This window comes from Aethalodelphis obliquidens, unplaced genomic scaffold, assembly GCF_003676395.1.
Source record: "Aethalodelphis obliquidens isolate GAN/ISIS:26980383/991018 unplaced genomic scaffold, ASM367639v1 scaffold31, whole genome shotgun sequence".
NCBI classification, from domain to species: Eukaryota; Metazoa; Chordata; class Mammalia; order Artiodactyla; family Delphinidae; genus Aethalodelphis; species Aethalodelphis obliquidens.
The window spans coordinates 21,106,863-21,251,041 of record NW_020837975.1 but is presented as its reverse complement, the minus strand read 5'-3'; the positions used below and the strand labels follow the sequence as shown (position 1 = coordinate 21,251,041).

The window sequence follows — 144,179 nt, the reverse complement described above, 5'->3', positions numbered from 1 at the left end:
ATTTCCAAATTCTCCTTAGTGCATCTCTCATTTTTGCTGCATCTCATTTTTTGCTACATTTTTACATCATAAAAATATCCCTGTCTTCCTACCTTCTATAAAACTGGAGAAAATAGATTACAAATCATGCAGTCTGGGGTTAAAATGGTAGCTCTGCAGATTCTTTAATTTCCGGGCAGCCTGGGAGAGGGAGGGAGGGAGGGAGTGTGTGTGTGTGTGTGTGTGTGTGTGTCTGTTTGTCTGTTTGTCTGTCTGTCTCTCTGTGTGTGTGTGTCTGTGTGTATTAGTTTGCTAGGACTGCCATGATAAAGTACCACAGACTAGGCGGTTTATACAATAGTAAAGCACACACATTCTTAAGGGCACAGTGTGATGAATTTTTACGTCTGTGCGCACCAGGTGGGGAGACAGCGCTCCTGACCTTCTCAGGCCCCTCCAGTCAACACCCCCTCCCAAAGCAACCGCTCTTCTGTTTTCACGTTTCCTGCTTAGTTTTACCTGTTCTTGCCCTTCATTTCTCCCTGATTTTTAAAAATGGCTCCACTGTTTATATCAGTACGTGTGTCAGAATCCCCTGGGGAATTTAAGCACAGATCCCTGGGTCATGCCCAAGTTTCTGATTCACTGGTCCTGGGGTGGACATACATGCAGCAGTGTGCACCCCTGGGATCCACGGAGAGGCTGGCACTGTGGTCCACAGCCACAGCTTGTTACAACTGCGTGTTATAAGCCCCCGTGTTTATAACTCTGGTCTGTTTACCCGGTCCTCCCTAGATGAAAACTTCTTGGGTTGTTTCCATCAGTTTATTGTCAAAAACCATGCTGCTGTGTGCAACCTTGTGCCTGTGTCATTTTGAACGTGGCAGGTACGGCTGTGTGATAAATTCCCAGAAGTGGAATTGCCACATCCAAGGGCTGATGTGTTTGTAATCACAATGGAAATTACCAAATTGCCCTTCCGAAGAGGTGGTCCATTTTGCATCCCACCAGCAGTGTGAGAGCCTCTTTCCCCACAGCCTCAGCAAGAGTGTGTGTCAAGCTTTGGATTGCTGCCAATCTGATAGGGATGACGTGGTATCTCATTGTAGTTGTAGCTCATTTCTCTTCTTTTTCTTCTTTTTAAACAGCATGTTACAGAGAAGAGTGGCATTTTTTTTTTTATAATTTTATTTATTTATGGCTGCGTTGGGTCTTCGTTGCTGCGCGCGGGCTTTCTTTAGTTGCGGAGAGCAGGGGCTACTCTTCGTCACGGTTCGCGGGCTTCTCACTGCGGTGGCTTCTCTTGTTGTGGAGCATGGGCTCTAGGCACACGTGCTTCTGTAGTTGTGGCACGTGGGCTCAGTAGTTGTGGTGCACGGCCTTAGTTGCTCCACAGCATGTGGGATCTTCCCCGACCAGGGCTCGAACCCACGCCCCCTGCATTGGCAGGAGGATTCTTAACCACTCTGCCACCGGGGAAGTCCGGCATATTTTTTTTAAATATATATTTTATTTATTATTTATTATTTTTGGCTGCCTCGGGTCTTAGTTGCGGCACACGGGTTTCTCTCTAGTTGTGGTGTGTGGGTTTTCTCTCTCTAGTTGTGGTGCGCAGGCTCCATAGCGCATGGGCTCTGTAGTTTGAGGTACGCAGCCTCTCTAGTTGAGGCGTGTGGGCTCTAGAGCACAGGCTCAGTAGTTGTGGTGCACGGGCTTAGTTGCTCCGCAGCATGTGGGATCTTCCTGGACCAGGGCTGGAATCTGTGTCCCCTGCACTGGCAGGTGGATTCTTTTTTTTTTTTAAAACATCTTTATTGGAGTATAATTGCTGTACACTGGTGTGGTAGTTTCTGCTTTATAACAGTGAATCAGCCATACATATACATATAGCCCCATATCTCTTCCCTCTTGCGTCTCCCTCCCACCCTCCCTATCCCACCCCTCTAGGTGGTCACAAAGCACCGAGCTGATCTCCCTGTGCTATGTGGCTGCTTCCCACTAGCTATTGATTTTACATTTGGTAGTGTATATATGTCCATGCCACTCTCTCACTTCATCCCAGCTTACCCCCACTGTGCCACTGGGGAAGTCTGGCATATTTTTAAAAAATATTTATTTATTTATTTGTTTATTATTTTTGGCTGCATTGGGTCTTAGTTGTGGCACGTGGGATCTTCATTGCGGCATGTGGTGTCTTTCATTGTGGCATGTGGAATCTTTCGTTGCAGCACGTGGGCTCTTCGTTGCGGCATGTAGGCTTCTCTCTAGTTGTGTTGTGTGGGTTTTCTCTCTCTAGTTGCAGCGCAAGGGCTCCAGAGCTCATGGGTTCTGTAGTTGTGGCACGTGGGCTCCAGAGCATGTGGGCTCTGTAGGTTGAGGTATGCAGGCTCTCTAGTTGAGGCGTGCGGGCTCAGTAGTTGTGGCGTGTGACCTTAGTTGCTCCACTGCATGTGGGATCTTAGTTCCCGGACCAGATCTCCAACCCCCGTCCCCTGCATTGGAAGGTGGATTCTTTACCACTGGACCACCAGGGAAGTCCCTTCATTTCTCTTCTGTGTGAGGTTGAGCATCCTTTTAAATGTATAAGGGCCATCTGTGTTTCTTTTCTCTGTGAACTGTCCGTTCATACCCTTTGCCCATTCTTCTGTTGCGTTTGTTACCTTTTCATGCTTAGGTTCTAGGTGCTCTTCATACTTTAGCGAGATTAGCCTTTGTTTATGATCCGAATTGTAAACATTTTCCCCTTGGTCATCACTTGCCTTTTGATGTTGCTTATGGTATTTTTTCATACCTAAGTTCTGGATTTATATATATTGTAAAAGATTCAAAATAATGGGAAAACAGAGTTGGCCAAAAGCACAAAAAGCAATAGAAAGTAACTTTTACAAATCCAGGTTTGCAGGGCTTAGGAAGAAAGCCGGGAGAGAAAGGAGGCATCCACATTGTGCAGTGATGCTCTTTAAGCCACCAGGTTTTCGGACAAAGGCAGAAGCCTCGTTGGCAGGTGACCAGACTTTAAGGGGATGTAAAGAGCAGATGGAGCGTCAGCCACAGGTGGCCACGGGCCAGCTGAGGTCCCGGGGAGGAGGTCAGAGATTGCACAGCTGTATCCGGACAAGATGGGACCTGTGAAGGCATGCGGGAGAAGCTGCTTACAGGTGAATGTCTATTAGTCATAGGAAACAAAACAGGAGGCCAGTAAGAGCGCTGCTCCTAAAGGGCCAGCTCCACCTGAGGTTGTCAGGACAGCCAGGCCCTTATTGATCACGTTGACTCTCTTTTTAAACTTTGATCAGAGATAAACAAAGCAAGTGTCACTTTTGAATGAAGACAGGATAACATCCACAGGTCGTTATTGAAGGTGTTCCTTCCAGGGTGAGGTTAACCCTTCAGGGGAATATACTGACCTACTCCATGGTGTTGCATAGGAAAGAGGGCTCACAGAATATGGGTGTTGGGAGGTGTCAGGGGTCGTCTGGGCTAGGGATTGCAAATTGGTGGCCTGTGGTCAGAGTTGGCTTGTGTACTTTCCTTAGCCAGTTTGGTGTTGGCCCATAAAGTGTTTTTACAGTTTTGGAATTAGTCACCGGCATTTTAAAATCAGATGATTCACGTAGGGATTTCTCTCTTTGCTTTTGAAATATGGGGCCACGCCCCTCCCGGCGCCTTCCCCACTCCTTCCTTCACCCCTTGGGACATGCACTCTGCACTTTGCCACAGTCTCCACTCCTCTCTAATGTCTTCCTGACATTAAGACTGCCTGGCAGCCACCATGTATCCCAGTTTGAATTGTTTTTCTTTAAGTAAGGTTGAAATGGAAGTGGATCTTAAACTTGTTTCTCTCTCAAAGTGGAAATGTGGAAGACAGACCAAGAGGGCCCTAGAGCTGAGGAAGAACAGTGGGGAGCATATTGTGGCACTGAAGACCATTCCCTGTTTAGTGCAGCGGCCTCTGTGCTGAAAGGATTTATCTTAAGACGCACGGACCACTTTGCTCATTGCATTCCCCACCTGGTCTCTGCGGGCGTTTTGCCGTGACTCAGGGCCAGAATCGCTTCTCTGGTCTAAGAGCTCAGAGATGTGCTGAAACATACTCTTCTGAAAAATCAGTCACTCACTGCCAGGCCATCGCCGTTCTTTCTGAGAGCTCATGCAGGATAGGGGCACTGCTTAGAGGGTCAGAGCTCTAACTTGGGGAGTGAGAGGATTTTTATAAGAATTAGTGAGCAGCCAAAAATTTAAAAAGAAAAAAACCCCAGAATATCCATTTGTTTATAGCCTCTTGGAAAAACACAAAGTTCCAACCTCCACAGCTCTGTGGCAAGCAGAAGGGGCCAAACCAATCTACTTTCCTGCCCTGTTGAAAAGCAGGCAGGCAGCAGACAAGGGGCAAGCAGCAGAGGTAATCTGCATGCATCAGAGCACAGCTCGTGAGTATCTGGATACCATGCTGCTTGTTCTGTTGTAGGGAGAGAGAGATCAAAGCAGCAGCTTCTTACCAGCAGGGGGGCGGGGGATGTGAGGTGGCTTTGGGGGTGGGGCGGGGCAGCCGGACACTGGGAGATCTGAGAAATGGCCCCTGTCCCTTTACCCCGTGAACCCTGTTTCTTCATCCCCTCTGCCCACGCTGTGGGTGGTTACAGGGATCAAACGAGAGCACGCTGAAGCATTCTGAAAGCACGGGGGCTACAGAGGGAACTTCAGGATCTTTCTCCACGGCCAGTCTGCCAGCTGGTCCTTTTGGTTCCATCACCCACACCTCTCCCAACTTGTCTTCTCCACCACACTGCCGCCATCTGAGTGCAGGGCGCTCCCACCCCCCAGCCTGGGCTCCTGTGAGTGCCTCCTGACTGCCCTCCTGGCCCCATTCCGGCCCCCCAGCCCATCCACCTGGCAGGAAGAGCGCGTCTGTGACTCAGTCCTCCAGAACCTTCCCTTGCCTTTGGAAGCGTGACTTACCACGACCTGTCGGGGGAGCCCCCCGTGGCATGGCTTGCCCACCCCTGCTCTGCAGGTCACGCCAATCCTCTGTCCAGCTGGACCTTCCCCGGATGCCTCCGCTCGGACCACTCCACCCTCACCAGCTCTCTGGCCTGCATTCAGTGACCCTTCCTCCCCAGGGCCCTGCCCCTCCTCATTTCCTGCCACATCACAGCACTGATCACACCTGGCCTGGTGTTTTTTTTAAATTATAGCGAAATACACATACCGTGAAATGGACCATCTTAATCATCTCTGAGTGTACGGTTCAGTAGTGTTAAGTACATTCACACTGTTGTGCAACCTCCAGAACTCTTCATTGCAAAACCGAGACTTTGTATCCGTTAAACAGCAACTCCCCATCCTCCCTGCCCCCAGCCCCTGCCAACCGCGTTCTTTCTGTCTCTGTGAATTTTCCTCCTCTGGGAAGCTCCTGTGATGGAATCATACAGTATTCGTCTTTTAGTGACGGCTTATTTCCCTTAGCGTTATGTCCTTCAGGTTCATCTCTGTGTAGCATGTGACAGGATTTCCTTCCTTTTTAAGGCTGAATAATGTTCTGTTGTACGTATAGACCACATTTCGTCTTTCCATTCATCTGTTGATAGACACTTGGGTAGTTTCTACCTTTGGCTGTTGTGAATAGTGCTATGAACATGGGTGTACAGATATTTCATCAAGATCCTGCTTCTAGTTCTTTTGAGTCTGTATCCAGAAGTAGGATTGCTGGACCATCTGGTAGTTCTATTGTTAGTTTTCTAAGGAATCATCTTGCTGTTTCTGATAGTGACTGTACCATTTTACATTTTCACAAACAATGCACAAAGGTTCCAATTTGTCCACACCCTCGTCAACACTTGTTATTTTCTGTTTTTTGTTTGTTTGGTTTTTTTTGTTTTAAATTGTGGCTATTCTCATGGGTTTGAGATGGTATCTCATTGCGGTTTTGATCTACATTTCCCTAATGATAGTACCCCGGCGCAATACAGTAGGACCTTGTTGTTTATTTTATCTATAGTAGGTTGTATTTGCTAATCCCAAACTCCTAATTTATCCCTCCTCTCCCTCTCCACTTTGGTAACCATAAGTTTGTTCTCTGTGTCTGTGAGTCTGTTTTTGTTTTGTACATAAGTTCATTTGTATCATATTTTATTTTATTATTATTTTTTTTTTTTGCGGTACGCGGGCCTCTCAATGTTGTGGCCTCTCTCATTGCGGAGCACAGGCTCCGGACGCTCAGGCTCAGAGGCCATGGCTCACGGGCCCAGCCGCTCCGCGGCATGTGGGATCTTCCCGGACCGGGGCACAAACCCGTGTCCCCTGCATCGGCAGGCGGACTCTCAACCACTGCGCCACCAGGGAAGCCCCTGTATCATATTTTAGATTCCACATATAAGTGATATCACATGATATTTGTCTTTCTTTGTCTGTCTGACTCACTTCACTTAGTATGATAATCTCTAGGTCCATCCATATTGTGGCAAATCTTTGCCCATTTTTCAATCTGGTTGTTTTTGTTTTTGCTGTTGCTGTTGTTATTGGCCTCTGGTTTTTAGGTGTAGAGAATTTGGTGTGCACTGGCTAAGCTCTGAGAGGGCAGGGCCATGCCCTCGTACCCTGCTGTCCCCAGCACGGGGCCCTGCACGTGGTTTATTAGTGGATGAATAAACATGCAAGGAGCTCTCATCAGCAAAGGAAAAAAGAATGTATTAGTCTATCCATCCATTCTTGTTTCAAGAAGGTTTTAAGGCTCTGGTCACATCTCTTTGGAACCATAGTATACGGGGTGACGAATGGAGGTGACCTGAAGAGGCTTTAAGATGGATAATCCAAAGTCTTGACACACGTCATTTAACTGCTATGGGACCATGCTCATTTGATTGAGGATAAATCCTATTTTGCCTCATAAGGCTGGTCTCGATGGTGAAATTTGCATGTGTTTAGTTATTTTATAGTTTCAAAATATGCTGCCATCTAATTAGTCTCCTTTGATCCTCCCTTATGAAGAAGGCAGGGCAAGGGTAATGCCAGCCCTATGATGGAGGCAGGAAGGAGAGGCTGACCCATACGCCCATCTCTTCCCTTCCTCGCATGTTTCCTCCTCAGTGCTGATTCCCCTCCCTGATCTCAGTCCCTTCCCGGGTCAGTCACCTAGTCTTACCAGGTCTCTGCCGCTGATGGCCCTCCTCCCTCCCTGTTCCGTTTTCCCCTTTAATTCAGGTCCCTGTGGTTCCTTACCTGCATCACTGGTGTCTACCTCCAGGCACGATGCTGTTTACTGCTGCCAGAGTAAACTTTCTGAAGCCCAGATTTGTTCATTTTCCTATTGAGTTTGAATTCTTTGATGTTTCCACCTTGCCTTCAGGATAAAGTCCACACCCCTTGACGTGGTACCCTGGCTGCCTGCAGCACTGCATCCTCCTTGCCTGCATCCTTAGCAGATGCTGCGTCCTCTGCCCAGGATGCCCTCCTCCCCACACCTGACTGCCCCAGCTTGTTCTCAAGTTTCTATATCTTCCTGTTTACCCTGAGGGGCTGCCCCAGCTGGAGTCGGCCCTCCATTGCCTTGGCTCCCTGTGTGGCTGTCTGCCTGTCTGTAGGTCATTGTACATTTATTTGTCAGTCTCCCCACTGGTCTGTGCTCTCTGAAGCCAGGGCAGCGTCTTTTATCTCCGTGTTTCAATAATTAGCCCAGTGGCTCTCACAGAGTAGGGTCTTTGTGGAAGGTAGGAGGGAGAGGAAAAGGGAAAGCTTGTCTGATCTCAAAGTTCATGCACTCCATGTCTTTACTGCCCCCTCCCACCCCACCCCCACCCCCCGACCACCAGTGCATTCTCCCAGTCCAGGGTGGCGGGGTCATGGGTTGACTCCCAGAGTGACCCAATCAGCTCTGCTTCGCTCTGCAGCCACCCTGAAACTCACCCACCCTGGCCTGCCTTCTGGTAAACGCATCCCAGCAAAGAGAGATGACTCGTGTGTGACTCAGCACGAAAGCAGCACAGCTGGAAAGGGGGCCAATGTGTCTGCTTGGGGGAGGGCGGGCCACAGAGCACCAGGGATCCAGGCCTGCCAACTGGAACAAAGGCACGAATCCTCCTCTGTCCGCGGAGAGAGAGGCTGTAGTAGCAGAGCTTTACAAAACTTAGATACCTGGGATTCCATCTAATTTATTACTACTAAATAATATTTTATTAAACTACTATTTAGTGCATGCCTACCATGGTTATAGGCACTGATAAGTATCTTGCATACAGATTATCTCGTTTAATCCTCACAATAGCCCAACAACAACAAAAATAATAGCAAATACATGTATAGCGCTTACTGTGCACCAGATACTATTCTAAGTAAGCGCTTTGCACTTTTGAAGTCACCTCATTCTCACAGTAACTCTGCAGTACAGGAACTGCTGTTATCCTCATTTTACAGATGAGGAATCTGAGGCACAGAAAGGTCAGAGGTGCTCCAGAGTCACACAGGAAATAAATGACATTTTCTTTATCCATTTGTCTGTTGATGGACACTTAGGTTGCTTCCATGTCTTGGCTCTTGTAAATAGTGCTGCTGTGAACATTGGGATGCATGTATCTTTTTGAATTAAAGTTTTCATCTTTTTTTTTTCTGGATAAAGAAGGAGTTTTATACACGCACATGCACACACAATGGAGTATCACTCAGCCATAAAAAAGAATGAAATAATGCCATTTGCAGCAGCATGGATGGACCTAGAGATTATCATACTAAGTGAAGTAAGTCAGAGACAAATATGGTATCACTCATATGTGGAATCTAAAAAATAATACAATAAATCTGTTTACAAAACAGAAACAGATAGACATAGAAAACAAGCTTATAGTTAGTTACCAGAGGGGAAGGTGGTGGGAGGGATAAATTAGGAGTATGGGATTAATAGATGCACACAACTATATATAAAATAGACAAGCAACAAGCATTTAATGGATAGCACAAGGGACTATATTCAATATCTTGTAATAACCTATACTGGAACATAATCTAAAAAATATATATAGCTGAACCATTTTGCTGTACACCTGTAACTGACACAATATTATAAATCAACTATACTTCAATTTTTTTGAAAAAGAGGGAGGTGTGGGTTCCCTGGTGGCCTAGTGGTTACAATTCTGGGCTTCCACTGCCGTGGCCTGGGTTCAATCTCTGGTTCAGGAACTGAGATCCCACAAGCTGCGTGGTTTGGCAAAAAAAAAAAAAAAAAATCAATATCAAAAAAATAAAAACAAAGAGGGAGGAAATAAATGGCAGAGCTTTGATACAAGCTCAGGTTTCTGAGTCCACACTCTTTTTTTTTTTTTTTTTAATTATTTTTGTTTTTGGCTGCGTTGGGTCTTCATTGCTGCGCGCTTTCTCTAGTTGTGGAGAGCAGGGGCTACTCTTTGTTGTGGTGCGTGGGCTTCTCATTGCGATGGCTTCTCTTTGCTGCAGGGCACGGGCTCTAGGTGTGCAGGCTTCGATAGTTGTGGCTCGTGGGCTCTAGAGCACAGGCTCTGTAGCTGTGGCACACGGGCTTAGTTAGTCCGTGGCATGTGGGATCTTCCTGGACCAGGGATCAAACCCATGTCCCCTGCATTGGCAGGCGGATTCTTAACCACTGTGCCACCAGGGAAGTCCTGAGTCCACACTCTTAACCCTGCATCATGCGTCCTCGATGAAGTATAACTGCAATCCCATTTTTACAGGGAAGGCGATTACGGCTCAGAGAGGTTGGTCACTCTTCTATAGTCACACAGCCAGGGAATGATGGAGGTTGGTGGTCTCCAGTTGCTGGCTGCAGCCACTGTGCCTTCCTGCCCCGATCAGGAGACATCGTCATGATACGCCGTGTGCTGGCTTCTCCTTTCCCCTCTGCACTGGTGCTCCCAAGGGCCAAGTCCAGAGGGTGGGTGGGGTTCTCGGGAAGAACATCCTCTAAGTCTGGGGTTACAGCCAAAGGGAAGCGTTTGATAGCACATTCTGCTCCAGATCTCCTTTCAGTTTTGGGTCCCAGAGCACTTCCTCACCCAGGGATGCTGACGTGGCTCTCGTTGCCTCCACAGATGGCGAGACGGTGCACTACCACTACGGGCCGAAGGACCTGGTCACAGTCTTGTTCTACATCTTCATCACCATCATCCTGCACGCTGTGGTGCAGGAGTACATTTTAGACGTGAGTGACGTGTCTGGATTCCGAGATGGGAAGCTGGGGGGGTTCGGCGGGTGGAGCGGCTGCAGCTGTGAGGCTTCCGCTTTGTTTGGAGGCCCTGGTTGGTCCTACAGCAACCGGATCTCCTGCACCACAGTTTGGTCTCCGTCCCCCTCAAAGCCTTCGTAGCACGTGGGACCACAGTGTTTATTAACGGGAGGGAGCTGCCTGACGTATGACGACACGATGTCCTCAGGGGTCGAACACAGCAACCCTTGGGGGATGTTTTCTTTACATCTCAGCTAAAGACATTCATCTCGCCGCTTTCTCAAAATGCTTGCCTTAAACTAAACACTATACGCACACACGAGGCTTCCATGAAATAACTTGGATGAGGCTGGCTTCAAACTTCAGCCCTTTTGTGGGGAGAAAACAGGAGTTTGAAACCTTGCCGTTACCTGTACACTCATGTTAATATGCAGGATTCTCTTCTTTAGAAAATCAGCAAACGGCTTCATCTCTCCAAGGTCAAGCACAGCAAGTTCAACGAATCTGGACAGCTGGTCGTCTTTCACCTCAGCTCGGTGATCTGGTGCTTCTACGTGGTGGTGACGGTGAGTGGTCCTAGGGGCTGCTGATGGCTGGGGCCCGGGCTGCCGTGTTATCGCTGTGAGAGAGGAGTCAGTGGTTTAGATGCTGTTTAATAGCTGGGGAGCGTCCTCTGGTCCAAAAGTAAACACTTGTCGTTATGATGTGATGTCACGGTGATGACAGCGTATAGCTCCACAGCTCTGTGTTCCGTCCTGGGGCCCTCGCACGGTGCTGTCCCCTGAGCTGAGTTTTATGTTCATTCCGGTACCTGTGTTATGGATTGAAGAAATCCAAGCTCAGATTTCACAGTGGCCCCATGGTCAGTGGCTCTGAAGTGGCCAGGCCTTGGACTTGAGGGTCTGGTTCTGTTGCACCACACTGGCCTGCTGAGGCTCAGCCAGCCTCCCCCTGCATGCACGTCAGGTCCCATCAGAGTCAGTGCTGTTTCTACGAATGCCTGGAGGACCAGACAGTTGACTCACCTCCCCTTTTGCACAAGAATACTCTTATTTCAAGCAACCTTTGATACAGCAAAATTCCTTCGTACAAAGGAATGTGGACAGCCCTTCGGGGTCCTTTGTAACAAGCCTGTCGTCCTAGGAAGTGTTTAATCCCCTCCATTCCCCCCCAACCTGGAGCACCTCCTGTCTGTAACCGGGTCTCTTCCTCAGGAGCTAGAATTGTCCTGTGAGAAATCCAGGGCCGGGGCTTGGAAAATTCAGCAACCCTGTGACCTCCTAGAAGCTTCCTTCCCTGCCTCCCCTGACCTCTCACCCCCTTCCCCTTCCTTAGCAACAGTGATGAGCTTTCCCGTCTTCAAGACCAACCTATCTGTCTGCGAGCTGAACGCTGAATCCATATTCTCAAAGCGGGACTCAGCATGCCCTTTTGTATATTACCTTTATTTCTATTATCATTTAATCACAGAACAATAGGAATTTTCAATGCAGGGCCCAAGGCCTCTGTGCTCTGGAGCAGGCCTGCCACATTGTACTCCCCCTGGGGCAGACTTCGTGTGTGGTCTGTGTGAGTAGCGCCCCCTACCTTTGTGCAGCCCACGTGCGGCCCCGGGAAGTCTAGGTACGGCTGGGCTCAGGCCTCTCCCAGCCACTGGGTGTTTGGTTTACGCGGCCTCTGGAGACCCCGAGCTGCTTTGAAGCAGAACAGCCCTCGGGTCCCACGGACATTTAACTGCTCTTGCAGGAGAAGCGTTGCCTCATCTCTGAATCACTTTTGCCCTTTCTGCCTCAACCCACCGTCCACCCCAGCTGTGACCCAGTTTCACCAGATTCGCAGGCCAACAGCCAAGGGACTTCCCCCCAGTTCCAGAGTGTGCAAGGCTCCTGGGCCGTCCAGGGCTTAGAAATGATGCTCGTTAGTCTGGAGCTGCTACGCTTTTCTGGGGACGTTTATAACAGGCTTTTACCATGGTGATAGCCAGGTCTCCACTCAGCATCTCCAGAAGGAGAATAGAGACCAAGGGAGCCTGGAAAGTTCCAGTGACCCCAGGTCCTGATACATCGTGTGGCTCTCAGACCTCACCTGCTCCCTCCAGGCCATTCTGCACGGAGTGAAGGTGACTGAAGAAGAGAGGGTCGTTTTGTAAAAGGAGTGAAAACAGCTAGTTTTTTAAATCCTATGTTTCTGTTATGATGGACTTGTTCTCGATTCTTCTCTTTCGCTCTCCGGTCAGTCCGTCGGCAGGTTCCCCCACCCACTGCCACCAGCACGTGGAGCGTCTGTCGCTGCTCTCTGCCTGCACCTCTGCCCCCGGGCCCATGGGTCTCTCCAGGGGATGCTTGACAGTATGCTACCAGCATCTCGTGGGTCGAGGCCAGCGATGCAGCAGAATGTCCTGTCGTGCCCAGGACAGTCCCACAGCAAAGACAGTCTGGCCCCAGGTGTCACTAGTGCCATGGTCAGGAGGCCCTGAGCTGCATCTCTTGCTGGACCACTTCTGGAAGGAGGCCGTTTCCACTCCTGTGTCCGCTCACCCCAATCCATCGTCTGCCCAGCCAGACAGATCTTTTTAGAACATAAACCAGGTCTCGCATCCCCTGCCTCAAATCCCCTGTCGCGCTCGTGCTGAAGTGGGTCTCCCTCCTCGCTCCCTCCTCACTCCTGTGTTCCGGGTGCTGCTGGCCTTATCCGTCTGGCTCGCTGGCCCCAGCCCCCCTGTTCCTCTGACTCTCCTGGCTCTCCTGCCTCCTGCGCTTTGCAGGGGTGCTTCCTCTGCTGCAGTGCTCTGTCCCCTGACACCCCATGCCATCCAGGTCTCCACCTACACGTAACCTCTGCAGAGAACTCCCCGCACACTTGTGTCTGCTGCACCACGCCTGTTGCTGTGGCATTTTCTTGAGCTGTGTGTTCTCTGCTGCCTGCCTCTCCCTCATACTAGCCCCCGAGCTGCTGGGAGCAGGCACCGTGCGCACTGCTATCCCCCAAGCGCAGTTCCTGGTGCACGCTAGGTGCTCACTCAATATTGTCCTGAGAGGGAATAAGTCGACTGCGAATGCCTCTTCTTGTTCCAACCTTCAACAGTTTTTAAAGTAATGAATTGCTTGTTTTTATGAACATCATAGATGATCATTTAAAAAAAAATAAGCCATACATAAAAGTTTGAAAAAGAAAGTAAAAATTGACCCTAAACCCCTCCCCCCACGAAATAACCAGCTTGATCTTGGTGTTGAATTCAGACATTTCTCTCTGCATTGATCCAGGCAGGGTGATGGGGTCGTAGATGGGCCAACTGATAATTTAATAAGAATGTCGACCTCCTACCTTTAGTCTAGCTCTCAGCTACTGTTCATCGTTCAGGGGAAGCAAAACGCTGTACTGGGAAAGCAGGGTGGGAGGGTGCCTGGCTTCCCAGGGTGCCTCCCTTCACAGTTTAAACCTGCAGCCCAGCGCTCAGCGGGAGCGCCTCTGAGGCAGGGGCTCAGGTAAGGGCTGCCTTCTGACACACAGACTGCCTGCAGCAGAACCTCAGCAGTGGGTGTTCCTGAAGGACCACTGGGTCCAGGCAGCAGCTGGCTGTGTCAGGACTAGATGCTGTTCTCTCTTCCTGTGGTGCTTTTTGTTCATCCACTGGAAAGGAAGACTGCAGGGGAGGGGAGGGGGTGTGCCAGCCCGCTGAGGCCTCCCTTGCTCCTGGTTGATTTGTAGAATCAGGAGAGAACAGAGGATCTTAAAGGCCGCCCCCCCAGACGGCAGGCCCACCGGCGGGTGGGATCCGGGGGTGAGCCCACACTCGGTGTGCTGTGCTGAGCTCCGAGGGGCCCCGGCCCAGCCTCCCTGGGCGGTTGCCTGGCCCGAGGTCTGGAAAAGACTGTTCTCAGTGAGTCATTCTTCCTCTGGCCGCCTTGCTTGCCTCCCTCCGCCCGGGACTGCCCCTCACAGGCCGGCAGCATTGTTCTGGGGCGTTTTCTCTGCTGGTTGGCTTCACAGTTCTGATTTCTTTGTCTCCTAAGTAAAGCGCCAAGCTGGGGAGGGTCCCTGTTTAAAATCACAGGATCGTCTGGGCTTTTTGAGCTCTTAGATTTCTGTCAGGGCTGCTTTTCTTGGCCAGTCTTTTTGGCAGAAATTCTTCTCCCACTTCGATCCCAGAAGTACCATTTTCATCCTTAAATACATTGGTGTTTCCTCTAGGAAGGAATGGCCTCCCCACTTCGGTTTCCCTGGAAAAGGGGGTAGGGAGGGCGAAGGCCGTGAACCTGTGTGCCCGGGGCCGGCATCTGATGCAGGCGGCGTGTGGGGGGCAAAGAGGGGTGGCCCCAGTGTGGGTGCGGAAAAGCCCTCTCCTCCCACCCCCGCGCGCCCCAGAGCCTCCCACCTCTGCCGGACTCTGAGGGGGAGATGGAATGTGGCCGGGAGGGTCTGGTGGGGAGACCCTTTCCTTCAAACCTATGTTACTGTGACTGCCCTGGGGCCTGCGCCTGATGGGACCCGTCTGTTGAGTCATTGTGCTAATGAGGCCCTGGTCGTATCTGAAATGTCCAGGGGCACTTAGGGACTCAGGGTCTGGGTGGGAGTATGACTGAGGCTCCAGTAGTCACCTGGAGGCTCCTCTGGGAACTGCTGGGCCTCCTCCTCGCCCAGGGCAGCCCCGTCCTCAGTCCCGGTGGGAACATCTGAGGCTTTGGGCCTCCTCATCAAAGCCACCAGTCGGTTGGTTTATTTCTGACTCACCAGGACAGCCAGGCCTGGGGCGCTTGGACCAGGAGGCTTGAGGCGCAGCTCAGAATTCAGTCGTGCTGCCAAGAAGCCCCCTTGTTTTGGGAACTCCCTCCTTTCCCTGTCTCTAAAAGGAGGTCAGGCTGGCGTCACCTCCTCCGCCCTCTCTGAGCGTCGCGTGGCGTCAGCCTCCTTTTGCTCGTGGTGGGCCGTTCCGCGTATGTTCTGTAATCTTGGATTATCAACTCATCTTTAGCAAGGTTGTGTGTGTGAGAACCCTGTACGTTCTCGGATGAAAGTACGTCCCGATGGCCTCACCGGCCCACAGATACTGTTAATACCAAGTTCTTAGTGTGAGGGCGCCTAGACACACAGGTGATGTCCATTTGAGCTCCAAACCCACGTGAAAGCGAATCTGAAGTTACAGATTTTCAGGGGGTCATATTTTTGTTTCCATCCTGAGCCCCGGGTGAGCAGACATGGTCCTCTTCTCCCTGCCTTGCTCGTCGGACCCTTCCTAGTCTCCCTTTTCTCTGGGGTGCTGGCCCTTTAAGGATCTTCTGTTCCCACGCAGGCGCGAAAGCTCTGGCCCTACAGCCTCACCCGCTCAGGCTTTTAGCTCCCTACCCTCTTGGGCCCTCGGGTTTTCCCTTTCTTATTGTGAGCTCAGCTTTGCATTGAAAAGAACATTTGTTAGACTGCATCCAGCATGTCCAGATGTTTTGTAACAGGAGGGTTTTCAGGTCACCTCCCCTACTCTGTAAGAGGACCTGGGCTAGATACTGGAGATGCAAGGAGGCGCCAGAAAAAGAAGGCACGAGCAGAGCCCTGGCGGCCAGCAGTGATGGTGCTATGTGATAAGTGTCACACGTGAGGCCCGTCGGGGAGGCCTGTGGGGTCCTGCCATACTTTTTATTTGTGGTGGTGTGAAGAGCCAAAGTAGGCTTTTCGTTTTTCCAGGGGACGGTGGCTCCGGAGTCCATTTGCTCATTCACTCTACAAGCATTTCCTGAGTGCCTGCACGCCAGGCGTAACACTCGACGCTGTCACGTAAACATAAACTGTCACATTTATTTCTAACAATAACTCTGGGAGGGTATTTTGATCCTCGTTTTCCAGAGGAGCCAGCTGGAGCTCAGGGAGACTGACTCGCTCAGAGGACGCAGCTGATCAGTGTCAGACCCACAGTCAGACTCGGGTCCTCTGACCCCAGAGCAGGGCTCTTCCTCCTACATCACGGCTCTTTTCCATAGTAAAGAGACGGGCCAAGTGCCAGAGGGGTTCCATGTTCACGTTTCCTGTTCCTTCCTCATTCTGGCAGCTGGGGACTAGGTGCGACCCTGACCCCTGACCCCCAGGCCCGCCCAGCAGGCCTCACGTTCACATTTCTAAACGCTGTCTCTCCCCGTCCACTACAGGAAGGATATTTAACAAACCCAAGGAGCCTCTGGGAAGACTATCCGCATGTGTACCTCCCGTGAGTATTGTCACCCTCGGTCCCCAGGGAGGAGCGGGCTGGTGCACTGGCTTCTCACCCCACAATGTGGGCAGAACACAGGCCGGCGAGCCCGAGGACCAGAGCGCCCCCGAGCCTGGCAGGGCCCAGTGTCGTGGAGGCAGACGTCTGGGAGCTGCTTCCTCCCCGTGTTCTTACGGGCAGTTCCTGAAATGACACGTCAACTGCAGGAGCCCGGGCACAGGGCCCTGTCTCTGCCCAGGCTGCCATCACAGAGCACCACAGGTGGCAGGGTTCCCAGGGGCTTATAAACAGCAGACATCCCTTCCTCACAGTTCTGGAGGCTGGCAGACCCAGTGTCTGGTGAGGCCGCTTCCTGCTTCATGGATGACATCTTCTGTGTCCTCACGTGCGGAAGCAGAGAGGGGCCTCTTTCACAAGGGCACTAATCCCACTCTGGGGGGCTCCAGCCCCGTGACCTAATCACCTCCCAGAGGCCCCACGTCCCGGTACCATCACCGTAGGGGTTAGGATTTCAACGTGTGAATTTCGAGGGGGTGCAAACATTGGGTCTGTAGCAGGTTCCTACAGCGCCTGGGAGGGGCGGGGAAGCAGAGCCTCTGCACGGAGCTTTCTGGGCTGCGCCCTCCTGGCACCTGCACACGTCTGCACACATCTCCCCTCAGGCCTCCACGGGAGGCAGTGCCCCTCCTCTCCTGCGCCGACAGGACACCGGGAGGGCAGAGCTGGGCCCACATCGCCCAGAGACCACGGCCCTTAGAACAGCAGCACTGGGGACTGAGCAGAGTTAGGTCCTCCCTCTGGTGCTGAGACCCCTTTATTCCTCAGCTCATTCCTGCCACCTGGCATCTCCTGCCCCGACAGCGCTCTGGATTCGGCTCCCTCCTCAGCCTTCCCTCCTCTGCTCTCTCTTCATCCTTCTTGTGTCTTTTCATGGACTTCCCATGTCCCTCCACGTGCATGGTCTTGTGTGTGGAGCAGTGTCCTGGGCTCAGGGGCGTGGAGCTCACCATCCCCCCACCCCTCCATTCCTCCCTCTCGGCCCAGCTCCTCACACCGCCTGGCCCTTGCCCCCACCCCACCCTGTGCTTGGCGAGCACCTGTAGGGGCTTCTCTCTATCCCTCTGGGTGACTGGCCCCCTTGTCTCCAGCTTCCAGGTGAAGTTCTTCTACCTGTGCCAGCTGGCCTACTGGCTGCATGCACTTCCTGAGCTCTACTTCCAGAAGGTACGGAAGGTGAGTACTGGTGGCCCCTCTGATGCTGCTGGCCCTCCCTCTGGCCGCCCACGTGTGGGGGTGGACACGGGGGTGTGTTGGCGGGTTGAGTGAGATGCTGAGCCAGTGCCTGTTGGAATCTCCCTGATGACCTCCAGGAGGGGGGCTGCCTTGTCAGACTCCCACACGAGACATGTGGCTTTGGGGGGCCTGACTCATCTTCGGGGGAGCGGATGGAGAGTTCTTTGCCTTTCCTTCAGTTGTTTTTTTTTTTTTTAAAGCTTCTCTCTGGCTGATTTCCTAAAGCCCTGTTCCCCAGTCCCTGTCTCTTCTTTCTCAACCTAGTCCCGCCCCCTGACCACTGAGTCGCCTTCAGACTTTGTGCAGCCAGGTGCGCGTGTCCCCGGTGGGACCTGGGGCTGTCTGGCAGCCCCGCTCCGCAGGCCTGCCATGTCCTTCTGCACTCCCTGTTCCTCTACCTCCCCCTGCATCTCCAGGTAGGGAATGAGCACATGTCCTGTTTGCCTCTCTTGTCTGCAGGAGGAGATTCCCCGGCAGCTCCAGTACATCTGCCTGTACCTGGTCCATATTGCGGGCGCGTACCTCTTCAAGTGAGTGACACCCGGAGCGGGCCAGATCTCCCTGCCTTTTATGTCTGTGCCTCTCTCCACACAGTCATTTAATCAGGAGGCATTTCTTAGTCACTTACTGTGTGCCGAGCACCATGCTAAGACCTGGAAACACACAGATGGATAATGGAGGGTTCCTTTATGGTTACTGGATCATTCTCTGCCGAGCAGGAGAGACAGTTACAGACAAAGGTAAAGATGGTTAGTGGGATGAGCACTGTGCTACCGTAGGGACCACCTGCCGTGGGAACCCAGAGGAGCGACTACCTCAACCCGAGACAGGGCCAGGGCAGGATCCCAGGGACGCGGGCCGTGAACCAGGGCTTTGCAGGTTGAGGGCAGCCTGAGCGGGGCTCCTGCCCCGTGCATCCAGCCGGCGGCGCTGTCAGAGCCCGTGGCCCCGGACTCCCCTTCCCTTCGATTTGTAATGAGGGGTAGAGTCATCACTGTTTGGTTGTCCTCATGTCAGCAGAGTTGCTGTTGCCTTGAGTGTCTCTTGTGAAGAGAATCACTGCTGAGCAGGACCTGTCCTTCTAGTTTGGACTTTTCTTGGGCTTGGCTTTTGCGGTATAGGAGAGCACGCGCTGTATAACCTGCTCAGGTGCCCGGGGTCTCCTCGGTCCGCATGGCAGGCATCCCGTGAGAATGACTGACCCGGGGGACCGGAGCCGGGTCTGCTCTGTGGTCTCTGGAGGCCGAGAGCGGCGTCCGTGCCTGGCTGGGCCTCTGAGGGGCAGAGGCCGTGTGGGTGCAGCTCTGCTCTTATGTCGCAGGCTCCTGTACAGGTGGGTGTGAGGAAGCCGTGCCGCGAGGATGGGGACGGAGAGGAGCAGGGCAGGGTCTGACCCTGTTTGGGCCGAGTTCTTGTTCTGGAAAGAGGCTAGAACAGAAGGCGGAGCAGCCGGTCCTTCGCAATCACGCTGGCCCGGCCCCAGCGAGGCCGGCCCGGCTCAAGGTGCGGCCGCCTCTCTCCACTCCTTTTTTTTTTTTTTTTGCGGTCCGCGGGCCTCTCACTGTTGTGGTCTCTCCCATTGCGGAGCACAGGCTCCGGATGCACAGGCTCAGCGGCCACGGCTCACGGGCCCTGCCGCTCCGTGGCACGTGGGATCCTCCCGGACTAGGGCATGAACCCGTGTCCCCTGCATCGGCAGGCGGACTCTCAACCACTGCGCCACCAGGGAAGCCCCTCTCCACTCCTTTTAATCTAGTTTTCAGAAGTGAGTGAGTGTGGGGAAAGGAGAGACCCTCGGCTGCAGGGTTTCCCAAGGAAGACAGACCTTTGAAGTGGCCAGCGATGCGGGGTCTTGTTTGGGGAGAGCTGGGCCCTGGGGGCCTTCACTCACCCGTGGGCCCAGCCCTGCTTCAGGAGGGGCAGTTCCATCTGGGTGAAGGCAGACAAGGCCCTGCTCTCCTGCTCTGTGGGCCGGGGGGTGGACCATAAATAAGGAAATGAGAGAGTTTCCCCAGGTGGTTAAGTGTGAGGAGGAAAGTAACGCAGGGTGATGGGACGGCTGACTCGTCCACTTGGCCCCCTGTGGTGAGAAGAGCTCTCTGAGGAGGGGACTCGGGTAGAGAGAGGCGCGAGTGACAGAGCCAGGCAGGTGGATACCTGGGTGGAGCTATGCAGGAGAGGGGACCACAGGGTCAGGGCCCTGAGGTGGGAGCAGGGCTGGGCGGTAAGGCTTGAGATGGTCAAGGGCAGGATCCTGCTGGCCACCTTCGGCTGTGTGGAGACACTGGGTTTTCACATCATTCTCTTGACCGTTCTCAGGATCCAGTGACTTTCCTGAATGACTCCACACTTCTTTGGTCCCCCTGGGTGGAATCACGGGGTCCCTCTTCAGCATGGCCCGCGGGTTTTCCACCCAGCCCCCCAGTATCTCCCTGACTTCCCAAGGCCCTGCCTGCTCAGCAGCACCTGTAACTTCACTGTGCAGCCTTCTAGCGTCTGTTTGAACCACAGCCGACAATCGGCAGCAGACTGCCTGGGAAAGTCAGTAAGAGCATCATGACCGGAAGTGAGCAGGGGGCATGGGAATGGGGGCTCGTGTTTGAAGAGGTTGGTTCACTAGCACGTATTTTGATGTTGTGTTGAGTTTTGCTTCTTCGTATACCTCTTGGCTGTGAAGACTTGGATGACAAAAAAAAAAAATCAGACTGTAGGAATCTCCTCCCGCCAATCCCTCATATTTCTACACGCAAAGCTCAGCAATTTGTTCTGAGCACCTTTTCTGTGCGTGGTCCCGTGCCAGGTGATGAACACAGAGTGACAGGTGCTGCGAAGGCAGCCAGGGCCACAGTGGGAGCAGGAGGGGCGCTGGGCCCAGAAGGGACAGGTGACATATCAGTATTAAGGAAAATTCTTGAAGGTGTGGCAGCAGATCTGAATCCTGAAGGATGAGGCGGGGCTCGCAGGGAGGGCGGGAGTGGGGAGAGGAGCCCAGGCCCCTTGCCCCCCGCTCTCGCGGTACCTCGTGGGGACTGTGAGGCTTGTCTGTGTCTCCACAGCCTGAGCCGCCTGGGCCTGGTCCTGCTCCTGCTGCAGTACTCGACCGAGTTCCTCTTCCACACGGCTCGGCTCTGCTACTTTGCAGACGAGAACAACGAGAAGCTGTGAGTGATGTGGACGGGCTGAGGCCCGGCGAAGGGGAGGGCCCCGCGCTGGCGGTAGGCAGGGCCCTGGGGTTATTTTTTCCTGGAGCGTCTTACTCTGGACACCTCATCCCTCAAGCACCCTCCTCGGCCACCCTTGGACCCTCTCCCCGCTTGCTGCCTGAAGGCTGACGTACGTCCCCCGCTCCTCGGGCAGGTTTAACGCCTGGGCTGCTGCATTTGGAGTCACCCGCCTCTTCATCCTCACCCTCGCCGTGCTGGCCATTGGCTTTGGCCTCGCTCGCGTGGAAAACCAGGCCTTTGACCCCGAGAAAGGGAACTTCAACACGTTACTTTGCAGGTGAGTTGGGCAGGAGCCTCCCGAACTCGGCACAGCTTCTGCCGAAGGTCAGGAGGCCGCAGACCGCTGGGTCTCCCGCACCGTGATGTTTAGGGGGGGGATCTCAGACATCTGGCCCGAGGGGAGAAGAGATGCCAGCCTCCTGCTTCCATCACATCCGTCTTCCCTCCCTGGCCCCAGTCCGTCAGGCCGCAGGCCTGGTGCTGGTGCCGCTGGGAGCTCCTCCCCTGGCCTGCGCCTCACTGGGGGTGCCGGGTTCACGTCCAGCCTCTCAGTTGGCTGTTACAACCACGCGTGGGCTCTTTACAGCGTGTTCTCAACAGTGTGGCCAGTGGCCTCGCACAGCGGCCAGGAGGGCAGCGAGGAGGCCACGGTCTCCATGACACCCGGGGCCCAGCAGGGGTCAGAGGTTTGTCCAGGTTGCTCAGCTTCTACGTGGCTCGCCGGGTGAGAAGCCGCACTTCTAGAAATATTTCTGCTGCATTGTAGTTCAGTTCACTTGAATCCTTCCGACGTACACGGGGCTTACATGGGCCGTGCTCTGTGCTGTGGGTCCAGCAGGCATGGGGTGGTGTGACAGGAGCTGGACCCACATCTGTCACCTCCTCCCGCTGGTCCCTCCGCCCGCCCTGAGGCACTGGAGCGGAGCCCGGCACGGGCCACGCTCTTCCCGGAGGTGGTGGTGGGCCGGGCACCGCGGGGTCCTGGCCTGCCCCCTGCCCAGGGCACGTGCAGCCAGAGCCCACCGAGCCCTCTGCCCACAGGCTGTGCATGCTGCTCCTGGTGTGCGCCGCCCAGGCCTGGCTCATGTGGCGCTTCATCCACTCCCAGCTGCGGCACTGGCGCGAGCACTGGAGCGAGCAGAGCGCCAAGCGCAGAGTGCCCGCCGCACCCAGGCTGGCAGCCAGGCTCATCAAGAGGGAGTCGGGTGAGTGCCGGGTCCGGGCGGGGCGGGGCGGGCGGGGACCCCCCCAGGGCCCTGGACCGGGCCTGCCCCTGCCCCGTCCCACCTCCTCCCAGGCCCCGGGCTCCTCGGCTCGTGCCAGGGCCTGACTGGCACGTGGCTGGGCGCACACGGCTTGTGGGTGGGGCTGGCCGACGCGGCGGGGGCCCTCGCGGCCACGGTGGGCAGGGCGGCGGCTGGGTGGGGAGCTCTGGCTGGAAGCATGTCCACAGGGTGGCCTCGGGGACCCCATCAAGGGCGGCTGATGCTCTCTGGGTCCTCACCCGCCCCCATGCTCCGCATCTCGGCCTGGCCGTCTCCCAGGATGCTGGCTCTGCCTCTCTCTTCAGGGGTGGCCTGAGGGGACACAGTGCTTGGGGGGCAGCGTTCGGGAGACAGCCGCTTCTCCTCTGGCCCCCGCCAGGTCCTGGGGCGCTCGCTGCCAGCCCCGCGCTCTCTGTCCAGCCTGGGGGCCTGTCTGCACCAGGCTCTGTTTCCTGAGTCGCCGGCCTCTCTCCAGGTGTGGCCTGCTCGGCAAGGGCGCGTGCGCGGCTGCGTGTGACAAGGAGTCAGGCCCGGCTGGCGGTGGGGCGGGTACGGGGTGGGGGGGGCTGCAGCCAGGTGTGCCTGACTTTGAGCGAGCAAACGCGGTGTTTAGGGCAACAATGAAAAGCACGCTTTTGCTGTCAGAGGAGCGCCAGGTGAAGAGTAAGGCCTTGTCCCTGCAGCCTCTCTACCTCCTCCTGACCGTTCCGTGTCCTGGGACCTTTGCTGAAGGGGGCTGGTGCCCCGCAGGGGCCCGAGAGGAGCTGAGGCCTAGGCTCTGGCCCCACCTCAGGCCCGGGCGGGTGGCGGGTGGGCCTCTGCCTGTTCCCTGGTGGCTGTGTGTCATCCAGCCCCTCCCGCGGAAGGACAGTCGGAGACCACCCACCTCAAGTGAAGCAAGACCCTGGGGGGGGGGCAGGAGCCCCTGGGAGCCGCCTGCTGGTGCTCTTTGCTGTGGGGGCTGCAGCCTAGGTCCCCTCGGCTCATCCTGTGCGCAGCCTCCCGCTCCTGCCCCAGCGGAAACACTGCGTTTGTCTCCCTTCATTCCCAGGTTACCACGAAAACGGAGTGGTGAAAGCAGAGAACGGAACCTCCACACGGACTAAGAAACTCAAGTCTCCTTAGGGCCGAGGTGCTGAGAACAGGAATGCTCTCGCGGGCCCAGCGGGGAGGCCCCCCTCCTGCTCCGATGCCCCATCTCACACAGTAGAAACCTGTCTTCACACAGGGCCTTTTCCTCTTCTTTACGTCTTGGCTTTCTCTTCTTTCTCTGTGAACCATTCTCAATAAAACCAAAAATCTTCCTCTTTCCCTCCCTCCAGCCACCTCACATCCTCACCTCTGTCCTGTGTCGGGTTTTCTAGAAGCCTGGCCTCTCACGGTTACCTTTCTGCTGGCCTCCTCTTTCTCTTCCTTCACAGCTGTTTCCTTCTCTTTTTACTTGTTAATTTACCTTACTGTGCAATTTTTCTGTGTCTGATTTTTACAACGAGAGGAGGCAAAGCCTGTAGTGCTGGCCGTCCCCCACCCAGATCCCCAGGACCTGTCCGGGTCGGCAGCCTCGTGCCGGGGAGCCTCCACCAGGGCCGGCGGCAGATCCCCGTGCGGATGGGCAGCAGGAGGGGAGACTGGCCCTCCTGGATCGTCGTCTCCTAGGTGCCGAGGAACTGACGAGAGTATGATTCCAGTCCTGCGCGCACCATCTTGAGGCCCCGCGGGGCCGCTGCTAGTTGGAAGCGCCAAGGCATTTGGCTTTGGGACATGATGACTCAGTCCAGAAGGATGGTGCTGTCTCGGGTCCCATGACTCGGGAGAGCTCACCAGTGGCCGGTCCTGGACACCAGCCCGCTCTCTCTGTCAGGGATGTGCTGAAGGAGGGTGAGTCTTCCCACTCTGCAGCAGCGGCAAAGCGACCAGAGCGGCGGGCCCTCCCGGAAAGTAACGCAGCAGAAACAATGGAGGCGCCAACCTAGCCTTTCTTCGGCAGGTCCAGCTGCATTGCTCTTCCCACTGTTCACCAGCGTCCAAAACCAAACCAAGCAGCAGTTAACAAAGCAGCCTGGCCGGGGACGTGCTGGTGCTAAACCCCAGGCCCAGCAGCCCAGTTGGGCGCCGGCCTTGCACCTGACTTCATCTCTCTCGCGGCAGGAACACTACGCCCCCCGTGGCCCCTGGTGCCCCAGGGTCGGTCACCTGGGCCCCCTGTCCTCTGGCCTCACTTGCTGAGTGTCCTTTGGAATTGTCGTTGTCCTCTGCTGAGCACACCCACAGCGTTTTAGATGGTTTGAAACCAGGCTGACTCAGAATCGCTCTGCTGGTTAGATGGGCAGACACAGCCGTGCTGATGTGCATATTTTGGCCCCCTTCCCGCACATGGTCTCCCCCTCTCCCCAAAGACAAGGCCTCCAGCAAGGAGCTAGGCTCTCAGCAAGGAGGCCTGAATGCTGTGGGCACAAGAATGTTAGTGTCATTTGATGTGCTGGTCCTCTTCCTGACATCACAGTAGAAACCAAACTGGATTATTACCCAGAAGGCAGGGAAGTGGGTCTTTTCATCAAGCTCCCTTCTCCAGATCACTTGCATCAGAGAGAAGTTTTAATCTACCAGTGCCTGGGGACTTGCTTCCTGACACCCTGGTAGACCCTCATCTCTCTGTTCAGGATTAGGCCGGGGAGATGGGAAGATCTTCTCTTATTTTGATTACCCTTAGGAGAGGGACAGTGCTTTTGAAAATGCGAATTCTTCCCATCTTTCCTTCTTCTTCTCTGACACTTATCTGGGCTGCAAAGCAGAATGTTGGTGGAAGGGCGGCTTGTACCAACCCCGCAGGCCCAGTCTGGAACCCCTCAGCCATTCAGTCAAATGGTCCTCCCTCCCCGCTCGAGGCTGTGGCTGTGACTGTGACTGAGCCGGTGTTCCTACTTGGCCCAGGGATGCTGTGCAGCCCACGTCAGCCTGCAGCCTCCTAAGCCTGGCCCAGTCCTCTCCAGGCTGTGTCCCTGGCCTTGGCACTGCTCCTGCTGCGTGCAGGAGGCCGCCCCCCCACCAGGGAGCACTGCTGAGTCATGCCTTCAGCGGGTACCTGGCCTCCTTGCTGTGGGCTCGGGAGGTGGGAGCTGCAGCCGAGGTCCTGCCATCGGGCAGTGACTCTTCTCACATTCAGAGGTGATCGCCGCCAGAGCACACGTGCTTGGTGTGCCCTTGGTCTCCTGTAAGTTGGCCCCTCGTACCGTGCGCCTCCTCAAGGTAGTACCACCAGCCCGGGGCCGGGCTAACTCTCGCCACCTCCTAAAGGACGGGGTTGGGTCCCTGATTGAGAGTTGGGAAAATCTTTCCTGCTGCGTGAAACCCGAGACCATGCGTGAGGCTAGCGTCCCACCGGCCAGTTTCAGGAATGGTTTGAGGGGAGGGTGAGAGGAAAACTGTAGGTGTTCTGTCACCCCGGGCGTGCCTGGCATGTTTGCTTCAGAGCAGAGCCAAGCCATGGCAGGCTGGCTCGAAGCATGTTACCAGGGGCCGAAAGAACTCACTTCCAGTTCGTCCTGAGAGCCTCTTGGGTTGGCTTGTCCTGATTTGGCCGTTCTGTGTTCTTCAGTCTTAAACACTCTCTGTGAAGGCCCGGCCAGACCCCCAAGTTTGAGAGGCCACTCAGTGCCATCCGCCAGGAGGAGAGCAGATGCTAACCTACCTCAGCAGCCCCCGCCCTCCCAGCATCCCTGGCTGGCACGCGTGCAGGGGCGCCGGGCAGGGTGGCGTGGGAGAGGCTGGGGGATGGACGGGTGATCCCAGCTGCCAGTGCCCCTCCTTGGAGGCTCCGTGATGGGAAGTTATTTTTACTCTCCAGGCTCTGACAGCTACACTATAGTAGGTTACAGGTGCCCCTTCTGAAGGCAGGGCAGGTTCTGGGGGAAGGAGAAGCAGGCCGAGCCAGACCTGCATCTTGGGGAGAACCTTTTCCCTTCCTGTCCCAAGGTGGAGCTACCAACGTTTCAGAAACCAGACTCGACACCTGTGCTCTGGCCACCTCTGCAGATGCTCCTCTTGACTTGAAAGACTTGGCGCCGGGCGGGCTGTTCTGGGATGCATGCAGCTGCGTTTGCTGTGGGGACCTTCTTTCTCCGTACCTTTGACTTCCTCCTAAGTGCTGAGTGAGAGGTATAGGGGCGGAGAGTGCGCCCCCTCCTGATTCCACACACAATTCTAGTCCCTGGGAGCCTTTTTAAATGCAAAGTGGCGCGAAGCCCCCCCACCACGTAGGGTTTCCTTCGGGCTTCAGCCTCCTTGGTGGTCTGTGCTAGGCCTGGGGGCCAGGAAGGCAGGGAGGTCTGCACAGGACTCACTCCCCTGCTGGGGCGTCAGCGTCCCAGTGAACAGAACCCGTTCCTGATGGCCGGGGCCTCTGCTTCTGTGGGGAGTGGCCTTTCTCCCCCTCCCGGCTGCCATCCTAGCTCACAGCCCAGCTCCTCAGGAGGGACTGGGCAGGACTGGAGAACTGGGTCTTGACAGATCACTTGGAACTTAGGCCGAGTCTCCGGCCCCGCGAGGAGCCTTCACCAGCTCCCCCCTGGAGCCTAGTTCTCTCGTGAACAGTGAGTCCTCTCAAAGGGCTGAGGGTGACTGCCAGTCCCCTGCCCCCTCCCCCCAGCGGCTCGCTCTCTTTACGGAGGGCCCCGAAAAGCACGGGGATTCCAGCTCTGTGCGGCCCCTTTTTGCCCCGAGCTGATCCTGTATCTTTTTGTGTCAGAAGTGCCTTATGTGCCATGGTCTCCTGGCCTCCACTTGCACTGTGTGGCCAGCCCCCCGGGCCCTGGCACAGTTACATGTTAAAGGGACCGGATTGTGACAGTTTCACCTCATTCATCTTAGCCTCACCGCCACTGTCCGGGTCTGGTGGTGTCCGGTTTCTCCCTTGTGTCTGGTGGCTGTGAGGGCCCCTTCATGGGCACCTACCTGTCAGAGAAGCTCGGGGCTCCCAGGGGCACCAGACCTCCGCGCCTCGGCCGACGTGGTAAGCCTTGCTCATCCAGCTCCCCTTGCACGTGAAAGAGGAGGTACCCTGGCTCTAGCCTCTTCTCATCCATACTGCTTCCCGTTCGACCCCGCGTTTCTGCGGTAAGGTGTTTACTCTCACTTCCCGGTCACAAGCGGCGCTCACAGGTGCCCGTCTGACGTGGGTCCGGGGGGACTGTTGCAGGGCACCCCTTCCCCCCACGCGGTGTGCCCGCCCCTCGCCTGCCTCGTCCTTGCTCTTCCGGGTTGTGCAATACCTCTCCTAGCCAGTGGTCTTTCCCACAGGCCGTCTGTCCCTTCCGGTGCCTGGCCACTGGGGTGGACAGGACCCATGGGAGGGTGGTCGTCATCCCCACAGAAGAAAGTAGCCACGCTCCCTCTGTTGCTGTCATTCTTGTGACCCTGGTGGCACTCTAAGTGGAACACTGTAGCATCATCTTTGAAGTCCATATAGTTTTAAAACTGTTGAAAAGGAAAAACATCCTCATGATGGGGCATTAATAAGTCAGCATCTGGGAATAAGAGCCGTGTGACACCTGAGGCATCACCATCAGTTCGCTGTAAGGGTTCTAGAGTTTCTTGTTCGTGTGGAGAGGAAGGAGGTTTTCCTGGGAATCGGCCACACATGGACAGCCCTGGTCATCTGATCAGATCTGACTGGTTGTAAGTACCACCATTTCCTTGGGTACAGATTCAAGTGTTTATGTAATGAGACTACACACCTCATTTTTTCAGTTCCTCTTGTTTAACAAACATCTGAAGGATGAGCTGAGGCTGCCGGTGCCCTGAGCAACTCATAATGCAAATGTGGACAAAGCGTTTTTTTGTTTTTCTACTTTAGCCTGTTCATGTTATGGACCAAATTTCAACAAGGAACTCAAGGAAAATTTGTACCTGCCATATTTATGCTTTCATGTAAAAGGGTTTTTTTTTTTGGGGGGGGGGGGCTCTTTTTACTTTCAGTGAACATTTTTCCAAATCCTTTTTTTTTCTGTCCGGTTTTAAAACAAATTACGGTTTTGTATGGATTTTTTTAAATGTACATTTTGAAACAAATGATCGACAAATATTTTTGAAATAACTGAATAAAAGGCCTTGAATTATTTGCCTGCTTGTCTCGGGTATAATTCCTTCTATTCCTTTTTATCTGGATGCTCACATTTGCTTTTTTTTTTTTTTTAAGTTGCAAGCATTATTTTATTCCACCTCTTAGATGGCTATCTGGGAATTGATTAGAGTATGTTTCTCCCCTGAAGACTGAAAAGGATAAGAGCGCTTTAAAATAATGATATTGCTGGCAACTTTATTTTTTGCAAGACTTTGCATCAACTAGTCTTGTTTGTATTGCTCACATTTGCTTTTATATGAAGAACGAGTTTGCATCAATTTCAGCCTCATTTCTAACATTTTTCACTCTGTCATTTCTTGCATATCTTTTGAGATATATATTTGTTCGTGTGGTCATGTGAGTTAGGGAGTTGGAATTAAGGATGGAGAAGGAGTCAGTTACATTGAGTGGTGGGTAGTAATAAGCCTCATTTTTACTGGTGTCTGTTAACAGGGAAGTGTGAACGTGGAAAGGAGTGTGGTGACATGGGGTGTGTGGGCAGGAAGCGCCACAAGGAGGCGCACTGTGCCTGATGCCTGCTGTACGGCTGCCCCCATCATCCATGGGAATGTTCCGAGACCCCCCCCAGTGGATGCCTGAAACCCCAGAGAGTTCTGGGCCCTAAATATGCTATGTTTTTTCCTACACATACCTACCTATGGTGAAATCTATAAATTAGGCACAGTAAGAGATTAACAATGATAACAAAATAGAACAATTATAACCATATACCATAATGAAAGTTATGTGAATGTGGTCTCTAAAAACATCTTACTGAGCTGCACTCACCCTTCTTCTTACGATGTGAGGTGACTGAGTGCCCAAGTGACAAGGTGGCGTGAGCTGGATGATGCAGATGCTGTGGTGGAGCGCTGGGCTCTACTGGCCTTCTGATGACGCATCAGGAGAGGATCACTTGCTCCAGGTGACCGTGGATCACTGAGCCCTGACAATGCCGACAGCTGGGGATCCCGGGAGGGACAAAGTGGGAGGGCGCAAGATCTCATCACGCTACTCAGAATGGCACACAGTTTAAAACAAGAATTATTTCTGGAGCGTTCCATTTAATATTTCCAGACCATGGCTGACCATGTTTAACTAAAACTGGAAAGTGAAAGTGTGGATAAGGGGGACGACTGTGTTATGGTGTCACTTGGCTAGGAGAGGATGGGGCTAAGTCTGTGTGTAAAAGCCACCAGATGTCAGTGGAGGTGCTGAATAGATGCTGTCTGAGTGTTGGTACCAGCAGTGGGCACAGGACACTGCTGGCATCAGATGGCCTGTTGCCCATGGCTGTCTGCTGTTTTTCCAGAACCATCTCCAGAGAGAGCTCAGGAGATGAGTGCAGTTAGTTGAGGACAGGCATGGGCTATGAGGACCCAACAGGAACCATGTACCTGAGACAAAGGCACGGTGCCAACAGAGAGCAAGCGGCTCAGCCGGAGAAGCTGGTGACCTTGGGCAGTCGGCCTTTCTGAGCCTGCTTGCTCATCTGGGCTCAGCATTTTGGGGGGGTGTCGGCTGGCTGGTTTGCTTGTTTTCACAGGGAATGGTGGTGGTAAGATTTAGGGATAGTAAATGCTAAGTTCATGGTTCAAATAAAGCACTCAATAATTTCTTATAGGAACGTGCTCGTGCTCCTACACCAGCAGGCTAGTCACTCACCCAAGTGACCCTTGATTTTCTGGAAACATCTAGAGACATCTTCTCAGGTACCCCTAAGGCCTACAGATACGGGCTTGATACACCCTAATTAGATGGTATTTTCAGGCCCCTGGTGGTACAGACAGAGTACAGGTAGGAAGGAATCAGAGACAGCATTTATAAAGATGAAGTTGGTGGCTGACTTCAACTAAGGAGCAGCCCTGCTTCTGAAAAGTCCATCAGAGCTCAGTCGATAACCAGTAGCTGCTACTAGTCTTTTCTGCCTATCTTGAGGCCAGGCTCTCTAAAAGCAGTTTTTCTAAATTTTTTTTTTTTAACTATAGCCCACATAAAGAAATGTTTTACATCATGACCCAGTAAATACACACTCATTTGAAACAAAAGTTTCATGAAACAAATCAGTGTACCACACTGTGATATTTTCTATTATCACAGTGTCTGCCTGCCAATGAAGGGGACATGGGTTCAAGCCCTGGTCCAGGAACATCCCACATGCCGCAAAGCAACTAAGCCCGTGCACCACAACTACTGAGCCTGCGCTCTAGAGCCTGTGAGCCACAACTACTGAGCCCGCGTGCCTAGAGCCTGTGCTCCGCAACAAGAGAAGCCACTTCAGTGAGAAGCTCACGCACCACAACGAAGAGTAGCCCCCGCTCGCCGCAACTAGAGAAAGCCCGCACGCAGCAACAAAGACCCAACACAGCCAAAAATAAATTTAAATAAATAAATAATAAAATGAAATAAAATGCAGGTCTACTAATGGGCCTAGAACTGCAACTGGAAACCATGGTGTCTACTTCCCGGCGGGGCGGGCAGCACTGTCTGCAGCACCACACCCGACCTGATGTCTGTCTGAGCAAATTCTATGCATCCTCCTCCTGATCTTGGTCACTCTACACCTGCATTAGTCAGGGTTCTTTCTCCAGAGAAGCAGAACCGATAGGCTGTATATACACAGAGAAAGAGACTGACGATTAAGGAATTGGCTCCTGTAACCGAGGAAGCTGACAAGCTCCAGTATCTGTAGCCAGCGACCTGGAGGCCTCTGAGGGCTGACGGAGTAGTTCCTGTCTGAAGGCCAGCGGGCTGGAGCCCCAGAGGAGCCAATGTCTCAGTTTGAGTCCAAAAGCAGGAAAAAGCCGATGTCAAAGCAGGCCGGAGGAATTCTCTCTCATTAGGGAAAGGTCAGCCTTTTTGTTCTATTCAAGCCTTTAATGGAATGGGTGGGGCCCACCCACATTGGAGAGGGCCATCTGCTTTACTCCATCCACCAACTCAAATATTAACCTCATCCAGAAACGGCCTCACAGACACACCCAGAAACGTCCAGGCACCCCATATCTAGTCAAGTTGACACATAAAATTAACCATCACAACACCCCTATCTCCCCTCCCTAAATAAGGCACCAACCTTAGCTCCTACAAGATCCAATTTAATTTAGACTTCAGTGGTAAAAGAACCAAAAAGGAAATATAATTTCAAGAGCTCTGTAAATGCCTCTATGAAGAGTACAGGTATACGTAGGCCCAACCTCAAAATACTGTGCTTTCTGTCCTCAGCAGGTCAGTTGGAGAAAGCACGGACGAAGTTATAGTAGTCAATCTTGTCTTCTCCGTGAGAGCACATCCTGATGAGCTGTGGGAGAGAGAAGGGGAGCCCGTGAGAGACAGATGGGCTGCCTTCAGCTCAGCTGCACAGCGCTCTTTAGTGCCTGTCCCTGCCTTTGTAAACCAGCTCAGGCTTTTTATATATCCTTGGCTGATTCTGAAATGATCCTGTAAACCGGGAAGGTAGGTCAGAGTATCCCCATCTTCACGAAATCAAAGGTCAGATGGAGTAAATGGCCTGCCTAAGGTTTCAGGTTTGACATTTATAAGAGCACTGTCATTTCCAAAGCATTTTTGTTCTTATATTCAATTACAAGACTTTGTCCATCCAGTCAGCACAGAGTAAGACTTAGAATAGCAGAGGCTGCTGCTATCACAGCCTAAAAGAAAAATCTAGTCATGTCACTGCTCAAACCAAGTCCCCTGAAACACCTGTGAGTGGCAGTAAGCACACCGATCTGCTGTGGCTACTCTAAGGACGTGTGCAAATCCATCCCGCCCCTGCTTTCCCTGTCCCACCTCCCCTGACTGCAGCTCCTCTCTCCCAGGTCAGGTCACAGATAGCACAAATGACCTAAGAAATCGAAGGCTGGGTGTGCTGTCAGCCTGAGACTTGGGAAGCTAGATGGGCATTTGGCCCACTTGAACTGTTATCCTTCTACCTGCCTCCCTCACTCCTTGCTAATGTTCCCATCTGAAAAACCCTCATCTCCAACCTAGTCACACTGGCGCCAAACAGAAGGCTTCCCTAAATGAGACCTAACTTCCAAACATCCCTTTTTCCTAATGTATCATTAAGAAGGACTACAGCATCACAATGTTCTTAATCAGTGAGAATGTCTCAATAACATTAGCCACCATCGTTGGCAACGGTGGGAGAAAGTTTGTCCCGACTTCTAGGGGAACCATGGTCAAAGGGGTTTATAACGAAAAAGAGGTATGAAATGCCCTCTTCAGCTCCCTCATGGAAACTCTCGGAGGAGATCGTCCATGTCATCCCTCCACTGGCAGCTGACCATGGACCCCTACTGGCGGATGCTGCTGTCCAGGGCAGCGGTCACGCCCTCTCCCACGCCAGCCCTATTGATGGGCTAACGTAGGCTGTGAAGGTGTCAAAGGTTCCCACCATCCTGCTCAGTCCACCTTTTCAATCTGCCCTTGGCAGCCACCCTCCTTTAGCCCTGACATGGTTCACTGGCCGCTCTGTGCTGTCTGGCCCCTGCCCACTTAAAGAGATGCCCTACAGCAGCAGTTAGGAAAGGATGCCAATGCTAGAGTCGAGGGCAAATGCCATAATCAGGACCAAACAGCAGATCTGATGTGAACACCCCAAGTCTTCCCCAGTTAAAATGAAATACAAATGCAACTGCCTTTGGGAACGAGTGAGCGGTGCCCAGCCTCTGCAATCAACCCCGAACAGGAAATCCTACTCACCTCCTTAACCAAGGAATCATCAACTGGGAGGTGAAAAGAGTCACAGATTTTAAAGAACGTCTCCCTGTCCACATGTCCTGAAGCTTCCTTGTCATAAATTTGAAACATCTTGCAGATGTTGTCCCTGCACGGGTGATCTTTCCCTTGCCTCTGGATCGTGTCTATCAGGGCCTCCAGTTCCTGCACGCCTGGGTCCTCTTCCGTTTGCTGGCTGTGGAGAGAGGAGATGGATGGATGTGGTGTTTATTCTCGAATGGTCTTACCTCAGTGACCGAAGTTCTCACTTGGTGAAGTTGGGGGAAGCATCTGACGACAAACAGCTCTGATGCTGAGCCGATCAACACTTGCCTGCAGGGGCTGGCAGATGGCTGAGCTCACGGCAGGAACCTTGACTAGGCTCAGCCTCCCTTGCTGCCATCTATTAAATCCCCGCAAAGAGCCAAATCTACCAACACTACCACCCCCAAGTCTGGTGTTTGTGGGAGTCGCATGATTGTCATCATCTATGTTACAGAATCTAAAAATAAATGTTTTAGAAACAGACTTAAAAGTAGTATGATGGGGACTTCCCTGGTGGCGCAGTGGTTGAGAGTCCACCTGCCGATGCAGGGGACACGGGTTCGTGCTCTGGTCCGGGAAGATCCCACATGCTGCGGAGCGACTGGGCCCGTGAGCCATGGCCACCGAGCCTGCGCGTCCGGAGCCTGTGCTCCGCAACGGGAGAGGCCACAACAGTGAGAGGCCCGCGTACCGCAAAAAAAAAAAAAGTAGTATGATGAAGAAATCAAAGAGGATCAAAAGGGAAACAAAATATCTAGAAGCAAAAATGGAAATACAGTTGACCCTTGAACAAAGCAGGGTTTAGGGGCATCAACCCTTCACACAGTCAAAAATCTGCATATAACTTACGGAACCACATATTCGGAGGGCTGACTGTATCTGCAGATTCAACGCATTAAGGATTGTGTAGTAGTATAATACATATTTACTGAAAAAATGTGCATATAAGTAGATGACACAGTTCAAACCTGTGTTGTTCAAGGGTCCCTTGTACTACACACCAAAATTTATGGGATGCAGCAAAAGCAGTTCTAAGAGGGAAGTTCACAGTAATAAATGCCTACATTAAGAAAAAAGAGGGAGTTCCCTGGCGGACCAGTGGTTAGGACTTGGTGCTTTCACTGCTGTGGCCTGGGTTCAATCGCTGGTGGGGGACCAAAGATCCTGCAAGCCGCATGGCGCAGGCAAAATAAATAAATAATAGAAAAAAGAAAGATCTCACATAAACAACCTAGTTTATACCTCAAGGAACTAGAAAAAGAAAAAACTAAGCCTGAAGTTAGCAGAAGAAAGGAAATAATAAAAAGATCAGAGCAGATATAAAGAGAGACTAGAAAAATTATAGAAAAGATCAGTGAAACTAAGAGCTGTTTTTTTGAAAAAGATAAACAACTGACAAACTTTTAGCTTGACCAATTTTTAAAAAAAGAGAAAAGACTTAAAATCAGAAATGAGAGGAGACATTACAACTAATACCACAGAAATACAAAGGGTTGGAAGAGACTACCATGAACAATTACACATCAACAGATTGGATAACCTGGAAGAAATGGATAAATTCCTGGAAACATACAACCTACCAAGCCTGAATCATGAAGAAACAGAAAATCTGAACAGACCAATAACAAGTAAGGAGATTTAATCAGTAGTCAAAAACCTCCCAACAAAGAAAAGCCCAGGACCAGACAGTTTCATGGTGAATTGTACCAAACATTTAAAGAATTAATACCAATCCTTCTCAAACTCCTCCAAAAAAGTGAAGAGGAGGAAACACTCCCAAATTCGTACTACAAGGCCAGCATTACTTTGACATCAACACCAAACAAGGACACTACAAGAAAAGAAAATTACAGACCAATATCCCTGGTGAACACAAAAGTCCTCAACAAAACACTAGCATACTGAATTCAACAGCACATTAAAAGGATCGTACATCATGATCAAGTGGGATTTATCCTTACCACGCAAGGATGATTCAACATACACAAATCAATACACCACATTAACAGAATGAAGAATAAAAATCGTATGATCATCTCAATAAATACAGAAAAAGCATCTGACAAAATTCAATATTCTTTCATGATGAAAACTCTCAACAAATTAGGTATAGAAAGAATGTACCTCAATGTTATAAAGGCCACACATGACAAGCCCCCAGCTAACTTCATACCCAGTAGTGAACAAGACAATGATGCCCACTCTGTAAGATCAGGAACAAGACAAAGATACCTACTCTTGCCACTTCTATTCAACACAGACCTAGCCAGAGAAATTAGGCAAGAAAAAGAAATGAAAGGCATCCAAATAGGAAAGGAGGAAGTAAAACTTTGTTTCCAGATGACATGATCTTAATACCATATATTAGTCTTTAGAAAATGCTAAAGACTACCAAAAAACTGTTAGAAGTAATCAACAAATTCAGTATACAAAACCAACATACAAAAATTAGTTGCTTTTGAACTTCCCTGGTGGCACAGTAGTTAAGAATCCACCTGCCAGTGCAGGGGATATAGGTTCGAGCCCTGGTCCAGGAGGATCCCACATGCCGCAGAGCAACAAAGCCTGTGCGCCACAACTACTGAGCCTGCACTCCAGAGCCCGTGAGCCACAACTACTGAGCCTGTGTGCCACAACTACTGGAGCCCACACACTTAGAGCCCGTGCTCTGCAACAAGAGAAGCCACTGCAATGAGAAACCCGTGCACCGCAACAGAGTAGCCCCCACTCGCTGCAACTAAAGCCCGTGCGCAGCAACAAAGACCCAATGCAGCCCAAAATAAAATAAATAAAATTTATTTAAAAATTAGTTGCTTTTCTATATACGGACAATGAACTATCGAAAGAAAAATTAAGAAAACGATTTCACTTACAATAGCTTTTTAAAAATTACTTAGTAATAAATTTAACCAAGAAGGTGAAAGGCCTATACATTGAAAACTGTAAGACATTGATCAAAGAAACCGAAGAAGGCAAATGGAAAGATATTTTGTATTCTTGAATTGGAAGAATTAACACTGTTAAAATGTTCATACTATGCAAAGCCATCTATAGATTCAATGCAATCCCCACCAAAATTCCAATGGCATTTTTCACAGAAATAGAAAAAAAATCCTAAAATTCATATGGAACTACGAAAAACAAAATAAAAACCCAAATAGCCAAAGCAATACTGAGAAAGAAGAACAAAGCTGGAGGCAACACACTTCCTGATTTCCAACTGTATTACAAAGCTATAGTAAGCAAATCAGTATGGAACTGCTATAAAAACAGACACATAGACCAAAGGAATAGAACAGAGAGCCCAGAAATAAGCCCACACATATATGGTCAACTAATCTTTAACAAGGGTGCCAAGAATACACAATGGAGAAAGGATAGACTTCAGTAAATGGTGCTGGGAAAACTGGATATCCACATGCAAAAGAATGAAACTGGGGGCGGAGTCAAGATGGCAGTGTGGGAAGACACAGAGTTCCTGTCTCCCCACAACTAGGGTGCCTGCTGGACGCTGGTGGGGGACCTTGATGCCCAAGGAGACAGGAAGAATCCCCAAGCGAACTAGTAGGACATCAGGGGACTGAGTGGGGAGGAGAAGTGGAGGCCAGACAGGACCAGAGCCCCTGAGGGGCGGCTGAGGAGGGGGGAGGGGTTCGCACACCTGGAGGCACCCTCAGGGGCTCAGATCGGTGGGGAGGGCACCCAGCATTTCCCCTGCCCAATGGGCCAGGGAAGTCTGCCCGACTCTCAGGCCAGGTCCTATGCCCTCAGAGGACCCCTGCAGGCCGAGGTGGCCCTGGGGGTGTAGGGGGAGAACAGGAGAGGCAGGTGGGAGAGACCCTCCAGGACCAGTGGGTGTCTGCCCCACCCACTCAAGCCCAGGAAGCCTACTGGGCTCCCAGGTGGGGTCCCCTGTCCTCTGAGACTGGAGGCAGGAGGGACGCCTGGGCCCCCTCTGTTGAGCCTAAGCCCCACCCCCAACAGCCTCCAGGACCTTTTCCAGCCCTGTGGGTCCTAAGCATAGGCCCTGCCCACCACCCAAACCCCACTCCTGTTTAGGCCCTGCCCTCCACAGCCAAGGCCTTTTCCACCTTTTTTTAAAAAAATTTTATCCTCCTCTTTTTTACTATTGTGGTTCTGTTTTATCTTCTGGTTGTTGTTTCATCTATATTTTTATTTTTATATTCTTTCTAACATATCTGTTAGTTTCCTAGTCTAATTATATTTTTTACTTTGTTATTGTTCTCCTTTCTTTTGTTGCCGCCCCGCACGGCTTGTGGGATCTTGGATCATGAGCCGGGGTTCAGGTCGAAGCTCCTGTGGTGGGAGCTCTGAGTCTGAACCACTGGACTAACAGAGAACCTCAGACCCCAGGGAATACTTATAGGAGGGAGGTCTTCCGGAGGTCCTCATCTTGGCACCAAGACCCAGCTCTACCCAACAGCCTACAAACTCCAGTGTTGGAAGCCACAGGCCAAACAACCAGTAAGACAGGAACACAATCCCACACATTAAAAAAAAAAATGAGATGACAAAAAAATATGTCACAGATGAAGGAGCAAGGTAAAAACCTACAAGACCAAATAAATGAAGAGGAAATAGGCAATCTACCTGAAAAAGAATTCAGAGTAATGATAGTAAACGTGATCCAGAATCTCAGAAATATAATGGAGGAACGGATTGAGAAAATACAAGAAATGTTTAACAAAGATCTAGAAGAACTAAAGAAGAAGCAGAGATGAACAACACAATAACTGAAATGAAAAATACACTAGAAGGAATCAATAACAGAATAACTGAGGCAGAAGAACGAATAAGTGAGCTGGAAGACAAAATGGTGGAAATAACTGCTGAGGAGCAGAATAAACAAAAAAGAATGAAAAGAATTGAAGACAATGTCAGAGACCTCTGGGACAACACTAAACGCACCAACATTCAAATTATAGAAGGGTCCCAGAAGAGGAGGAGAAAAAGAAAAAGGGGTCCCAGAAGAGGAGGAGAAAAGGAAATAACTGCTGAGGAGCAGAATAAACAAAAAAGAATGAAAAGAATTGAAGACAATGTCAGAGACTTCTGGGACAACACTAAACGCACCAACATTCAAATTATAGGGGTCCCAGAAGAGGAGGAGAAAAAGAGGAGGAGAAAAATCTGTGAGAAAATATTTGAAGAGATTATAGTTGAAAACTTCCCTAACATGGGAAAGGAAATAGTCACCCAAATCCAGGAAGCACAGAGTCCCATGCAGGATAAACTCTAGGAGAAGCACACCAAGACACATATTAATCAAACTAACCAAAATTAATTTCAAAGAAAAAACATTAAAAGCAGCAAGGGAAAAACAAAAAATAACATACAAAGGAATCCCCATAAGGTTATCAGCTGATTTTTCAGCAGAAACTCTGCAGGCCAGAAGGGAGTGGCAGGATATACTTAAAAGTGATGAAAGAGAAAAACCTACAACCAAGATTACTCTACCCAGCAAGGATCTCATTCAGATTCGATGGAAAAATCAAAAGTTTTTCAGACAAGCAAAAGCTAAGAGAATTCAGCACTACCAAATCAGCTTTACAACAAATGCTAAAGAAACTTCTCTAGGCAGGAAACACAAGAGAAGAAAAAGACCCACAAAAACAAACCAAAAACAGTTGAGAAAACGGTAACAGGAACATACATATTGATAATAACCCTGAATGTAAATGGATTAAATGCCCCAACCAAAAGACACAGACTGGCTGAATGGATACAAAAACAGGCCCATATATATGCTGTCTACAAGAGACGCACTTCAGACCTAGGGACACATACAGACTGAAAGTGAAGGGATGGAAAAAGATACTCCATGCAAATGGAAATCAAAAGAAAGCTGGAGTAGCAATACTCGTATCAGATAAAATAGACTTTAAAATAAAGACTGTTACAAAAGATAAGGAAGGACAGTACATAATGATCAAGGGATCAATCCAAGTAGAAGATATAGCAATTGTAAATATTTATACACCCAACATAGGAACACCCCAATACCTAAGGCAAATGCTAACAACCATGAAAGGGGAAATCGACAGTAACACAATAATAGTAGGGGACTTTAACACCCCACTCACACCAAAGGACAGATCAAACAGAAAATAAATAAGGAAACACAACCTTTAAATGACACAACAGACCAGATAGGTTTAATTGATATTTATAAGAACATTCTGCCTGAAAGTAGCAGAATACACTTTCTTTTCAAGTGCACACGGAAGATTCTCCAGGATAGATCACATCTTGGGTCACAAATCAAGCCTCAGAAAATTTAAGAAAACTGAAATCATATCAAGCATCTTTTCTGACCACAACGCTATGAGACTGGGAATCAATTACAGGAAAAAAACTGTAAAAACACAAATACATGGAAGCTAAACAGTGCGCTACTAAATAACCAAGAGATCACTGAAGAAATCAAAGAAGAAATAAAAAAATACACAGAAACAAATGACAATGAAAACACGACAACCCAAAACCTATGGGACGCAGCAAAAGCAGTTCTAAGAGGGAAGTTTATAGCAATTCAATCTCACCTCAAGAAACAAGAAAAACCTCAAATAAACAATCTAACCTTACACCTGAAGCAACTACAGAAAGAAGAACAAAGAAAACCCAAAGTCAGTAGAAGGAAAGAAATAATAAAGATCAGAGCAGAAATAAAAGAAATAGAAACAAAGAAAACAATAGCAAAGATCAATAAAACAAAAAGCTGGTTCTTTGAGAAGATAAAATTGATAAACCCTTAGCCAGACTCATCAAGAAAAAAAGAGAGGACACAAATCAATAAAATTAGAAATGAAAAAGGAGAAATCACAACTGACACTGCAGAAATACAAAGGATTATAAGAGACTACTACAAACAACTATATGCCAATAAAATGGACAACCACGAAGAAATGGACAAATTCTTGGAAAGGTACAATTTTCCAAGACTGAACCAGGAAGAATTAGAAAGTATAAACAGACCTATCACAAGTAATTAAATTGAAACTGTAACTAAAAATCATCCAACAAACAAAAGTCCAGGACCAGATGGCTTCACAGGCAAATTCTATCAAACATTTAGAGAAGAGCTAACACTGATCCTTCTCAAACTCTTCCAAAAACTTGCAGAGGGAGGAACACTCCCAAATTCATTCTACCAAGCCACCATCACCCTGATACCAAAACCAGAAAAAGATATCACAAAAAAAGAATATTACAGACCAGTATCACTGATGAAGACAGATGTAAAAATCCTGAACAAAATACTAGCTAACAGAATCCAACAACATATTAAAAGGATCATACACCATGATCAAGTGGGATTTATCCCAGGGATGCAAGGATTCTTCAGTATACTTAAGTCAATCAATGTGATATGCCATATTAACAAATTAAGGAATAAAAACCATATGATCATCTCAATAGATGCAGAAAAAGCTTTTGACAAAATTCAACACCCATTTACGATAAAAACTCTCCAGAAAGTGGGCATAGCTGGAACCTACCTCAACATAATAAAGGCCATATATGACAAACCCACAGCAAACATCATACTCAATGATGAAAAACTGAAAGCATTTCCGCTAAGATCAGGAACAAGACAAGGATGTCCACTCTCGCCACTATTATTCAACATAGTTCTGGAAGCCCCAGCCATGGCAATCAGAGGAGAAAAAGAAATAAAAGGAATACAAATTGGAAAAGAAGAAGTAAAATTGTCACTGTTTGCAGATGACATGATACATAGAAAATCCTATACCACCAGAAAACTACTAGAACTAATCAATGAATTTGGTAAGGTTGCAGGATACAAAATTAATGCACAGAAATCTCTGGCATTCCTATACACTAACAATGAAAAATCAGAAAGAGAAATTGAGGAGACAATCCCGTTTACCACTGCAACAAAAAGAACAAAATACCTAGGAATAAACCTACATAAAGAGGTGAAAGACTTATACTCAGAAAACTATAAAACACTAATGAAAGAAATCAAAGATGACAGAAACAGATGGAGAAATATACTATGTTCTTGGATTGGAAGAATCAATATTGCGAATATGACTATACTACCCAAAGCAATCTACAGATTCTATGCAGTCCCTATCAAACTAACGACGACATTCTTCACAGAATTAGAACAAAAAATTTTACTATTTGTATGGAGACACAAAAGATCCCGAATAGCCAAAGCAATCTTGAGAAAGAAAAATGGAGCTGGAGGAATCAGGCTCCCCGACTTCTGACTATCCTACAAAGCTACAGTAATCAAGACAGTATGGTACTGGCACAAAAACAGAAATATAGATCAATGGTACAGGACAGAAAGCCCGGAGACAGACCCACGCACATATGGTCACCTAATTTACGACAAAGGAGGTAAGAACGTACAATGGAGAAAAGACAGCCTCTTCAATAAGTGGTGCTGGGAAAACTGGACAGCTACATGTAAAAGAATGAAATTAGAACACTCCCCAACACCATACACAAAAATAAACTCAAAATGGATTAAAGACCTAAATGTACGATCAGACACTATAAAACTTAGAGGAAACATAGGAAAAACACTCTGACATAAACCACAGCAAGATCTTTTTTGACCCACCTCCTAGAGTAATGAAAATAAAAACAAAAATAAACAAATGGGACCTAATGAAACTTAAAAGCTTTTGCATAGCAAAGGAAAACATAAACAAGACAAAAAGACAACCCTCAAAATGGGAGAAAATATTTGCAAATGAAACAATGGACAAAGGATTAATCTCTAAAATATACAAACAGCTCATGGAGCTCAATATCAAAAAAACCAAATAATCCAATTAAAAAATGGGTGGAAGACCTAAATAGACATTTCACCAAAGAAGATATACAGATGGCCAAGAGGCACATGAAAAGATGCTCAACATCACTAATTATTAGAGAAACTACAGTGAGGTATCACCTCACACTGGTCAGAATGGCCATTATCAAAAAATCTAGAACAATAAATGCCAGAGGGGATGTGGTGAAAAGGGAACCCTCCTGCACTGTTGGTGGGAATGTAAATTGATACAACCACTATGGAGAACAGTACAGAGGTTTCTTAAAAAACTAAAGTAGAACTACCATATGACCCAGCAATCCCACTACTGGGCATATGCCCTGAGAAAACCATAATTCAAAAAGAGACGTACGGGGCTTCCCTGGTGGCGCAGTGGTTGAGAGTCTGCCTGCCGATGCAGGGGACACGGGTTCGTGCCCCGGTCCAGGAAGATCCCACATGCCGCGGAGCGGCTGGGCCGTGAGCCATGGCCGCTGAGCCTGTGCGTCTGGAGCCTGTGTTCCGCAACGGGAGAGGCCACAACAGGGAGAGGCCCGCATACCGCAAAAAAAAAAAAAAAAAGAGAGACGTATGTACCACAACGTTCATTGAAGCACTGTTTACAATAGCCAGGATATGGAAGCAACCTAAATGTCCATCGACAGATGAATGGATAAAGAAGATGTGGCACATATATACAATGGAATATTACTCAGCCATAAAAAGAAACGAAACTGAGTTATCTGTAGTGAGGTGGATGGACCTAGAGTCTGTCATACAGAGTGAAGTAAGTCATAAAGAGAAAAACAAATACTGTATACTAACGCATACATATGCAATCTAAAAAAAAGTGGTACTGATGAACCTAGTGGCAGGGCAGGAATAAAGACGCAGACATAGAGAATGGACTTGAGGACATGGCGGGGGGCGGGGACAGAGGGGGAAGCTGGGGCAAAGTGAGAGTAATATCAACATGTAACAGTTAGCTAGTGGGAAGCAGCAGCATAGCACAGGGAGATCAGCTTGGTGCTTTGTGACGACCTAGAGGGGTGGGATAGAGGCTCAAGAGGGAGGGGATATGGGGATATATGTATGCATATGGCTGATTAACTTTGTTGTACAACAGAAACTAACACCGTATTGTGAAGCAATTATACTCCAATAAAGATCTATTTAAAAAAAAAAAAGAAACTGCATCCCTATTTTATACAATTCAAAAAAATTAACTCAAAATGCATTGAAGACCTAAACGTAAGACCCAAAACTGTAAAACTCCTAGAAGAAAACATAGGAAAAAAGGTCCTTGACACTATTCTTGGCAAGGATTTTTTGGATATGACACCAAAAGCACAGGCAACAAAAAACAGAAATAAACAAGTAGGACTACATCAAACTAAAAAGCTTCTGCATGGAAAAGGAAATAATCGACAAAACAAAATAATCAACAGAGTGGGAGAAAATATTTGCAAACTGTCTTCGTCCATTCGGGCTGCTTTAACAAAAAACTAGAGACTGGGTCGCTTATAAACAACAGAAATGTATTTATCACAGTTCTGGAGGCTAGAAGTCCAAGATCATGGTGCCACAGATTCCATGTGGTGGCTAGTGAGGGCTCTCTTCCTGATTCATGGCCAGTGCTTTCTCATTGTGCCCTTGAAAGGTGGAAGGGGGCTAGTCAGCTTCTGAGGCCTTCTTTATAAAGCCATTAATTACCTCCCAAAGGCTCCACCTCTTAATAGCATCACATCAGGACATCAAAATGAATTCTGGGAGGACACAAACATTCAAACCATAGCACAAACCATATATCTGATAAGGCCTTAAGATCTGAAATATATAAGGAATTCACATGTATCAACAGCAAAAAACCCAAACAATTCGATTAAAAAATGGGCAGAACTAACGGGACATTTTTCCGAAGAGGACATACAAATGGACAATCGGTACAAGAAAAGATGCTCAGCATCGCTAACCATCAGGGAAATGGAAATCAAAACCACAGTCACACCTCTTAGGATAGCAATTCCCAACAGTGGTGGGAATTGGTGCAGCCACTATGGAAAACAGTAAAGAGGTTCCTCAAACAATTAAAAATAGAGCTACCATATGCTCCAACAATCCCACTTCTGGGTGTGTGTGTATATATATATATATATATATATATATATATATATGAAGGAAACAAAATTAGTATCCCAAAGAGACATCTGCGCACTCATGTTCTTTGTAGCATGATTCACAATAGCCAAGATATGGAAACAACCAAACTGTCCCTTGAGAGATGAACGGATTTAAAAAAGAAGTCCTGCCACTTGCAACAACATAAATGAACCTGAAGGATATTATGACTAGTGATTTTAGACATATTAAAAAATGCTGAACTCATAAAAACAGAGAGTGGAAGGGTGGTTGCCAGGGGCTGGAGAGTAGGGGGAAAAAGGAGATGTTGGTCAAAGGGTACACTCAGTTACAAGGTGAATAAGTTCTGGGGACCTAAGGCACAGCATTGTGACCATATAGTACTGTATACCTGAAATTTGCTAAGAGAGTAGATTTTAAGCATTCCCGCCACTCACCCACAAGAATAAATGGTAACTATGTGAGATGGTGGATGTGTTAACTGACTTGCCTGTGATAATCACGTCACAATGTATATGTATATCAAATCATCACATTGTACGCTTTAAATATATACGGTTTTGTCAATTATACCTCAATAAAATTGGCAGAGGAGAAGTAGTATGATGAATTTGGAGCCAAGTTCCGGGATGACTGGTCTGGTCACTGTGTGCAATGGATTAAGGAAGAGCGTGGAGGTGGGCAGATGAGTCAGGAGGTGCTGTGGGTGCCTCAGCAAACACTGGTGGGTACCTGCCCAATATTCACCCTCTCCTTTTTCCTAACAGAGCCCTCACTTTGTCTGGAGCAGCAATCAGGAGCGGACGAGTGATACAGCCCAGACAATGAGATGTAAGGAGAAGTTGCTAGGTGGTGCTTCTGGATAAGCCCTTTAAAAAGAGGAAAGACATGGCAAGATTGGCTTTTCAGTCTCTTACCCCTTTGTCCTTCCCCTCTTCCTGCCTGGAATATAGATGCAGTGCTGGAAATGGAACATTCACTTGTAACCACAGAGAGAAAAGCATGAGGACAAAAGCTACTTGCTCAGAATATCTGAGGAGAGAGAGAAGTCAGGTCTCTGTTGGGCTGGGAAAGCTCTGGACCACTGACCTCCAGACATTGTGTTCCATAAGAAAACATAAAACTCCACTGGGTTAAGCTAACATAAATTTGTTTCTGTTGTTACTGCTGCTGTTGTTAAGTTCAGATAAATGCAATTCCAAACTGACTGAGTGCTTTAAATTAGGAAATGGTGGTGAGAATGAAAAGAAGTCAGAGGCAAGAGATATTGTAGAATAAAATAAAAGAACTTAGCAGCATATTGAATATGGTGCAGAATAGAAGAGGAGGTTTCAAATCAAGGTAAATGGAGCCTTGAGGTGACCAAGAGAAAGAGGGGAGCTGACATTCACTGCTTGCCTCCTGTGTGCCAGACACCAGGCTGGTGCTTTACACACATTATCACAACTCACTGTCATCGCCACTTGATGAGACAGATGAACAGAAAGAAGGAAGAAGGATGAAGGAACAGCAGGTGTGCCAGGAAGGTGAAGACAACAGTGGTCTCATTTTTAGCTGTACGAAGTGAGAGGTGCTGGTGGCTCAGATGCACGGAGACCCATCGAGCAGGCAGACAGGAGTCTGGGAGCAGAATCAGGAGAACGTCAGGATGGAGAGCGACTTATTCAGATACTCTACGATGTGATGAGATCGTCCAGAGTTTAGAGAAAGAGAACAGGAGGACCAAAACCAGAACCTTGAGAAACACCAACCTAGTAGACAGAAATAGGAAAAAGAACAAGCTTCCAGGGAAGTAGGAGGAGTATCAGAGACTCTGACTTTCTAGAACTCAAAAGAAAGGGTTTCAAAAAGGGGGTGGTAAAGAGTAATTTACATTATATGTAGATCAGAAAGGCTCAACACTAGACCAGGGGGTTGGCCCAGAGGCCAAAGCCAGCCGGCAGCCTGTTTTTCTAAATAAAGTTTAATCAAAATACAGCTACACCTACTCATTTACACATTGTCTATGGCTGCTTTCACCCCACGGGTGCACAGCTGAGTAGTTACAACAGAGATTCTGGTATGGCCTACAAACCTGAATTATTTACTACTTGTAGCAAAAAAGTCTGCCAACCTCTGCCCTAGACAGTGAGCTCCTATTCCCTCACCTGGCTGCCTAGATGTTTATTAAAGTCTGGCATATGGTGCAGGCGCCAGTATCACTGAATTAATGAATAAATGACAAGAGACCATTAGATTGGAAAACAATCAGTAACCTCAAGTAAACAACTTCTGAAGAGTGTCTGGATACGAGAGCAGTCAGAGAGGAGGCGGTGACAGACACAAAAGAATTAAATTTGGAGAAATGGGAGCTACTTAGCTGTGACAAGAAGGTAAAGAGATAAGTAAAGAAACACTCTAAGGTGAAGAGTAGGAAAACAGAAGCAGCTCACACTGGATCACTGGGTCTGTCTGAGACCATCTGCAAAGTGAATATGGAGGCGCTTGGGGCTTCAAGAAAATGGAAAAGAAAGTGAGAATATTTGGAAATGCCTATATGGGAAAAATTGCTGGAAGTGAAAAAGAGAGGATGAAAAGGATCGTCGAGCAGGGGAGGAGGGTCCTCCTGAAGCTGAAGAGCACAGACGGGCAAGTCAACCAAACAAGGACAAGATATGCGAACACACGGGTGTTCATGCTCTTCACACGGGGAGGGTTTGTGCAGAGGAGTGGGCTTATGAGCAATGTGTTATCTGTAAGTCTGAGTTCAGTGTACAGCAATGAAGACACAAGCCTGAAAAGAACTTCAGATGAAGTCAATACTCCAACCACTTGTGCACTGTTTTAATCTTCCAGCTCAGAGAAGGAAGATGGCTAACTGCAAATTTCATCATCCTGTAACTAACACTTGATATAAAAAGTTCTCAGGCCTGACAAGTACTCAGGATCCCTTTTCATTATTCTTAGCAATGATTACTCAAATACAGGATTTGTATTTCCTTAGAGCATGACCTTTGTATTCATATCACCTTCAAGCATCTTCTCTCATTCACCTCTCTGACCCATCACAAGAGAAGAGGGGTAAAGTGAGGATCAACACAAGGATAGCCATGGATTTCTTAACCCAGAACTTGAATTTCTCTTTATCTTATTCTAAGACACCAATACCTTCTCTTGACCCCACTTCGCCGGCCAGCTACTCCCCCATTTTTCTGTTCCCCTTTGCACCAACTTCCTCAAGAGGGGGCTATACTTCCAAGCTCGAATTCCTCTCCTCCCATTCTCTTAAGCCCACTCCCACCCCTCCTATTCCAGTGGAAGTCTGCACTGAGGTCCCCAGTGTCCCCTACACATTGCTAAATCCCCATGTGACACAATGAATCACTGTCTTCCTTGATTTGCAGGCAATTCTTGTTTTTGCAAGGCTCAGATATGCATGAATTTCACTTACCACCATCTGGTTAAATAACCCAGTCCCTCAACAACACAGTTCAAATTTCAGTTAGTAACTGTGAGTAACTGCCTCAAGTGCAAATTGTCAGATTTTCAGTCCACGAATCATTACACAAATAATAGATGTGCATCACAATCAGCGACAATCATATCACTTCTTTGAAAGTCTGTCAGTGACTGATCACTGGGCATCTGTTTTTCAAGTCACACACAGACAGCAAAGTGTGTAGCTTATGTTGCCTCCTTTTCTCTAAAGGATAAACTCAAGTGACATTTTACAAAAATGGATAACTGAAGAGAGAACTGGTCAACAAAGATGAGAGCATGGCAAAGAAACCAAAAGAGGTAGAGCTAGAAGCAGAATTCAAGTCAAACACAACGGAGTTAGAGAAGAAACAGCTGACCGTGGGAATGCTGACACTGCTGTGGTTTAAGAGACTCTCGATGTGCAGGCAGAGGACCCTAGCAAAGGCTGGCTTATTGACATAAATGAGGGAAGTGGTCGTAACGAAAAGGATGAAGACACATGCCTTGGAGCAACTAAGCCCGTGCACCACAACTACTGAGCTTGCACTCTAGAGCCCTCGAGCCACAACTACTGAAGCCCATGCACCTAGAGCCCATGCTTTGCAGCAAGAGAAGCCACTGCAATGAGAAGCCCGCACACCGCAACGAAGACCCAATGTAGCCAAAAAAAGAAAAAAAAGGATGAAGATATCCCAGATGCCAGCAAACAAAAAACTTCACATTAAAAGAACTCTGAGATATTTCACTCATTAAAGGAACTCTAGGATGTATTTCGCAACGTTGAAAGCAAAAATAATAAAATGTTGGAAGTCAATCCAAACTTGGAAAGGAATATGACAATTTGCCGAGGCACAGAAAAGACGTTCACTCTGTATCATAAGTTACATGACAAGAAGGCAAGCACTGTTCCAACTACTCTTAATATGCTTTTTATAAAGAAATAAAACACTTTTAATTCTCAATGTTGCCAATGTCTTAAATTACAGTGCACTAATAAAACTCAAAATTACTATTTTTCATTTCCCTATACATTTATAACCATCAGAGCTTTTCATGTTTTGACAAAAATTTTTTAAAGTTGCAGAACAGCAGTAAATTTTCCCATTGGTGCTGAGATTGTTCTCATGGTCACGTTTACAGTCCCTACTGTGCAAAAGGGGACAGCCTGGATTCAGGACACCACACCCACTTGGTTTTCTTCCTGCCTCACTAGTCGTCCTGCTCAGTTTCTCTTCCCAACTCAGTGCTGGAGAACCCCAGAGCGCAATCCTTGGAGCTATTCTCTCTTCTTTGTCTATAATGACTACCTGAGAGATTTCACCCAGTCTCATGGCTGAAAATATCATCTATATGCCCACAACTCCCACAGCCCCAGACCTCTCACCTGAGCTCCAGATTTATATATCCAACAGCCCGTTTGATCTCTCTACTTGAGTATCTAATAGGTATCTTAAACCTAGTACATTGGACTTCCCTGGTGGCGCAGTGGTTAAGAATCCGCCTGCCAATGCAGGGGACATGGGTTTGGAGCCCTGGTCGGGGAAGATCTCCAGACCCATGGAGCAACTAAGCTCGTGCGCCACAACTACTGAGCTTGTGCTCTAGAGCCTGCGAGCCACAACTACTGAGCCCGCGAGCCACAACTACTGAAGCCCGCGCACCTACAGTCCATGCTCTGCAACAAAAGAAACCACTGCAACGAGAAGCCTGCACACTGCAACGAAGAGTAGCATCCTCTCGCCGCAACTAGAGAAAGCCTGTGTGCAGCAATTAAGACCCAACGCAGCCAAAAAATAAATTAAATTAAATAAAAATTAAAAAACAAAACGAAAAAAAAAAACCCCTAATATATCCCAAACTGAAATCCCTCCTGCCTCCGCCCTGCCAGAAAAAACCCTCCCCTACCCACAGTAGACTTCTTCCCCATCTCAGTTGGTGGCAACTCCTTTCCAGCTGCTCAGGCCAAAAACCTTAGTCATCCTTACCTACTCTCTTATCTCCCCTATATCATCTGTCTGAATCCTTATTAGCTCTACCTTAAAATATACCCCAAATCAGACCACTTCTCCCCACCTTCACGGATACTACCCTGGTCTATGCACCGTCATCTCTTGCCTAGATCACTGCCACATTCTCCTAACTAATCTCCCTCTGAATCTATTCTTAACACAACAGCCCCTTCTTTTAAAACACATGTCAAATGGTGCCCCTCCTCTACTCGGAAGCCCCATGGTGGCTCTCGCTTTCACTCAGAGGAAAGCCATCACCCTTCCAGAGACCTAGCAGGTCCTACACAACCTGGGCCCTTGCTAACTTCCTACCTCCAGCTTCTGCTTCTCTTCCTCACTACTGCCGCCACTCACCGGCCTACTTCTTGCCAGTGTTACCTGTGTGCTCCAGGTGTGCTAATACGTAGGGTCTTAGCACTCACTGCTCCCTCTTCCTGGAAAGCTCTCCCGCCACACGTCCACGCAGCTGACTCCTTTACCTTCACGTGTCTGCTCAGTGCCACCTTCTCAAGGTGTGACCACCTCCCCCAACCAACTGCAACCCACCCTCACCTTCCAGAACCCTTATCACCCTTGTTTTGCTCCACTTTCCCACAGCACTCATCACCCAACACACTGCATAACTAACTTACTGGTGCTGTTTATTAGCTATCTCCCGCTGCTTAGAGGGTCAACTCCATGAGGGCAGCAACTTCTGGTCTATTTTGTTTACTGATAAAAGCCTAAGGGCCTAGTGATAGTGTCTGATACATATAAGGCACTCAATAATTATTTGCTAAATATATGAAGTTGAAAAGTTCTAAGTTACTAGTTATTATATTGGACCCAGGTAACCTAGGTTGTCTAAGACCTTCCATTGGTGAGGGAAATCTGAAAATCTAAAATGTGATCATCCATTCATTTTAAGAACTGCTTCCTGAATATCTCATTGTGCCAAAGCCAAAATGGACCTTAGATGGTCAAACATACTTGTCCAATTCTGGTGCAGGGGCTTCTTGCTTTCGAACACGGCTCTGAATTGACAGGAGTGCTTCTGGTGAATACTGGGCAGCATTGCTCTCCATGTATTTCAGAACACAGTCGTCTGTATCAAGGATGACGAACCGGTGGCCAAACACTGGGGAAAGGGTAGAAATACACTTTGCCTGGTTATGTTCTTATCAGGCAACTGAGAGTAAAAATTCACAGATATGTATTTGTGACCTAGACTAATGAACTTTCAGTTGCTCTCTAAACTAATATGCACTAGTTCACTCGGTGTTTAGGGAGCTCAGAGTTTCCATCTACAGCCAACAAATGCAACCAATTTACAGTTTAATTGATAAAGGAGATTTATACACTATACCACATGTACAGCTGGACTGCAGACTAACTGCTTCCTACAAGGGTTAACTGAATTAAATTCCCAATAAGAAGAACCCATTCACTTGGCCAGAAAGAGAGCCTAAACTGTGTTGAGACTTACCCTCAATCACAGCACCAATGAAGAAGTCACTGGGGCTATAATAGATGGGGTTTTCCACCGAGGAGCCTGGTTTGACAACTTTAGTTCTGCCAAGATACTTGCCCCCAATGATACCAGAATTACGAACAGGAGGCTCAAAGATACTGATCATGTCAGTGGCTAGAAAATAAGAGAAGACAAATCGGCGGTCTTTGTCTTCTGGGATGGGGGATTCCTGGAAAGGTGAAGAAAAGAGGATATTACGAAGGTACGTGATCTACGCAGAAGCCTCAAACTGAAATATCTACGGGGACTAGGGTACAATATAAGCCTAACATATGAAGTATAATATAAATGAACAGTATGGGGTGGGGCTCCGGGGGCCGGGAAAGGACATACCTCATCTAAGGAAGGCTGCTGCCATGTGGGAATGAATATAGGCCCAATGTTGCTAGATCCAATTTTTCATGAGAAAACAGAAATCTGGATTACTATATAAAAACCCTGACTTTAAAATGTTGACTTCAACACTTTAAAAGCACCAGGCAGGCCAAAGAAAACATATAGGCTACATTCTGTCCACAGGCTGCCAGTCTGAAACCTCGTGGCTGACATTATGTTCAACTTCGAGGACACTAAAGTGATTATGCAAAGCTTATGCCTTTAAACAAATCCATTTTTATACATAATTTAAAAAAGAAAATTTAAGAAGGGAGGAAGGAGTAATATGTCATAGAGTTGAAGTGATTCTGAGAAACTACGTTGTTAAGACTTTTCCTAAATCAAATCACCGAGAAACAAATTCCAGACTGAACAAGCCTAAATACAGACATGCTTATTCTTGACTAAAATCCTCTCACATCACAATTTCAGCACACACCTTCTCATTCAGACCATGGAATTATTTGTGTCATAATTTCTCATTTAGTTGAGAAAGTCATTGGATTTCCTCTTAGTAAAATAATTTCCTCATACCATTCCCTAACTGACAGTCTCCAAACTTTTTTTGTTGAACACGCTTATAATAAAAAAAATTTTTTTTTAACAAATAAAAATAAAATCACATCATTCCTCTCCTCTCAAACCTCCAGAGGATTCCCATCACACTTAGAATAAAATAAAGTTCTGAGCAGGACTACAGGCACGGGTGTACAAGGGGGTTGGGAGCAATAGCTCACCCTGGCAGGAAGGAGTATTTAAAAATTTTTTAAAAATTGTTTTTGCCATTTTATTTTGAAATAAGTTTATCAGACTTACAGAAAAGTTGCATAGTTGAGAATTCTCGTAAGCCCATCACCAAGCCTCACCTAACAGTAATATCTTACATAATCATAGCACAGTTATCAAACCCAGAAAATGATGGTATAATGCTTTAAATAAACTACTGTCCTTATTCAAATTTCACCTGTTTTCCACTTATGTTCTTTCTCTGTTTCAGGATCCTATACTGCATTAGTTGTTATTTCTCTTCAATCTCATCCAATTTGTGACAGTTCCTCAGTCTGCTCTTGTCTTTCATGACCCTGACATGAGTACTGGTCAATTATTTTGTTGACTGTCCCTCATGCATCTCACTTTTGCATCTTTGGCAAAAATACCACAGGGGAAAAAAAAAAAAACCCACGCCCACCTCTGTGCATACCAAGGAGTTCATGATAACAAAACATCTTTTTATTGGTTATGTTGAACTTGATCACTTGGTTAAGAAGATGACTGGTGGGTTTCTCCCCTGTAAAGTTACCATCTTTCCCTTTGCAGTTAGTAAATATCTTGAGGGAGATACTTTGAAACCATGAAAATCTTGTTTCTCCTCAAAGGTTTTCCCACTAATTTTAGCATCCGTTGATGGACCTTGTCAGCAACAAGGACTGCTGAGGTGTGTGCTTAATGGTAATTTTCTATTGCAGTCTTCTCTTCTCCATTTGTTCATTGAAATTCTACTGTATGATAATCTCCAGGTCCATCATGTTGCTGCAAATGGCATTATTTCATTCTTTTTTATGGCTGAGTAATAGTCCATTGTATGTACGTATGTGTGTCTGTGTATATACATACATACATACATATATATGCCACAACTTCTTTATCCATTCATCTGTCAATGGACATTTACGTTGCTTCCATGTCTTGCCTGTTGTAAATAGTGCTGCTATGAACATTGGGGTGCATGTACCTTTTCGAATTATATTTTTTGTTAGGTTGAGCGCTAGTCCTGCCTCTGTCTAAGCAGTTAAGACCTGGGACACACCAATTAGTCTCTGATTCTTATGTTTTGAAACATAAAATGAGTATATTATATTGCCTGACTCACAGATAGTGTATGTGTAAATAAATTCATTTACCCATTCATCCAACAGTTATTGAGTGCCTACAAAGTCTAAAGAGACATGACCCCTGCTCTCAAGGAGTTCATAGTTACTATGTCATAATTCAACAAACCTCTTGAACTTTAACAGTAACTCAAAGAACTTAGCAACAATGCAAAACCTTCATTAATCAGAATTCTTAACGTATGGAGTGTTCTAGTTGACCTAGAATTTGCTAGAACTCCCTTGTTTCAAAGCTTTTTCAATATTTAAAAAATACATTAGTCAACTATGTTCTCATTTAATTTTTATTTTTTCAAATACATTTCTATTCCCAGAGTAACTTATTTCAATTTCTATTTATGTCTATATTTCTAAATAAAATGGTTATATTTCTATTTCTGCTTTTTTTTCTATTTTTAAAGACATTATCCTTTGAATTCTTATCAGTAACTTGCTTCAGGTAATTCAGCCAGTGAGTGGAACACTCAGGATTTGAATTTATGTCTGTTTCCAAACCTCTTAGCCACTAGCCATATGACCTCTCAAAGTTCACATCTATTAAATTAGTATGATTCCATTTGTTACATTTAATGAATATAAAATACATCAAGCTAGATATCACCAATGATAAAAATTAGTAAGACATGGTCCCTACCCTCAAGAAAATCACAGTTCACTGGAAAGGCACAAAAATAGATAATTTGAATGTAAGTCAAGCTTTCATAATTGCTTAATAAAAAAGGCCAAAATGCCTCTCAAAATTTGAGGGATAGAGAGATTAATGATTTAAGAAAGACTGTGAGGGCAGATAGGACTTGAGCTAGGTCTTGGTTCAGGGGCACCATACTTAATACAATCCAACCTGCCTGAAGGTTGGAACCAATGGTTGTTTAAATAAACACATAACTCTGACAGCTGTTACTCTAGAGCTTACAGACAAAACGGACAACTATGCACAGTACTGAGACAGAACAGAATCTTAGGATATAAAAATTGTCCTTGGGGCTTCCCTGGTGGTGCAGTGGTTGGGAGTCTGCCTGCCGGTGAGGGGGACGCGGGTTCGGGCCCTGTTCCGGGAGGATTCCGCATGCTGCGGAGCGGCTGGACCCATGCGCCGCAGGTACTGAGCCTGCGCTCCAGAGCTGGCGAGCCACAACTACTGAGCCCGTGTGCCACAACTGCTGAAGCCCATGAACCTAGAACCTGTGCTCCACAGCAGAGGCCTGTGCACCACAACGAAGAGTGGCCCCTGGTCACAACTAGAGAGGGCCCACGTGCAGCGGCGAAGACCCAGTGCAGCCAAAACTAAAGTAAATTAAATAAATTAAAAAACAAAAATTGTCCTCACCAGTGCAGCCAAATAACGAAGCACCTTGTTCTCATTCATCAGCATTTTAATAACATCTTTTTTTGGAGGTTTTGGAATGAGCGCAAAGCAATTCTGAGCAGAGTCTTCAACTAGTCCATAACCGTTATAGGGAGGTAATTCCTGAAGAAACACAGAAAGCAAGAAATAAAGCAGATGCTCCGTGTTCTAAAAATTAAAGGTAACTGTAAGTTTCTTTTTAAAATCTAGAAAACATTTATTTAAAAGCAATTTCTACATATACAAATGTAATCAGAAAAAAATAACATATCACATACTCCATTCCTCTTTATAGATTTTACACCATGATCACTGCTCATAAAAGTGACTGATGATGCTACAAAGTAACCCTCAGGGCTGGATTTAATCTATCACTGATGTCCACTGACCCCTTACTGCCAAAGCAGAGCCTGGCCCTGCTCCCAGCCCCAATCCTGGCCCCTGTGGCCCTCCAGCACGGTGAAGCCCATGGGTCTGTCTGTGACTTCTTTGTCTGGGGTGTGGGTCTCAGCCTGGCAGATCTGGAAACTGTTTTCTCAATTCACCCAAAGTGGGCACGTGTGTGTGTCGGAGGTAGGGGTAAGGTGGGGGTGTCAGGAGTTGGTTCATGCTACTTACTTCCGAGTTACCTCCGTATTTCTAATACTTTAATTTCTTTTTAAAAAAATTTTAATTTTATTTATTGATTTTTGGCTGCGTTGGGTCTTCGTTGCTGTGCGTGGGCTTTCTCTAGTTGCAGTGAGCGGGGGCTACTCTTCGTTGCGGTGCACAGGCTTCTCATTGCAGTGGCTTCTCTTTATTGCGGAGCACGGGCTCTGGGCATGTGGGCTTCAGTAGTTGTGGCTTGGGCTCAGTAGTTGTGGCGCACGGGCTTAGTTGCTCTGAGGCATGTGGGATCTTCCCAGACCAGAGCTCGAACACGTGTCCCCTGCATTGGCAGGCGGATTCTTAACCACTGCGCCACCAGGGAAGTCCCTATTTTTATTTCTTCATTTTTGCCTCAGAGAATGATAGCCATACTTCACTGAGAACTCACACCCCCCTGTCCACACAGGATTCCCCTTTCCTAGTGAAGGAGCAAACTCATGGAACTAAATTCCAGATGCAAAGGTTATTTGGTGAGTGTGAAAATTTAGGATGAACCTATGTTTTTCATTCAGGTTCCATGAAGGGCTGAAAGCACCGCTATAGGATGCTAAGATCTGTTTGTCTAAAAACTTAAGTAGAGGGCTTCCCTGGTGGCGCAGTGGTTGAGAATCTGCCTGCCAATGCAGGGGACATGGGTTCGAGCCCTGGTCTGGGAAGATCCCACACGCCGTGGAGCAACTAGGCCCGTGAGCCACAACTACTGAGCCTGCGTGTCTGGAGCCTGTGCTCCGCAACAAGAGAGGCCGCGATAGTGAGAGGCCCACGCACCGCGATGAAGAGTGGCCCCCACTCGCTGCAACTAGAGAAAGCCCTCGCACAGAAACGAAGACCCAACATAGCCAAAAATAAAAATAAATAAATTTTTAAAAATAATAAAAAAAAATAAAAAATCATGTATCTAAAAAAAAAAAAACTTTAGTTCAGAGGTTATTTTCCTCCCTCTCATCAATGCTAGGCGGACTGCAGCTGAGTTCTTTTTCTCTGACTCCTTTCTGCTATGCTTTCTCAGCAAACTAGCTTGTACCATGCTTTTACTTGTAGATACCCTCCCCAAATCTTTTAATATACTGTATTCAGGGACTTTAACAAGTTAGTCTATATGAGCCCTGCTCCATCTGCAACAGGGGACTCCCTCAGAAACCAGGGACTCTGCTATGTTCGTCCAAGGTGGGGTGCTTAGAACACTGATCCTTCACCCACTTCCTGGGCTGTAGTTAATGTGATCTTCATGGCTGGAAGATGACTAATGGATCCAGTAGATGGACGATGACTTAATTTGCTCCAAATATAAAACCACTACTCAGTGAATATACACGGTTGCCAATGGACAGAAGGACTTGGGGTGAGACACTGCATGCTAAGCTCTGACTTACTCTGGAGGTGGCGGAAATGCACAGTGGTGGAGTCCAATATCAATACACAGTGACAGCAGCCTGGTTGGGAGGTGTGGGGGGAGGTTAAGGAGTTTTAAAATAGGGAGGTAAGTTCCTGAGCACCTTCCTCTCAAATTCCTTTTGTTTTAACAGGCTTCTACCTAGTTTTCCCAAGTTGCATCTCATTTCCTCTGCTTGGAATAAAGACCTTCTCTAAATATCAGCCCCTGTGCCTGTGGTGCTGGCACCATGCTCTTCATGCTCCAAGCTACCGCCTGGGTCCTGTTCTAAACTAGAACCATTCCTCTGACTGGACATTATCACGCCTAGACACTCCTATTCGTATGACCCACCTTCCAGAGCTTCTGCCCAGGCTTTCTTAATGATGCACACACACAGTCTTACAGTCCCTCATCCTTCAGATGCTGCCTTCAGAGGCCAGCTCCACGGCAGATGAGCTCTCCTGGTCCTGGCTTCTTCCTCCTTCCTACTAGCATGTCTCCAGATGGATCCAGCACATCTGGCTTCTGGATCCATGTGGACTTACTCCTGATCTGGCAGATCAGCCTGACCTGGGTATCGAGATTCTCAAATTAATATATGCACTGCATATCCACTTCTGTCCCTGCCCATCAGCTTGACTCTGGCTTGGTCCCTCTAGAACCTGCTACGGCTCTCATCCCTGTGTTCCAACTACATTGTGTAGAGTTCAGATGACTGAGAGGTAATGATTGAGGAGAGCTAAAAGGTATTTGCTGCTTGGTAAGTGGAGCTTTCCTACTCATTTCCAACAAAGACTTTCATGGACAAGCAGAGAGGATTTATTTGTAGCAGAATTATTTATTATAGAGAAAATAAACTGACCAAACACTATAATTAATGTGCCATATGTAAGGATGGAGAAATCATTGTATTATACAGAGTAACTGAGACAGGGCAAAACAACCCAAAATCTATAGTGGTTCTTCAGTTCTCTCTGCTCTCTATCCAAGTCTTCCCTCCCTTTCTTTAGAAGACAAGTTTGGGGGGTAGAAAGGTGATAGTAACGAGGATGGAGAGCAGGGCTCTTCTAGGACTCAAAGCTTTTATCAGCTCAAAACACAGATCAAAGCCGTCCATTAGGAAAAGTGCACCAGTGTGCTACAAGCCCTCCCCATCCTACTTCCTGGTTAGGTGAGACTCCTCCTTATGAGAATGTTTGACATTTAACAGGATTACCCTTGTACTTTTCATTGTGATGCCTGGACTGCAACTTCACACAATACTCACCTATAAACTCAAGTGGTGGAGTAGTTTGGCTGATTAAAATCTAGATCTGTTCACATGGTATTTTTCCTGTAGACTGCATCAAATGCTGCCCCCAAAACTGGGGCATAGGGACATCGGTTTTATTATAATTCTTAATCCATGAGCACATTCATGGGTAAGGAGTTCTATCAGAGGAAAAACTGACAGCAAGAGGCACTATCACCATCCACACTCCCTTCTGGAAGTTTTATTGCCCCAGGAACGCCTAGCACCAAAATCCAAATCCTTCTTTGTAATTGTTTTTATGAGATGTTGCTTCTAAAAGCCTTGCCTAAGATATCACTTGCCTTTGAGGGGAACAAATACATACTGCCTAGGCAGTCTTCTTCAGTCTATCCAGGAAACACACCACATACCTCCTATTTGCCAGGCACTGTGTTAGGTGCTAGAAGCACAAAGATAAACAGTGGTCCTGCTGTCAAGGAACTTAGTCTCATAGAAAAATTCATAAACAGATGTTTTAATACGACAAGTGCTAGTGGAGGGAGGCACAGAGTATCCCAGGAACACAGACGATGGGGTGCGAGCCCTGCCTGGGACTTCAGAGAAGCCTTCTTGGAAGAGAGAAAGCCTATACTGAGTTGTGAGAGTTAAGGAAAAGCCGTGTAGAGAAATGATGGAGAAGTGGTTCAAGCAGGAGAAAGAGCATTAGTGGAAGTCCAGGGGAATAAAACAGGATGCAGAACCACCTGTAATTCAGTAGAATTGGAGGCTAAGTGCAAGCAGCATGGGCAGCAGATGCGGGGAAGGCAGGGGCCCAGGCTGGAGGAATTCAATCATTCCATCATTCCAGTAGTGTCTTTCAAAAAGAAAAAAGCCCACGGACATTATTTTATACACACGCTGGCAAAATAAAGATGGGCCACAGGTGCTAACACACTATTTTATACATGGGCAACAAAGAGGTTGTTTGAGTTGTTCCTGCCCCAAATAGGTACAACAAGCACCAGTGTTTTGGTCTACGACACTGTGGCCTTAATACTTTAGATGCTTGTTGAATCTGCTGTGTAATGTGTAATTTTGAAAACATGCAATTGTCATTTCAAACTCTAAAATATGTGGCTGAGCCACTCTGAAGGTTCAAGTTTATTAAATTACTATTTTGGTGCATTAAAGACACCATGAACTTACTCTGAGAGTGGACTCTGAGGTGCACAGAACTGAATTTTGGGGTTCTGCGTGATTTTAAGGAGAGCGATGTTGCAATTAAAGAACACCGTCTTCCAACATCTTCAGTGAATCAGTTTTTGTTTTGCTCCCAATCACTTTTTTTTTTTTTTTTTTTTTTTTGTGGTACGCGGGCCTCTCACTGTTGTGGCCTCTCCCGTTGCGGAGCACAGGCTCCAGACGCACAGGCTCAGCGGCCATGGCTCACGGGCGCAGTTGCTCCACGGCATGTGGGATCTTCCCAGACCCGGGCACGAACCCATGTCCCCTGCATCGGCAGGCGGACTCTCAACCACTGCGCCACCAGGGAAGCCCTCCCAATCACTTTTTAAGTAAAAGGGTTTGATAAATAGGCAAGAAAAAATGAAATGCCTTAGGGGTCTGGAATTTTAAAAGATGTCTTTTTTTTAATCAAAAAGTTTTTAAATTATTAAAGTAACACAAGGCTTGGTATAAAAACTGAAATTGAGGGAACTCCCTGGTGGTCCAGTTGTTAGGACTCCACGCTTCCACTGCAGGGGACATGGGTTCAAGCCCTGGTCAGGGAACTAAGATCCCATAAGCCATGTGGCATGGCCAAAAAAAAAGCAAAATCACAACCACACAGTACAGAAAGAAAGCTCCCTGGTCATCTCCCACTTCCCTCCCTCCCTCCCCTTCCCACGGTGAACTAACCACTGTTAATAGTCTGGGGAAACATTCCTCCAGGTCTTTTCCTCAGTAATATACGCAGATGTTGTATACAGTAATCTACAAAAACAGTGCCATGTCATGTATTTACAATCCCTTAAAAATGTTATGGACATTTTCTCATGTTAATATGCACAGACTCCCTCTTTTTTTTAACAAGTCTTATAGTCCTCTAATTATATGGATGGATATACTATAATTTATTCTGCCAATGTCCTTACACTTTATTATAAGTAATGCTACACTACACATCCTCACATATATCTATTTATAATCCCCAAACCAGATTTTCTGGGTCAAGAGATACATGATATTTTATTTTGAAAAAGTTTAAATGAGACAAACTGCCCTTCAGAAAAGTTTTTCTCATTGTTCGCCTATTAACAGTACACGAAATGCCTACTGCATCACACCAGGGCAAACACTGGATATTGTGAGTCTTTTTAGATCAAACAGATCCTAAACCTCATTATTTTCATTTCTCTTTGTTTGATTATCAATTGAGGGTCTTTCCGTATGTTCATTAGCCATTTGTAGTTCTTCTTTTGTGAACTGCTCTATTTCACATGCTTTGTCCATTTTTTTAATTGGGTATTCACATAAGAACCTTTTCCTTAAATTTCTATTAACGCATCAGAAGATGAACTCTCTCTCTAACCTCAGAACCAGTGTCCTGTTACCTGTTTCACAGGAGGTGGTTCCTTCTTGCTCACATCAATGCGTGGTAAATCGGAGATTCCAAATTTTTCTTTGTAATACTGCCGAGTAAATGGATCACAATCATAAATGAAGAAAGTTCTCCCAAGTATAGTGAGTGGCTTCCCAACAATGAAGTCTTTGGCAGTATACCATTCCAACACCTCCTTGTCTGAGATTTCCAGCACACACCGAGGGAAGTTCTCTAACAAAAGACAGCAGGGAGAGGAAAGAAAAGGAATGAGGATGGGAAGAAAGACTGACACACAGCAGCCAGGCATTCCTGAGAACCAGAGGGAGTGCAGGCTTCAGCTCTGACCGAGGGTCAGGGACGCCTCCACACTCCCTGCAGAACACAGGGCTGAGTATTTCCATCTGCGAACAGGACACATAAATAATAACCCAGATTGTTTCTGTAAAGTCTCTCTCCCATATTCGGCTTGAACTATCCCTAGAGGTCACCAATCTTAGTAGAATTAATGCTTAGAAGGAATCATTACAAGAGAAAAGAATAAATGTCCTTCTATAAAGACAGAGTATTGGATCTATGGTGGGGGGTCCAAGTCATTTACTTCAACCACCCACCCATTTATCCGTTCATCTAACAAATTATTAGTGACCACATATACCGTGTACCAGGTACACTGCTGAATACAGAGATTATAACAATTAACAGTATGGATAAAATTCCTGCCTTGATGGAGAAAACATTCTATTCGGGGCCACAGACCCTAAACACACAAAACATGGTTTCATTTCAATTGTGGTCACTGCTATGAGGGCAGTCTGATCTAGTCCTGTGCCAAGAGGCAGGGACAGTCAGCACAATGGTTCCGGTAATCCGTTCATCTGGGAAATCAACAGATTTTCAAACGTAGAATCAACCTTCCATTTTTGGAATAAATCTAATTTGTCACACTCTCTTATGAAAACTAAGTGTTGATTGTTTAAGACTGATTCCCTGCAACTTGGCCTCCATGGAAACCATAAGATCATCAGTCAGTTCTAGTAAGGTGCCACACTTTGTAGCTGGAACCACAAAGCTTGGCCCCAGAACTCTGATGACAGGGAGCATGAGAGGGGGGTTGGTACTATCCTAACTGATAATTGCTAAGAAAATAAGGAAGGAGGCTAAGGTTCTGCTACAGCATTCAGAAAACCTAACGCTCCAGCCCTTGATTTGCCAAAAGAAAAGGGTTGGCTGCTTCCCAATCATGCATCTTAAACACCCTATAGACCAAAGGTTCCTTCTCCCAGTGTCTAGTGCCCAACCCTACTAGAGCTCTCTGAGTTACCCCAGGAAGTGATGGGCAGTGGAGGACACAGCTCATGACTCTGTGGCATTGTTTTCTTTTTTTTGGCCACACCATGCAGCTTGTAGGATCTCAGTTCCCTGACCAGGGAACAAAGCCACGCCCTTGACAGTGAAAACACAGAGTCCCAGCCACTGGACTGCCAGAGAATTCCCCAATAATTATTACTTTAAATGTAAGTGGACTAAGTGCTCCAATCAAAAGACATGGAGGGGCTGAATGAATAAAAAAACAAGATCCATCTACATGCTGCTTACAAGGGACTCACTTCAGACCTAAGACAGACAGACTGAAAGTGAGAGGATGAGAAAGGGTATTCCATGCAAATGAAAATGAAAAGAAAGCTGGGGTACCAATATTTATATCACACCAAGTAGACTTTAAAACAAAGCCTGTAAAAAGAGACAAAAAAGGGCATTACATAATGATAAAGGGATCAATCCAAAAAGATGTAATAATTGTAAATATATATACAGCCAACATAGAAGCACCTAAGTACATAAGGCAAATATTAACAAACAAAAGGAGAAACTGATGGTAATACAATAATAGAAGGGGACTTTAACACTCCAGTTACATCAATGGACAGATCATCCAGACAGAAAATCAAAAAGGAAACACTGGCCTTAAATGACATTAGACCAGATGAACTTAATAGAAATATATAGAACATTCCATCCGAAAGCAGCAGAATACATTCTTTTCAAGTGCACGTAGAACATTCTCCAGGACAGATCACATGCTAGGCCACAAAACAAGTCTCAGTAAATTTAAGAAGACTGAAATCATACGAAGCATCTTCTCTAATCACAACACCATGAGACTAGAAATCAACTACAAGGAAAAAAAAAAACAAACTGTAGACCTTGAGATTACCTTACTAGTTAAGTCAGAAGGAGAAAGACAAATATCATACGATATGACTTATATGTGGAATCTAAAATACGACACAAATGAACCTATCTACAAAACAGAAACAGACTCACAGACAGAGAACAGACTTGTGGTTGCCAGGGGTGGGGTCGGGGAGGGATGGATTCTGAGTTTGGGGTTAGCAGATGTAAACTACGATATATAGAACGGATAAACAACAAGTTTCTACTGTATAGCACAGGGAACAATATTCAACATCCTGTGATAAACCATAATGGAAAAGAATATAAAAAGAATGTGTGTGTGTATATATATGTATATATACGTATAACTGAACCACTTTGCTGTATAGAAATTAACACAACATTGTAAATCAACTGTACTTCAATAAAAAAAAAGAAAAAACACTGTAAGAAACACAAATGTGTGGAGGCTAAACAATATAGTACAAAACAACCAATCGGTCACTGCAGAAATCAAAGAGGAAATAAAAAATACCTGGAGACAAATGAAAATGGAAACACAATGATACAAAATGCTATGGGACACAGCAAAAGCAGTTCTAAGAGGAAAGTGTATAGCAATATAAGCCTACCTCAGGAAATAAAAAATCTCAATCTAACCTTACACCTAAAGGAAGAAGAAAAAGAAGAATAAGCAGAATCCAAAGTGAGTAGAAGGAAAGAAATAATAAAGATCAGAGAGGAAATAAATGAAATAGAGACTAAAAAAACAACAGAAAAGATCAATGAAACTAAGAGGTGTTTCTTTGAAAAGATAAACAAAATTATAAAACTTTAGCCAGATTCATCAACTAAAAAATGAGAGAGGATCCAAATAGATAAAATCAAAAATGAAAGAGAAGTTACAAGTGACACCATAGGAATACAAAGAATCATAAGAGATTAGTATGAACAATTACATGTCAGCAAAATGAACAACCTAGAATAAATGGATAAATTCCTAAAAACACACCATCTCCTAAGACTGAATCAGGAGGATATAGAAAATATGAATAGACTGATTATTAGTAATGAAATTGAATCAGTAATCAAATAACCCCAAGAAACAAAAGTCTAGGACCAGAGGGCTTCACAGGTGAATTCTATTAAACATTTAGAGAAGAGTTAACACCTAACCTTCTAAAGTATTCCAAAAAATTGAAGGAGGAGAAATGCTTCTGAACTCATTCCATGAGGCCAGCATCACCTTGATACCAAAACCAAAGGCACCACAAGAAAAGAAAATTGTAGGCCAATATCACTGATGAACATAGATTCAAAAACCCTCAAAAAATATTAGCAAACAGGATACAACACTATGTTAAAAGCATAATACAATATGATCAAGTAGGATTTATCCCAGGGGTGCAAGGATGGTTCAAAACCCACAAATCAATCAATGTGATTAACAAACTGAAGAATAAAAATCATATGATCATCTCAATAGGTGCAAAAAAAGCTTTTGGTGAAATTCAGCATCCATGTATGATAAAAGCTCTCAACAAAGTGGGCAGAGAGGGAACTTTCCTCAACTTAATAAAGGCCATACATGACAAGCCCACAGCTAACTTCACACTCAACAGTAAAAAGCTTAAAGCATTTTGTTGAAGACTAGAAACAAGAGAAGGAAGACCACTCACTCCAATTTTATTCACCATAATATTGGAAGTCCTAGCCATAGCGATCAGACAAGAAATAAAAGGAATCCAAGTTGGAAAGGAAAAAAGTAAAACTGCTACTGTTTGCAGATGATATGATACTATATATATAAAATCCTAAAGGTGCCACAATAAAACAGAACTAATAAATGAATTCAGTAAAGCCATAAGATACAAAATATACAGAAATCTGTTGCAATTCTATACACTAACAAAGAACTAACAGAAAAAGAAAACAAATCCATTTACAACTGCATAAAAAAGAATAAAATACCTAGAAATAAATCTAACCAAGGAGGTAAAATACTTTTACTCAGAAAACTGTTAAGACTCTGACGAGAGAAACTGAAGACAACACAAACAAATGGAAAGATACACTGTGCTCATGGATTGGAAGAATTAATATTGTTAAAATAAACATATTACCTAGCCTGCAGATTCAATGCAGTCCCTATCAAAATACCAATGGCATTTTCCACAGAACTAGAACAAATAATTCTAAAATTTGTATGGAAACACATAAGGCTCTGAATAGCCAAAACAATCTTGAGAAAGAAAAACAAAACTGGAGGTACCATGCTAATTTCAAACTATACTACAATCCTACAATAATCAAAACAGTATGGTACTGGCACATAGATCACATAGATCAATGGAACAGAACAAAGAGTCCAGAAATAAACCCACACTTATATGGTCAATTACTCTATGACAAATCAGGCAAGCATACACAATGGGGAAAAGACAGACTCTTCAATAAGTGGTGTGGAGAAAACTGGACAGCCACACGTTAAAAGAATCAAACTGGACTACTTACTCACACCATATACAAAAATTAACTCAAAATAGAATTAAAATTTACATGTAAGAATTAAAACCATAAAACTCCTATTAGAATACGTAAGCAGTACATTCTTTGACATCAGTCTTAGAAACATTTTTTTTTGGATATGTCTCCTCAGGCAAGGGATACAAAAGCAAAAATAAACCAATGGGACTACAACAAACTAAAAAGCTTTTGCACAATGAAGTAAACAAGGAACCAAACAAAAAGGCAGCCTACTGAATGGGAGAAGCTATTTGCAAATAATACATCTGATAAGGGGTTTAATATCCAAAATATAGAAAGAACTCATACAACTCGACATCAAACAAAAAACCCACTTGATTAAAAAAAATGGTCTGAGGACCTGAAGAGACATTTTTCCAAGGAAGACCTACAGATGGCCAACAGGCATATGAAAAGATGCTCAACATCACTAATCACCAGAGAAACACAAATCAAACCCACAATGAGATACCACATCACACCTCTCAGAATGGCTATTATCAAGATGACAACAAATAACAAATGTTGGCGAGGATGTGGAGGAAAGGGAACCCTGTGCACTGTTGGTGGGAATGTAAAATTAGTGCAGCTACTATGGAAAACAGTATGGAGATTCCTCAAAAAATTAAAAACAGAACTATCATGAGATCCACCAATTCCACTTCTGGGTATTTTTCTGGGGAAAAAAACCCCACTAATTCAAAAAGATTTATGCACCCCTCTGTTCACTACAGCATTATTTACAATAGCCAAGATACGGCAGCAATCTAAATGTCCATGGATAGATGAATGGATAATGAGAAAGTGCTGTAAATACACATACACACACACACACACACAATATTACTCAATGATAAAAAAGAATGAAATCTTGCTATTTTTGACAACATGGACCTAAAGGGTATTATGCTAAGTGAAATAAGTCAGACAGAGAAAGACAAATACTGCATTTCACTTGTATGTGGAATCTAAAAAAGTAAAACAAAAGAATAAACATACAGAAACAGACTCATAGATATAGAGAACTAACTGGTGGTTCTCAGAGGGGAGTGGGGTAAGATGATGAGTGTAATTGATGAGGAAAACTAAGAGGTACAAACTTTAGTTGTAAAATAAATAAGTCATGGGGGTGTAATGTACAGCATAGGGAATATAGTCAATAATACTGTAGGGACTTCCCTGGTGGCGCAGTGGTTAAGATGCCATGCTCCAAATGCAGGGGGCCCGGGTTTGACCCCTGGTCAGGGAACTAGATCCCACATAAACGCCACAACCAAGGAGCTGGCAAGCTGCAACTAAAGAGCCCACGTGCCACAACTAAGCAGCCAGTGAGTGGCAACTAAGGAGCCTGTGAGCCACAAATAAGAAGCCCACCAGCCACCACTAAGGAGCACACGTGCCACAACTAAGACCCGGCCGCAACCAAATAAGTAAATAAATATTAAAAAAAAAAAAAGCCTGGCTATGCATTAGAGTTGTCAGGGGAACACTGAAAATAACAATAATAATAATAATACTGCAAAAACTTTGTGTGGTGACAGATGATAACTAGAATTATCCTGGTGATCATTTTGTAATGTATAAAAGTATCAGATCACTGTGTTGTACACCTGAAACTAATATAGTATTGTAAGTTAATTTTATTTCAATAAAAATAAATAATCCATAAAAATACCCAAACATTTTTCAAAATTTGTTGTTTTTTAATCCTATCACTGCTCCAATATCATTACTGTAATATACTTTAATTTTACTTTGATATGTTTTAAGCCCCTCAAATTTAACATTGTTCCTTTAGTTTGTATAGTCAATGTTTATTTAGATTTACCTACATTTTACCATTTTCTTTATCACTTCTTATATCTCAGATCTTACTTCTGGAATCATTTCCTTTCTATACATTAGATTTTTCCTAGTTAAGGGTCCATTGTTTAGGTCCACACCCGGCTCTCCCGCAAAGCCTTTAGTCTTTCTAGCTCACACCTCTTCTTCTGAGCTTTGTCTACATGACACAACTAGTTAGCAATCAGATAATCTGGAGCACCTGTGCTACTGTTTAAGAGCTTTGAGTATTTATATTACTTGTCTCCCCAGCCACTAGAAGTGACTGAAGGACAGGGATTCTAGGTCTAGGAGTTACATTTTCATCTTATCCTCCATAGCACAGCACTTAGCACATGACATAGTTCCCAGAGCAGATATTTAACCCTTGTTTAACCGAATTCAATAAAAATTATCCATTGGATTAATGCCTCTGGGAGTCAGTCAGACACTTTAACACCGTGGTTCCAGTTAAAGGAATTATTTAGCTGATGGAAGCTTAGCCTTTTCTATCTGCAAGACTAACAATAACTTTCACAAAAAGATGTGTGTCCTACCTTTTCAAAGGACTCTACATAGGTCACCAGGCTGCCTTTCCATCTACCCCTGCTGAAAATTGTTAAAATTTGGGAAGTTATAGATGAGGATGATTACATCTTGAAAAGTCTAAACATAGGCCACAATGATAAGGCACATTGATAAGGCAGACACAAACATGGAACCTGAGAGTTCAAGAGATTTACTGACACTTTTTTCATGCCACCCTGAATACATCCCCATTCTTCTTCTTAATCATAACTCTGACGTTTGTTAGCTCCAGATGGCAGGCATTGCAGGCTCATTTAAGCATTCTGGAAGGCCAAAATTAGTATATTAGTCCCAGTGTCACAGAACTCTAAGAGGGTTCTATGGGAGCTAAGTAGAAGAAACACGGCAGGCAGCAGCCGGACTAAGTTGAACTAGGGCAAGGACCCAGTTATTGCTATTTGAGAATGTAAACTGTGTTAGCAATTATTCTCATTTCTCAAAAAAAGAGGTGCTTAATGTTAAGTCTCTTAATTTAAAAATGACAATTTTTACTCTCTTTTATCCTTTTCCCCAATCTCATTCTCCTCTGCCTCACATGCAACCATGCTAATGAGCAGCTTTCTGATTATCTGCATATTTACACTGTTTTGTGTGCATTTTACTTCATGTAAATGGTACTGCGTTATACATCTCCTTTTTTTTCTACACAGCACTATGCATTTAAGATGCATCCATTTGCTTTCTTGTACATTTTGCTTCTATTCCATATTTATCAGGATATACCTTCACCACATTCTGATTATCCACTCTCCCAGTAATGGAAATCTCCACCTCCTTGCCCCCAGATAACTGCATTTTTAAAAAACACTGTGCAGACCAAGCAATACATGTGAGTAGGCTGGATTTAGCTTTCAGACGGCCAATTTGTTTATAACCTCTAAGACAAATCTCTTGCTCAATACCTGGAATTTCTTATCTCTTAGTTCCAAAAAATAGAGTTAAAAAACAAAACAAAAAAAACCCAAAGTATTTATTACAGAGTCTGTCAGCCATCCAAACATTGGTCATTACATGTGACCAAGATGACACTTTTGTAAGAGAAAATTCTTAAACTATTAAGTCAATAACTAAAGCAAGTCTACTTATTCCAGAGAAGTAGTGACAGACAGCCTGTCTCAGCTGCATTTTGTTTGCATTCTCACACTCCCATTGATAAGGTTATTTTACATCAGCAAAGAAAGACCAAGGGTCGATACAATGGGGATCCACCATTATGAACCACAGACATGCCTTTTCCCATCTGAAGTTATCCCACATAAAAACTTCCTGATTAGGAAGTGGTTGAGGTGAGAAGCAAAGTCTGAAAAGCACATAAGGAAATGGTAAGCTGTATCTCTGAATGAAAACAAGCTTTTTTCAGAAATGCATTAAAAATCTGACATGAAATTGCTTCAGCTCAGAAGCCTTGCTCTTCCACACTTTAAATAAATCTTCCACTGCTCTTTTGGTTTTGTTCCCCTGATCTTGGTATCAGTCATCTCTGCCAGACCATTTCAGATACAAGCTTGGATCGAGGGGCCAGTAAAGGAGGGAAGTTATGGGAAAGCCGCTTTTTGAGTACCTAAGAGAACACAGCAAGCACCTCCCAAGTGTAAAGGGAATGACCACACTGATTAACTCCTTTGAGATCCAGGAAAGGTCCCAATTAACAGAGGATAAACTGAATCACACATACTTGCATTCTCCACCAAAACCTTGGGCATGCGCTGGCGGCTCATGAGGAGTGGGAAGGGATCTCGTCCATCATTCCGTTCGTGGACCTCTCGAATTTCCACTGTATCATCCATAAGATAGTAATGAATAATGTAGGTCCGACATTCACCAAACATGCTGTCTGTATCATCCCAGATCGCATAGAATCGAAGAACCTTTGAGGAACCCAAAGCAGTGACTTAAGTAAAAATTCTACAGGTGGAGAGTTTAACTTAGCTACTTTGGCATTTCTGTATCAGACAATGATGAAAAGATTAACCAGAAAGACTATGACATAATCTCAGATGGTTAAAAACAAAGTATTCACCAAAGATACAAAAACATCTGAAATCATATGCCAGATGTCAACAGCTGGAAAGTATTAAATAATAGTCTTACAAGCTTGTGCTGAGAAAGAATGATTCATTTTGATCCAAAATATTAGTCAGTGAAAGAGAAGCTGAATTAAAAGAGCAGTGGGCCCTTTGTTCAGTGCTTTATGCGTATTAATAAAGGTACATGTGAATGGTTTGTATATAATTAGTATGGAAAGAATTTTCATTTATTAATCAGTCTTTTTTTAGTTCTTTCAACTGTTCTTTCTAGTAACAGTATCAACAATACAATCTTTAAATACAAAATAATGACAGACATATGACTGATATAAAGAATGTTCTTAAAAGACCTTGCTAGTGCTAGGTAAAATTTTCTGAACTAAAAGGAATTAGATGTCTGAGAGAAAAAAGCAGCAAAGAAACACTGAGGGTGATCTGTTTTCTCTTTCCCTTTAGTACAGTAAAGGAGAAGACTCAAATACACCAGTCCACAAGGGGAAGATAGGAAGGTTGGAACAGAGCTGGAAAATACCCAGAACATTCTGTACTCACACATCAATATAAAATTGAACAAGGAAGCATCTGCAATGGGAATGCTGTGAAATTACTGGCTTAACACTAGAAACCTACATATATGCAATAGCTTTGAAATATCCCAATAATTCATTTAAGGTTTCCCAGAGGATTCTTTGACATTAATTCATATTTGAGAAAAGAAGTAGGTGGTTAGAAGTAAAAAGCAGGGAGCAGATGTTGCTCAGCAATTGCTTTAAGATTTAAAAGTTTGGTGGAGCTCACAAGACTTAACTCCACAATCATCTTTGAACCTCTGATATGAAATTTAGGCATTCCTGTACCTCTAACCCCAGAAAGATAGCACTGTATCTGACCAGTTAAATTACAGATATAATGTTTCAAAATACACATCTACCAAAATAACTTGATAATAAGCAGTGCTGCATTTGGAAACAAGTAAACCTACTGGGTCACTTACTTGTTTGTCAAAGGTGAGAAACTGCTTGAGTTGATCAAAGTCTGTTGGGGTCACATACTTACGAAGAGGCTGTTTCCGGAGTTCAGTGTAAGGATCGAGAGCCATCTTCTCTGGTGGATTTAGTTCAATTCCTTGACTTTCCAAAAATACCTACATAATTCAAAATTAATAATGATTATCTTTCTTGAAGCTTCTCAAAGTAAATATTAAGTGATGCTGTAAAAATAAGTATAATAAGAATTTCTAAGCTACTGCCCACCTTAACCATTAGTTTGCAGCTTGAACATGTCTTAGCAGTACTAAGCCTTTGATTGACCCAGTTCTATAATGCAGATAATAATTGATAATTACCTTAAGTATAAATGGAAGACATGATGGTAAGGTAACTGGCTTCAAATATGAATTCAGATCAATTAGATTTAAGTAGGTGCCCAGGAACAGAGGGAATACCAGGACTGCTTACATACGTACATCGGGAACCTAACCATAGTTTGAACAATACGTAATTCATATCAGGTTTGGGGGCAAGCTGCACAATGGCAAAGTTAAGCTGAAATCAAATCCCCAGCTTTCCATCTCATTTAAAACAAATATATGATTAAGTACTTCCTGCAAAAAAAAGAAAAGAAAGCATACCCACTAATTATTTTAGACCAAAAAATATTTCAGCCAAATAGGAAAGACGAATCAAGTGCTCAAATCTCACTAAAAAAGTTAAAGAAAGCATCTGAACTTGATGTGATCACTGAATTTTATTTTGCTAATTATGAGTAAATAAAATATTTTAAGTCACTATATATTTTAATACAACTTGACAATTCTTCTTAAAAGCACAATAAACTATCTTTTTTGTTGACCAGAAAGAACAATTTCCTGGGATCTGTTTACACTGTGGAACTGGAAATTAATCTGAAATCTGGGTTTCTTTTGGGACTTGTGTGGTTTGCTTTTGGACAATTCAATAGAAAATATACAGAACTCAGGGCCAAAATACATGGGTTCTAGTATCAGCTCTGCTAACTAGCTTATAATCTTAGTATTTAAAGTTTTATTAGGCAGTCTCCAATATCCTTTCTTTTTTTAAAAAAATTATTTATTATTATTATTTTTTGGCTGTGTTGGGTCTTCATTGCTGCATATGGGCTTTCTCTAGTTGTGACGAGCAGGGGTTACTCTTCATCGTGGTGCGTGGGCTTCTCACTGCAGTGGCTTCTCTTGTTGTGGAGCACGGGCTCTAGGTGAGTGGGCTTCAGTAGTTGCGGCAGGGGCAGGCGGGCTCAGTAGTTGTGGCTCACGGGCTCTAGAGCGCAGGCTCAGTAGCTGGGGCACACAGGCTTAGATGCTCCGTAGCACGTGGGATCTTCCCGGACCAGGGCTCGAACCTGTGTCCCCTGCGTTGGCAGGCAGATTCCTAACCACTGTGCCACCAGGGAAGTCCCCCCAATATCCTTTCAATATTAAAATATTATGATCTCAACATCTACTAAAAGTACTGAACTGCAGATGACAATAAAATTCTCCCCTCCCTTGAGATGGTCTACTAGTGTAGCAGGATTATTGACTGAGAAATTTAATGGGTGTTTTATTCCTTTTTGTTGCTTACAACTGATAACCAGGCCCTTTGTTAACCTTACTTTAGGGATTTCGGGAGGAATGTAGAAGCTTCCTGAAGTTGACTGTTCTTCCTGTCTCTTAGAAAAAGCCTAAACTCTTTGAAGTGATTATTCTAAGGTGTCCCAGAAGGAGGGGAGAGAAGGGAATGTCTTTGAGGGCAAGAAGACAGAAAGAGGGAGACTCCCCCAGACTGGAAAACAGACACAGGTTGGTGGGCCTTAGAAGAGCAAGACTCCCCAGGTCTCTGCAGGGACGCTCGGAGAACAGGTGCAGCCAGTCAGCACAGGTGCTCAGAGTCCAGTCTCTTACTCAGCACCAAGCTTCAGGGAGGTGCCCTTGGTCGCTGGACAACCTAGGGACCCTGCATAGATAACCCCTTTGGGTCTGCGAGTGCTGCTGCTTACTTGCTATCCTTAGGGCTTAGAATCTTTGGCAAAGCTGAGGGCGAACAGAAACACCAGGTCAGTTTGACTGGGGCTCAATTAGGTCTTAAGTTACTTTTAAAAAACAAAATAACATTTCTTGTGCACCTGTATCTGTGGAGTAGGATTCACATCTGTGACACCAGCAGTAATACTTTAGTGAAAATAATAAATTCTAGCTGAGTTCTGGAGCTCTATTTTTTAATGTGTTCAGTTCATTCTGTCTATAGGACCATTTATGTGGAGCCATGAGTAGGGGCGTGAGAAGGGATGGTGATGATGATATGTGTGAATGGAGGTGGTTCCTTGTCCAAATCACACTATAAAGCCAGTCTCCTCCTTATCCACTCATAGGTCCAGCTGTAGTGAAAACCATCAAATTAGATAAGATGTGAACAAATCTCAAACTGTTATAGAAGCCAACTTGTAACCTAACATCAGTTATTGAAAACATAATTCAATCTAATCATCAGTGCCTGAAATACTCAGCTCTTGTCTATCATTAGTAATTAAAATACAGCTGATCCCCATTATTCACAAATTTCTGCATTTACAAATTTGTCCGCTTGCTAAAACTCATTTGTAATCAACCCTTGTGGCGCTTTTGTGGTCCTTTGCAGCTGTGCACAGAGCAGTGAAAATTCTGAGTTGCCAGCTGAGGCTGAACAACGTGAAGTTCTGCCTTCTTGTTTTCAGCTTTCCTGGTGAAAAAGTGTCCTTTTCATGGTCTACTTGGAGCCACTTTTTCTCACTTAAGTGCTTTCTGTTGGTGATTTTGCTGTCTGAAGTAGCTCCCAAAGAGCAGCGCTGTTTTCTGTTCTCAGTACAAGAAGACTGTGATATGTACTCAGTGCCACTGAACTGTACATCTAAAAATGGTTAAGGTGCTAAATTTCAGGTTATGTATATTTTACCACAGAAAAAAAGAGAGCTGTGATGTATCTTAAGGAAAAAATACAAGTGTCAGCTAAGCTTCATTCAGGCATGACTTACAGTGCTTGGGCCATGACCTCAATGTTAATGAATCAACAATATATTTTAAATATGGCGTCTGTAAACAGAAAGAACACACAGAACAAGGTAACATTTTGACCAGAGGCTTGTAGGAACCTAACTCTGTATTTCTCTTAGAAGCAATGGTTCAGTATTTGCTAACTCAGTGTTGGTGGCGACTGCACTGAACGTAACTACCATTAATAATGAGAACTGACTGTAACTGGCTTAGATCAATGGCTCAGTGATCAACTTGCAAATGTTCAAACTGTCTGTAAAGACACAATTGTAAAAACAATTGTAATACCTTAAATTTATACATTTCATAATTTTTCACTGTCGGCACAATTCTGGAACTGCCTATGATAAAAAGAACTTCAAAACCTAAAAAATAAGAGATCAGAACACATTTGAAGGGGACAGTATCTCCAAGATGGTCTGGCACCTCCACCTTCTATATGGTTTTCTCGGCAGCTCTGGGGCGACAAGCCAAGGATGCCATGGCTCCTTTCCTCACTGCCCTGAGGTCCTGTCCCTGCATCATCTCATCAGTGAGGCCCTCCCTGCCCAGCCTTTACATATCGTGCCCCCTCCAACTCCCACCTCCTTTACTCTCTTTAGTTCCTTCCATAGCTCTTAGCAGCATCTGACATATTATACATTTGTTTGCTTATTATTTGTCTCCTCCAACCAGAATGTAATAACCTCCATAAGGGCAAATACTTATACCTGGCACCTAGAACAGTGCCTGGCACACAGCAGGCACTCAGTAAGCATTTGCTAAATAAATTACTAAATGAAAAAAATAAATGAGTGAACTCACAGGAGCTCAGTGCATGGTAAAAATTAATCACATTTGGCATTAGGTCACATGGGATTAAAGGCATAAAAAATTCAGGAACTATATTTTTGCTACTAAAATTTATTTTAAGTGAAACAAATTTGGAATTGATTTCCTAATACCTACACTTTGTGCTAAAGAAAGTGCTCTCTCTCGCTCGCTTCTTCCTCTCTCTCTCTCTACAATTAAGTATAAGTTATCAAAAAATCCATATTTATGAAATAGAGAAATGGAGGATTTTTCTCACTATAAAAAAGTGTTTTCCTTTAAAAATGTTTTTATTCCAGGAATTCTTTAGATAGCAAGTTTCCCTAGAACAAAGCAAGTATGAGTTACGGAAAAAATACGAATTGTACAAAAAATTTTAGGCTCATATCTGCTAATAGTGGTAGTGCTATTTTTGTAAACCCAAACTTCAGCTAAATTGCCCAGTGCCTCTTCCATATTTCTACCCCATCAAGGGAACTAGCTCCCCTATTCTCTATCTGAACTGGCATGTGAACTGATTTCTTATCAAATGATTCAGCTGTGAAGGGAATTTAACTTTATTTGAATGGATATGTAGCAATATCATTTTGAAAAAAATGATGTCACTACATAGCGATGGCACATAGGACATAGACAAATGCCAAATTAACCTACACGATAATCCACTCAGGACAGATGATCAGTGCCCTCCTCTTACCCTAACAAGTGACATGCATCCTTCCGTAGATTAGAATAATGCCTAAGCACCACAGCTTCCAAAAACATATACTATACCTGTGTGAACTTGTCACAGTCAACAATGCGGAAAGTTCTGCCATAAATTGTGATGTTTATTCCTCGGTTTAGGTCTTTCCAATGGTAATGGTCTCCCCGGTCATTCTTGGCTAGGCGCTGCCGTTTGATTAACTTGCCTTGAGGGATCCCGGAGTTTTCCACAACAGGCTCTATGACAGACATGCTGTCATCTTCCAGATGGTAGTAAATGTTCACTTGGCGGATCCTGTAATGTTCCTCAGTTGACAGAGGAACATCTTCTTGGAAATAGGCATCAAATTTCAGCACCTGTAATACAAAAAGGAGGGAAAAATGGTGTATTAGTGTCTCATCCAAAAATACCAAGTACCTTCCTGTGCCAAGAACCACTCAGGGAGATTCGAATACTCATCACTCCCATCTTCTAAGTCAAGGGTTGCCAAACTACGATCATGGGACAAACCTACCCCTGCCACCTGTTTTTGTATAACCTGCAAGCTAAGAATGTTTTCATATTTAAATTGTTGAAAAATCAAAAGAAGAATAAAATTTCAAAACACATGGAAATTATACAAAATAATTAACATGTAATTGCTAATGGTTGCTTTCCCATTACGAGGGCAGAGCTGAGTAGCTGGGCTGCTGCTATGGACTGAACTGTCTCCCACCCCACAATACTCATATGTTGGAACCCTAACCCCCAACGTGACTGTATTTGGAAATAGGGTCTTTAGGAGGTAATTCGGATTAAATGAGCCCTAAGGGTGGGGCCCTAATCCGACAGAACCGGTGGCTTTGTAAGAAGAGGAAGAGAGCTCCCCGCTGTTAGCCCACAGGCACTGAGGAACGGCCACGTGAGGACACAGCAAGAACGCATCTCTCTGGAAGCCAGGAAGAGAGACTTCACCAGAAACCAAATTAGCAGGAGTCCTGATCTTGGACTTGAAGCCTCCAGAACTTTGAGAAAATTAATTTCTATTGTTTAAGTCACCTGTTTGTCTGTATTTTATTATGGCAGCTCGAACAGACAAAGACAGCTGCAAAGCCCAAAATATTTATTATTTGGCTCTTCACAGAAAAAGCCTGCTGGCCTCTGCTCTAAATATTCAAACTATGTGTAGACTGTTTATTAACACGTTCCTTGACAAGATGGCTTAAAGATCTTAACTCTACTAGCTTTACTTCAATGTCAAAAATCCCTCTTAGAATTTCCAGAAAGAATAAGAGACTATGACTTTTGGTTTCAAAATGAAAATGAAGTCTCCAGTCCATTTCTTTAGGAGTGCAGTCCCTTGTAGATGCACATTAATGACATATTCATTCTTAGAGACTTTGTATGAATGACTCTCAAATCAACAATCCACCACAGACTCTTGGGTGGCATGTCAATACCCTCATTGTGCTCAGAAACATCTATCCTAGATGAAGCAAATCCTAGGTCCTCTGGAAGCATCAGCATCAGTGTAAAGTCAAAATGACACATCTACTGTACATTTGAAAAAACACTTAAAAATAATATAAAAAGCTTATGTTGGGAATTCCCTGGTGGTCCAGTGGTTAGGACTCTGTGCCTTCACTGACAAGGACGCCGGTTCGAGCCCTGGTCTGTGCACTAAGATCCTACAAGTGGCGCGGCGTGGCCAAAAAAAAAAAAAGCTCATGTTGACATGCGTTGGGATTTTTAAATGTCTATAATTCTATTTTTAATACTTCTTTTCAGGGCAAGAACGTATTAGAATGATGCTTCGGGGAGGCAAGAGTGTTAACCCAAACCTCTACTAGAGTAAGAGGAACAAACCAAGGAGACTCTTTAGTGAAGACAATTATGGTTCAATGGATGGGAAGATGAGATAATGTATAATGTCTGCTGTGGAAGAACAAGATAAAAAGCAAAAGAGAACGGGCAGTTGCATAGGAGAAATATGAATATAATGGAGTCAAGACCTTAAAACTCCTAATAAAAAGATGAGATGGATGAATGTAATGGAATGTTTAAAGGAGAAAAATCATATGGTAAAAGCAAAAGACAAAGATCCTTTTAAAGTAACATTTTACAACAGTTGCAAAGAATTGAAAGAGGACATGATCAGTAATTCACGTACGAAATGGTCTGTACCTGAGCCACAGGCTTACACAGATTTACCTGAGAAGATAACTCTGTAGAGCAGACGGTGAGCTGGATTTTAGACTTCCTGAATTCAGCATGCACAGTTACTGTGGCAGGAGGCAACCTGAGACGCAGGGCTGGGTTTTGGGAAAGAAGTCAGTATTAGAGGAGAATCAGGATGACTCAACATTCTGACCTGAGCAACCGAGAAAATGGAACTGCTATCAATCTGATACAGAGCAGAATGCAGTGGAGCAGGTTTGGGGGGGGTGGGAAACAAAATTAGGGGTTCGGTTTTGAACACGTTTAGTTTCAGATATCCATTGAACATTCAAGAGGAGATGTCAGATAGGCAGTTACATGTAGAATTCAGGACACAATTCACTGTGTAAAGCAGGGGTCCAACCCCCGGGCCGCACAGCAGGACATGGGTGGCTGGCGGGCAACTGAAACTTCATCCGTATTTACAGCTGCTCCCCATCGATTGCGTTACCACCTGAGCTCCGCCTCCTGTCAGCAGAATTATTTCATTATATATTACAATATAATAATAATAGAAATAAAGTGCACAGTAAGTGTAATGCGCTTGAATCATCCCAAAACCTTTACCCGCCCCTCTCCCCGGGGTCCGTGGAAAAACTGTCTTCCATGAAACCGGTCTGAGGTGCCAAAAAGGTTGGGGACTGCTTGTGTAAAGGACATTTCAAGGCATGAGTCTGGACCAAAGTAGTGAGCATAGACAAAGAAGAAAACGAAAGATTGAAGCCTGGGGCACCTCCAGTTTCCTATGCCATCTGTTTTCTAAGATGAAGGGGATGAAAATACCTTTGGCAACAGGAACCCGGCCTCAGAATGGGAGGCTGGGAAAAGATACACACACATTTTAAAGGCTCAAATAATCAGAATTTTTTGCATTCTGTTTTTTAAAATGTTAATGATAATGAGTTATTTAAAAACAAACCTTATAGACTTATGCCATGTGATCAGTACAAATGAATCCTAATCTCCTATCTTTGTACATTTACAGTAGTGAATTGTGACCACATGATCACTTTGTAAAATCCAAAACATTCCTTTTGAAGCAAAGAAAAATTAAATAATGCAAAATTAATGCACAGTAAAAGTGTTCGCTTTATATTCATTCTAGTACATTCAAATTGTGCAGGGAAAAGAAGTAACTGATTATGTATATATGGTATATTTGGCATTTATTGAAGAAACTGACTATTCAGTTAACTAGGGCACTAAATTCTTATGTTCTCGGTTATTTGGGAGTTTGTTGTCTGACATAAACTGTAAGTGGTAAAAAATTTTACCCATTAAAAAAAAAAACCCTAGAAGTTTTTTTCTGTCTGTACATTTATCTCTGATTTTTTAATATGAATCAGTTTGTGCAATAAAGTACTTGGGTTTCCTCTGGCATATGATCTATACGTATGGCTAAAACTACATGTTTTCACCACGTAAGTCATATTACAGAGAGCCAGACCAACATGTGAAGACTCAGGAAGAAATACTCTAACCCTGAATGTACTTATTTATTTGACTGTTAATCAAAAAGGCACTTAGCTGCTTATTAAGAACAGAATTAAGAGTTCTGTGCTCCACCCAGAAAGAAATGACTAGAAAAGAGTTAATCTAGGAAAACTGTTTAGCAAGTAGTTAAGATAACATTAGCTTTCCCAGGTAGAATAAGAAGGAAATATATTATGTAAAAAGGAAGGAAAAAGTAATATTTAGATACTGTGTTTAAAAATTTATTTTTCATGGAATTTTACAGCTGGATAGATTCCTACATGTATTCTAACTAATTATATAGATGAGGACACTAAATACTGAGAGTCCTCAAGGTGCCAACACAACACCCAGAATTAGAATCCAAGTCTCCTAACTCCCAGGAAGTGCTCAGACTGCCCCAAGAAACTTGGAACTATTCGCAATGATGTCAAATTGATGGGGAAGATGCTGAATATTTTCATATCACATACAATTATAAAAAGCCTAGGTACACTTTTTAAATTATTTTTTAGTTTACTCTATTATATCTGTGCATTGCATGCTCAGCTTGCCAATTTTCAGCAGTGACACTAATATGTTAATTTTATTTCTTAAATAATGATTCATCTCATTTTTTTCAACTAATATTTATTGAGTACCAATCACAGAATAGACCAGATGAGTCCTTGCGCTAATGAAGTATACACTCAAGTAGGACAGATAAACACTAAACAAATCAGCAACACAAACTGTAATACACTACTGTGAAGGAAACAAAAAAATGATAGAGAAAAATACGGAGGGACCACCTTAGCATAGTGGCCAGAAAAAGCTTCATAGTAAGTCACACTGAAGGATGAGATGGAGTCAGCTGCTTAAGAGCAGAGGGAAAGCTATTCCAGGAACAGCACATGCAAAGGTCCTGGGGTGGTGTATTACAATCTCAAGAAAATAAGGAAAATAAATCTAGTGTGACTGAAACACAGTGGGTGAGGAAAAGAGAGGCCCAGGAAAAAGCTGCAGAAACAGCAGGGAGGGCCAGGTCTCGTGGTGACTGCAGGGAACCTGTACAGTTGTATATATGATGAGAAAGCCGTGGAGAAGTATTTTGGTCAGTACGTGACATGTTCTGATATTTATTTTTAAAAGACAGGCCTGGTTGTTCTGTGGAAAATGAATTAATGTTAATAGTGGAGTTGGAAATATGTAAATGGATTAGTTATATATTTTAGAGACAGAAATGACAGAGCTTGATGATAAGATTGGATGTGGGTTTTGAGGGAAAAGAAGAGTCAAGGATGACTTTCAGGAAGTGGGGGATAAATTAGGAGTTTGGGATTAACAGATACATACTGCTACATGTGAAATAAATAATCAACAAGGACCCACTGTATAACTCAGGGAACTATACTCAATATTTTGTATAATAACCTTATAATAATGAGGGAAAAGAATCTGAAAAAGGATATATATATATATATGTATAACTGAACCACTTTGCTGTATACCTGAAACACACATTGTAAATCAACTATACTTCAATTAAAAAAATAAAATTAAAAAAATTTTTTAAAAAGGATGACTTTCAACTGGGGGCTAGAGCAGCTGGGTAGTGGTAATGTCCCCCCAGAGAAGTGATATCATCAGAGCTGTGCTTTGGGGAATAAAGCAAGCAGTAGACCTGTTATGAGCATAAAAAACATGAGACTAATACAACAGTTAACGACATGTTAGCTGTTAACACGCTGCTTGTCTGAACTAAGAGAGCGGGAGAGGAAAGGGAAGTGAGAGATACTCGACTCGGCAAATCACTGAATGTGGGGAGTGAAGCAAGAAAGAGCCAAACGCGGCTCAGGTTTCAAGCTCTTCAAGCTTGGATTACCGAGGGGAACACAGAAAGAGCACATTTGCGGGAAAAGGTGATGAGATGAGCTACAGACACACAGACCCTGAGGTGCCAACAGCTCATCAGGTGAAGAGATTCCGCGGCAGGTCTGGAGTTTCAATAAGGTCAGAATTGGAAATAAACATTGATAGTTGTCTACCTTGAGATGACAGCTGAAAACACAAAAGTGGGTGAAATCTCTCAACAATATAGAATAAGGAATGAGAACAGAACCTTGAAAACACTTACCGTTAATAAATGAGAGGAGGAAGGAAGGCCAGAGCAGGAGCATTGAGAGAGATAGAGAGAAGAAAACCAGGAGAGTGAAGAGTCCTGGTAGCAAAAGAAAAGCAGAGTTTCAAAGAGGAAAGGGGGTCAGCAATGGCAGATGTTGTAAACAGGTAAAAGAGAATGCTGGTAAAGAAAACCTCTCCAGATCTGACAAGTAAAACAACACTGGCTACTAAGAAAAAGTAGTTTGGGGCTCGAGGGTGAAGAAGGCAGCTTCTAAGTGAAGTGACAATCAAGTGAGGGAAAAAGTTGCTTAAAGGGTTACAAGTAGAAAGAAGGTTTCTTAAGACAGGATGGTATGACCCTAGGTAGAGAAATACTCACCTGAGTGTTTGAAATGGCAGCAGGATGGAAGTTAAAGATGAAGAGGATGAAAGAAGAACACCAGGAACACAGAGTGGGAAGTTAGCCTGGGAAATGGATACAGTGGGTGATGATGACGAGAACCGTACGGGAGCAAAAGAGAAAGATGCAGGCACTCCTTGGAGATATCCTGGTCTTTATAATCTGTGTAAGAAATACTTACATTCTAAGGATGAGGAATGGTACAAAGAATGTCCAAAACACGGACAAATATGTTGGCTAGTATGTGGACTTCTGGGTATTACCAAAAAATTTAAACTCTGATCTAATTCAGAAAACCCATAGTTTTCTTATCACAAAAAAAATTCCTAGTTTCAAAACCATGCATTTAACTACTCTACCTCATTATCTATGGTAAGAATCATTTATAGAAAATGGTGATGATCCAAGTAAAACGAATAGGAAAACAAAAATGTAAATATTCAAGAGCACTATCTTTAAAGAAATGAATTACAAATAATATTTTAAAAGTATAAATTAAGTAATGACAATTAGCATAAAATTACATAGAAAGACAAAAACTGAGAAGCTTATTTCCTATTCTGGCACAATTCTCCCTCTTTGAATTTCATTAATACTTTTTTTCTTAAGTCTTTACTGAATTTGTTACAATATTGCTTCTGTTTTATGTTTTGGTTTTTTGGTCGTGAGGCATGTGGGATCTTAGCTCCCCGACCAGGGGTCGAACCTGCACCCCCTGCATTGGAAGGCAAAGTCTTAACCACTGGACCATCAGGGAAGTCCCTCATTAATACTTTATCACGTTCTAGTTTACGATAGTTATTTGCGATTGTTTTCAGTAAAAACTGAACCTAACCATTTGTATCTTGATAAACTGTTAAATGCCTATCCCACTCCTCTCTTGTATTTTCCCCCCTTTCCCTTTTCTACTGGTTTTGCAGTGCCTGTCACAGCTGTAAATAAACAAGAGAAACAAGAAAAAGGTAAAGAAATACCCAATCATATCATTGATATGGATGTTTAGGTTCAGCCTATAAGTGGACATGTCAACGTGTTTGTATCAAATGAGTTAGTTGAGATGGGGAAGGGGAGATGATATAGATTATGTCTGATACATTAAAAAAATTTTTAATTAAGTGATTATTAATGTAAATGGCATATTTTCACCACTAGATTATTCTGTACCTTCCCGCCTCTAGCTTCAACAGAGGCTGGAAGGTACAAAATACCTTTATTAATAAATTTTTATTTATTAATAAAGATTGGCCAGCTGGATGAAAATGGTATAGACATTTAACAAAAATAATAAAATGAAACGTAAGACCAAAAAAAGAGAGAAATAAGATAGGCTAGGAGTAAATGAAGAAAGCTAACTTATAAAAACTAGTCAGTAGTTCTCACAGCCAGTTATACACAAAAATCATCTAGAAATTAGAATCAGTGAGGGCTGGGGCAACATTCAAGTTTCTTAAAAGTCCCACCAGTAATTCTGCTGCATGGCTAGGGTTAGGACAAGCTCACCTTAGTGAAAAGAGGAAGCTCAGTGACAAGGAAAATCAAGGATGCTGTGGAAATGTTAACAGACGGAAATAAAGTAACTCACATTACAAAAGCGTAAGGGTAAATAAGACACAAACAAAAATGTTATACTACCCTTTGGTTATATTATGCCAAATCTGAAATGTTCCCTGAAAAACAAAACTTATGGAGACAGCCTGGAGAAAACCAACAACAGATCAAGTCATTGTCACGATGACACTCTGCACTACACAGAGATTAAGGATTTGTCATTACTACAGAATACAGGATTTTTAAAAAGTAGAAAACACAGAACAGGTAAACATAGCAATATGAACTCAAGAATTCAGAACTCATCCAACTTTTTTAAACTGTATTTAGAAAATATTTCAGTGACGTCTACAGGGAATTATTTTCTGTAATCGGCTTCCTGAGTAAAGAAAGGGTCTTTCAATCCTGAGTTCAGCTGTCTATGACTAAGGGTTGAGGCATTTGAACAATTTTCTCCTCAGAGTATCTGGTAAGGCTGTGGTTTACTGTTGACTTTTCTGCAAACAGTTGGCTCTCAGAGATTTGAATTCAAGGGGTACCCTTCCATCCCAGATGATACCTTTTTGTCGAAAGCCACATAGGCAGGAATGAATTCTGCGCGCGGGGCCTGCTTGGGCTGGCCGTACGTGAGGACTTGTGCCTTGCTGGCCAGCTTGTCCAGCTCAGCCTGAGACAGCTGGCTGACCTGGAGCCGGTCCCCGCTGATCCCAACTGCTGGATGTCGAACAACTGCATAGCCATTCCTATAGCCAAGCGTCTGGCTTCTAGGAAATGCTGTTTTCTGAAGAAAAAAACGAAGTGTGTCTTTATATTATAAATATTTGTTGGGTAAAAAAGCTAACTTTCAAAAATATAACTTCAACCTTTGTTTATAAACATCCACAAACCTTACATCAAAAAGTTTACCTACTTTAGGAGGTTCTTGTATTTTAAGCTAAAACACTCGGCCAGAAAGGAGGAGGGATGCAGCAGCCTGAGCTTAAAATAAAACTTAAAGCCCTGCTGCTGAAAGTCCAATTTAATTACCAGCTCACTTTCCACAAAAGGCTAAAATATTATCTCACGTATACTCCTAATTTTGTACTAGTCTTCCCATGTTTTTCATTTTATCTGGTGGTCATAAACCATGGAACTGAGAAGATCTAGTTCTGTGAAATGAATTTTTACCTGAAATGAAACAATGGCCCTCTTGCTACAGTGATGCTAATATATTCATATAACTTTTTGGAAAGCAAATGGATATTACAGACTTAAATTGAACAGACTTGAACTCAATAATTCCACCCCCAATCCTTTAAGGATATAACCCAAAATTACAGGAAAGAACAATATGCCTAAGGCTGACCATTATAATGTTCAATAGTTATAATTATAATAGTAAATTATAATAGTTATAATTACAATAGTAAAACACGCCATGGGAAACAATCTAAAAGACAAGCATGAGTAACTGATGGAAAGCTCACCTAACGGGCTATTATGCAGCCATTAAAGACCATGTGGTAATCTGGGAAAAATATTTATGATTTAATAAGTCCAAAAAAGCAGCTTACAAAATTATATGCATATTAATTATAAGCATGCAAACACGTGCACAAAAAAGGCTAGACTTGGAGAATGTTCTCTGTCTGTACTATACATTTCTGAATTATGGTTTCTTTTTTTTTTTTTTTACAATCAACACATTTTTATTGGTAAATGGAAAAAACAAAAGATTACAGAAAAAAAGTGGAAAGGAAATATTTTTGAAGGCAGAGGAAACCAAAACAGTGGCATAGGATACCCAGCCTCCCCATCCCTCCACAAAGATCAGTGGTTGGACAGCTGTCCATGAACACCTCTGGAAGAGGTCCAGAGTCCATTCAGGAGGTTTCAGCAACACAGTAAAACAAAAAACTGAGGATATTCACACAGCAAGAGAAGGAAGACAACCCATTTTCTCTGCATCATCCCATCCCCCAAGCCAGCACTGTTCAGCCCCAGGAGGCAACTTCCCCTCAACCAGGAAAGGAAAAGCAGGGTGGGCAGTCAGCTCTCCAGTCGCTTGGAGACACTGCATGAAGGTCCCACCTCAGTTTCACCCCACAGACTAGTGAAGTAGAAGTGTACAGAACCAGTTAGGAACAAGGAAGAAAAAGGTAGGGGCTACTGGCAGCACCCATTCAGTGGGAGCCACTGTGGTTCACAGAGACCTGCTTGGCAGACAAACAGCAGATTTTGATCCACAGCCAACAGCCAGCATAGCTGCAGCTGCCATGTAGCCCCTGCAGACTTCACCAGCTTTTGTCCCACAGGCATTCAGGGTTGCCCAGGCCACCACCTGAGTCCCTCCTGGCTCCCTCCTCTCCCCTGTCCCCAGCAGAGCCCAGGAACCACACAGGCAGCCAGCTTAGGCCTCTAGAAAGCGATGAAGAAAAAAACTGCCAACCAAGAGTACTTTACCCAGAAAAGTTGTCCTTCAGAAATGAAGGCAAGATAAAGACTTTTCCTAATAAGTATAAGCTAAAGGACTTCGTCACCACTAAGTTTGCCTTACATGAAATGCTGAAAAGAGTTCTTTGAGCTGAAACAAAAAGGTGTTTATTAGTAACATGAAACTATACAACACACTGGTAAAGGTAAACGGAGACACCCTAATACTGTAACATGGTGATGTGTTATCTACTTTACTATAAAGACCACTTAACCCTAGCTTCAACAATTTGTTAATGGATACACAATACAAAAAGATGTAAATGGTGACATCAAAAAAATAAGGGGCGGGGAGTAAAAGGGTAGATTTTTATGTGAACAAATAAGGTTGATCTGAAGGGCGAAATAGACAACAAAACAATTATAGCAAGGGACTTCAATATCCCACTCTCAACAATGGACAGATCAGCCAGATAAAAAAAATCAACAAGGAAAACACTGCACTTGAACCATACTTTAGATCAAAGAGACCTAACACACACATACAGAACAATCCATTCAACAGCAGTACTCTTTATTCTCAAGCATGTGCAAAACATTCTCCAGTATAGATATGATAGGCCACAAAATAAGTCTCAGCAATTTAAGAAGACTGAAATCATACCAAGTGTCTTTTCCAATTACAATGGCATGAAACTAGAAATCAGTAAGTGGAGGAAAGCTGGAAAATTCACAAATATGTGAAAATTAAAAAACACACTCCTGAACAACCAATGAGTCAAAGAAATCAAAGGGAAATTTAAAAAATCTTGAACAGATGAAAATGGAAGCACAAAAATGAAAATCTACAGGATGCTGCAAGAGCAGGTTTAAGTTTATAATGATATATGCCTGCATTGAGAAATAAGATCTCAAATAAACCACTTCGCTTTATACCTCAAGAAACTAGAAAAAGAAGAACTAAGCCCAAAGTCAGCAGAAGAAAGGAAATAATAAAGATCAGAGCAGAAATAAATGAAATAGACACTAGAAAAACAATAGAAATGATCAAAGAAACTAAGCTGTTTTTTTGAAAAGACAAACAAAATTGACAAACCTTTAGCTAACTGATTAAGAAAAAAGAGAGAGGACTCAAATAAAATCAGAAATGAAAAGGGAGACATTATAACTGGTAGTATAGAAATACAAAGAAGCATGAGAGTCTACTATGAATAATTACATGCCAACAAACTGGATAACCTAGAAGAAATCGATAAATTCCTAGAAATGTACAACCTAGCAAGATTGAATCATGAAGAAATAGAAAATCTGAACAGACCAATAACAAGGAAACTGAATCAGTAATCAAAAACCTCCAAATAGAGAAAAGCTTGGGACCAGGTGGTTTCACTGGTGAATTCTACCAAACATTTAAAGCAGAATTAATGCCAGTCCTTCTCAAATGCTTCCAAAAAACTGAAGAGGAGGGAACACTCCCAAACTCATTTTATAAAACTAGCATTACCCTGATACCAAAGCCAGATAAGGAAACTACAAGAAAATTACAGACCAATATCTCTGATGAACACAGATGTAAAAATCCTCAACAAAATACCAGCAAACCAAATTCAACAGCACATTAAAAGAGTCACACACCATGGTCAAGTGGGACTGATTTCTGAGATGCAAGGATGGTTTAACATGTGCAAATAAATAAATGTGATACATCACATCAACAGAATGAAAGATAAAAATCACATGATCATCTCAACAGATGCAGAAAATGCATTTGGCAAAATACAATATCCTTTCATGATAAAAATGCTCAAAAAATTGGGTATAGAAGGAACATACCTCAACACAATAAAGTCCATAGATGACAAACCTACAACTAACATCATACTCAAAGGTGAAAGGTGGAAAGCTTTTCCTCTAAGATCAGTAACAAGACAAGAATGCCTACTCTCACCATTACTATTCAACATAGTACTGGAAGTCCTTGTTAGAGCAATCAGGCCAGAAAAAGAAATAAATGGCATCCAAATAGGAAAGGAAGAAGTAAAACTGTCTTTGTTTGCAGATGATATGATCTTATACTTATAAACCTTAATGACTCCACCAAAAAACTGTTAGAACGAGTCAACAAATTCAGTAAAATTCCAGGATACAGAAATCAACATACAAAAAATCAGCTGTGTTTCTACACACCAACAGTGAACTACCTGAAAGAGAAATTAAGAAAACAATCTCATTTATGATAGCATCAAAAACAATAAAATACTTAGGAATAAATTTAACCAAGGAGGTGAAAGGCCTGTACACTGAAAACTACAAGCTTTTGATGAAAGAAACTGAAGATAACACAAATAAATGAAAAGAAACGCATATTCATGTTTTGGAAGAATTAATATTACTAAAATGTCCATACTACCCGAAGCCATCTAAGAGTCAATGCAATCAGTATCAAAATTCCAATGGCATTTTTCACAAAAATAGAAAAAAAAAATCCTAAAATTTTTATGGAGCCACAAAAGACTCTTAATAGCCAAGCAATCCTGAGAAAGAACAACAAAGTTGGAGGCATCCTGATTTCAAACTATACTACAAAACTACAGTAATCAAAACAATATGTATTGGCAGAAAAATAGACACATAGACCAATGGAACAGAATGCAGAGCCCAGAAATGAACCCTCACATATACAGTCAACTAATCTTTGGCAAGAAAGCCAAGAATACACAATGAAAAAAGGATAGTCTCTTCAATAAATGGTGTTGGGAAAACTGGATAACCACATGCAGAAGAATGAAACTGGATCCCTATCTTACACCACTCACAAAAATTAATTCAAAAATGGATTAGACTTAAACATAAGACCTGAAACTGTAAAACTCCTAGAAGAAAACATAGGAAAGCTCCTTGACATTGTTCTAGGCAATGATTTTTTGGATCTGACAACAAAAGCATAAGAAACAAAAGCAAAAATAAATAAATAAATGGGATACATTAAACTAAAAAGCTTCTGCACAGCAAAAGAAACCATCAACAAAATGAAAAGGCAACCTACAGAATGGGAGGAAAATGTGCAGATCATGTATCTAATAAGGGGTTAATATCCAATATATAAAGAACTCATACAACCCAATAGCAAAACAAAAACAATCCAAATAAACAAAGTCTGGTTAAAAAATGGGCAGAGGAAAAAAAAATGGGTGGAGGAACTGAATAGATATTTTTCCAAAAGAAATACAAATGGCCAAGAGGTATGTGAAAAGGTGCTTGACATCACTAATCATCAAGGAAATGCCAATTAAAACCACAATCAGATAACATCTCACACCTGCTAGGATGGCTATCATCAAAAAGACAAGAGCTAACAACTGTTGAAAAGGATGTGGAGAAAAAAACCCTTGTGGGAATGTAAATTGGTACAGCCATTATGGAAAACCATGTGGAGGTTCCTCAAAAAATTAAAAACAGAACTACCGTACAATCCAGCAATCTCATTTCTGGGTATATATCCAAAGGTAATGAAAAGAGGATCTTGAAGAGATACCTGCACCCCCTTGTTCAATACAGCATTATTCATAATAGCCAAGTTATGGAAACAATCTGTTTCAAGCAATGGATAAAGATATGACATATATGTGTGTATGAATGTGTATATACATATTTATACATGTATATACAATGAAATAGTATGCAGCCATGAGAAAGAAGGAAATCCTACCATTTCTGACAACTTGGATGAAACTTGAGGGCATTATGTCAAGTGAAAAACTTCAGCAAGAGAAAGACAAATACTGTATGCATGATATCATTTATATGTGGAATCTAAAAAATCCAAACTCATAGAAACAGAGAGTAGAGTGGTGGTTACCAGGGGGTGGAGGTAGAAGAAATGGGGAGAGAGTGGTCAAAGGATACAAACTTCCAGTTTATTCAGTTATAAAATGAAATCATTCTGAGGATCTAATGTACAGCATGATGATTATAGCTAACAATGGTGTATTATATACTTGAAAGTTGTTAAGAGAGTAGATCTTAAATGTTCTCATCACAAAAAGGAAATGGTAATTATATGACTGGATGGAGGTGTTAGCTAATGCTATGGTGGTGATCATTTTGCAAAATACAAGCATATCAAATCAACAGGTTGCACACTTTAAATTTATACGTCAATTATATCTCAATAAAGTTGGAAAAAAGTGGAAGGGAAAATTAGAGATTATGTTAATTTTATGGAAATTTTTTTCCTTTTTCTGTTCTTCGCAATGTTGCTTTCAAAATCATATTTACACACATACATATATATACACGCATAAATCATAAAATGTTTTTTATGAAAAAAATTACTGACTTACCTACCTAATTTCTTTGCAGCCCAACCAACCATCTCTCAGGATCTGTACTAGCATAAAAGGTGCAATAGAGTAAACTTCTTTTGCTAAGAGTTATGGACTGTGAACTTTATTTTATGGGTTGTACATTCAGGGTCACATATCAGTTGACAGGACATAACACAAATGACACAGAACAAAATGGGCTGAGTTGACTTCATCACTGGGTAACCTGTGTAACTTCAAGCTCCTCTTCTCCCACCTCTAAAGACAGAAGCAACATCAGCTGCTTCATTTGCTTTTCCCGTTTGAGACAGACATCTCTACCATCACTCAGCTATACGACCTTTATCAGTGGACTTCAAGGGCACCCCAGGCAAGGCCACCTCAGGCTCCCCACCTTAGTTCCTGTGGTTCATCTTCTGAAGGTCTTGAGAGTTACACACACCTAGTCTTTCAGGGCTGAAGATAGTGATCATGTTTTTCACATATCAAAATAAGGCAAATTGGCTGACACTTGGCCAGTGTATTTAAAATCTGAAATATGTCCAATGCACAGTTCATCTTACTTGTAGTACGGCAATATATGTTCTCAGAGCCTGGCACCTCCAACCCACACCTCTGTAATCCCAAATCAAATCAACCCTGCCCCATGGGTAACCCACACTCACCAACAGCAAATGGTAAGCTGTCCCTGCACAGGGCAGGAACGTGCCTACCACATTTTTAAGTTTCATAAAACTGAAAAGTCCACTGAAGCAAAAAATCTACAATGCTGTGTCTTAATGCAGGAATAACTATGAAGAAGAGATTCAGAATCCAAATTCCCTCACCAAACATTCAATTTCAATTCATTCTCCCAGAGAAAATAAATTGACTATGTATTTTATCTGACCTTCATGATCAGGGAGAGGAACTTATAGTTTAAATTATTAAACTATATAAATATAAATTATTATCGTTTCATCTCTGATAATCAGCCTATCGGCCTACTGAATCTTAATGTTGATATTCCAACATATATTTCAGTAACCCTGAAATTTCAGAATTAAATAATAATTTTGTCAAGGGCTAAACTATGTCAGAGAGAAAAAAACACAAGCCTATTTTTTTTTCTCTTCAATTTTGTCTACAGGATGCAACTAAAAACACAAAGTAGGGGAAGAATGAAACAAAATCTAAATAGGAATCTTTTATAAAAATGTTAAAGCGAAAAGAAAAGGGCTAGGAGAAGAAAAAACAGCAACGAATCAACTGTAGTGGAGGGAATTTATGTGGAATTATCTCCTACAAAGCACCTGAGGATGGTTTGGGAGGAAGACGGCCAAGTGCTGAAAGCCTAACTTTTGGAGAAAGAACAACTGGGAAAGAAGGTTAAACAAGAACAGGGTGAAGGTGGGACCAGACTGTAGAAAAGGGATGAGGTGTGGTAGACGCATAAGTAAGAAGGGAGGAGACTGCAATAAAGGACCTGGCAGAAAGAAGCCAATGGGTGGAAGTGGTAAATAAGACAGGAAATGCAGCTGGGAGTGGGGGCGCTTACTAGGTCTAGGATTCAGAAGAGGAAGAACGCGGGCGGGAACGATAGGCCTGGGGAGAGTGGGTGGGATGGGGCTGTGGAAATAAGGATGAAGGTGTAGAGAGGCTGAGTCGGGGAAAGGGCCCAGACTAGGAGGGAAGGTTTAAGGGTGGAGCTCATCAGAGAAGGGTATGGGGTGGGAGAATGAGCTAGGGAGAGGACCCAGGGAGAGCTCGGGAGCAAAGCGGGGAAATCAGTGATCTAGAGGAGGCAGAGGCTTGAGGAGAGCAGCAAGTAAGAACGCTGGGAGGCCAACGCACCGCCAGGGTGGAGTGGAAAAACTAGAGAGGGATGGGCGGAGGGCAAAATGGGACAGGGAGGGTGAGGCTGGGTGAGGGAGAAAAGAGAACAAGGTTGGGGCAGAGGGACGGGTTTGAAGGGAAAGAGAACAAACTCGAGCGGACGAGAAGGGAGACGCAATCTTTCGAGCAGCTGCAAGCCCTCCGAGGCCGCCCGGGGGTGGGGGCAGGGGGTTGGGCACAGAAGTCCTCACCGTGGAGTCCTTAAAGGACATGCCCGGGAGACAGGGCAGGCCATGCACTGGGTTGGACATCATCGCAGCCGCTCTCGCCGCGGCCACCTCGGTCGGGTTTGGTCCTCCCGCCTTGCCGGGGGGGCCAGCGGCTCCTTGGTAACGCCAAACATTCCGAGCGCTCGCGGCAGAGTGCCCGGGCCTGAGGCGCAGGCGTGCTGGGTCTGCGCGTGCGCAGCCCGCGGGACTGGGAGCTCTCGCGGGAGTGTGGCCTCGGCGAGCTGGCCCCGCCCCTCCCCTCTCGGGACACAGCGACGTGAGAGCGGGTGGGAGGGGCGGGAGGAGGCTGTTGTGATGATGGGATGGTTCTCGCCTTGAGGTCCAGGGTCGGGGCGGGCCCTTAGATCAGTTAGAGGGGAAGGGGCGGTCCTTCCTTCGCTCCAACGCAGTCCTCACCGCGCTCCGCCCGCTCTCTCTTCTCCCACCTGTGGGAAAAGGGCTCTTGTCCCAGTTCACACTGAAGTGTCAGTGGTTGGTTCCGGTTGAAAGTGTTACCTTTCTCGGACCCGTGCTTCCCTGGGGCCAGGGGTTGCGGATTATTCGTGGTTATAACTCTGTTGCTCAAGGATGTTCAATGAACAAATGCAACCATCTGGTCCCTAATCCTCCCACTACAGCATTCTGTTTTTTTCCACTTTACCTTTCTTTATTCTACTGTCAATCCCTGCACTTCTGCACCCTCCCAGTTGTTGGCCGGGCCTTTGGGTCTTACACATTCACCGCAGGACACTCAATATTTGTTGACTGAAGAGCTACAGGGCGCTCGTGTCAATTCTCCACGTCTCTAGTATCTACCTACTTGCAGCTGTAATGAAAAGATCAGAACCAAGAGGGGAAACGCATCTCCTTCAAAGAGAAAACTAAGTCATAAGAAAAAAGCAAATAAGTGTGGCGACATATTATCAAAATCATAGGTACTCTTTTTACAAAACTTGTTTAAATTACTATCCCTGAAAAGAAATGTAATCCTATTCCTGAAACATTTTCAGGAAAGAAAAAACAAGCTATCCAGCAGCACTGAGGAGCTTAAAAAGAAAAAAAGCAAACAAAACCCAGCTGCCCAGACATTGGATTCATCGGGTCTGAAATGAGTCTCAGGCATCTGATTTTTATAACAGCTGTTTCTGATAATGAGCCAGTTTAGGAACACGATAAAGTAACAGACCTCAATCAGAAGGCATCCGCGTCATGGGGTAGTTTACTGCCAATACAGACACAGCAGCTTTAGTTTTACTGCTTCTTGTCCAAGCAAATCCCCCTGTTGGGTTTCACTGATAGGTGTAAACCTCATGGGGCCCAGGACATCAATCCACTAGTGGTAACTGAAGCAGTTATTGGTGGCTGTCTCCACACCCTGCCCAAAGAATTTCTTTCCTTTTTTTTTTTTAATTAATTAATTTTATTTTTGGCTGCATTGGGGCTTCGTTGCTGCACGCAGGCTTTCTCTAGCTGCGGCGAGCAGGGGCTACTCTTCATTGTGGTGCGTGGGCTTATTGTGGTGGCTTCTCTTGCTGCGGAGCACGGGGCTCTGGCACGCGGGCTTCAGTAGTTGTGGCACGTGGGCTCAGTAGTCGTGGCCTGCGGGCTCTAGAGCCCAGGCTCAGCAGTTGTGGCCCATGGGCTTAGCTGCTCTGCGGCATGTGAGATCTTCCCAGAACCAGGGCTCGAACCCGTGTCCCCTGCATTGGCAGGTGGATTCTTAACCACCACGCCACCGGGGAAGCCCCGAGTTTCTTTTCTAATAACACTTCCTCTCCCCAACTACTTCTAGTTCCCATTTTTGTCCCCTCTTTCTCACCTTTACAATTTTTTTTAATTTCTACTGGTGTAGTACCTTAATGTAGGTGTTTAAAACATTTTTTTAAAAAAATCAATGCATTGTTGAAGATACTGAAGACTTTTTTTTTTTTTTTTTGCGGTACGCGGGCCTCTCACTGTTGTGGCCTCTCCCGTTGCGGAGCACGGGTTCCAGACGCGCAGGCTCAGTAGCCATGGCTCACGGGCCCAGCCGCACCGCGGCATGTGCGATCTTCCCGGACCGGGGCACGAACCCGCGTCCACTGCATCGGCAGGCGGACTCTCAACCACTGTGCCACCAGGGAAGCCCCTGAAGACGTTTAAAAGTATCTGTCCATTGCATTATATCTTAGCCACTGACCTAGAAGGGAAGTGTGGACAAAGCATGTCACCTGCCATATCAGTAAATAATGGATCTCTCCAACCATCAAGTCAGCAGCCACTGCATCTCCCCACAACTGTGCACCCTGTGGGAATTCAGGTTGGAGAAAAGCAGGCTACTGGCCCAAATAGCTAAGGTGCATATAAAAGGAATGAGTTCAATGAGCCCAGACTCTGGCACCTTCTGATACAAAGAAAAGCACTAAATTCATTAACTTGAGATGTCTGCGTTTTGTGACTAGCAGTAATCTTTTTTTTTTTTTGTGGTACGCGGGCCTCTTACTGTTGTGGCCTCTCCCGTTGTGGAGCACAGGCTCCGGACGCACAGGCTCAGCGGCCATGGCTCACGGGCCCAGCCGCTCCACGGCACGCGGAATCCTCCCAGACCGGGGCATGAACCCGTGTCCCCTGCATCGGCAGGTGGACTCTCAACCACTGCGCCACCAGGGAAGCCCTAGCAGTAATCTTTTGATGTTCCAACTACCTGGCTTTTGTTGCAAAAACTATGTATTGGGGCTCCTCCCTTACCTCTTTGGAGCAGTCCCTTGGAGCTATCTGAGAGGCTGTCTTCCTGGCTGGAGTCCTCAGAAAGTCCATCGAATAAAACATAACTCTCAACTTTTAGGTTGTGCATTTTTTTTTTTCATTCAACAGAAGCCAGCCACTGGGAGAATATTTCAAAATGGCAAGTTCAACCTCAGAATCACTGGGAACTGTAATCCTTGCTGACTCTTCATGGTAACCTTACTCTTCCCAGTTACATGATCCCTTCCTGCCCTTTCTCTTAATAAAAGTAAATCCATGGCATTAGCATACACTCAGAAGAGCCCTCCTGGACTAACTGCAGGGTGGCACTTGGGTCTGTATTCCCTGGGCTGGATAGGGAAGGAGCCAGTGGGGCTTGGAAAAGGTGAATCGTGCCTAAATATATTGTTCTTTGTGGCATCTGTTTCTATTGGAGGAGTGCCTTCTGCTCAAATGTCTTTCTTTCCCAGAAGAGCACACTAGTTAAATGGTTAACAGAGCGTTTTAACTACTTTCGGACACACGTAGAAATGTAAGGTGAAGGAAAATTCTCTTGGCCTGCGGCCTTGTAAAAATGCCATCACCTCTGAGGAGGGGAAGCCAGGCCATACTGCATCAGTGCTAAAAAGCGCAGGTACAGGTCTGTGAAGAGGAGGGAAGAAAGGGCGTCAGAAAACTGCTTGAACCCTGAGAAGGGTGGGTGTGATTAAGAGTTTACAGCCTACTTCTCCCAATCAGGATGACTCAGCATGGATTGCACTCACCATCAACCTGCACTCACCACTTCCCACCTGTGGAATATATAGGAGAGGGCGGGAGCCTGACCATCCCCAGCAGCTAAAGTAGAAAGTGTGATGTTTGGAAGACTGTACATAAAGCCTGGACTCAGAAGGCCACAGGGACGTTGCATGACCTTAGAGGGTGCTACAAAGCTTGGGGAATGGAAAAAATGGGAAGATCAGACTGCCAGGAGGCCAAACCTGAAAGAGGGCCTCTCTGGGGCTGGATGACATCTCCCAGGGACTCCTGATGGGAGGGGTCGGAAGGCAGAGGCTGCAAGCAGCCACCTAAAATAAAAGTCTCCTTTTTCAGCATTTTTCCCGGAGCTCGCTTTACCTAGAATTTGTTTAAAATCCTGGGACATCCTTACTCTTCAGTACCTAATATCACAGGACAGATATCAAGCAGGTTGCATGCGCGCGCGCGCGGGGGCCTTTCTGCAGTGATTGTGGTGCGTTACTGTCCTCTGCTGGAAAAAAGCGGTACAGCAAGGTTTCTGGAAAGCAAACTCAATGACCCACCTGCAGGTTTGGAAGTACTGGGGGTGTGGCTAGTGAGTGACTATGGAGACGACACCTTGCAAGGGCGTGTCCCTCAGTCAGATGCTCTCTACCCTTCATTTCTATCACTCCGTGGTCTCTGGAATCGATTATCTGAAAAGCGTGCCTGTCAACAACCACTTTGATCTTTGCAATGGAGAAAGGTGAGAGAAGCCCTGATTTCCAAGCAGATTCTGGAACAGATTTAGGACCCACAGGAAATCTTCATTTGACACAAAAATCACACAGTTTGGGTTTAGACTATTTTAGTTTTGCAGTGGGCTCCTGCCAGGGGGTTGAAAAAACTTGTGTTTCTGACGCTTTTTCCTCTAAGTCAAACCCATTCTATGACTTTAGCTGATTTACTCAGAATTCCCTTCCCTCTGAAAAATCCTATCAAACATGACCTCACAGAATTAGAGGTTCCATAGGATGTAAGCACAGGATAAGTGCTTTGTTTTGTTCAGTGCCATTTTCTCAGCTTCCACCACAGTGTCTAACACCTCTTAAATACTCAATAAACAGTTGTAAAATGACTGACCAAGTAAATGAATAAATGATGACTTGAAAATCACCCAGTATTTTTCAAATAGCCAGTGGATCCCCATTACTAGTTCTTAAAACCATCTTAATGATTGTGACAACAACTAGAATTTTTTAAAAAAAGAAATAGAGTATAAATGATCAGGACGCATCCCATGTTGAATGGGTAAGAATAATTCAGTGAAAAAGTATTTTAAGATGTATAAAAACATATGCGTTGGCATCATGGATATTAGTGCAGTCAGAGTCAAAAAACTTGGAAAGTGATTAACACAACCCAGCCCCTCATTTTACTGATGAGAAATCCCCAGATCAAAAGAGATTAAGAAACCATGGGTTAATGACTGGTTACTAATCGGGTATTTCTTACACTCAACCTCAATCGTCACACAGCTGGGAAGGATATTCTTCCTTCAGCACATGAGGGATCATTGATCTTAGCATCCAGCTTGTAAGACATCTGTGCCTTAATCAGGTTCTTCACAGGACGGAGAAATAGAAGTGTTAGAGTGATATGGCAGTAATATTGATTACAGGTTTAGATTCCAAATGTGGACAGGGCACGAATCCATTGATCCAGGTCAATGGCAACCTTGAACATGGGGAAATGCCTCTGATTCCTCCTCTCCCTCTGAATATCTCAATCCACTCATCCTTCTCTCCTCTCACATATGCGGCATGGAACAGAACGTGAAATGCCCGTTTGGGAGTCCTGAGGGCTACATTCATGTCCTCACTGTGTCTTGAATATTTGTGTGAGCTTGGACAACTTACCTACCTGCGTTTCTGGTTTCTTCATCTCTAAAATGAAAAGCCTGGACCAGAATTAATGATCATTAATCGTTTTGAAAACCTAGTGAAAGCTATGGGTCCTGTCTCCCCCAAATGTGCATACTCACAGGTATAAATGTTAGTTATGATTTTATGGAGCCCCAGTGGGTCTAGGGTCTAGAACTGTTCCCTGTCTGAAATACAATACAGAAGGAGTCCGTATCATAGCTCCCCAGAGGCGGAACGACGTGTAGGTAGAGAGTACTGACTGTAGGAAGCTCTTCAGGACAGATGACCCTTTTTTGCCAACAAATGAATTGCAGGGAGGGGGGCAAAGAGTGAAGCGGAAGGGAAACCAATAGTTTAAAAGAGACAAATAACAAGTCGACCGACTGCAACTTGTGGGCCCTGTTGAGATCCTGATTCAAACAAATACACTTTAAAAGTAACAATGCCATTTATGAGACTGCTGGGAATTTGAGTGTGAGAATGTTAAGAAATTGTTCTTCAATTTTTTAGGCATGATGGTTTTGCAAGAATGTCTTCATCTTCTCTAAAACCTTTTAGAGATACATACCCAAGTGTGTGTCATGGAGAAAATGATAAGATGTCTGGAATTTGTTTCAGAATAATAGGAGAAGGAACAAATAAGTGAGCATAGATGACACCAGACTGCACGTGAGTTGACCCTTGTTGACATGACTAAACGCTTCATTAAACATTTCTGTCTACTTTTGTATATACTGAAATTTTCTATAATAAAAAGATTAAAAAAATAAAAAGTATGGACTCTGGAGCCAGATGGCCTGGGTACGGGCCCTGATTCTATCACTTACCAGATCTGTGAACTGTGGGAGTGTCTTAACCTTTCCTTACTATAAACATATAATAATAATTATTTGCAACTCATAAGGCTGTTGTGAGCATTAAATGAGTTAGTATATGTAAGTATGAAGCATGGTGCCTGGCACATAGGAAGTACCCAGGGACTGTTTGCCATTAGTGTGGTCGAGGAGACTCTTCTGAGTGGACTGTTTGGAGAGTGACTGGGGACTTGGAAGAATTGTGGATGATCAACTAAATACAGGAAGGTAAAAGGAAGACAGAGAAGGGGGCAAGTGTGTTAGGCCTTTTAAAGCCTGTGTAACATTTAGAAGGTTTGGCACATGTGACTTAGGTCTTTCCTCTTGTACCCTCCAAACATCTCACAGAGACAGACACACACACACACAGACACAGACACACACAGACATACACACACAGATAAACACAGACACGCAGACACAGAGACACAGAAACACAAAGATACACACAGACACAGAAACACACAGATACACACAGACACACACACAGATACACACAGACACACCCAGATACAGACACAGAAACACACAGATAAACATAGACACGCAGACACACAGACACAGAGACACAGATACACACAGACACAGAAACACACAGATACACACAGACACACACACACAGATACACACACACACGCAGACTCACAGACACACAGGCACAGACACACACAGACACGCAGACACACAGATACACATAGACACAGAAACACACAGAGACACACACACAGATACACACAGACACACACAGATACATAGAGACACACACAGACATGCAGACACACACAGACACACACAGACACACACAGACACACACAGATACACAGACACAGAGACACACAGACACAAAGATATACAGAGATACACACACACACAGACACACACAGATACATAGAGACACACACACACAGACACACACAGATACACAGAGACAAACACACAGACACACACAGATACACACACACACAGACACACACATACACACACAGACACAGATACACAGACACGCAGACACACACACAGACACACACAGACACACAGACACAGACACACACAGGTACACACAGACACAGAAACACAGACACACACAGACACACACACGCACCCCAGATCCCTTTGGGGGTGGGACTCCAAACTCTCCTTGCAGTTTGGGTTACAGAAAAGCAGCAGCCTCCTCCCGTGTGCTGTGGAGGAGACTGGGGACCGGAGCTTCCCACAGCGCCCCGACCTTTGCCCTGTTCCTGTGGTCACCACCTCCCTTCTGTCACCACTGGGATGGAGAGCAGACCGTGGCTTTGCAGCCTCTGCAGCCGAAGGTGAAGGCACGCAGGTGGACCGGTCGCTGTGGGAGCTGAGAAGAGGCAAGGACCTGGGAGGGAAGCTGCCACGGGGCCCGGGGGCCCCTGCTTCACTGGGTGGAGTACTGAAACTGGCCTTTTGGAATTTCTTCTCTGTATTTAACCTCCTGCCACAGAGGTGCTACTGCATCACACGAGTGACAAGCTTCCCAGGAGTATTTCCACTGAATTCACCCATGAGACCACAAATCCCATTTCTCCCTTTAACGGAGTGTGGGTGGGGACAATGGGGTCTCCACGTTCTCTCCTCCCCCTGAGGCCGCTGAGCCCAGGGCCACTGGACAGCCAGATTGTATCAGCTGATAGAAGTAAAAACTGAGAACAGCCTTGAACCAGGTGTTAATTTCCTAGGGCAGACATCACACAGCACAACGGAGGGGCTTAAACAGCGGAAAGTTCTGCTCCAACAATTCTGGAGGCCAGAAGTTGGACATCATGGTCCCAGCAGGGCCACACCCTCCCTCCTGGCCTCTGGTTGTTCCCGTCCACCCTTGACCCTCCCTGCCTGCATAACTCCAGCCTTGGCCTCTGTTGCCGTGACTGTTCTCCCCCACGTGTGTCTCTGTGCTGTCACGGGGCTGTGCGTCCTCACCTTTTCTCCGTGTCTCTCTCTTCCTATGAGGACATCGGTCACCTTGGACTAAGGGGCCACCCTACTCCAGTATCACCTCCTTACATCTGCAGCTGCCATTTCCAAAGAAGGCCACTTTCTGGCTTCTGAGGAGACCGTGAGATGCAGAGAATGCTTTATTTGATATCCAAGGACATCCACGATGTACTTCTTAGCCCCCAAAGAAGTGATACGACCTTGGCTATTCTCCGAGGACATCAACATATCTTTGGGGGGGGATGTAATTCACAACATCACAGATGTGAATCAAGGAGTAAAAAAGGAGGAGAGGGATAAATTGGGATTGGGATTGACATATAAACACTACTCTATATAAAATAGATAACTAATAAGGACCTACTGTATAGCACAGGGAAATCTACTCAATACTCTGTAATGGCCTATATGGAAAAGAATCTAAAAGAGTGGATATATGTATATGTATGACTGAATCACTTTGCTGTACATCTGAAACTAACACAACATTGTAAATCAACTATACTTCAATTAAAAAAAAAAAAGTAAAAACAGTGAGTGGAGCAGTGGGGTTTCCTCCATAGGCTGAGAACCCCTGGGGACCACAGTGTAAAAGGACCAGACTGCTAACCTGTCCAGGTGGGTCTGGCCACTGCAGGAAGGTTCTCTGCCGATGCTTGTGAGGGTCTGTGACATGCAGACAGAGTGACGAAGGAGGAACTTCCACCCAAACACACGCAGAACCCTGGGGGAATGACATACGCCTGAATCTGTCATGGGTGGAGAGCGACCCTTCCCCAGGGCAGTAAGCTCCCACTCTGGAGAAATTTCGGGAGCTCACCGGGCGGGTGGGTGAGTTTGCATAGAACCCACAGTTCCCTGCTCAGGGGAAGTGGTAGAAATCATAACAATTAAGACGATTGCCACTTGGAGTGATTGAGCACAAACTTTGTGCTGTTTTTTCCCCCAGCAGCAAAATTAATCAGATTCTGAACTAATTTGTTCTTGTTGGAAAAAGAAAATACACTGAATGGAGATGTTTTGCATGTTGCTATTAAGTTGCTTTTAAGAAATTGTTTTAACTGGAATAGTGTTCTGATTGACTTTGAGGACTATGGTATTTTTAACAGGTTCTGAAGGCAAAGAAGGCTTCATGGGAGAAGCATAGGGAAATGATGTGAGGAGAATCGGTGGTTCTTCGAGCTGCCTGGAGTCCTTGGAGGTCATCCAGGTGGTTACAGATGGCCTCTGAGACTAACGTGATGGCCTCTGAGACTAATGTGACCAGGTGTGTGTTGGAGTCCAGCACAAAGTATATTTAAGAATCTCACCATTGGCATCACATCAACGGTCACAGCCTAGGGAATGTTCTTGGCCAAAGTGTCTAGAAATGAAACAAAAACTGCCTCTTTCGGTTTATTTCATTTATCAGAGGAAAAAGAAATCCTCATTACATTTCCCTTTCATTCTACAGTTTTTCCAGTTCACCCAATTGGTAAAGGTCTGAGTTTCTGTGAGATTCTATTACTTAATAGCAGGTAGTTTGGGGGAAATTTATTTAATCTACCAGTTTCCTCATTTATAAAGTGGGAGCAGTAACAGTACCTACCTCCCGAGGATTACATGAGGGTTACAGGAAAGAATCTAAGCAAACAGCTCAGTGAAGGACTTGGCAAGGAGTGAGCACGAAATAATGTACACTGTTCACGTTGTTATTATTCCTGGTTGGCAGGTTCTGCCCTGGATGTTTCACTGCATTTCTGCCTGGAGGATTACCCAGAGCGCAAACCGGGGTCAGTAGGACTTAAGGAAGCATTCAAAGCCTGTCTGGGAAGTGGAGGTCAGCGTTCTGTGAGTTTAAAAAATGCTCCGAGAATTTGGGAAGAATCCTGTGAGCACGAGACTGTGTCCACAGGAATGCAACCTATAGGGCTAAGCCCACAAGTAGAATAACTTAATGATAACCTGGTTTCGGGTAGATGGCAGGCAGCAGAATTTGCTCTACATTCTGTCAGCAAAGGTCATGTGCAATTAGTAATTAGTCCACATAGATAAATGGCTACCCTGCAGTTTTCTTGGGCAGGATTCTTCCCCAGCATTCCCCATCCTGAAGTTACAGTAAAAGCCAAGTCCTTACAAGGATCTCACAATCTGTCCTCACCTCTGTCTGACTCCTCGACCCCTCTCTGTTCAGGCAGGCTCTGGCCTCAGGGCCCTTGCAATTCTTCCCTCTTTCCCAGGGGAGAAAAACACACACACACACACACACACACACACACACACACACACCCCTCTTTCTGTAGTCTCCCCTGATTCTGGTTAAAGTTGCACACTCACTCCATCCCTCTGGCCTCTCCTTCCTTGCTTTCTGTTTCTCCTTGGCACCAACACCTTCTAACACCTTAACTCTCTGATGTATTTCTTTGGTTTGTCTTTTTTTTTTTGGCCGTGCAGCTTGTGGGATCTTAGTTCCCCCACCAGGGATTGAACCCATGCCCCTTCGCAGTGAAGGCACAGAATCCTAACCACAGGACCGCCAGGGAAGTCCCAGTTTGTTGCTTATCTTGCCCTCACCCCCCACTGCTGAGGGTAAGGCTCTGTCAGGGCTGGGATTTGTTTTGTCCATGGCTATATCCCTGGTGCCTAGAACATGGACTGGCACCTGTGGGCTCAGTGTTTGTGGAGTGTGAGGCTGGATTCACACAGAGTTCTTTCAACTCCAGATAATGTATCATTGGCTTTGTTTCATGAGCCCCTGTCCCAGCCACAGCATCAGCAAATTACCTTCGTAAATGTCAGAAGGGAGTGTCATGTGACTGTAAACTGAGCCAGACTGTTGACTGATTTTTTTTTGTACTTTACAGAATCAAAGTATTAGGTTGCCTAAAAATTCCTAACTTCTGGCTTTTCAGGAAGCTTTATATCACACTGCTAATTTACGTATTGACAACATTTTGACATGGGCTTATTCTTACTCTGGAGGGACTCATTTTAGTGATGTGTTCATGAATTATCCTTTTTCTCCATTTTTTAGCATTTTCTTTAATAAGACTTTATTACTTGGAAATGAGAAATAACCAATGACTTTCGAGGGGGCCTTCCTACTAATGTGTGCAAAACTCTTTTATGAGCCAGAGAAACATTACGCGGGCCTTTCACTGTTGTGGCCTCTCCCGTTGCAGAGCACAGGCTTAGCGGCCATGGCTCACGGGCCCAGCCGCTCCACGGCATGTGGGATCCTCCCGGGCTGGGGCACGAACCCGCGTCCCCTGCATTAGCAGGCGGACTCCCAACTACTGCGCCACCAGGGAAGCCCCAAGAGAAACATTTTTAAAGTCATTGTCACTTGTCAGAATCCCTGGGAGAGCCAATCGTTTGAAGAATTGACAATCCCAGTGAAAGAGCAGAGGGCAGGGTTGTATCATCTTGGCGAGATTATCAATACTTGGTTTCTCTTCCCAGGATTCAAAGGTATTTTCAAGAAGCCATGACCGGAGAGTGAGATTTGACTTTAAAATCTAGGCCACTGAGGGCCTACAGCCAATGGAACTTTCTGGCTTCTGAGGAGACCATGAGATGCAGAGAATGCTTTATTTGATATCCAAGGACATCCACGATGTACTTCTTAACCCCCAAAGAAGTGGTATGACCCTGGCTATTCATGAGGTATTTAGGAACAAAAGTTAAAATGAGATTAGGTAAAGTACACACAATACGTTAAAAAGTGCTTTACACACTGCAAAGGGCTCTGCAAATATTTGGTGTTGATGTTTCGATTTAGCTGACCCCTGAATTTATCTGAAGGAAAATGGACTTTGAGTTTAAACATTCCTAGTTGTGTGACTTTGAAGCAATCGTTCTACTTTCTTAGTGTGTTTTCCAGTTTAATGGAGCTCTTTTTGGTTTTACCTCACATGACTCTTTAGGAAAGCAAATGGTTGTGGAAATGTTTGGGGAAGCACAGTGCTCTATATAACCTGAGCTGTTATTCTGGAGCCTTTGAATTGGCCAAGGCCTCCTAGAGTCTAAAATACAGTGCATAATTTCCTATGAGAATCATGTTGGTAAGAAGTGCGCTTACCTTATATAAATATGCTCCCAAAGTTAATATCTAAATGAATTTTCTCTTTAATGCAATGATTTTCCTTCTATATTAAATATTTCTAAAAAAATTCCATAAGGGATAAGGTGGATTTTTTTTTTCCCCAAAGGAGGCAGCCAGGGTGTAGCATGCTGTTTCCAACTTACCAAATCAGGAACTTGCACTCAGGTTGGAACCCTACATCCCTTTCCCTAAAGGATGGGCTTTATGGGAAGTCTATACAACCTGTGGAAATATAGGGCTTCTCTGTGTGTCTGGCTGTGTCAAGGATTCCCCAGGACTGGATTAAATCAAATAGAGGGCAGGAAGATGGGCTGGGGAGGCAGCAGGAGTATCAAGAAAGGTTGAGGTGACTCTAAGGTGACAGCCTTGCTGGAGTGGGAAGTGTTTCCAGCCTCTGGAGGGGAAAGGAGAGAGCTCAATCCTTTTGAAAAGGGGCTGGCCCAAAGCAGGTCCCAGCCTCCTGTGGGTTTGGCAGGCCATCTGACCCTCAGGCTGTGACTGGAACCAAGTCCTGGAGTGGGGCCCCCGTCGTGGCCCAAGGTGGGAAGACACTGGTCCTCCGTTAGCATGGAGGGTCCCAGTTTTTTACCCTCACTGTGATATCTCCAGAGCCAACATGGAGTCTGCCACCAAGAGATGCTCATAATCAGTAACTGAATCAGTAACTGAAAAGTGGTTAAACTATTAGCAGTGACAACAGAAGTATTTGCAAACTGCCCAGGGTCCCTACTGGTGATAAAAAGCATTTGGGCGAGAGGGGTATCCATAATTCTATCAGTGAAACCTCTAGCCAGAGAATGCTGTTTTCTTCCTGTTATGGTGATAGTGGAATCACCTTTTCCACAGTTATTTAAATCTAATAGTTAAGGCCACAGAATCCTTTGGTTGACAGGTGCCACATTTCACAACCATAGTACCTGTTATGGTATAACAATAGTATAGTTCATAATTTTTAGGTTTCAAAAAATACAGTCTATCAATTCAAAAGTTTGGAAGATTTAACACTATTGTCCATGAGATTAAAATATTTATTCAATTAGACTGAAAATCCTTAGAGAAATCAACTCCATAGCTTTTGGGGACGGGGCCCAATTTGATCTACTCACAAGTGGGGATTTGGGGGAGAATATTTTGGGATTTGGGGTATGGAGATTTTTTTCAAAGCTTTTATACTTTCCCACTTCTAGGTGGCTATGAAATGTCCTGATCTCCTTCTGGTAACGTCTGTCTAGATAAAACCTTTTTTTAAGATAGGCCTTGTCAAAGACACAAGGTAGCTGTTGAGAGTACAATAATGCATTTACAAAATCTGTTAAATGGTCATTTGTGTAAGTAGATTTATATAAACAGAAAATAGTTCTATTTTTTCTTTGCCAAGCAATCGAGCAAAACCCTAGGAACAACAAAATTCGGCGGAGGCCTTGGGGACAATGGCCATGCCTTCTCTGAGTAAGACATAAGCACCACCTGGAGGGCCCATTTGAAACTACAGCGTGGCAACTGAAGAACCTAATGTTTTCAAGCATCAGGGTACAACTGGTGAACAGGTGGGCAACAGAGGCAGGAAAGAACTACCTCCATTCCATGGCTTGAGCGCCTACTATTTCAAGCTTCCAGTAGAGGACTGAGAATAGTGTTACTGAGTGAGGTACTTTCAGCCAAGGTGGGAGATGAAACCCTAACATCTGAAGAGTATTAACATTAGCTCCCTAGTAAATATAGGTCAGGAAGTGCTTGCAAGAGGGAAACAAACAGGCAAATAGGTCCCCAGCTCGCTGCATCCTGTTATTCCCTCTGTCTACCCTGAGTAGGGGGCCACATACAATATGCATTTTATTCCCAAGACGTAAATGACTAATAGTTTAGTTTAGTTTTTTTCCCAGAGGCATTTACATTTTAATAGGTTGAAAGCCTTAGTAAAAAAGAGCAATGACAGCAGAATTTCCAATAGACGTCAACTTTTGGCTTTGGTGGAATAAGAACCATCCCCTTTATCAAATACTTATTATTCCTTTTAAACAAACTAGGTCTCTTCCTTACTGATTCAATCGTTTGAATGAAAATGTTTTAAAAGGAGTATTTAACCCCTCAAGATTCTGAGTATTTAAAAACGCCTGCATCTCCTGTTTCTCTATTTCTCATGAGATACTGGAATTTCTAACCAGATAGTAGTCCCTCAACTCAACACTTCTCAAATATCTCTGGTGAAAATTTTTTTTTAAAATTTCCAGTACTTGAGGGACCAATACTTGGGTAAATTAAAATCAAAATGTTATGAATTTTATGTTCATATCTAAGAGTTTAGTGTCTCTCTGTACGTATCTTGTCACAGACCAATAAGTGTGCAGACTGGCACTGGGCTGCGGATGGTGTTGGAAGATCACTGCTATACCTTGTATTTTCTCCCTTAAAAAATACCTGCATTTGGCCTAAAGATCTCTGCCCACCATGGCCACCATGGTTACATGCAAGAGCTTGCCTTACATCTTCCTTCCAATTTTTAAAAGAAGATAGCCTCTGAATCCATAATTACAGACATTTCAGACACTTTCTCATCTCCATTTAAACTGACCCTCGTGCTTCCCTGGTGGCGCAGTGGTTGAGAGTCCGCCTGCCGATGCAGGGGACGCGGGTTCATGCCCTGGTCTGGGAAGATCCCACATGCCGCGGAGCGGCTGGGCCCGTGAGCCATGGCCGCTGAGCCTGCGCGTCCGGAGCCTGTGCTCCGCAACGGGAGAGGCCACAACAGTGAGGGGCCCGCGTACCGCAAAAAAAAAAAACAAATAAAAAACTGACCCTCTACTTGCAGTGTTGTGTGACACAACTTTCCATTCCCTCGTTCATCAGTTCAACCGGTTTGGTGTTGCTCACTTTATTGGCGGTGAATTTGGCCTGGATGCCAGAAGCTCGTGTAAGACACTTGGGTAGCACAGAAGTTCAGGTATTTGAGGATTCCCAGGAGAAATCCATCTAGGAAAACAACATAACTGACAAGACATATGCTTGCTTTTTTTTTTTTTTTTGGCCACCCCATGGCATGCAGGATCTTAGTTCCCCGGCCAGGGATCGAACCCGCACCCCCTGCAGTGGAAGCGGGGAGTCTTAACCGCTGGACTGCCAGGGAGGTCCTGACATACGCTTTCTTGATATAAAGATTACAGGAAAGGCTCAGTTGAATTTTTCCCTCCAAAATACAGGTTGAAAGAGTCTTCTGATGGATAAGCAATTCTGATATTCATAAGTTTTTTCATCCATGGTTTGGAAGGCAATTAATTCTTTTTTTCTTATCCCTATAACCCCAAACTGAAAATTCCACAAGGCCATGTATTAAGTGTATTAAGTTCGTACATTTCCATTTATAAGGCACAAACCCTACACATCTCTCAAGAGAAAGGAAGAAAACAAAGATATGAAGACAACAAAGTAATCTAGGAAGAGAGGAGGTTCATCAAACTGGAATGAAAACCCACCTCCCTTTTTAGTAAACAGACCTTATATTGATAGGAAATACAGCCTCTGGGGAGGGTTCCAATGCAGCCCCCTTCACTGGATCAGTGCAGAAGGCAGTCCTCAGGGGGGCTGCGTGGCCAGAACACATCAACTGCAAGCCTCCCTCACCCCATAGAAGCTGCTGGGCAGCTATGTCCTGAACAGAACATTCTGCCTACAGGGTGCCCAGTTCACCATCCTCACCCAAAGGAGCCTTCAGGGACCAATCCACCATGAATGCACACATGTGCCTGTCCTGGGGCTTGATTAATTTAAGTTGCTCTAAGCTGAGGTACAACTGCCTCCCCGAGGACCCTGAACCAGGGTAGTTATGTGGGTCCTTCGTGGGGCAGCATCTATTTAAGAGGCTGGACCTTGAGTTCCTCTTGAAATAATCAGATCCCTAGTGGGACTCTCAGAACCAATTCACTCTACCAGGGGCTTTTTGAACATGTTGGTCAAAATCTGGAGAAGATGCTCTGGAGAAAGCTCCAGATCTTCTGGCATGTAAGGCAGCCCTAACAGATCTCAAGTAATCCTGCAATGCACAGGTATAAACCAGAAGGGTCCCATGACACCAAACGGTATCCATGCTTGCTGGCTGGACCTCCTGATGGCTCTTGGCACTGTATTTTCTACTACCGTTTCCATTAGTATTATATGACAGTAAGTTTCCTGAATGTCCACATGGATCCAAGCATTTCCTGGAAGTATGACTGCTTCATCGTCCTCTCATCATCATGCAAGGTACAGATGGGAGTGAACAGCACTTGGGAGAAAACAGCCAGGCAGACATCATCCTGAGAAAAGGGTCGGTGAGAGAGTGGGCCAGAGAAGGGACTGGAAGTGAGACGAACCGAGTAATTCACGAGGTCTGAGGGTTTTACGGAATCTTCTTGAAGATTCTGACTTCTCCACCAGGACGATCTGAAATCCAAATGAAATCGGGTCCTTGGGTCAAGGTACCCAATTACCAAAGACCAGCATCACAGAAGAATGCTCATTTCAATACAGTGTGGTCCAGCCACCTCCTAACTTCTCCAGTCCAGTTGGATTATCCCTTTACACCAGGCCTTGCCCCTGGCGGCCACAGTCGGAATTCTACTAAATTTTCAGGCATGAAGATGGTTCTTAATTCAGTGTCCGATGAATCTTAGCCAAGGTCCCTTCCCTTCCTGTGTCTCGTAAGGCTACAGCCCAGAGGATAAAGGGATACTTTCATTCACAACAATAACAGCAAAACTCTTGGACCCTTTGGCTTCCTAAGGCCATAGCCACAGCCACCCTTGGAAATATGTACTCATTTAAAAGCCTGCTCTAAAAAACAAAAAGTCAACTCCTACTGCTGATTCAAGTTTTCCCCAAATCATATCAGGCCAGCTCCACACCGCACCCCACCTGCCGGCCTCAAGAATCTTTCTTGGTCAGTCTGGCCTTGATTTTTTGCCTCAAGAAGGCTGCAGTGGCTGCACTGCAGGTGACCAAGAAGAAGAAGGAGAGGCAGGCCATGTAGATGGACAGGGGGCTGTGGCGTTGCAGGAAGATCTCCTGTCGCCCCCTGTAGTCTAGGAGGATGGCCTCCAGCTGGGACAGTGTGCAGACAGACAGAAAGGCGTGGAAGATCTGATGCCCGTGGCCCACGATGTCACAGGAACCCGGGAAGTACTTCTCCGGAACCGGGCAGGAGAAGAAGTAGGCACTGACCAGGAAGAAGACAATCTGCAGGGAGTGGTACCAGACCGCCTGCTCCTGGCAGCCAGACAGGTGGCACAGAACCACGCGATGTGCCACAGGGCTGATGTCCAGGATGAAGGCCAGCCCCGCCGGCACCACCTGACAGATCTTCCTCATGACTGGGTAAGGCCTGCGGTACCGGTACTTAGCGTAGCAGCAGCCGGCGCAAGATAGCCAGCCACAGAAGGCGGCTGCGGGCAGGAAGAAAAGCCAGAAGTGCTCGTACCAGGCCTGGTCGGAGGTGTAGAAGAAGTGGACCAGGGCACTGCCGTACTGGTAAACGCTCACGCCCACGTAGTCCACAAAGTAGAAGGTGTAGTGGGAGAGCTCGGACTTGGACTGCAGCAGGTGGGCCAGGAGGCTGAAGGTGAGGTAAGTGATGGAGGACAGGACGTAGAGGAGCAGGGGCAGGGTGTGGGCAGAGGTCCACGGCAGGCCCTCGGCCTCCACAAAGGCCCAGAACCGCAAGAGGACGGCCAGAGCCGCCAGCAAGTGGGTCCAGACGTTGACCACTTCGTTGTGTTTCTGGAAGAGGCTGAAGAAGTAGTAACGCCACTCGTGGCCAGTGGGGCGGTACCCAGCATGGATGTAGGGCTCCCGGAAGAGCTGGGGCACGTCGGTCTCCAGGACGGTGCCGGGCATCTTGGGCAGCCCATCCTCCAAAATCTTGGGCAGGCGGCGCAGATGCTGTCCACTCACGGACAGGGTGCTCAGACGCTCCAGGATGGCAGTCGTCATGGCTACACGGGGATGCAACCTACAGGAAACAGAGTAAAATGGGCAAAGATGCGGTGAGGGGCTGCTGAGCAAAGACAGCAAGGGAACTATGGGTTTGCTAGTGCAGCTGGGGAGGCGGGACTGCAGACAACTTCTTTGAGCCTCCTTTTTTTTTTCGTATGTAGAATAATAGAGTCGGACCAAGATCGCTTACTGCTCTGACATTCTGACTTTGTCTCTACTGCTCACTACAGAGTGAAGCAAAGTCACATCTTGTAAAATGGGAATGTCAGCCACCCCATTTTAATGACATCTAGAAGGTAAGTGAGGGTACCTTTAAAGCTTTCGAGTTTGCTAGATGACATTAAAATGTAACCCTTGGGCCTTCCCTGGTGGCGCAGTGGCTAAGAATCTGCCTGCCAATGCAGGGGACATGGGATCAAGCCCTGGTCCAGGAAGATCCCACATGCTGCAAAGCAACTAAGCCCGTATGCCACAACTACTGAGCCTGCGGTCCAGGGCACATGAGCCACAACTACTGAGCCCACGTGCCACAACTACTGAAACCCATGTGCCTAGAGCCCATGCTCTGCAACAAGAGAAGCCACTGCAATAAGAAGCCTGCACACCACAATGAAAGAGTAGCCCCCGCTCGCCGCAAGTAGAGAAAGCCTGTGCGCAGCAATGAAGAACCGACATGGCCAAAAATAAATAAATTAATTAATTATTTTTTAAAAATCACAGTGGGGCTTCCCTGGTGGTGCAGTGGTTGAGAATCTGCCTGCCAATGCAGGGGACACGGGTTCGAGCCCTGGTCTGGGAGGATCCCACATGCCGCGGAGCAACTAGGCCCGTGTGCCACAACTACTGAGCCTGCGCGTCTGGAGCCTGTGCTCCGCAACGAGAGGCCACGATAGTGAGAGGCCTGTGCACCGCGATGAAGAGTGGCCCCAGCTTGCCACAACTAGAGAAAGCCCTCACACAGAAACGAAGACCCAACACAGCAAAAATAAATTAATTAATTAATAAACTCCTACCGCCAACGTAAAAAAAAAAATCACAGTGAGCTACCAACACAAACTCACTAAAAATCGCTCAAATAAAAAAAAATGCAATCATCAGACAGGCTCTATTGGTACAAAAGTTTTTTTTTTTTTTTTAAGGAATGGTATAGCAAGAGACACTGTTCCATTTTATTTATAACAGTAAGAAATTGGAAAGAACTTCCTTGTCCAACAATAGGAAACTGGTTTTAAAAAATCATAGAACCATAATTTAAGCCGTAAAACAGAATTGTGAGCAAACAATAGAAATATGCTGTGAATGTATTTAATGACATGAAAAGATCTAGCTGTATATTCATTGTCTATTATCCCAATGTCTTCCTAGTGGAACCTAGTAGTTTTCTCTCTTCAAATCTCCTATACTTCTTCATCCATCCTCACTCAGCCTAACCTTCTTCCTATTTTATTGAGAAAATGCAATCAATCAGAAGAGACTTCTGCAATCTACTACCACAACATTTACCCACCAGCCAGCATTTCTGTCACATATGCTCCTCCCCTGTTTCAATGGCTGGAACCATCTTGGTGAAGACCAACCCTTCACTTAGACATTATATTCTGTCCCTTGGCGCCATCCATTGTAGAGTTGCACATCATTGTAATGACACAAGAGGGCGCTTTAAAGGAGGGATCTTGTAAACCACTCCAAATCAAGTCTCAAATAGTCTTGAACTGGCAAAGACAAAAGCACTCTTCATCCATACAAAGCTTTTTTATGTATTTTATTTAGTACGAAGTATTATATCGAAATACAAAAATTATCAATGTTGATATTAGTAATGAGAGCCTACATTTCTTGAGCACCTAATCTTAAATTACCCACTAATTTCACTGGGAACTTGAAAATCTGAGATAAGCAATAGTTACTTGAACCTCAAGGTCAAATGAGTCATCAATCAGGTTGGTAAAAACCAAGGCATATTCTGAGAAATCTTTTTTTTATAATTAATTAATTAATTTTTGGCTGTGTTGGGTCTTCGTAGCTGCACGCAGGCTTTCTCTAGTTGTGGCAAGCAGGGGCTACTCTTCGTTGTGGTGCATGGGCTTCTCATTGCAGTGGCTGCTCTTGTTGCGGAGCACGGGCTCTAGGTATTCAGGCTTCAGTAGTTGTGGCACACGGGCTCAGTAGTCATCGCTCATGGGCTCTGGAGCACAGGCTCAGTAGTTGTGGTGCACGGGCTTAGTTGCTCCACTGCATGTGGGATCTTCCCGGACCAGGGCTCAAACCTGTGTCCCCCGCATTGGCAGGTGGATTCCTAACCACTGTGCCACCAGGAAAGCCCTATCCTGAGAAATCTTAAGAGCTGAACAAAATTAACATGTAGCCTAAATTTAATGAAATCTAATTGCAAAGACTGTGTGTGTATTTTTTTTTTTTTTAATTATGCTCTGGAAAGCAAGTGGTTTTGGACTTGCCTCTCCTGAGAACCCAAATCTGTATGCAACAAATTTCAGCCCTCACAAATGTTTAACTTGGGCTTCCCTGGTGGCGCAGTGGTTGAGAATCCGCCAAGGACATGGCAGAAGTGTCTGTGTGAGAGGTACCAGAGGCAGAAAAGGGGGCCGATGGTGGAACCCTGGGGACAGACGCCACAGTTGACAGGGTGATGGAAGAAGAAAGCAGAGGCGGGACCACAGAGGGCGGTGTCACTTAAGCCAGGAGAGGAGGTACCGGTCTATAGCATGAGTCCCCCGAGCTCAGGTGACATAAGGATTGAACAAGAAAAAACCCCAGGGATGGGGCTTCCCTGGTGGCGCAGTGGTTGACAGTCCGCCTGCCGATGCAGGGGACACGGGTTCGTGCCCCGGTCCGGGAAGATCCCACATGCCGCAGAGCGACCGGCCCGTGAGCCATGGCCACTGAGCCTGCGCGTCCGGAGCCTGTGCTCCGCAACGGGAGAGGCCACAGCAGAGAGAAGCCCGCGTACCGCAAAAAAAAAACAAAAAAACAAAAGAACCCTCCACGGATGAGAAACCTCCCCTCTTCCTTCTGCAACATCAAACCTAAACTCACGCCACCCGCCGCACTCACTTCCTCTGTCTTCCGCAGCGGCCCCTCTGCTCGTGGGCCCACAGAGGCCGTAGCATCCTGGGTCGTGTTCTGCCCCTTTCCTGGAAGGCCCGCCCCTCACCCCTTCACATGTGTAAGTCCTATCCTCCCAGCAGCAGCTCTGCTCCGTAGAGGCCTGTTTGTATTTCTCTCCACTTAACACTCCGTTACGTGCGGTCTGGTGGTGGCTGTTGATTCGTGAAGTTTGACTCTTCTTGTAAGCGGCTTGAGGTAGGTGGTCTTATTTTATTCTTCCTCTGTGGCCTTGGTAGCCTGGAATATTGTTGAGCAGACAGTCCTTGCTCTGAAAAAGCTCTATGGTTGATCCACATTCTTTTTAAAAAAATTATTAATTAATTAATTAATTTTTGGCTGTGTTGGGTCTTAGTTGCTGCACGCAGGCTTTCTCTTCAGCCAGGCCCTGTTATCATAGGATCCCCAAATACATGCCTCCAGCCAGATCTTTCCTGAGTTTGGATTCAAATATCCAGCAGCTCTGGTTTTGTCCAACTGAATATCCCACGGGCATTTCAAACTCAACCTCTTCAGCCTCCTCCTTCAGCCCAGACTTGACCTGTCCCTACCTCTGATCAGTCATGGAGGCCTGTTGATTTTATCTCAACGTTTCTGGAATCCACTTGTCCTTTCCATTTCTACCGCTCCCCCTTGATTCGGGCCTTCAAGATGAACTTGTGTTGATGAGGAAAACAGCGGTCTCATAACTGACCTTTCTTCCTCAAGAGATGGTTCCCCCACCTCATATCCCCAAACCCGCCCTCTAGTCTCCAAACCATTTCACGGTGATAGTTTAAAAGCGGAGACTGATCACTACTCCCCTCCCCAAAGTCCCTCAAGAGCGCACCATTGTTTACCACACAAACTCTCAGCCTGTGCAAACAGGCCCTTCTGTAGACCTCCTTCCCAGGTCCTATTCCAGCCTCCTTTCCCAGAGCCCACACCCAGGCCACTTGGATGGCTTGGATCATAACACCGGGAGTTTTTCAAAGGTACAACACTCTCTATCTCCCCTGTATGCTTCTGCACACAACGGCAGCTCCAGCAACCCCAGCTCATCAACACTCTGCCCAGGCGCCAGCTCTGCCTGTGGGCTTTCCTAACCCCAGGCTGGATGAGGGTGCCCCACCTACCCTGGCCTTGCCTCCCCATCACACTTCTCTCCTGGGGCCCTGACCCCTGGTGATGAGCTCACTTCCCACCACACCCGGCTGCTTTAAGGGCAGGGGCTGTGTGGCATGCAAGTTCCTATGTCTGAGATGATATGTGGCATATAAAATAGTCATACACCTAATCATGATTTACTGAACAAATAGTTCTTTAGGCCCAGACGTATGGCACCAATTTCCTCCTGTTCTGCCAGGTTAAGGGAAAAAAAGAAATAATGGTTTCCAAGTCGGGAAGTCTGGCTGTTAATATTTGCTCTGTACAATGAGCTATGTGGCCATGCCCAAGACATTCAGCTGCTCAGGGTCATTTTCCTCATAAACAAGGGTGGGTGGGAGATGATTTCCTGTCTCTCTACCTCTCAGGAAATAAAGAGAGTGGATAATAATAAAATGGGCAGTGGCTGAATGATGCTTTGAAAAGGCAAACCATGCACATTAAAGTACCAGCAATATTTGAACTAAAGAACACACAGAAGGGTTACAATTTTGTAATATATATATTTTTTTTTCTACCTTATAATTGATTTTAATGCAATCTTTGAAAATTGAAAAGGAATTTAATGTTTTTGGTTACATTTCTGGGATTCTTCCAACTGCTTTATTAAGAGCTTTAATTAGATTTAGATTATAATGGGATTGGAATTAAAAGTTCTATTTCTTGAGTACAACAACATCTACACCATGAATTCAGTTAACATTCACAAGAAAGTGTTATAAAATGTTACATCATGCCTCGGACTATTTAGGGGTCCAATCTTAAAGTTTTATCTCAGGTCCTCCTTTAAAACTATTAATAATGCTAATAGTTTTACACCTAGAGTATGCCGTCTAAAAAAACTAAAAGCTCCATGTTTGCGAAAGGGACATAGTTTGGTACTGATGACATTTTATCTGGAGGCCAAATAGAGGACTCTAAAGCAATGGTGTTCCCTGATCTATTACAAGGGCCCTATGGGAACTGACCACAAACTTGGAATAGCTGATTCCCTGGAGAAGCCCTGGATGAGGAATTAGCAGTTCCAGCTCTACCACTGACTATGGGATTTTAGGCAAACCACTCAACTTCTCTACCCTTGTGTCTTTGTCCATAAAACTGAGGGTATCATCTCTATACGTTCTAATGCTAAGAAATTCTATAATTCATCTGGACTATGTTTTGCTTTGTGCTGAAGATCCAGCAGTGTGCTGAAGTCACCAACAAACAGATCCTGTGACATCACCTCGTGTCACGGCCTCATGCAGATGTCAGGAAGGTGGCCTGCTGGTTGCTGGACAGAGAACAAAAGAACAGCAATTTCCATCAAAGACGGCAGAGAAACTCTTCCAGAATCCACAGAAGCCCAGCCTCCCACAACGCTGCAAAGCCATAAATGGCTGAGAAGGAACAGAAGCCAAAATGCCAGCTTGATGCCCATTTATAAGGCCTGGAACCCTGCTGTGAGCAGTCTCTGGTCTGACCAGAGACAGAGGTGGACTTGCAGTGGCCTCAGACAACCCCAGGATCTCCTCAGTCATCCATCAAGTGAGAGGCTGCTGGGCCCACACTGATCTTTGCAGCCACATCTGCCAAGTATCATACCACTGTTTATAAAGTCATATTTTAAAGAGCGGCAGAATCCTATTATGAGCGGATACAACTTTAACATGGATTCAGATCCACCCACCGTTGATGCATATCCACTCCGTATTTAAGAAAACCTAAAACACAAACGGCATTTCAACATCCAAAAATGGGAGATCTGATTTAATGATGATAAAATCTGTACAATAGAATACTACACACCCATTAAAATAATTACGTAGATATATTACACTTATTGTTATAGAGAGATACGCAGGACATAAACGTATGCTCCGTCTGTTTCTCACTGCAGTCTCCCCGACACTTAAAACAGTGACTGACCAGCACATAGTAGATGCTCAACAAAGATTTGCTGAATAAATACATGAATGAAAGACATTAGTACAAGGAAGAAGCAAATTAAAAGTATGCATCCCATTTTTGTAAAGATATACCTATGGCACAGAAAAAGTATGGAATTGCAAATAATCAAGACATTGATACAGATATTGCTAAGTGGTGGGATGATGGGAATTTTACTTTTCATCTGGAGTCGATATTATTGTTATAGTACTTTTGACGATGAACATTTACTACTTTTGTAAATGAAGTTACTGCTATTCAACAAATAGGAATATTTGACAGAGATCTGTAAAAACTGGTAAAACGATTAATTAGTACAGTTAATTAGTACATCCTCCCCCCACCTGCCAAAACACCCCAGCATTATAAAGGAATACATACTTATTTGTATGATTCTGTGGATTTTGAGCTCAACTAGTTAGCAGATCATGTAATAAAGTTATTGTCAGGAGTGTCAACTAGAGGAAAAACACACAACCTAAAAGTTGAGAATTATGTTTTATTCAGGGACCTTACTGAGGACTATAGGCCAGGAGTCAGCCTCTCACATACTCTGACGATCTGCTCCAAAGAGGTGAGGGAGGAGCCTGGATATATAGGAGTTTCTGTTGGAAAAACAACAACAACATGTAGCAGAACATCGCAAGATCACTGCTAATCTCGAAAAACAGACATCTCAAGTTAATGATTTTAGTGCTTTTCTATGTATGGGCAGATGCAGGAGTCTGGGCTCATTGAAATTATTCCTCTGATATGCATCTTAACTATGTAGGGCCAGTATCCAGTTTTTCTCCACCCTGAATTCCCCTCAGGGCTCACCGCAGGGGCAGCTGCAGTGGATGAGGGCTTGATGGTAGACAACATTCACTGTTTACTGGAATGGCAGGCAACACTTTTTGTCCGCAGGAGTAACCTAGCTATACTTGCCACCACGGATGTAAGCTAATGGTCATGGGGTTGGGGGCGGGGGGGGGGTTAAAGGGGAAAAAAATGTGTAACATCTGCTGGTAAGGCAGCAACCATGTTCTCTTAGCTTGGGAAAACCAGTATATGCAATATTGTCACAAGACTTTTCCCGCAGCGCACAAACCCAAACAGAGTTAAGAAGGGAGTCAATCCCCCACCTTGTGGGCACCTGGCGTGGCTGAACCCTGCCTATAAAAAAAGCGAGGCACACCTCTGTGCCAGTGTGCCAGGAACACATGTCACCTGGGCTCAGTGACCCCTCCACCTCTGACCTCTTCCTCTGTGGCTCCGCCTAACATGGACAGGAGAAAGAAAAGACAGCCTTATAATTTGCTGCTCTGCCCTGGGGATTTTTCTCTTTCTCCAGTTGGAACTCTCAGCTGGGATTCCTTGTATTTTCTTTTGTGTTACTTTCCATCCTTCCCACATCTCAGCTCACCTCCTCACTTGAGCAGGTACTATTTTCAAAACGCATCACTACAGACCCAGAATGCACCACCCACATGCAGTAAGGAGTATCTGTGTTTAATTCTAGCGGGAGAATTTGGAGGAGCTGGGAACAGTTTAGAATGCGTTGAGCAGTCTAAGGTCAACGGCCAGGCTGGCTGGTATGGTGATTCCTTTCCTTCAGAGACTGCTTGTTTGGGTAAAGGTAAGCTCTGATGTCTGAACGGCCTGTTAATTAAAGCCTGGGGACAGGAAGCCTCCCAGGACTTTCCACAAGAGTGTAGCCACTGGCTTCATTCGGCATGGTCTGGCTTCAGCTATGCAGCCTCTCGCCTGTAGGAAGCTTCATCACATATCGGCAAACCTGCTGGCACCCGGGCCAGCCCAGGTGAACTCCGAAGAGAGCCGCAGATTGCCATTGGCAGGAAATCAATATTGGAAATGTACTTTCCATAGAAGAATCTGATAACCAAGGAAAGCCGGGCTGGTGCGCTGTGTAAGGAGTCCGGCGTTTCCTAGCAATTCAACGTTAACCCCTTTGCAGCTAATGCTGTACACTCTCCTGGTGGTCCCAAGACCCCAGCTCTTTATTTGCTACCAAGAATCAAGCAGGTCGCTTCATTCTCAGTTTCTCTTTAGACAGCCTCAAGGCCTTAGTTCAATCCCACATTGGTCATGAAGTTTTCTCCAGGTCATCTTAATTTCTTTCCTCCCAGAGTGCTTACCTACCTACTCCACACGTTTCGGTTAGCAGAACGTCTGCACTTATGTGCTACTTCCCTGCTGTGTGTGCAGAGAGCCCTCCTGGGTTGCAAGTTCCCTGAGACAGAAACACGGACCTGCCCATCCTTTATTCCTCCTATCAGCAATTATCAGAGGAAAGGTGGCCCAGAATGTGTCAATGGATGATTGTTTAAAAACAGAGTGAAAGAAGACTCTCCTTTGGCCCTCTTCGCTTCTAAAGGTAAAACCGGTGAGATTTTAGACAAGGAACATGTTAGGGATTTTTCAACAGGAAACAACATCTGACTTGGATGTTGTTTATCTGGGTGTAGTTCATCCACTTGGGAGGTATCCATAACAATATTTAAATTGTTCACCGGATTTCCAATCACCAGATGACTTTTAGTCTATTTCCTCCTATCATTGGTACTTTTGTGCCCAAGAATGCCTAAGCAAAGATGCAGGGAAGGGAGGCCAGGCAGAAGAAAACTAAAGTAAAAGAACATTGAGGCAGAAGAAAACTAAAGCAAAAGAACATTGGAGCAGGAGTTAGGAGACCTAGTTTTTTATTCTCATTGCATAGAAAAAAGCAGAACAGACTGTCCTGGTTCCCTGAACAAGACACACACTTTGCATCGCCAAGTACCCCTCTATGCCTGGCAAACCCTGCTTCTCTCTCAAATCCAGGCTCAGCTATAACCTCGTCTGTGAAGTTTAGCAACAGACTCATGCAGAATTAATCACAACCTGTTATACATCCCCTTAGCCTTATGATATAGCTGGTTGTAGGTGTGCCTTCTTTACATTAAATTGTGAAATTCATTGAGTTGCACAAGGTAGTCACTCAAGGCATTAAAAAAATCTATGTTTGTGTTACTTAATTGTGAGAATAACTGAGGCATGGAGAATTTTTTTTGAGTTTCCACTATTATCTTTTTATGTATATAAAAATTTGCATTTTTAATTTTTTAAAAATAATTTTTATCGAAGTATAGTTGATTTACAATGTTGTGTTAGTTTCAGGTATACAGCAAAGTGATTCTGTTATACATACATATATATATTCTTTTTCAGATTTTTTCCATTATAGGTTATTAGAAGATATTAAATAATAGTTCCCTGTGCTATACAGTAGGTCCTTGTTGGTTATCTATTTTATATATAGTAGTGTGTACGTGTTAATCCTGAACTCCCCCGCCCCGAGACACAGAGAATCGAAGTGATCTATTCACAGCTCTAAACCGAATCAGCCCTAAGGTAGGGGCACTGCTTCTGACTTTCGTGCTCAAGAGCCCAGCCACCTAGGTCTCCGAGAAAGAAAGCCCATAAAACACAAATGGAATAGGAAGAGCTGGATAAGACGTGGGAGCCCGTCTGCCTGTGAGCTGACAGCAGGCTAGGAATCCTGACTCCCGCTGGGACATCTGGCTATGTTGTCCAGAGCCCTCTCCCAGGACACTCCAGGAGGCTCTCCTAAGGGAACCCCTCTCCACTATGGCCTTTTCTACAATTTGAAGGAGAAACTCATAATCAGTAGCTGAGCTGGTTAAAAATCCTTAGTTATTCCACAGGCGAGTTTCATCGGAAAAGTTGAATATTCAGTTCAGACCGACAGCTGTGAACCCTCGCACTGCTCTGGTCCTCATCTCCATTCTGTTACAACCCGGCTTGCAACAAGGCGGTCGTGGTTTCTCACTCGGAGTTACTCGAGCTCCAGGATCTCAGATTTGACATTCCTCCTTCCTGATCACAATGCTCCTAGTTTCCACCTGGACTATTTCCTCACACCAGTTCACACGCTCCAGGCTCCTCCTAACCCCAGCCCTTCTGTCTTACTTCACCTGCTTCACCTGCCCCACTGCCATCCCAACGTGCCAGCCCCTTTGCTTCTACCCTGGAGCACTCCACGCCTGCCACCCAGCCCCACCCTGATGACATCGAATTTTTCTGTTTCCCTCACTAGTACTGTGTACTGCTACAAAAAGGCATCAAACATTATGAGACCATGTTGTATCCGTGCCTTTTAACCTCAACAAGACTTCACTTTATCCATCTGGAGATCCCATCAGCATCTTAAGCTTTGTGTGTTTAAAACCAAACTTTTGCTGGGACTTCCCTGGCAGTCCAGTGGTTAAGCCTTCACACTTCTACTGCAGGGGGCGTGAGTTCCATCCCTGGTCAGGGAACTAAGATTCCACATGCCGAGTGGCACAGCCAAAAAAAATAAATAAAAAGCAATCAAGGGCTTCCCTGGTGGCGCAGTGGTTGAGAGTCCGCCTGCCGATGCAGGGGACACGGGTTCGTGCCCTGGTCTGGGAAGATCCCACATGCCGTGGAGCGGCTGGGCCCATGAGCCATGGCCACTGGGCCTGCGTGTCCGGAGCCTGTGCTCCGCAATGGGAGAGGCCACAACAGTGAGAGGCCCACGTATCGCAAAAAAAAAAAAAAAAAAAAAAAAGCAATCAAAAAATCAAACCTCGGCTGTGCCTAGTTCTGTTACCAGTATGACCAATCTCCTAGTCACCAAGCCTTGAAATCAAAGTGAAATTTCTCCTTTTCCTCCTTCCCTCACATTCCAGTCATCAAATCCTGCCCCCTCCCTTTTTGTTTAAATTGCAGTATATTCCTTCTCTCACTCCCCTGCAGGCCGGTACACTGTCCCAGCTAAACCATGATAACCTCCTAAACGACCTCGCCTCCTCCAATCTCTGGCCACAGTTCCGTCTGATTTGATTCAGCTAAAGTTCAGCTCTGATGAGGATAATGCCCCAAAGCTGCCGGGAGCCCTCTCCTCTCTGCCAAGTAAAGCTCAAATCCCTGAGGCTGCCGTCAAACTCCTCCCTGCCCTGATCCACAGCCTTAACATTATCCACTGTCAATTTCATGAAGAACAAAACAGAGTGAAGAGAACAGAACATGTCAGGGTGCACCTCACACATTAAGGATAAGTACTGTCATGAAACTCCTGGTTCCTAAAATAAAATAGATCTCTTACTAAGGGTCACATTAAAGTTCGAAAACCACTGATCTACATACCATTTACTATTCCTAAACATGCCCTGTGACTTTCATTTTGAAATTACAAAATACTTCAAATATACAGAAAAGTATAAAGGATGATACGACAAACAATTGCTTGTCAAATCTTATGTCATATTTACTTCAGATTTTATTTTTTAAAAAGTTTTTTAAAGGTATTTAAAAAAAATTTTATTTATTTTTGGCTGCATTGGGTCTTTGTTGCTGTGCATGGGCTTTCTCTAGTTGCGGTGAGCGGGGGCTACTCTTCGTTGCAGTGTGCGGGCTTCTTGTTGCGGTGGCTTCTCTTGTTGCAGAGCACGGGCCCTAGGCGCCTGGGGTTCAGGAGTTGTGGCTCGCGGGCTCTGGAATGCAGGCTCAGTAGTTGTGGCGCACGGGCTTAGTTGCTCCGCAGCATGTGGGATCTTCCCGGACCAGGGCTGGAACCCGTGTCCCCTGCATTGGCAGGTGGATTCTTAATCACTGTGCCACCAGGGAAGCCCTACTTCAGATTTTAAAATATATTCATGATCCAGAGAAAACTCTAATTCGAAAAGATACATGCACCCAGTGTTCATAGCATTACTATTCACAATAGCCAAGACATGGAAACAACCTAAATGTCTATCAACAGATGAATGGATAAAGAAGATGAGGTAAATATACAATGGAATATTACTCAGCCATAAAAAAGAATGAAATAATGCCATTTGCAGCAACATGGATGGATCTAGAGATGATCATACTAAGTGAGGTAAGCCAGAAAGACAAATACCATATATTACTTATATGTGGAATCTAAAATATGCTACAAATGAATTTATTTACAAAACAGAAACAGACTCCCAGACATAGAAACAAATGTATGGTTACCAAAGGGGAAAGGGGTGGGGGAGGGATAAATTAGGAGTTTGGGATTAGCAGACACAAACAACTATATATAAAATAGATAAGCAAAAAGGTCTTACTGTATAGCACAGGGAACTATAGTCAATATCCTGTAAATAAACCATAATGGAAAAGAATATGAAAAAGAATGTACATATATATACATATATATATATATATGAATCACTGCTGTTCACCAGAAACTAACATAACATTGTAAATCAACTATACATCAAGTAAAAAATATACATATGCATGTATATAAATATATGCGTGTACGTATATATGTGTATGTGTGTGTATATATATGTATGACTGTGTGTACGCATGCCTGTATGTATCATCTATGCCTATAACGCAGGTAACTGGGACCTAGCCTCCTATAATCACTCATTCCTTTCCTTCCTCCCCAGCAGCAGCCACTATACACTGAACCTGGTGTTTTTCATTTCCACTTATGTTTTCATATGAAAACATTATGAGATTATAAAATTATATAACTACATGTAACGATATAATAAAAAATCATAAAATTAAAAATCCAGGGCTTCCCTGGTGGCGCAGTGGTTAAGAACCCGCCTGCCAATGCAGGGGACACGGGTTCGAGCCCTGGTCTGGGAAGATCCCACATGCCGCGGAGCAACTAAGCCCGTGCGCCTCAACTACTGAGCCTGCGCTCTAGTGCCTGCGAGCCACAACTACTGCAGCCCATGCACCTAGAGCCCATGCTCCACAACAAGAGAAGCCACCACGATGAGAAGCCCGCACACTGCAACGAAGAGTAGCCCCCGCTCGCGGCAACTAGAGAAAAGCCCGCGCGCAGCAACGAAGACCCAATGCAGCCAAAAATAAATAAATGAATTTTTAAAATTAAAAATAAATAAAAATCCATAAACTATATATATTGTTTTGGATATTTTAACCTTTATATAAATTTTGCACCTAACCTCCTGCAGCCTTCTTTCTTTCATTTAATGTTTTGTGTTTTTTCCATATTAATTGCTACATGATTCTCTAATTGATTCATTTTCTCTGCTGAATATTTTCCAAATACCCCAATTTATTTGTCCATCCTCCTGTGGACAGACATGCAGGTTATTTCCTGTATTTGCTATGACAAACAAGGCTGCAGTGTGGTCTTCTTAGCTGTGGGTCTAGAAGGGGGATTCCCCTTCAGGTCTTAGGCCAGGCTGTTCCCTTTACCTGGAAGGGCCTCCTCCCTATCTCTACCTTAGAAAACCTCACCCATTCCTGAAGGCACCTTTCAGAGGGTGATTCCTCCATGCCTTCCGATCTACCCAAAGCAATATCCCTTCTCTTGCAACCTGCAAGTTTGTGTCACAAAATGATGTCATCACATATAACTTTGTCCTGTGGTTGTTTGGGTACTTCTATATCCCTAGCAGGCCTTACGGGCAAGCACTGTCTCACGTGGCATTAAATTCCCTCCCCGCAACTTAGAGCCTGGCACGTAGACTTGCCCAGAGTAGACCCTCAATGAATGAATGTGGAGTCCACTGAACTTTCCTTCCTTCTTTTGCTACTAAGTACTGCTATCACCACGGAATGACTTATATCTAATGACAACAGTATATACCTAAAGGGTGCTACCTTCCCATGAATTATCATTTCACCACCAAGAGAAGCCTGTCTCTACCGTCCACACTCTGTGTTGGGAGAAAATGGATGTAGAGGGGGACACTCAGCTTGATAACCACCAAGGGCCAAATGCCTGTAGGCAGCTGCTTGTGCATAAAGATCAAGGAAAATATTCTTCCTCCTCTCTTCAAAGCTGCCAAGATACCACGTTTATGCCAAAAATTTTATAAAAATTTTGTTCAGGGAGTTCTCTGGTGGCCAAGTGGTTAGGATTCCGGGCTTTCATTGCCGTGACCTGGGTTCAACACCTGGTCGGGGAACAGAGATCTCACAAGCTGTGTGGCATAAAAATAATTTTGTTCAGAACTAAAAGCAAACATTGGGCAGATAAGAGTGTTACCAAAACACGGGTTGGGGGGTGAGGATGGGGCTAGTTTTGAGCTTGGTGCTGTGCTTCTTCAGTCAACCTATGCTCACTGCCATCAGCATAGACAGGACTTAGAGAGGAAGTATGCTTCCCCTCCCTTCACCTCGCCCCTGCAACTTTAGCAATGATCGTGCAACTTTAGTCTGGGGAGAGAGTCACAAACAGCATGTGTGTTTTCAGTGGCTGCTGGTGTGGCTTCAAAATCCTCGCCTGGGGCCAGGATCGTGAAGGGGCAAAGGTGCCTGATACCTACAGATGTTCATCTCCCCTCCAAGTTCAGTGCCGTGGAGGTGGGGGCATGGTGACAGATTTCTTCCTGATTCCAAAGTAGAGATTCATGCTCATTGTACTTCTTTTTGATGGAAAAAAGATTAAAAAATGAGATGTGAAAAAAATCAATTCACGAATCCACTGCTGCAAACCTCTTTCAATTTTTTTCATGAGTACAGAGTAGTGGCTTAAATGATGGTAAGTTGATACCTCTTTATACCAGCCTCATAAATTAGTAATGTAACATGTCCAGATCACAGGATTTTTCTAAGCAGCTCACCATTCCATGCCATATGACCTACCAGATGGAGAAAAACAGAAGTAAGTACTCTTGAGCTGCACTGCCTAGTTTTGGGTTGACAGAAAGCTCAGCTGAAGCCCTGAAAATCCTAGTCTTATGGAGTTTAAAACATGTATTGGAAATGGGCTAAACAACAACATGCAAACTTAGGTGTAATTAAAAAATCAAACTCCTGACTGTTGTTTCTAGGTTATGGAGTTTGACTGTAGAAAGGGCCAAGTATAAGAACAACCATTTCTCTTTACTGTAATATAACCTCAAGTCTCAGATGACATCTGATTATAATCTGTGCAAAGTGCTACCGGAGTGCCTGGATTGTTTTTCCAGTTGAGTTGAAATGCCCATGTCCACAGTTTCTGCGTCAGCTGCCCACCGCTCGTGAACTTTACAGATACACACCACGTGATCATTGCCCGGGTCTCGCCACACATCATCTGGGGGCCCCGGACGATCTAGACACCGACTGTAATCACAGCCGAGGGACAGACAACTCCTTCCAGGCCTTGCTCAAATCTCACCTTCTCAAGGAGGTGCAGACAAAAAATGTTGCCTGCCACTGCAGTAAACAACGAATGCTGCCCACCAGCAAGCTGTCAGTCACTGCAGCCGCCCCTACAGTGAGACTTGAGGGGAATTCAGGGTGGAGAAAAACAGGATACTGGCCCTACAGAGTTGAGATGTACATCTACGGAATAATTTCAATGAGCCCAGACTCTTGTATCTTCCCATAGATAGAAAAACACTGAAATCATTAACTTGAGATGTCTGGTTTTTGTGACTAGCAGTGATCTTTTGATGTTCAACTACGTGTTTTGTTTTGTTTTGAGCAAAAATTCCCATATATCCTGGCTCCTGCCTTACCTCTTTAGAGCAGATCCTCAAAGCTGTCTGAGAGGCTATCTCCTGGGTTATAGTCAGCCCTCGGTGAGGCCCCTGAATAAAACTTAACTTGCAACTTTTAGGTTGTGCGTTTTTCTTCAGTCGAAAGGGGCCTCCCCACTTCCCTATTGATCTAATACTGCATTTGCACCCTCCCGAGCTCTCTAGAACCCCGATACTCTGCTTTACTCTTTTTTTGGTTTTCTATTGTACTTTTCACCTTGTGACCTAATGTATTATAGTCTTTCTCATATTTTTAAAAAAATTGTGGTACATACACCTAACATAAAATTTCCCATCTTAACCCTTTTTAGCTGTACAGTTCAGTAGTGTTAAGTACATTCACATTGCTGTGCAACCATCACCAACATCCATCTCCAGAACTCCCTTCATCTTGCAAAACTGGAATTCTATACCCAGTAAACAACAATTCTCCAATTCCCACTTCCTCCAGCTCCCGGCAAACATCCTTCTACTTTCTGTCTCTATGAATTTGACTACTCCAGGTACCTCATATAAGTGGAATCATACAGCATTTGTCTTTTTGTGTCTTATTTCACTTAGCATAACGTCCTCCAGGTTCACCAATGTTGTAGACCATGTGTCAGAATATCCTTCCTTTTTAAGGCTGAATAATATTCATTGTATGTATACACTATATGAATATGTACATACTCATCCACTGATATACCTTTAGGGTGCTTCCACCTTTTAGACTATTGTGAATAACACTGCTATGAATGTAAGCGTGCAAGTATTTCTTTAAGATTGCTTTCAGTTCTTATGGGTATATACTCAGAAGTGGAATTGCTGGATCATTGGTAATTCTATTTTTTAAGTTTTTGAGGAACTGCCATACCATTTTCCACAGTGAGTGCACCATTTCACATTCTCACAATAGTGCAAAAGAGTTCCAACTTCTCTGCATCCTTGTCAACACTTGTTATTTTCTGGCTATTGACTGTAGCCACTCTAATGGGTATGAGGTTAATATATTATTTTTATTTATTAAGTTTATTGTCTGTCCTAGCCCTGCTGCTGGCCCAGAATATAAGCCCCATTAGCAGAGGTATTTTTGTCTGTTTGTTCACTTATGTATCCCCTGGTACCTAGAACATTACTTGGCTTATACAAAAAGTGCTCAGTAAATATTTATTGTAAGAATGAGTGAACAAATGGATGAATGAAAGAAAGACATACTAAAAGTATACTGGCTTTTACCTTCCTTGTTTCTATGTCAAAATCTCAATCTTGGCTTTGACCATCATAATATATATATATGAACCTCCATGGATGAACCTGGAGGACATTATGCTAAGAGATGTAAGCCAGAGACAAAAAGACAAATGCTGTATGATTCCACTTATATGAGGTACCTACAGTATTTAAATATATATATATATGTGTGTATATATATATATATATATGTGTGTATATATATATATACACACACACATATATATATATATAAAACCTTTATCCAAGCTACTTAGGACATTTTTCTTTTGGCTGAGCCATGAGGCTTGTGGGATCTTAGTTCCCTGACCAGGGATCGAACCCGGGCCCCCTGCAGTGGAAGCACGGAGTCCTAACCACTGGATCGCCAGGGAATTCCCCCTTAGGACCTTTTGAAAGCATTTGCTGAGTTTACTATGTGCCGTTATTATGTTCAATATTATTCAGATGGAAATTCTGAAGCACCTGGAGTTTAATTTGTTTTTGACAGCTCACAAGAAATCCATAAGAAAACCAAGGAGAGAACCCGTAGTACACAGAAAACTTAGTCATTACATGGAATGGGGCTTATTTAATGCCCACAAGGTTATCTCTGCTCAGCTGTAACAAAGATACCTCAAAATGAATACAACCCACAGAGAGAATTGAGCTTCCTCCAGTAAACCTATTTCTATCCCATGTTCCTTGTTTCTGTTCAGTAAATCGCTTCAGCCAGGTGCTCAAGTCAGAAACCAGAGATATATTTTTCCCTCATCTTTACCTGGTGCTCCTCTTTATCTAGTCGCCAGTAATAGTTATTATAGTAACTCAGTATAAGGAGCACTTACTCTACGCTGGGCTCCGTTCTAAGTTCTTTGCATGTTATTAACTCACAATCATTCCTCACAACTCTATGACATGGGATTTATTCTTCCTACCTACTGTACAGATGAGGAAAGAGGTTAAGTGTCTTGCCCAAGGTCACCTAGACAGGAAGTAGTGGAGCCAGAATCCAGAACCAGGTAGGCTCACTCCAGAGGCCATGCCCTGAATGTCTACCCTATTCAGGAAGTGCTTTCTGTTCCAATCTCATTTATTGAACATCATTCTAAAATGCATTAGTTCACTTTCCTAAATGTGTAAGTGATAATTTTGATAATTCAGAACTGTCCAGGTCCTTCATCTCCTTCTGGATGTCAGTGGTCATGACGCAGCTTGGATGATGGAGGTACCAATGGTCAAGAAGACTGGACGGTGCCTGTGGTGAACCTAAGGATTTACTGGGAAGTTGTTCTTAAATAAAAGTTCTAACAGGACTTTATTTTCTTGTGTTTTGATGTTTTTGTCTTCAAAGTAGAGTATGTCAGTAAATATTAGTTTAAGTGAAGACTTTGATTAATCAAAGCTACCCTGAAGTAGATACTGGGTCATTAATATCAACAAGCCACAGCCATTATAAACACCATTAAGAAACAGACTTCTCCTTCTTTGAAGTTGTATTGATCTTGGAGGTAAAGTGAGCTGCAAGGCAGCAGGCCCAAATCCTACTCTCCTCAAATTAAATGAATCACATACTTAAAAATAAACCACAATCCTTCTGGCACCAGTAGCGCCATCTGTAAACTTAGAATATTAAAGGCCAACAATTTGATATTTCTGAATTAAAGTTGAAGGAAAAAAAAAAAAAAAGAATGTCATTACAAGCCTAAGACAAGATGACTACAGGTCCAAAAAGTGTCACTTCCAAGTTTTAAGCTTATTCAGTGTCTAATAGCCAATTATATAAGCTCACCATCAAGTCAGCATTCAAATAAGATGCTTTTAAACTCCAAAGAGTGCGTTCTCAAGTCCCAGGGTGCCGGTAGAAAACAAAAGACACAGTACCAGCCAGAAGCTATTCCAGCAAGTTCCACAGATCATATGGTCTTGGGAAGAGACAAGCACTTATTGTTACGAGAAAAGTTCAAGGTCAGCACAGTACTTGCAGTTCCACTGCCCCAGTGCTCCCTTCCACAAAGGATTGTAGTATCTACTGAAAAGTTGCAATTATTCCCCAGCTCGCTATTTCAGCCTCACAGGCCACTTATCCACACCAGAGAATTCAAATACTTTGGACGTTCCTGAATAACAACAGCAAATGATGTTTTTTTGGCTTATTTTATATGATGTCCTAAAAGATGGAGAAAGTAAAGAATAATAGTAAGCCAGGGGCTTCCCTGGTGGCGCAGTGGTTGAGAGTCCGCCTGCCGATGCAGGGGACACGGGTTCGTGCCCCGGTCCGGGAAGATCCCACGTGCCGTGGAGCGGCTGGGCCCGTGAGCCATGGCCGCTGAGCCTGCGCGTCCGGAGCCTGTGCTCCGCAACGGGAGAGGCCACAACAGTGAGAGGCCGCAAAAAAAAAAAAAGTACACACTTAGGAAAGGGATTCTAAATCTAACCTGATTTTTTGAAAAATACCTTTAGAATACTTGGTCAATCTAATGCGTTCTTTGACCTATTCGGTTTTCCCCCTCTCCCTTCCTCTGCCCTCACTATACTGTTGAGATTTCTGAAATGGAAAAAGTGCCTCTGCCGGTCCTTGCTGGTAAGTCAGAGCACTCCAAGATGAGCTTTTTCTTGCGAAAAGACTTTTCTTGACGTTTTCTTGTAAAAGAATGTACTGTTGATTAAAGCAAGAGAAAACCACACTCACGCATACCAGCCTGATCTTAACCTCCCAGACAGCAGCTCGGCATCCTCTGTTAACCATCCTGGAGACAGCCAGGCCTGCAGCAGCCCTTGCAGCTTCTGCCTGACCAGCTTATCAGAGGGTAACAATTTCTGGTGACTACAGATGGGCCCAAACCATTCCTTACAGCCCTGTACATTATCTACAATATGGTCATAAATACTTATAGCATCTTCTGTCAAGGAAGTCCTGTTGCTTCACAGGCATTATCTTAATGCCCTCCAAATGTCTTCAAACGGATGTTAGTCAGCTGAGAGTGAGTTAATTATAACCAGGCACTACATTTCTCCTTGCATCTCATTAAACTACACTGAATCTAAATTCAACTTAATACAACTGCTCTACCAGATTAGGAACTCCTAAAGGACAGGCTTTGGGCTCCCATTTCCTTTATATTCCCCCTGGGCATTAAACATTCTGGTTCTCCATAAAAAGGATGACTTTAATTAGTCTTACTGACTCACCAACCAAATTACAAACCCAATCTACAAACCCACTATGGGTTGGAAAGGAAGAGTCACGACCTCCAATTCCTCCGTGAACCATCAATGTTTAAAACATTTTCCCCATCATCTGCTTTCCAGAAAGGGTTTAGCATGCCTGAGTGGTGACACATCCCCCTTTAATCTGATTCTTGGTGAAAGAGGAGAGAGCTGGCCCCTTGCTGTTAGGGACCCAATGTGACCACAGGCAGAAAGGCTCAAGAGATTTTAGTGTGGGAAGGGCTTTAAAGACCACTTACTTAGGAAAGGGCACAGAGGTGTCAACCCTAGGCCACACTCTTGGTAACTGGCTTCCTGGGGTCCCGCACTGAGAGGCATTCAGGCCCCGGCGAGCTCCAGAGAAGATGCTGTGATCGATGTACAAGTCTGCCACTGCTCCTGGGGGACACCAGGCTCAGAAGGGGGCCGTGGCACAAAGCCATGTATTTGCCATCCCTGAGCTGACTCTATGATGAAGAGCTAGCAACTCACAGTCTACTATTTTCCTTAGTTTTCAAAAAGTATAAGTCCCAGCAATCATAAAGAATTATTTCAGGGACCTCCCTGGTGGTCCAGTGGGTAAAACTCTGTGCTCCCAATGCGGGGCCCAGGTTTGATCCCTGGTCGGGAAACTAGATCCCACATGCATGCTCCAACTAAGAAACCCGCATGCTGCAACTAAGAAGTCCACATGCCGCAACTTTAAAAAAAAAAAAAAAGATCCCACGTGCCACAACTAAGACCTGGTGCAGCCAAAATAAATAAATAAATAATTTTGAAGATTTGCAACAGCAAAGGTTTAAGGAAAACAGATGTTCCCTGAAAAAGACACAGGCTGAGGTCCTCACGGACCCAGAAATTGTTACCGTCTGATAAAGTGGTCTCATGGTGTTCCCAGAGAGAGTCAAAGGTGGAATTTCTAGGCTCGTCCTCACCTGCACCCTGACAAGGACCACCATTTAGTGCTTCACAGGAGAGAGGATTAAGAAGGGCTGGGTAGTCCTCCAGTGATTACATGGCTTCTGTGATTGGACTTCATGGGGAAGGGGGTAAGAAAAGAAACTGAGGTTTGAGAATCACTTAAAAGTCAGCGATTCCCAAAGCCAAAGGAGAAGTATTAACCAGAAAAGTCAGTGTGATGCTTGTTTTGATAGGAAAAAATGGAGAATCAATTTCTTGAACTTGAACTAGCAAAGCTCCTTGATCAGCCAATCAATAGTATTCATGTGTTTTCTGCTCTGTTCTTAACCCTGATGGGCCAAAAGGGTAGCCACAAGGCAAATGACACGGTTCCTTTCCCCACCCGCTTATATAATCCCCACCCTGAGGTGGGCTTGGACGCCTGAGGCCAGGGCAGATCTCTGGAGAGACAGGTGGCCTCCCAACATCTACTCTGTGTTGTCAGCCAACCGCTCCCAGGTGAGGGGAACGTTTTTTGGCAGCAACCGTAGTACACAGCAGGCAAGATACCTTAAGGAAAGGCCAGGGAGAGGAGGCAGACATGTGATTCTGGAGACAAATAAACACAATTAGCTGTGCTAGAAACGAACTGAAAAGACTCAGTGGGAAGACTATGATTCCTTCTGCCAAGGGAGAAAACCAGAGGAAAATTCATTTTAAAAGAAACCTTTTACTTCCCTTGGCAGCCAGAGCACGACAGTCATATTCTCTGTGAAGTCCTTTTCATTGTGGGTTTCTCCACCCTTTCAAACACTAGCACGATAAGGGTTTGACTGCTTTGTCAGATTTGCTGCCCAAAGAGGATCCATTAATATTTCAGGCCAGTCCTTTCATTCCTTGAGATGACAAGTCTAAGACTTTCACAGCCATTCTAACCCTGTGAACCTAAATATACCCTGCTTGCAGCAATGACTGGGTGGTTGAATTCACAGAAATCAATAGTGTTGTCCCTGGGAGTTTATTTTCCTGCTTCCAGGATCCAATTCCACAGTGTAGGATTAGCTAGAGCAGAGGGGTCTAATGGCTACCTTAACACAGTGTGGTGGTTAACAGGACAGGCTTTGGAGTTAGGCAACTTGGGTTTGAATCCTGACTCTGCCTTGGATGACCTTGGGCAAATAATTTAACCTCCTTGTGTCTCACTGTCTTTACCTATAAAATAAGGATAGAGTGGTACCTAATAGGGTTGTTGTCATGTTTAAAGAATTATGATAAAAGAGCCCTCATCTTTTAGAAATGCATTCTGAAATGCTCCCAAATCATGAAATGGTGGCTTGGGTTTGCTTCAAAATCATTTGGAGGTAAGGTGTATGTAGAGAAGTTGGCCATGAGTTGGTAATTGTTGAAGTTGGGGATGGGCACATGGAGGTGTATTCTACTATTCTGTGCACCTCTGTCTGTCTGAAATATTCTATAATAGAAAGTTTAAGAGAGAGAGAAGATAATACAGGTAAAACTGCTAGCACACAACATGTGCTCAACTAATGCAATCTGTCCTAGATCAGAGAGGGTCTTGAAGCTGTCATTTCTACGTTCAAAAGGAACCAGGATCACAGCTTGCCTCTCTAGAGACATGAGTTGGCTCTGGGGCCAGCAAGATGGGGGGTCAGGGGGTTGCAACTGAGAACTTCACTGTCACTCTAGGCCATCCATTATTGCCCAATCTTTTCATCATCAAACCTGTTTTTTTTTTTTGGCCAAACTGTGAGGCATGTAGGATCTTAGTTCCCTGACCAGAGATCAAACCTGTGCCCCAGCAGTGGAAGCGCAGGGTCTTAAGACTGGACCACCAGGGAAGTCGCATGAAACCTGTTTTAAAGTGATTATTATAAGTTCTCCATGCTTTGAAAGTTTTCTAAATCAACAACATCCATTAAATGATTCATCACCCTGTATCTTTCAGCCAGATACACCTAATCCCAGGCCAGAGTTTAGATGAGCTGGCAGGTGGCTCCAAATGAAGCTACTATCACCGCAGCCTGAAGCAAAGGACTTTCAAGTTTTAATGGTCTGTGCAGCTGTTTGACACACATATACAGTATGTGGTTTTGCAGGCATATGAAATCATGAAGACGGGCTCAACGCACTACCCCCAGCCCCTGCCCCCCTGAGCCTATGCTTTCAATAGGTTCAGGGAACCACATATGTAAATTTAGTAACTCCGAGCTTCCGGAATCCCTTAAATAGGGTGATGAGCTGGGCGGACAGGAAATCCCACCCTGGACCCATTCCAGGTTACAGATGCATTGTAAGGGAGCCCTTTATTAAACCCAAACTCATCTGCCCCAGGCCCTCTCAGAAATGAGGAATCTGTAACCAGCTCTGATACTTACTAACTGTAGTGGCCTTGAGCAAGCCACTTCATTTCTTTTTCTCATTGGTAAACTGGGATCTCTCTCTCCTAAACTTGTTTCGGGGAGTAGAGATAAGGTTAAAAAAAAAAAAGCGCATTGCACAATGCCTGACACACAGGAATTGTTCAATACACAGTAGGTATTTTATGTTTCTGTATGCCTTCATGCACACGTGGGTGTATTATCATTACCCCCTTTGGAATTAGGTCAATATATCTAGACACAATGGTCCTCCAGGCCATAAGACATATCACAGCCACATAATTATAAATAGTTTTTTTTTTTCTTTCATGGGACAAAATTGTGCACGTACTTCATGAATTAATCTGAACCTCTTTGCCACAATGAGATTTGATGAACCAGTTTCTACCTGCCTGAAATGCTGCCCAGTTTCAATGAAATTCTTGGTGCTTTACCTGAACCTGTCTGTTTGGGTGACATTCTACCACTGCAGCCAATTCCAACCCAAGCATTAGCCCATGCATGAAACTGACTAATGCTACTTTATAAAGTGCTCAGGCTTCCTGGCAACTCAAGAGAACAATATTGATGCCCTTATCTTGCTTAAGTGCAGGAATAGAAAAGCTAAGATGAGACTCCTGGAATGAATTCTTTGGACGGAGTGAAATACACCAGGGAGAATATAAATTTCCTAATTCAAGAGCCACTACACTCGTCATTGATTTCACATCCTCCTCCTTTTTCTTCCATATTTTATACAACCAATTTGAGTCTAAAAGGAAAATGAGAAGATAGTTTTCACCAACAAAGTTTCATTTCTCACAAAAGTACGATCTACAGGCAATATTCAGCAGAGTATGTGTATTTTCATTCCATCTTCAAGTGGTTTGGGTAAGGGTAGCCCTTCTCCAGTTTCTAGACTGTAGACTTATCTTGAACCTCTTGGGAAATTCTCTCAGACTCCAAAGAGCAGGTGCAAGAATAGGGCAAATACATAGTTTCAAGCTACTGGTGAAAAGCAACAAATTATCTATTCCTTAAGAATTGAGGGTTTTTTTTTCTTCTTTGCTTTTCTTAATCTTGGACTACATCACCCTAAGATGCCCTTAATGCTAGTGTCTCAAGACCAACAAAAACCTCTTAAATCAATAATCCTAGCTCTGATCTCCTTTAGGTTCTTACAGTCCCAGGAACCAGCTCAGCCTGGAAAGGGGGGAGAGCTCGGTTCTTCTCTGGGTGTGTTCGTCTCGAAATCTTGAAGTCTCCCATTACCTCTATCATAGACTAACATTTATTATAATTATTATTAATTCACTCATTCAACAAGCCCTGCTCTGCTATAGTATGGAGTCTTCGTCACATAAGACAACAGGGTCAGTTTATTAGCAATCTAGATGGCTTGGAGCTTGTACCCTTCCAGACACGCTGAGGACGAAAGACTTCCCTAAGCCCCAGGCTTTACTCAACCTGATTGTCCAACCCAGGTGACTTCCAGCAGAGGGCGGTTCCCTACCTTTGGGGAAGTGGGGTTCTGAATGTCATGTGGGATAACATGAGGTCTTTTTTTTCTTTTTTAATTAATTATTTTTTAAACATCTTTATTGGAGTATAATTGCTTTACAATGGTGTGTTAGTTTCTGCTTTATAACAAAGTGAATCAGCTATACATGTACATATATCCCCATAACATGAGGTCTTATTCTTCCACTCTAAGCACCTGAATACAGCCAACCAGCACCTTCTACTTACACATGGCCTGAGCTTCGCTTCAGCTCTGTGCACAGGTATGAAAAAGCCTTGAGGAATCCTTTCCCCACCTACCTCTGAAGCAAAACATCCTCCCTACAACTCAACTCCAAACTGTCACCTCTGTAGGGGAAGGGACTGCATTTGGGTTCAACATTCCATCTTTACCCCGTGTTCAGCATAGACCCTGGCCCTGGTAAGCCCTTAATACTGATGAATGAATGAACAAACAAACGAATGAATGAACAAGATATCCTTTGCTTCTCAGACCACTTCCCAGAAGTCCATCAAATCTCACTCCACAGGGTCACTGTTCAGGTTCCTTCTCAGCCAGGACTACCCAGGCCACACATAAGGTTGGCACTCCTAACCCCCAGGTTGCTCAAGGGTCAACTGTACATTTCCTGACATCAGTAGATGTTCAGTCAATAGTTATTATTTTGATGTATTATTTGAAGTTGCATCAAGTTCATGCTCCATCTACATCAGAAGAGACAGAAAGGTGTGGTGGATGGAGCCCTGTAGCAGTAATCGGAAGCTACTCAACCTGGGTTTGAGTCCCTGTTTTTGCCCTTTTCTCACTGTGACTTTGACAAATTTCTTACCATCTCCAGCCCCAAGTTTCCTTCATCTGTAAAAAAAAAAAAAAAAATCAATATGGTATCTGCCTTCCATGCCTCACAGGGTGGTTGTGTCTGACAAGGTATATAAAAGCACTTTGAAAACTGTCCAGCAGGGCTTCCCTGGTGGCGCAGTGGTTGAGAATCCATTTGCCAATGCAGCAGTCACGCGTTAGAGCCCTGGTCTGGGAAGATCCCACATGCCACGGAGCAACTAAGTCCATGTGCCACAACTACTGAGCCTGCGCTCTGAAGCCTGTGAGCCACGACTACTGAGGCCACGTGCCACAACTACTGAGGCCCACACGCCTAGAGCTGGTGCTCCAAAACGAGTGAAGCCACGGGAATAAGAAGCTCGCACACCGCAACGAAGAGTAGCCCCCGCTAGCTGAAACTAGAGAAAGCCCGCATGCAGCAACAAAGACTCAACACAGCCAAAGATAAATAAATAAACAAATTTATAGAAAAAGAAAAATGAAACCTGACTTGGTTCTGTACACAATGGGTTCAAAAGCCAAAGCTGTCTATTTAAAGCATAGTCCCTGGATTTACCAACCAGACATAATACTAAGAGTTACCATTTACGGGGCACCTCTGTGAGCTAAGTACTTTATATACACCATCTCACCTATTCCACAATAGCACTTCAGACTTGCATTTTATAGACACTCAGGTTAAGGAACTCACTCAGGGTTGTTCCAGGATGCTAACCCAGGTTGGCCCCCACTCCAGGTCCCTTGCTCTAGTCTAGGGTCTCTCAGCGCTACTGACATTTGGGGCTGGAAAATTCTTTGTTGTAAGGGGATGTCCTGTGCATTATACTATACCTAGCAGAATCTCTGGCCTCTACCCATTAGATGTCAATAACATCTCTCCTCTTCCCAGCTGTGAAAATCAAAAACATCTCCAGACATTGCCAAATGTCCTGGTGGGTTGGGGGGCGGGCGGATGCAAAAACACAGCCACTGCTCTTTATTAAGAACCACTGCTCTAGACTAAACCACGCTGCTGTATTGTTTTCTGGGTGTAAACCACCATTCAGAAGAGAGATAGAGCAAGGGCCAAACACCGCTATGGAGGTGATAATCAGAACACTCTGGGAAAGTATGGAACAACAATAATAGCCCCCTATCCTATGGTTATACAGTGATCCCTCAGTATCTGTGGGGGATTGGTTCCAGGACCCTCCTCAGATACCAAAATCTGTGGATGCTCAAGTCCATTATACACAATGGCATAGTATTTGCATGTAACCAACCCACATTCTCCCATATACTTTAAAACATCTCTAGATTACTTATAACACCTAATACAATGTAAATGTTATGAAAATAATTGTAAATACAGTGTAGATGCTATGTAAAGTAAATGCTACATAAGTAGTTGCCTGCGCATGGCATATTCAAGTTTTGTTTTTTGGAATTTTCTGGAATTTTTTTCCTAAATATTTTCCGATGTTTATTTCAATTCACAGTTTAAGGCAAGACAAGAAAATTTTAAACATGAAATTTTTCTCTGCCCTTTGGCCTCCTCCCTCCCCTTTACCATGCATTGTGCATCTGCATTATGCATTAACCAGACTCCCCAGTGGCAGAAACACCTGTTCAAACATAAAGATCAATTGTTCTTCTGACTGCCACCTAACTCTTTAGAAGATAACATTCCTTTGTCAATCCTTAAGGGGTCATAATAACACACCCTCACCTTATACCTGCAGACATCTTTGGGGAGCTTTATGTACAATACCAAGATATCATTTCCCTTAAAGACAGCAATTAATGCAGAACAGACTGCTGAGATGACCTGGGGAGATACTGGGCCACACCTAATGGAAGCTCTTCACTTAAATACTTATGACCTTGTTAATGTTACTAGCTATATTACTTGTATTCTGCCTATTGTACAGGATTATTGCTTCTTGCATGACCAAATGTGTGACTGAGCCTCCAACAAAATTAATGATGATTAGTCAACTTGAAACGACTGATCAAAGATATAGTTCTACAAAATCAATGATTGTAATAGTGTAACTCTAGATGTGGGAAGAAGCAACAAGAGGGAACCATTTCCTGGACCATAACGGAATGTAAGACAGGTGATCCAGAGGCTTTTGGCCACTGGTAACAGGGCCTAGTCCAGTAATAGCACACTGAGTGGCTTATCAACCAAATCCTCGCCTGACCTGGGAATGAGCATTCCTAGCGCTGTGGGACAAAGTGCTCACGAAATGCCTCCTAAGCCTTGATCAAAATTAAGACTAAAAGGGAAGGGAGTGTAAGACGAAGAATGCTGCCCACTGTCCATTTCTACAAGGAACAAGTCATTGGCCACTGCAGTCGCTGACCTATGCAGAACACCCTGAAAGGAATTCAGGGCGAAGATCAGGATGAAGCCTTTTGTGCTGCGGGAAAACTGACAGAACCGGCCCTCAGGTAGTTAGATATTGTCGGGAAAAGATTTTATGAATCCAGTGTTTTGCATCTTCCCATACTTAGAGGAGCACTAAAACCATTAACTAAGGTACCTGTTCCTCGCAAATAGCAGTCACCTCTACCAAGATGCGTGCTTGGTTGCACGTACCCCCTTCTCCAAAATCACACCTATACTGGCCTCCCCCTTTACCTCTTTGGAACAGTCCTCAGAGCTCTCTAAGAGACTGTCCCCTGGGTTATAATCCTCAGGTTGGCTCAAATAAAGATTTCCATTTCTTTCTCAGATTGACTATGGATTAATTTTTTTTAACATCTTTATTGGAATATAAGTGCTTTATAATGGTGTGTTACTTTCTGCTTTATAACAAAGTGAATCAGCTACACATATACATATATCCCCGACTATGGATTAATTTTTTTGACATTTCCATCCACAGTTGGTTGAATCTGAGGATGCAGAGCGCCCCCCCCATCCAGCCCCCACAGGGAAGGCAGACTGTGTATCACTTTACAATTCACTAAATACTTTTAGAGCCCTTATCTCCTTTTATGGCATGTGAGTGCATAGCAGGATCTAATCCACGTCAAAAAATATGAACACTATTGAGAGATCTATATATTTAACCTTCTCCAAGAAATTGAGGGAAAAGAACATGCAGTGAAATCCATATTAATCCTTAGCCCTATAAGCCATTAGGAGAAAAAATACTCTTGCTAATGCATTGTCCTAAGAGAGCACATTATGTGAACTTCTGGAGGAAGAAATCTGTTTCTTATACCTCTGTCTCCTGAACAAACTTTGCTGAAATGCAGAGAACTCTCACTAAATGTCGAACATTCCATGAAACCTCTATTTCATAGTAACCCCGAACCATTGGATTAAAAATTATGATAAAATTATTTGTATGCAAGTATTTTTAATAAAATTCATAAATCTGCAAAAGATTAAAGTCGATATTTATGGAAGAGCTGAGAACATAGTGCCAGGTTCTTCCTCCCTATCATTTAAAAAAAGCAGAACAAAACCCCAGTTTAACTGAAACAAACATTCCCCAGAATCATCCCTTTCAATATATGCCAAGAAAACTATAGCTACGTCGTTAGAATAATATTTTATTGGATCAAGGGAAAAAATTATAGGAGAAGCTTTTAAACAATTTTCCTTCAGCTTTTGACCAAACTCTTATACCTAACACACAATCAAAACAGGACTGTTCGTTTTTTAAAATATCAGAATTCAAAATAAAGTAGCTAGCTCTGGTTGCAGTAAAGGTGACTGTTTAAAAACTCCTGAGAGGCTAGGAGAGTAAAAACCAGGTGTTCTCATTGACATGTTGATTTGCAAAGCCCAGCCAAAGGGAATGTCATTACTTGGAAATGATAAATTTCTACATGGCTTAAAAGGAATTTTAATACATAACTATCAATAAGCACTATTAATAACACAAAGAGCAAGACTTTATGTATGGGGCACTGACCTCAGGGCTCTATATGCATAATCTTATTTCATCTTCATCACAGTCCCATGAGGTACCTACTCACTATATCTTCATTTTAGGGTAGAAAAACTGAGGCCAAAAGAGATGAATAACTTGTCCAAGATCACAGCTAAATCAAGATTCAAGCCATGGCTATATGAAGCTTTGGGTTAACAACCTGAAAAAAAATTGGGAATTTATGGAACCAATGGAAGAAAAAGGATATGTTAATTTTTCACGCTGTGTGCTATGGAATCACAAAACTGAAATGGATTTTCAGAAATCATTCTCTTCCGCTTGATTCTATATAGATTCTTTCACATAAAAACTCAGGTACCAGGCATTAATGACCCATGGGGTAAGTGACTTTCTGACTACATTTTTTTCTGAAAAAACAAGTCTTTTGTTCATCTTGCTTTCTGTAAAAATGCAAAGGGATGGAAACTGCCTGGTAAAGAGTACATGGAAGGGGAAAAGAAAGGCTTATTTTCTCCAGCCCAATAAGCCATAAGGTATAGCAAGGTACTATAGGGCCAGTTTTTTACACACATGCCAGAGCACGAACATCCAAATGAAGGTTGCATTTCACAGCAACTACTTTACAATCCTAAACACATACATATACTCTTTACTGGATGACCCCTGTAGACCTGCTAGTCCTTCAAGAAGACTTTCATTACCTTAATGGACATACTTCCTATTACAACCTCGATTCTCCACCACAGTTGGCTCCACACAGTGCTTGGCTGTTTCCCAGCTTCAGAAGGTTTGCCATCACAGAGGCAATTCAGTCACCGTGTTGCCAGCTCTGAAGGCAACTCCAAAGCAGGAGCTCCAAAATTATTCTCAGCAATGACAGCATCACTAGAATTAGTACACAGCTGGCCAAGCCGAGGCTTCTGAAGGGGAGAAACATGCATTTATTTGAATGTATAAATACTGGCGTATTTATCCTAACATTTGGATAAAGAATTGGAAGAATCAGCTAGCTCTACGTCCAAGTGGATAAATATGCTAACGCAATAATAATAATGCAGATTTTGGTTCAAGGTTCTGACCACCCCCTGGTGAAAATAAAAGAAAAGCTTCTCCTGAAATGATACCTGTGAAATGAATAGATCACTCTTCCACTAACTTGCATAATTACTGAAGAGCTTTCCTTTTCATGAAGGGGGGGAAAAAAAAGGGCCCAACATATGCTAGTTGCCAAAAATCTTTGGTCCTCCCAGGAAGCTCAAATCTCAGTGTACATCAGAAGATGGACCTATATCTAGAGCAGAAAAGAAAGGGAGTGGGAGGCATCTCTCACCCACTGCCCCTTAAAGCCTAGGAACCTTCTAAGGGAGAAATCCACTTAACAGGATTCCCAGGGCCCTGGGTCTTCCAGAATTAGCTGTTACATTAAATAATTAAACTAACTACAACACTTAATTAACCATACCGGATATGTTAATATGTCAATATTATTAAACTAATTAAAGGGAGCCAGGCACCCAAGACAAACAACAGAAAAAAACAAACCAGACAGGGTACGGGTCGTTTGTTTATCTTCAGAAAGACTCTAGAATGTCCATCCACTGAGGTCCTAAGCCGCCTAGTGCCCTGCCGGGTGACTTGTTCAAGGGTGTAGCAGCTCCGGGGTGGGTATAGGCTGTGCACATCCTAAGAGGGCAGTCAAGGGCAGTCCACCTTCCACGCAGGTAACTCCTATTAACTCCAGTAAAGGGAGCCCTCGCCAAAAGAAACAATCCAACACTGTACAGCACTCCTCGTGTTTACTCGGCTGTGGAATGCAATGCATTTGTGGGCGGTTCGGGTGTGCATGTGTGCATGCGAGCGCCTTCCTGATTTTCTTCCAGTTTTTACTCAGAAACTGCCTCTCAAGAGTACAGGAGAGGGGGCAGCAAGTAGCACATGTGCGTCTGAAAATTACACACACACACGTAGAGCTTACCTGTACATTTGAAAACTCACTCCAGAGCTGTTCTTTTAAGCCCAGACTCTTCTCATCGGATCCCTGGGCAAAATCACTTCTAACCCAGCTCAGAAATACGAGGTGCAACCAAAAGCCCGTCCGGCCCGCGGGTCTCCCTTTTGTGAGTCTGTGCCTGAGGGCCCACAGACGCACAGGGCGCTGCGGTGCCCGCGTGGGGTCAGCGAGGTTCGCCCCTCCCTGGTCCCCCCGCCCAAGGTCCCAACACTCCCCGAGCTCGCTTGGTGCGGGGTCCCAACCTGCCCCCGTCTGGGGTGGCCCGTCTTGCTCTCTCGAGTGGGTGCCCTCTCGAGATTGCCATGACCCCATTCCACCAAGGGGATTCCGTCCCCTAGGCCGAGATGTTTCCTGAGTCCCCGACGCACCCCTCAGACCGCCACCTCGGACCTCCGCCGCGGCGTTCCGGCCCTCCAACCCCCTATCCTCCAGAACAGAACCCCAGGCTCCCCGCACGACTCCGCTTCCCGCGCCCGCCCTCTCGGAGAAGCCCCCTCCATCTTTCCCCAGAGACACCACTCGCCTCGCCCCACCCTACGCTTTCCGGGGCTCCCCTCCCGCCCCGCCCGCCTCGGGCTTCCTCTCTCCGCACTCCCTTCCCGGGTTCTGCTCCCCTTCGCCCGGAGGAGGGCGCCCCAAGAATGCCGACAGGGCACCCCTCATTCCGCAACCCTCTGGACCTCTCCAACGTCAGGATCCTGACCGCTCAGTCCTCCAGGCTCGGGCTTCGGGACGCCCCAACTTCGCCTTCCTGACCCGCCGCCTCGCCCTCAGGGCTCCCGGACTCCCCAACCCCGGGGCACTGACTCCCCGCCCCCGGGCTCGGGTTTCTCCACATCGCGACGCTCCTCCGGGCTGGGGTCTGGGGCTCCCCAACGTCGCGAGCCTGACATCCCCCAGCTTGCGCCCGGGGTCTCCCCACAGCCCGGTCCTGACGCGCCTCCCGCCCCGCTCCGCGCCGCCCGCCCCGGGACTCACCGACAGCGGCGGCCGAGCCCGTGCACTCAGCCCAGCCCGCACTCCCGGCCCGGGGTCCCGGCTCTCAGCTTCCTGCAGGCTGCAGAGTCTGAGGCCAGCGCTTCTCAGTGGAGCAGCAGGGAAGAGGGGACCGCGGGGGGCGGGCTCCGCCCGGCTCCGCCCCTTCCCGACCCGGGGGCGGGATGCGCAGACCCGCGCGCCCATGGCCGCCGCTGGTGCAGCCGGCGAGGAAGTTGACTTACGCCTCTTCCTTCCAGCCCGGTGTTAGGTCCGCGCAGCCCCCTTAAAGGCCCAAGGGGACGGGAGAAAAAGAGACTAGGCTACCGCTGTCCTGTTCTTTCCAAGACCCATCCCAGGGGGGCACTGCCGAAGTCTTTCGGGAGAGGGAACAAACAACAAACTTCATCTTTTATCTTAAGACTGAATTCAATCTACTCTCACCACCCGAATCTGCACATTAAGGGTCATTCTGCCTATGAAATCATGTTTTGACACACCCAGGAGGGCTCTTGCAGACACACTTTCACACCCCTGAGATACACCCTCGAAGGACTTATGCACCACAGGAACACACCTCTTATACTGACATTCTAGCACCCACTTCTATACTCCTGTCTCTTCTAGCGGGTACCGATAACAGTGACCTACTTAAACACGGGGGGCAGGGGTGGTCAGGAGAGGAAATTCCACATTTGGTCCCAGACTTGTCCTCCCCACCCACAATGCTGTCCATATTTTACCATAAGAAAAATACACTTAAGATATAGGAGCATCGGTACATCCCTGGCGGTCCAGGAGTTCAAGACTCCGCACTCCACTGCAGGGCGCTCGGGTTTGATCCCCGGTGGGGGAATTAAGATCCTGCATGCTGCGCCACGTCAATTAACATATCAAATTGGCTTTTCTGTTAAAAAAGCAGTCTTCATTATCCGGAAAAAAAGAGAGGCCCATCAGATCCTGGGAGGATGGTCCACACCAGCGCTGTTCTAAGAGATTCATTTAATTCATTTCATGACTCTGCTGAGACAGGCAGGCCCGACTCTTGTCTGTTGAAACCTGGCACTTTTCCATTATATACTGTATGAAATCACTTATATGTGGAATCTAAAAAATAATACAAACAAATGTATATGCGAAACAGAAACAGACTCACAGGTATAGAAAACAAACTTGCTACTGAAGAGGAGGGGCAAGATAGGCCTATGGGATTAAGAGATTCAAACTACTGTGTATAAAATAGATAAGCAACGAGCATATACTGTATAGCACAAGGAATTATAGCCATTATCTTGTAATAACTTAGAATATATTCTTCAAAAATACTGAATCACTATGCTGTACACCTGAAATTAATGTAATATTGTAAATCAACTATACTACAATTTAAAAAATTGAGATCGGGCTTCCCAGGTGGCTCAGCGGTTAAGAATCCGCCTGCCAGTGCAGGGGACACGGGTTAGGAGCCCTGGTCGTGGAAGATCCCACATGTCATGGAGCAACTAAGCCTGTGCGCCACAACTACTGAGGCCACGTGCCACAACTACTGAAGCCCACCTGCCTAGAGTCCGTGCTTCACAAGAGAAACCACTGCATTGAGAAGCTCGCGCACCGCAAGGAAGAGTAGC

General features: G+C 44.9%; 3 protein-coding genes across 7 annotated transcripts in view; 1 reads left to right on the top strand and 2 right to left on the bottom strand.

The window, feature by feature from the left end:
* TRAM2 (translocation associated membrane protein 2) overlaps nt 1-27,912 on the top strand; it is a 74,895-nt gene extending 46,983 nt beyond the window's left edge. Inside the window, exons 3-12 of one of the 3 annotated variants that reach the window (XM_027127491.1) lie at nt 10,035-10,144; nt 10,618-10,734; nt 16,303-16,361; nt 17,513-17,597; nt 18,117-18,187; nt 20,714-20,818; nt 21,015-21,158; nt 21,923-22,086; nt 22,526-22,621; nt 23,198-27,912. In XM_027127491.1, coding sequence (XP_026983292.1) covers nt 10,035-10,144; nt 10,618-10,734; nt 16,303-16,361; nt 17,513-17,597; nt 18,117-18,187; nt 20,714-20,818; nt 21,015-21,158; nt 21,923-22,086; nt 22,526-22,602 — 932 coding nt within the window. In that variant the 3' untranslated portion in view covers nt 22,603-22,621; nt 23,198-27,912. Of the gene's footprint in view, nt 1-10,034; nt 10,145-10,617; nt 10,735-16,302; nt 16,362-17,512; nt 17,598-18,116; nt 18,188-20,713; nt 20,819-21,014; nt 21,159-21,922; nt 22,087-22,525 lie in introns of all 3 variants that reach the window. The other 2 variants (XM_027127492.1, XM_027127490.1) reach the window with 2 other exon arrangements.
* Nucleotides 27,913-31,343: 3,431 nt separating this feature from the next.
* On the bottom strand, nt 31,344-91,826 carry EFHC1 (EF-hand domain containing 1). 2 transcript variants are annotated; one of them, XM_027127488.1, is made up of 11 exons: nt 91,647-91,826; nt 83,403-83,624; nt 75,192-75,479; nt 70,560-70,709; nt 69,214-69,406; nt 60,439-60,659; nt 54,555-54,695; nt 50,919-51,132; nt 50,423-50,570; nt 32,972-33,182; nt 31,344-31,565 (listed from the first exon to the last, which is right to left on the bottom strand). In XM_027127488.1, the coding sequence occupies exons 1-11, from the start codon at nt 91,707-91,709 to the stop codon at nt 31,494-31,496; spliced, it is 1,923 nt and encodes a 640-aa protein (XP_026983289.1). In that variant the 5' UTR covers nt 91,710-91,826; the 3' UTR covers nt 31,344-31,493. The 2 variants fall into 2 exon arrangements, with proteins under 2 accessions (XP_026983289.1, XP_026983290.1); XM_027127489.1 differs by lacking the exon at nt 83,403-83,624 and having other exon boundaries at nt 91,647-91,825.
* Nucleotides 91,827-106,812: 14,986 nt separating this feature from the next.
* On the bottom strand, nt 106,813-142,662 carry PAQR8 (progestin and adipoQ receptor family member 8). 2 transcript variants are annotated; one of them, XM_027127487.1, is made up of 2 exons: nt 142,555-142,662; nt 106,813-109,910 (listed from the first exon to the last, which is right to left on the bottom strand). In XM_027127487.1, the coding sequence occupies exon 2, from the start codon at nt 109,889-109,891 to the stop codon at nt 108,827-108,829; it is 1,065 nt and encodes a 354-aa protein (XP_026983288.1). In that variant the 5' UTR covers nt 109,892-109,910; nt 142,555-142,662; the 3' UTR covers nt 106,813-108,826. The 2 variants fall into 2 exon arrangements, with proteins under 2 accessions (XP_026983288.1, XP_026983287.1); XM_027127486.1 differs by lacking the exon at nt 142,555-142,662 and adding an exon at nt 141,541-142,025.
* Between the last annotated feature and the right edge of the window lie 1,517 nt (nt 142,663-144,179).

Excerpts from the sequence above, each read along its gene's own strand:
- EFHC1 (XM_027127488.1), bottom strand. The coding sequence starts at position 91,709 with ATGATGTCCAACCCAGTGCATGGCCTGCCCTGTCTCCCGGGCATGTCC. Across the intron at positions 69,407-70,559 it reads TTCTCACCTTTGACAAACAA|GTTCTTCGATTCTATGCGAT; the intron begins GTAAGTGACCCA and ends GGTTCCTCAAAG. Across the intron at positions 50,571-50,918 it reads CATTGGTGCTGTGATTGAGG|TGTTTGGCCACCGGTTCGTC; the intron begins GTAAGTCTCAAC and ends CCCTTTCCCCAG.